Below are 134,966 nucleotides of genomic sequence, written 5' to 3' on the forward strand. Positions count from 1 at the left end.
ACATGCTACAACATCCGTCTAATCAGAGAAGGTAAGAGAGCATGATACGTCTCCAACGTATCTATAATTTCTGATGTTCCATGCTAGTTTTATGACAATACCTACATGTTTTATATACACTTTATATCATTTTTATGCATTTTCCGGGACTAACCTATTAACAAGATGCCGAAGCGCCAGTTCCTATTTTCTGCTGTTTTTGGTTTCAGAAATCCTACACAGGAAATATTCTCGGAATTGGACGAAACAAAAGCCCACGGTCTTATTTTCCACGGAGGCTTCCAGAACATTGAAGAGGAGACGAAGAGGAGCCACGAGGCGGCCACACCCTAGGGGGGCGCGGCCCCACCCCTGGCCGCGCCACCCTATGGGGTGGGCCCCTCGGGACTCCACCGACATCACCCCTTCGCCTATATATTCCTCCGTCTCCGAAAACCCTAACACAGTCGACGATATTCCACGAAGAGTTCCGTAGCCGCCGCCATCGTGAAGACAAGTTTCGGGGGACAGAAGTCTCTGTTCCGGCACGCCGCCGGAACGGGGAATTGCCCCCGGAGTTATTGATACGTCTCCGACGTATCGATAATTTCTTATGTTCCATGCCACATTATTGATGTTATCTACATGTTTTATGCACACTTTATGTCATATTCGTGCATTTTCTGGAACTAACCTATTAACAAGATGCCGAAGTGCCAGTTGCTGTTTTCTGCTGTTTTTGGTTTCAGAAATCCTAGTAAGGAAATATTCTCGGAATTGGACGAAATCAATGCCCAGGGGCCTATTTTTCCATGAAGCTTCCAGAAGTCCGAAGGAGAGACGAAGAGGGGCCACGAGGGGGCCACACCCTAGGGCGGCGCGGCCCCCCCTTGGCCGCGCGGCCCTATGGTGTGGGGTCCCCGTGCCGCCTCTTGACCTGCCCTTCCGCCTACAAATAGCCTCCGTGACGAAACCCCCAGTACCGAGAGCCACGATACGGAAAACCTTCCAGAGACACCTCTAGTGAACTGTGGACCCCGGTCCAATTCTCTTCACTGAAATACAATCTACTGCAATACTTGTTCTACTGTTTTCTGCAAACAATCATCTTCCACACAATACGGTTAATCCTTTGTTACAGCAAGCCGGTGAGATTGACAACCTCACTATTTCGTTGGGGCAAAGTACTTTGGTTGTGTTGTGCAGGTTCCACGTTGGCGCCGGAATCCCTGGCGTTGCGCCGCACTACATCCCGCCGCCATCAACCTTCAACGTGCTTCTTGGCTCCTCCTGGTTCGATAAACCTTGGTTTCTTTCTGAGGGAAAACGTGCTGCTGTGCGCATCATACCTTCCTCTTGGGGTTCCCAACGAACGTGTGAGTTACACGCCATCAAGCATATTTTCTGGCGCCGTTGCCGGGGAGATCAAGACACGCTGCAAGGGGAGTCTCCACTTCTCAATCTCTTTACTTTGTTTTTGTCTTGCTTAGTTTTATTTACTACTTTGTTTGCTGCACTAAATCAAAATACAAAAAAATTAGTTGCTAGTTTTATTTTATTTGCTATCTTGTTTGCTATATCAAAACACAAAAAAATTAGTTACTTGCATTTACTTACTTGATTCATCATGTTTCCTTTTAATTTTACCACAAAAGACATACCGGTAGGACGTGGGTCTATAAATGGGAGAAATAATATAGAAGAATTCTTCAACCATGTTAGTACCGTTGACGATTTTGAGGATAGACACTTGGTAGACCTTGCGCCTACTTATGAAATTGCTGCTGCGCATTTAGTTCGCCTGTTGGAAACTAAATTTGTTAATCTTAATCCTATAATCCAACACATGTTTTTCACACTTGGCGATATGGAAGAAGGGGAGAAGAAAGATTTTGTTTTAGAAACCCTTCTTAGAGAATTTGGCGGTCTAGCAAGAGAAGCTAGAAAGGTCTTTGCTAAATTTAATATGCTTGGTTCTCCTACTAATTTTGTTAGTCTCCTTGAAAAGATGGACATGGATAGAATAAGATACACTAATAATATTGATGATGGTGGGGAGATCAAAGCACCAATACCATGTAAACTCTTAGCTATGAATGATGCACTAGAAAATAACTATGCTTGGCTTGTTCCTGAAAATTTGTTTGATGAGAGTAGCACGCCTAAGACTAATGAAAAGGGAGATGCTAAAACTTATGTATCTAATGTAATATGCATAGTTGAGAACACTCCGCACCCCGCTGAAAATGCACCACCCTTTGATAATACTTGATACACACTTTCTGCGCCTAGCTGAAAGGCGTTAAAGAAAAGCGCTTATGGGAGACAACCCATGTTTTTACCTACAGTACTTTGTTTTTATTTTATGTCTTGGAAGTTGTTTAATACTGTAGCAACCTCTCCTTTTCTTAGTTTAGTGTTTTGTTGTGCCAAGTTAAGCTGTTGATAGAAAAGTAAGTACTAGATTTGGATTACTGTACAGTTCCAGATTTCTTTGCTGTCACGAATCTGGGTCCACCTCCCTGTAGGTAGCTCAGAAAATTAAGCCAATTTACGTGCATGATCCTCAGATATGTACGCAACTTTCATTCAATTTGAGCATTTTCATTTGAGCAAGTCTGGTGCCATTTTAAAATTCGTCAATACGAACTGTTCTGTTTTGACAGATTCTGCCTTTTATTTCGCATTGCCTCTTTTGCTATGTTGGATGAATTTCTTTGATCCACTAATGTCCAGTAGCATTAAGCAATGTCCAGAAGTGTTAAGAATGATTGTGTCACCCCTGAATATGTTAATTTTTATTGTGCACTAACCCTCTAATGAGTTGTTTCGAGTTTGGTGTGGAGGAAGTTTTCAAGGATCAAGAGAGGAGTATGATGCAACATGATCAAGGAGAGTGAAAACTCTAAGCTTGGGGATGCCCCGGTGGTTCACCCCTGCATATATCAAGAAGACTCAAGCGTCTAAGCTTGGGGATGCCCAAGGCATCCCCTTCTTCATCGACAACATTATCAGGTTCCTCCCCTGAAACTATATTTTTATTCCATCACATCTTATGTGCTTTGCTTGGAGCATCGGTTTGTTTTTGTTTTTTTTGTTTTGTTTGAATAAAATGGATCCTAGCATTCACTTTATGGGAGAGAGACACGCTCCGCTGTAGCATATGGACAAGTATGTCCTTGGTTTCTACTCATAGTATTCATGGCGAAGTTTCTCCTTCGTTAAATTGTTATATGGTTGGAATTGGAAAATGATACATGTAGTAATTGCTATAAATGTCTTGGGTAATGTGATACTTGGCAATTGTTGTGCTCATGTTTAAGCTCTTGCATCATATGCTTTGCACCCATTAATGAAGAAATACATAGAGCATGCTAAAATTTGGTTTGCATATTTGGTTTCTCTAAGGTCTAGATAATTTCTAGTATTGAGTTTGAACAACAAGGAAGACGGTGTAGAGTCTTATAATGTTTTCAATATGTCTTTTATGTGAGTTTTGCTGCACCGGTTCATCCTTGTGTTTGTTTCAAATAAGCCTTGCTAGCCTAAACCTTGTATCGAGAGGGAATACTTCTCATGCATCCAAAATACTTGAGCCAACCACTATGCCATTTGTGTCCACCATACCTACCTACTACATGGTATTTTCCGCCATTCCAAAGTAAATTGCTTGAGTGCTACCTTTAAAATTCCATCATTCACCTTTGCAATATATAGCTCATGGGACAAATAGCTTAAAAACTATTGTGGCATTGAATATGTAATTATGCACTTTATCTCTTATTAAGTTGCTTGTTGTGCGATAACCATGTTTACTGGGGACGCCATCAACTATTCATTGTTGAATTTCATGTGAGTTGCTATGCATGTTCGTCTTGTCTGAAGTAAGGGCGATCTACACTGAGTTGAATGGTTTGAGCATGCATATTGTTAGAGAAGAACATTGGGCCGCTAACTAAAGCCATGATCCATGGTGGAAGTTTCAGTTTTGGACAAACATCCTCAAATCTTTAATGAGAAAAGAATTAATTGTTGTTGAATGCTTAAAGCATTAAAAGAGGAGTCCATTATCTGTTGTCTATGTTGTCCCGGTATGGATGTCTAAGTTGAGAATAATCAAAAGCGAGAAATCCAAATGCGAGCTTTCTCCTTAGACCTTTGTACAAAGCGGCATAGAGGTACCCCTTTGTGATACTTGGTGAAAGCATATGTATTGCGGTGATAATCCAGGTAGTCCAAGCTAATTAGGACAAGGTGCGGGCACTATTGGTACACTATGCATGAGGCTTGCAACTTATAAGATATAATTTACATGATGCATATGCTTTATTACTACCGTTGACAAAATTGTTTCATGTTTTCAAAATCAAAGCTCTAGCACAAATATAGCAATCGATGCTTTTCCTCTATGGAGGACCATTCTTTTACTTTCAATGTTGAGTCAGTTCACCTATTTCTCTCCACCTCAAGAAGCAAACACTTGTGTGAACTGTGCATTGATTCCTACATACTTGCTTATTGCACTTATTATATTACTCTATGTTGACAATATCCATGAGATATACATGTTACAAGTTGAAAGCAACCGCTGAAACTTAATCTTCTTTTGTGTTGCTTCAATGCCTTTACTTTGAATTATTGCTTTATGAGTTAACTCTTATGCAAGACTTATTAATGCTTATCTTGAAGTGCTATTCATGAAAAGTCTTTGCTTTATGATTCACTTGTTTACTCATGTCATATATATTGTTTTGATCGCTGCATTCACTACATATGCTTTACAAATAGTATGATCAAGATTATGATGGCATGTCACTCCAGAAATTATCTGTGTTATCGTTTTACCTGCTCGGGACGAGCAGAACTAAGCTTGGGGATGCTGATACGTCTCCGACGTATCGATAATTTCTTATGTTCCATGCCACATTATTGATGTTATCTACATGTTTTATGCACACTTTATGTCATATTCGTGCATTTTCTGGAACTAACCTATTAACAAGATGCCGAAGTGCCGATTCTTTGTTTTCTGCTGTTTTTGGTTTCAGAAATCCTAGTAAGGAAATATTCTCGGAATTGGACGAAATCAAAGCCCAGGGGCCTATTTTTCCACGAAGCTTCCAGAAGTCCGAAGGAGAGACGAAGAGGGGCCACGAGGGGGCCACACCCCAGGGCGGCGCGGCCCCCCCCCCTTGGTCGCGCGGCCCTATGGTGTGGGGCCCCTGTGCCGCCTCTTGACCTGCCCTTCCGCCTACAAATAGCCTCCGTGACGAAACCCCCAGTACCGAGAGCCACGATACGGAAAACCTTCCAGAGACACCTCTAGTGAACTGTGGACCCCGGTCCAATTCTCTTCACTGAAATACAATCTACTGCAATACTTGTTCTACTGTTTTCTGCAAACAATCATCTTCCACACAATACGGTTAATCCTTTGTTACAGCAAGCCGGTGAGATTGACAACCTCACTGTTTCGTTGGGGCAAAGTACTTTGGTTGTGTTGTGCAGGTTCCACGTTGGCGCCGGAATCCCTGGTGTTGCGCCGCACTACATCCCGCCGCCATCAACCTTCAACGTGCTTCTTGGCTCCTCCTGGTTCGATAAACCTTGGTTTCTTTCTGAGGGAAAACTTGCTGCTGTGCGCATCATACCTTCCTCTTGGGGTTCCCAACGAACGTGTGAGTTACACGCCATCAGTTATCTCCATCGACACCACCGCCATCTTCATCGTCATTGCTGTCTCCCATGATGAGGAGGGAGTAGTTCTCCCCCGAGGCTAAGGGCTCTACCGGCAGCTATGTGGTTCATCTCTCTCTCCCATGGTGTGATCTTTATGTGATCATGAGCTTTGTATCACTATTAATCTATGTGCTACTCTAGTGATGTTATTAAAGTAGTCTATTCCTCCTCCATGATGTAAAGTTGACAGTGTGTGCATCATGTAGTACTTGGCGTAGGTTATGATTGTAATCTCTTGTAGATTATGAAGTTAACTATTACTATGATAGTATTGATGTGATCTATTCCCTCTTTCATAGCTATTGTTGACAGTGTGTATGCTATGTTAGTACTCGGTCTAAATTGCAACGGTCTATTATGCACTCTAGAGGTTACTTTAATATGAACTCCGGATTCACTCTCCACGGTGTGATGGTGACAGTGTGCGCATCGTGTGTGATTCCTTTATGAAGTTGTGGAGCTTGTTTACTCCGGCTTGAGGTGTGCTTTGTAGCCCTACACAATGAATGGTGTTTGTTATCCAACAAGAGAGTGTTTAAGAGTAGCATTTATTTATTCAGTTATGTGATCATTGTTGAGAGTGTCCACTAGTGAAAGTATGATCCCTAGGCCTTATTTCTAAGCATTGAAACACCGTTTCCAACAAGTTCTGCTACATGTTTGCTTGCTGCCATTTTTATTTCAGATTGCAATTACTACTTACAATCATCCATATTACTTGTATTTCACTATCTCTTCACCGAACTAGTGCACCTATACATCTGACAAGTGTATTAGGTGTGTTGGGGACACAAGAGACTTCTTTTATCTTAATTGCAGGGTTGCTTGAGAGGGATATCTTTGACCTCTACCTCCCTGAGTTCGATAAACCTTGGGTGATTCACTTAAGGGAAACTTGCTGCTGTTCTACAAACCTCTGCTCTTGGAGGCCCAACACTGTCTACAGGAATAGAAGCGTGCGTAGACATCAAGCTATTTTCTGGCGCCGTTGCCGGGGAGGTAAGGTAAAAGGTATTCACATCCTCCGACTACTAAGCTATTTCCTAGCACTGTTGCCGGCGTGTGAGTGCTCGAAGTTATTTCCTTTATATTCTGCAATTGCATCTTTTTGTTTCTTGTTTTTATTTCACTAGTTAGGCTTAATGGAAAACAACAAAAAAATTAGAGATCTTTATGAAATTTATATTGAATTAGGACATGAGGTGTTTGAAGAGAAAATTAAAAAACCTATGGAACTTTATATGCATGTTAATGGCAATGTTATTAGTATGAATGCTTTGAACACCATTGTTGCTAATTCTATGGAAAATTCTAAGCTTAGGGAAGCTGGTTTTGATGAGCATGATATTTTTAGTCCCCCAAGCATGGAGGAGAAAATTTACTTTGATGATACTTTACCTCCTATATATGATGATTACAAGGATGACTATCATATTTTCAGTCCACCTACCATTGAGGAGAAAATTAATTATGATTACAATATGCCTCCTATATATGATGATTATGGTGATGAGAATAATAATGATAGCTATTTTATTGAATTTGCTTCCACTACAATTAATAGTAATGACTATGCTTATGTGGAGAGTAATAATTTTATGCATGTAGCTCATGATAAGAATGTTTCTTTCATGTGATAGTTATATTGTTGAGTTTGTTCATGATGCTACTGAAAATCTTTATGAGAGAGGACAATATGGTTGTAGGGATTTTCATGTTACTAAAACACCTCTCTTTTTGTTGAAAATCTTGAAGTTGCGCTTGTCTTGTTTTCCTATGCTTATTGCATTATGCTTACATGACTTGTTTATTTACAAGATTCATTTTCATAGGAAGTGGGTTAGACTTAAAAGTTTTTCTTATTTGCTTTTGATGCTCTCTTTTGCTTCAACTCTTATTTCTTGCGAGAGCATCATTAAAATTACTGAGCCCATCTTAATGGCTATAAAGAAAGCACTTCTTGGGAGATAACCCATGTTTTTATTTTGCTACTGTTTTGTTGTGTCTTGGAAGTTGTTACTACTGTAGCAACCTCTCCTTATCATGTTTATTTCATTTGTGTGCCAAGTAAAGTCTTTGATAGAAAGTTGATACTAGATTTGGATTTCTGCGCAGGAACAGATTTTTAGCTGTCACGAATTTGAGTTTTTCTCTCTGTAGGAAAATCTAAAAATCTTGAAAAAATTCGTGACTAATCCTCAGATATGTACGAAACTTTCATTCAATTTGAGCTTCTTCATCTGAGCATGTTAAGTGTCTCGAAAAAATTCACCTTTACGGACTGTTCTGTTTTGATAGATTCTGCCTTTTATTTCACATTGCCTCTTTACTGTGTTTGAGTGGATTTCTTTGCTCCATTAAATTTCAGTAACCTTGGGTAATGTCCAGAAGTGTTGGGAATGATTGTGTCCTTGCTGAACATGTGAATTTTTGATTATGCACTAACCCTCTAATGAGATTGTTTTGAGTTTGGTGTGAAGGAAGTTTTCAAGGATCAAGAGAGGAGGATGATATAATATGATCAAGAAGAGTGAAAAGTCTAAGCTTGGAGATGCCCCCGTGGTTCATCCCTGCATATTTCAAGAAGACTCAAGCATCTAAGCTTGGGATGCCCAAGGCATCCCCTTCTTCATCAACAACTTATCAGGTCACCTCTAGTGAAACTATATTTTTATTCGGTCACATTTTATGTGCTTTACTTGGAGCGTCTGTGTGTTTTTATTTTCGTTTTGTTATCTTAGTTCTCTGAATAAATTGGATCCTATCATGCTTGTGTGGGAGAGAGACACGCTCCGCTTTTTCATTTGAACACTTGTGTTCTTTGTTTTACTTTTAATGTTCATGGCAAAAGTTGAAAGCTGCTGCATTTCTTGCTATTTGGTTGGAAACAGAAAATGCTTCATGTGGTAGTTGGTATATTATCTTGAATAATTTGATACTTGGCAATCGTTTTGAGCTCTCAAGTAGATCATGTTTAAGCTCTTGCATCATGTGGTTTAAACCTATTAGTGGAGAACTACCGTAGAGCTTGTTGAAATTTGGTTTGCATGATTGGTCTCTCTAAGGTCTAGATATTTTCTGGTAAAAGTGTTTGAGCAATAAGGAAGACAGTGTAGAGTCTTATAATGCATGCAGTATGTTCTTATGTAAGTTTTGCTGTACCGGTTCATACTTGTGTTTGCTTCAAACAACCTTGCTAGCCAAAGCCTTGTACTGAGAGGGAATGCTTCTCGTGCATCCAAAACCTTGAGCCAAAACCTATGCCATTTGTGTCCACCATAACTACCTACTATGTGGTATTTTTCTGCCATTCCAAAGTAAATTGCTTGCGTGCTACCTTTTAAAAAAATTCATTCCTTGTCTTTGCAATACATAGCTCATGGGAAAGTAGCCTAAAAACTATTGTGGTAAAGAATATGTCGCTTATGTATCTTATTTCTTATAAGTTGCTTGTTGAGCGGTAACCATGTTTCTGGGGACGCCTGACAAGGGATTAACTTATCAATGCCTACGGATTGTAGACTAGGGTTTTAGCGGAAGTAGAGGGCAAGTAGCTCTCGAAGGTTTCAGCCGAAAAGTACTCGACGATGTGAAAACTAGGGTTGCGCGTGACAATGAACCGATCCTTTCTTTGTCCCTCGACTCCCCCTTATATAGGAGGTGGAGTCGAGGGATTCGTAGTACACACATTACAGAGTCTGGGAAGGTTTCTAACTCATCCCGTAAGATTACAAGTATGTTTTTCTAGCTTTCCTTAATACTAACTTGGGCTTCCGAATCTTCATATTCATCGAGTCGTGGGCCTTCAGTAAACCCCTGGTACCATCTTCGGCAGGCCCATTGGGGATGCCTATGTCAGTAGCCCCCGAGATTTTGCTTGAATCGAAGAATCAGGGAAAATCTCCAACTTTAATCATTCAATAACTGTCAAGTTTATCACATATCTTTTGGATACGCAATTATATATTGTACAGGGATAATGGTAGTTGGGGCTAGTTCATCTGACGGATCAGGTACTAGTTAACTGCTCTAGTGGCAATCCGCAAAAACCTACTTCAAGATCACGTCCCTGGACACGATCTCGGGATACTGGTGTAAACTTCGACAGGTGCCGCTTAAGGTCTTACCATTCTGTCAAGTCCCAGTCATGTTTTATCGGGTACCTAACGCGTCCGTTAGGATTTTTCTTCGTATCTGTTGATACAGAAAAAAGTAGCAAACCGACGTCAGAGACGGTGCCACGCCGCTCAGAACGGATCTGGGGTCTTACCTTCGCAGAGTTTTGCGGCATTCAGAGATTATTCGCAACTTTGGCGCTCTGAGAATATATTGTTGAGTGCTTTTTCGGCTGCTGGAATAGCACATTTTATTGAGTCAACGGATGACTTATATTACCTTCCCGATGGGAGTATGTTTCGAGTTATTTGTATAACTCGAAATATGCTCATTTCTTCTTTCTCTCTATATTTTTTTATAATTTCATCGGGCACGCGAACAGCGTTCCCGATGGGAGTAGCCCCCGAGGCTACAGCCAAGGACTAGTGCTTGGTTTTAGGCTCAACATCTTATGCCGCTATATTGTCAATCTCTCTCGAGCTTTTTATGTCTATCGGGTGCGCGAACAGCGCTCCCGATGGGAGTAGTCCCCGAGGCTATGAACAAATGCTTGCGTTTGATCATAGGCTCTCGCCATTTCTATTTTGTCATACTCGAACTTTTCTTTTTTCCAAAGTAGCCCCCGAGCATTTGGGCAAAAACTTGTATTTGATCAAAGGCTCGAAATGATTTATAATTTTTCCCTGCCGCCAATTTCTTTTAGTCTTCACAGCCGAGGTTTTCTCTTGACAAGGTGACGTCACTACTGATGATAGCCACGACCACTGTATCGGAAAAAACGCGAGTAATGCTCTTTCTCTGTCTTGCGGGCCCAGAATCCTCACCAAGTTCACACGTTGTGCAAGTGGGGGACCCACGTCCTCCGCTTTTCCTGTCGCACGCACTGTAACGCCTGTTCCGTTCCTTCACAGTCAAAATACACTTTTACCCCTTAGCCACGTGTATAGCATCCATCTCAAAATTATTCCATCCAACGGTGTGCCGATTCGCCAATTCCCTATATAAGGTCGTCTTCTTCCTCCGTTCACCTTTTCGCTTGCGCCGCACCTCTGGTTCTCCTCTGCAAAAATCCCCATTGCGCCCAGCACTTCCTGAGCTCAGCCACACTCGCACGTTGCGCTCTCGCCATTGTTGATGCCACCACGCGCGCGGCTCACTCGCCACACCGCTCCTGAATCGAAGATGGCGGCGGAAGATCTGGAGTGGGAGAGATCCAAAATCTCTCACCAAGACCTGAACTTGATGAAGAAGCTCAGACTCATGAAGACGAAGGACGCGCTGCGCTTCCCCAGCGAAGAAAGCTATCCCTTGCCTCCAATCGAGTATCGGGTCAGTTTCGTCGACCACCTCATTCGCGGCCTGTCTACCCCCATTCACGATTTCCTCCGTGGTCTTCTCTTTGTCTATGGGGTGCAGCTGCATCAGCTGACTCCTAACTCCATCCTCCATGTCGCAATTTTCATTACTCTTTGTGAATGTTTCCTCGGAGTCCCTCCTAACTGGGCTCTGTGGAAGCGCATCTTCTACCTTCGCCGCAATGGCTCCCACAACTTCACCTATAACATAGGCGGTGTTGTTATTTGCGTTCGCCCTGATGTCGAGTACTTTGACGTCAAATTCCTCGACTCCGTCCAAGGGTGGCGCAAAAGATGGCTCTATGTGCGCGAAGAAAGCGCTAACTCGGTGGAGTACAACATAGCTCCTTTTGATGGGAGCGCCAAGATTCTTCGCCGCCGTTCCTGGGACACTGAAGCTACCGAAGAAGAAAAAACAGCGACAGAGGCGCTAATGTCTCGTATTCATGAGCTTCAGAATACCCGCGGCAAGGAATTGTCGGGTATCCAAATCACAGCTTACTTCCTTAGGATTAGGGTGCAGCCTCTGCAGGCCCGCAAAAATCCCCTTTGGACGTATGCTGGCGAAAAAGATGCTAACAGGCTCTCCACGGACCTTTCTGCAAAGGACTTGGAGAAACTTATCCGAAGAATTTCATCACTCAGCAAAAAAGATCCTATTCCATCTTCTTGCCGTGTGGAGCCATATAGTGTCTCCAACCCACTTTCCAGGGTATTTTCTCCTAGTATTTTGTCCTCTCGACTTTTTTGTCTTTCCCGATTATTTTACTATTTGTCGACTGTTACTTTTGCTGATTTCCCCTGCATAACTTTCTTGTCGACATTCCTTGTATTTGTAGAATCATCCAGTTCTAGCCTCTCTTCCTCCTCTTCCTGAAGATGGAGAAGTCGAAGAACAGGCTGTTGTCACTGAGGACAACCAGGGTACTTCTCGCCCTGAAAGTGAAGTCGCGGATTCTCACAAATCTGCGGCTTCCTCCGAAAGAGAAGCTGAATCTGAAGCCAGTGAGTCGACTCGTTCCCTTCCTTCTGATGTTTCTCCAGGGAACAAAAGAAAGAGGGATGAAGTTGTCGACTCTGGCACCTCCAAAGCCGACGCACCTCCTGCCGAAGAAGTTGTTCCTACTGAAGAAAGGACAACTTTCAACCCTTACGAGGATGCCCTTGTCAGCTCGTAAGTTCTCTGTTGCTCTTTGTTGTTTGCTCTCGATATTTTGTCTATGTTGTTTCTTACTTTGTCGCCTTTTATTGTAGTGGTGACGAGGATGAAAATCCACCCATTGACGCGACTGCTCGAACGAGTACGTCGCATACTTTAGTTGTCTCCGAAGCTCAGCCTGATGGAGAGGAAACTTCGCCTCCTCAGCAGGATGTTGAGCATCCAACTCCAATTGCAAGCCCCCGTGCCCCTTCACCGAAGAGAGCTAGGGTTGAGCCAGCCAAGGAACCCTCCCAATTAATTGGTGATTCCACGACTCCTTCACTGGATGATGTAAGTTTCCCTTCTCTTTTTTTCTTCCGATATTTTTCGGGTCTCTTTTGTGTTTTGCATCTTTTTCACTTGTCGCTGTCGAACTTTCGCGCACTATATTGATTTTTCTTTCTTCAGCCTTTGATGAAGGAATTTATCCATCTCGGTACCCAATTTGTCGGGTACCGTGATCATGCGAACAAACTTGAAGGTACTATTGTTGCTGCTTTCTTTGGTTGAATACTTTCTATCATATTTTTTTGTCATAACAGTTGTTGCTGTCGGTTTTTTTTCAGCCAATCTTGCGGAAGCCAACAAACGCGATGATGCTCTTGCTCTTAAATTGGAGCAAAGCGAAAAAGCTCGCAAGAAGGCTGAATCAAATGCCGCCGTTGTTGAAGATCTTCGAAAAAGACTTCACAACGCGGAAAACTCTTTGAGTGAAAACATCACTCAGCAAACTGCCCGCGAGGAAGGGATTATCTCTCGCTTAGAGTCACAGAGCCGACGTTTTGTCAGTAAGTGCTCTAACCATTGCTTGTTCTTCGAATACCCATGCTTTTCTTGGCGTGCTTTTTGACAAGCTGTATGTTGCAGTATCAGGGAGGACGCATCAAGATTATGAGCTCGACAATCCTGAAGGTGACCGCCTTCTCGACGTGCTCTCCCTCCTCGAGATTCATGGAGATGAGGCACGCCAAGGCATTGCTGATGCTGAATCGGGCCTATCGCGGCTTTTTCCATACTTCTTCTCGAAGAAAGAAGAACCCAAAACTTTTGCTGCTCTGGCCAAGTTCTTCAATTCTCAAGAGGATCTTGGGCATGGTCTTCGACAAGAATGTTTGAAGATTGGTGTTGAAGGTACCATTGCCTTGGTTGCTGACAGTCGACAAGACGTTGACTGGGCCAAAGTTGGCGATGTGCAGAAGATGGAGACGGGGAGATGGCAATCTTTGATCAAGGCCGCCAAGCCAAACTCGAAGAAAATCCTTTCTTTCCTTGGATTCAAGCCAACTCCGGCTCCTAGTTCATCGAAGCCGGAGGTCAAGTAGACCACCTTGTCTTTTCTTTTTTCGCTGTGCTTTTCTTTTGATGCTGTCGCCATAGTAGCTCTGGCGACAACTACCCCATTAGTTCAGTAGGAACCTTTCTTTGTAATAGCCATGTAAATATCTGACCTTATTAATGAAAAAGCTATGTTGTCGAGTTATTGATATCGAATTATTTTCTCTCCAGTTGATTTTTGACAACTATACCACTGGACCTCATTCCTCGGCTGCCTTGCCTACTGCGTCCTGCTCTAAAAGGTCCTCCGCTGTCGAGTATATTGGTGGTTTGTCGAGTGCTGCACAAAATGAAGACTTGGACGAACTCCGTCAAGAACTGCAGTCGAAGAAAAAACAAATTCTCGTGATCATGGAACAGTCTCGAAGATCATCTGAGAATGAAGAACGAGCTGTTCAACAAGCTCAAGAAGCCATGGCGTTTAAGGAAACTGCAGTTGCTGAGGCTGCCGAAGCTACGCGCCGAGAGAATCATATGCTTGAGCTGATGAATGACGCTAGCTTGGATATGGCGGGTATGCTCCGCAAAACTTGGTCATATGTTAGTTTAACCTTACTATTTTTTACTCCTTGCTGAAGTTTCCGGTGAAACAGGTTCTTTCTTGGATACTGCTGCCGAAGATCAGCGTGTTGAAGCCCGAACCAATGTGCTTGTCAGGCTTGCTCGTGAGCACGGTGCCAATTTTTGGGTCACTCCTGAGCGAACTCACCAAATAGTCAGATTTCAAGATCGCGCGAGTCAGGTCCGCGATTTTCTCGACTTCTGTACGAAAACTTTATCTTTGGTCTACAGTACCATGTTTCCTCGCAACGAAATCCTAGACACCCTTCCTGCTTTGATGGAAAAATTTCGAGATGCTCCTCGTATTCATCAATTTGTGCGGGCTCAGCTAGCAGCTGGGGCAAGATTCGCCATGATTATGATACAAATCTGCTATCCGAAGTTAGATCTAACTCAAATTGTCGCCAAGTGTCTGGCCAAGCAAGCGAAGCGGAGAAGGAACGTTGACAAGATTGACGACATTGTGCGCCCTGTAGCAGAAAAGATGATGGACGAACTGCTTCGGATGGACGCAGAATTCTTCGTGAAGGGTAGATATGCTGAACATAGGACTGGTGATGCGGATAATGAGGGAATCAATATAGACGCTATATTGAATGCTGATTGAAGAATTTCTTTGTTGTTTTTTCTCTGTCAAAGAACGCCTGTATATTGTAAATAACATATATGTTGTTAAATATTTCGAACTATTTTTGTTTCAACGAGCCCCCGAGCCTTTTATTGGTTCTTCCTGTGTCTCTATATTGTTTTGCGAGGTGTGTTGCACCAAAGCGAAATTTATTGTTTTGCAAGTTCTATTTTGTCGGTAGTTCATATATAGTAGCTGCTGGGTGCAAGCCCCCGAGCGTGTCGATAAAGAAGATGTGTATCACCAATATCTTTTCTATATTGCAGCACCGCGAGCCCGCCTCATTAAAAACCTTTCCAGCCCCACTCGGTGCCCTGAAAAGGAAAAGAGTGCGTCTGAAAGCTCGCGGGCGTTTCAGTACATTGTATTTTTACAAAGGAGGACTATATTTTGACTCTAAGCGTAGAACCGCCTGAGTTGCGCCACGTTCCAGGGATTTGGCTCTGCAACCCCTGTCTTCTTGTCCTTTATCCTGTATGCTCCTCCTTCGATTACTTCTGTGATGATGTAAGGGCCAAGCCATGGCGACTCGATTTTTTCATGGCTTTTTTGAGTGAGCCGAAGGACTAAGTCACCGACCTGAAAGGATCTCGGGCGCAAACGTCGATTGTGGTAGTTTTTCAGGTCTTGCTGGTATTTAGTGACTCGTGATAATACTTCGTCTCGAGCTTCATCTAGTGCGTCGACATCATCCTCCAATGCTTTTCTTGAGGCCTCTTCGTCGTACTCTGTAACTCTTGGAGAATCATGCTCTATTTCTATCGGCAATACTGCTTCAGCTCCATGGACCAGAAAAAATGGGGTTTCCTGTGTCGCTGTATTTGGTATTGTTCGAATACTCCATAACACATTGGGCAACTCTTCAGGCCAGGTATGTCGAGCTTTTTGCAATGGCGCTAGCAAACGCTTCTTGATGCCATTGCAGATAATTCCATTGGCTTTTTTGACTTGGCCATTGGTTTGCGGGTGCACAACTGATGCGAAGTGTAGTTTGATACCTACCTCTGCACAATATACCTTGAATTCCTTTGATGTGAAGTTACTACCATTGTCTGTGACGATGCTATGGGGTACTCCGAACCGAAAAACGATACTTTTCACGAATTTGATTGCCGACGCTCCGTCTGGTGAATTTATCGGCTTTGCTTCTATCCACTTAGTGAATTTGTCGACAGCGACGAGCATATACTCGTATCCTCCTGGCGAAGCCTTGTGTAATTTTCCCACCATATCGAGACCCCACTGAGCAAAGGGCCAAGACAACGGTATTGGCATTAACTCTGCTGCCGGAGAATGAGGTTTTGCGGCAAATCTCTGACACGCGTCACAAGTACGAACTATTTCTTTCGCGTCCTCTATTGCTGTCAACCAATAAAATCCTGCTCTGAAAACCTTGGCTGCTATAGCTCGACTGCTTGCATGATGACCGCATATTCCTTCGTGTACATCCTTCAAAATTATTCTTCCTTCTTCGGGTGTAACGCACCTTTGTAACACTCCCGAAATACTTCGCTTGTACAACTCCCCTTTGACCACAGTAAAAGCCTTGGACCGCCTAATAACTCGCCTTGCTTCAACTGGATCATCGGGTATTTGTTTCCTTAGGATGTATGATATGTATACTTGCATCCATGGAATTTGTACCATCATAACTAGGTCCTGTTCCTCCTCTTCTTCCAGTGTCGCTTTTATAGCCCCCGAGGGTTTCTCATCCTTCTCCTTCTTCTTTGGTTTCTTCGACTTTGTAGATCTCTCGGCTATCTCTTCCCAGAATACGCCTGGTGGAATCGCGAGACACTGCGACCCAATGTTTGCCAGAACGTCGGCTTCATCATTGCTTAATCTGCTGATATGTTTTACCTCGCACCCATCAAACAGCTTCTCCAGCTCGTTGTAAACTTCCTTGTATGCTATCATACTATCGTTGACTGCATCACATTGATTCATGACTTGCTGAGCCACCAACTGTGAGTCGCCAAAGATTTTTAATTGAGTTGCACCACAAGCCTTCGCCATCTTCATCCCGTGTATGAGGGCTTCGTACTCTGCCTCATTATTAGATGCGTTTGGAAACGTCATTCGTAAGACATATTTTAATTTGTCGCCTTCAGGTGATATTAGTATCACGCCTACTCCAGCTCCCTCTAATCTCTTAGACCCGTCGAAATTCATAGTCCAGGTTCTCGATAAATCCGGGGGTCCCGTATTTGTAATTCCATCCACTCTGCGATGAAGTCTGGTAGAATTTGCGACTTTATTACTTTTCTTTTTTCATACGTGATGTCCCGAGGGGAAAGCTCTATTCCCCAAAGGGAGACACGACCCGTAGCTTCTGGATTGTTTAGTATATTGGATAAAGGCGCCTCATTGACCACTATTATCGGGTGTGCCGAAAAATAGTACCGCAATTTTCTTGCGGTTGTAAACACTCCATATGCTAGCTTTTGGTACTGTGGATACCGCTGTTTTGAGGGAGATAAAACTTCACTGATGAAGTATACTGGCCTCTGTATTCCATGGAGTTTTCCTTCTTCCTCTCTTTCAACTACGAGTACTGTGCTCACCACCTGAGGCGTGGCTGCAATGTATAACAAGAGGGGTTCCTTCTCCTTGGGCGCCACCAAGATTGGTGGTGTCGAAATTGTGCATTTGAGATCCTCGAAAGCTCTGTCAGCCTCTTCGTTCCACTGGAATTTCTCTCCTTGCTTGATTAGAGCATAGAACGGTAACGCTTTTTCTCCTAGTCTGGCGACGAATCTGCTTAAAGCTGCAACTCGCCCAGTCAACTGTTGTACTTCTTTTAACTTTGTTGGCTTCCTCATTGTTACGATAGCTTGAATTTTCTCTGGATTGGCTTCAATCCCTCTTGCTGAGACTAGGAACCCGAGAAGTTCTCCCGCAGGACGCCGAAAGAACATTTCGTCGGATTTAGCTTGAGGCAAAATTTATCAAGATTGTCGAAGGTTTCTTTTAAATCCTCGATCAATGTTGACCCCTTTTTTTGATGTTATCACGACATCGTCGATGTATACTTGTATGTTTTTTCCAATCTGTGTTGCCAAGCACTTTTGCATCATTCGCTGATATGTTGCTCCCGCGTTTTTCAGACCAAAAGGCATTGTTTTGTAGCAAAACACGCCATAAGGTGTAATGAACGCTGTCTTGACCTCATCTTCTTCTTTTAATCTAATCTGGTTATAACCAGAATATGCGTCCAGGAAGGAAAGACGTTCACATCCTGCCGTGGAGTCGATGATTTGATCGATCCTTGGGAGGGGAAAGTGATCCTTTGGACAATGTTTATTGAGACACGTAAAGTCGACACATATGCGAAGGACTTTCGTGTTTTTCTTCGGGACCAGCACTGGGTTAGCTACCCACGTGGCCTCTGTATGTAGTTCTTTGATAAAGCCAGCTTCTCTGAGTCGATCAATCTCTGACAACATAGCTTTACGGTTTGGTTCCGAAAAACGCCGCAAAGGTTGTTTAATTGGCCTCGCTATTGGATCCAAATTTAGGTGGTGCTCGGCAAGTTCCCTGGGTACTCCTGGCATGTCGGCTGGACACCATGCGAAGATTTTCCAGTGCTCACGGAGGAACTCGACGAGCGCGCTTTCCTATGCGAGGTCCATGTTTGTTGCAATGGACGTTGTTTTCTTTGGATCTGTCGGGTGAATCTGCACCTCCTTAGAGTCTTTCGTGATATTAAAGGTTGGCTCCCTGAGAGGCCTTCCTACATCTGGCAACACATCATAATCAGTTGTGAGCCTTGACGCCATATATTCTGCTTGCATCCCGAAAGTTTCTGATAGTCGATGAAAATCCTTGTCGCATTTATCAGCTAACGCGAAACTTTCTTTGACTGTAATTGGTCCATTAGGTCCAGGTAGCCTCCACAACAGGTACGTGTAGTGTGGTACCGCCATAAACCTGGCATATGCTGGTCGTCCCAACAGGGCGTGATATTGCGACGGGAAATCCACGACTTCAAACTCGAGCTTTTCTATCCTGTAGTTTTCTCGGGTCCCAAAATGAACTTCGAGACTGATCTTCCCCAACGGATAACTTGGCTTCTCTGGCGTGATACCATGAAAACATGTATCAGTTGGTTTCAGATTTGCTAGGGATATGTTCATCTTCCTTAGTGTATCTGCGTACATAAGGTTTAGACTGCTGCCTCCATCTATGAATACTCGAGATACGTCGAATCCTGCGATCACTGCTGGTAAGATAAGTGCTGACTGTCCTGGTCGAGGAACTTGCTGCGGGTGATCCGCTATTGTGAAGCCAATGTCCTGTCCCGACCAATTTAGGTACTCAGTCGTTGGTGGAGGCATCTTCTCTGCCATGAACACTTGTCGCGAGATTACTTTCTGAGCCCTGTTAGACGGCCTAGCTTTCTGAATCATCGAGACCACGCCATTGGAATTGGGGTCGACATATGGAGGTGGGTGTGGTGCCGCCGCTATTCTGAGCTGGTGTCTATTTTCGTCCGTAATTGCGGGAGGAGATGGTAGGCGGATCTCACTCCTGGGCCCCTGGGGGTTTCTATTTGTTGCCTGAGCATTGGCTTGCCCTGCAAACCTCAACATTGCTTGAAAATTTCGACAGTCCTTCTGTAGATGTCCTGACTGCCTCTTCCCATTATTGTCGACATAGAAGTGCATCTGACATGGCCCGTTCATCATATCCTCAGGGGATACAAAAGGTCTCTGAAACCTTGGTCCACTATTTTGTCTGTTATTCCGAGAGTCATCTCTATTGTCGCCTCGCTGCTCGTTACTCCTTTGATATTCATCTCTATTGTTTCCTCCAGTGCTTCCCCAAAAGCCAGCCGATATTTGATCAGGAGCATCATAACCCGAGAATTGTCGAGGAAATCGTCGCCTGTTTTGAAAGTTTCGACCACGATCCTCCTCCGGTGACCTGTGTCGCTTATTGTGGACAGCGTCTTCTCCATCTGCCCACCTGTTTGCTATCTCCATCAATGCTGACACTGTCCTTGGGTTAGTTCTCCCCAAGTCTTCGACAAAATCTCCTCGTCGAATTCCTGCTACGAACGCATCTATTGCTCTCTCGTCAGATATGTTCTCTGCCGAGTTTTTAATGATGTTCCACCTCTGGATGTACTTTCTCATTGATTCATCATGTTTCTGTCGACACGATCTCAACTCTTCTAGTGATGCGGGTTTTTTTGCAGGTGGATCGGAAATTCTTGACGAATACATCCTCAAAACTGTCCTAACTGTCGATGGAACCTGGAGGAAGTTTCTTTATCCAAGATCTTGCGGCTCCACTCAGGTGTACTTGAATACTCTGCATGGCTGTTGCTCTGGTTCCACCTATCAGCATCACCGTCTCAAGGTAATCGACTAGCCAATCCTCGGGATCTTGCAGGCCATCGAATTTTTTGAAATTATCGGGTAACTTAAACCCTGAAGGAACCCGAGTTTTCCGGACCCTCCTTGTAAAGCATGGTAGCCCACACATGTCCTCGTCATCTATCTCTGGGGAATGCCGATGTTCCCTTCTATTTTGTCGTGCTCTGTCTACCCGTGCTTGGGCTGCTGTATCTCTTGCCCCACTTGTTCTCTCGGGAACTGGCACTGCTGCAGTGGGTCGTGGACTATTTTGCCATGCTGATCCTTCGGGAGGCGAATTTATAAACGCCGTTCCCATGGCACCAACTCCTGCCATGGCCATATTGTACAATGCCTCTCTTGGATCTCCGGGGGGTGGTTTGGATGCGAGGATGAAAGCCTATTAGTATTATATGTAATGCAATGATAATCCATGGAAATCCGAGCTAATTAGGACAAGGAGCGGGCACTATTAGTATTCGATGCATGAGGCTTGCAACTTATAGGAGGTTTTATGCATAACACATATGAATTATTACTACCGTTGACAAAATTGTTTCCATGTTTTCAAAATAAAAAGCTCTAGCACATGAGTAATCCCTGCTTCCCTCTGCGAAGGGCCTTTCTTTTACTTTATGTTGAGTCAATTTACCTACTTCTTTCTATCTTAGAAGCAAGCACTTGTGTCAACTGTGTGCATTGATTCTTACATACTTGCTTATTTGCACTCATCATATTACTTTGTGTTGACAATTATCCATGAGATATCCATGTTGAAAGTTGAAAGCAACTTCTGAAACTTAAATCTTCCTTTGTGTTGCTTCAAAACCTTCTATTAAGAATCTATTGCTTTATGAGTTAACTCTTATGCAAGACTTTTTGATGCTTGTCTTGAAAGTATTATTCATGAAAAGTCTTTGCTATATGATTCAATTGTTTAGTCATTACCTTTTTGTTAGCAAACTATAGACCATTGCTTTGAATCACTTCATTCATCTCATATGCTTTACAATAGTATTGATCAAGATCATGTTGGTAGCATGTCACTTCAGAAATTATTCTTTTTATCGTTTACCTACTCGAGGGCGAGTAGGAACTAAGCTTGGGGATGCTTGATACGTCTCCAACGTATCTATAATTTCTGATGTTCTATGCTAGTTTTATGACAATACCTACATGTTTTATATACACTTTATATCATTTTTATGCATTTTCCAGGACTAACCTATTAACAAGATGCCGAAGCGCCAGTTCCTATTTTCTGCTGTTTTTGGTTTCAGAAATCCTACACAGGAAATATTCTCGGAATTGGACGAAACAAAAGCCCACGGTCTTATTTTCCACGGAGGCTTCCAGAACATTGAAGAGGAGACGAAGAGGAGCCACGAGGCGGCCACACCCTAGGGGGGCGTGGCCCCACCCCTGGCCGCGCCACCCTATGGGGTGGGCCCCTCGGGACTCCACCGACATCGCCCCTTCGCCTATATATTCCTCTATCTCCGAAAACCCTAACACATTCGATGATATTCCACGAAGAGTTCCGTAGCCGCCGTCATCGCGAAGACAAGTTTCGGGGGACAGAAGTCCCTGTTTCGGCACGCCGCCGGGACGGAGAATTGCCCCCGGAGTCATCTCCATCGACACCACCGCCATCTTCATCGCCATTGCTGTCTCCCATGATGAGGAGGGAGTAGTTCTCCCCCGAGGCTGAGGGCTCTACCGGTAGCTATGTGGTTCATCTCTCTCTCCCATGGTGTGATCTTTATGTGATTGATACGTCTCCGACGTATCGATAATTTCTTGTGTTCCATGCCACATTATTGATGTTATCTACATGTTTTATGCACACTTTATGTCATATTCGTGCATTTTCTGGAACTAACCTATTAACAAGATGCCGAAGTGCCAGTTCCTGTTTTCTGCTGTTTTTGGTTTCAGAAATCCTAGTAACGAAATATTCTCGGAATCGGACGAAATCAACGCCCAGGTTCCTATTTTTCCCGGAACCATCCAGAACACCCGAGAGCCACCAGGGAGGGGGCACAGGCCACCCAAACCCTAGGCCGGCGCGGCCAGGGGGGGCCCGCGCCACCCTATGGTGTGGGCACCCCTTCGACCCTCCTGCGCCGCCTCTTCGCCTATTTAAAGCCTCCGTCGCGAAAACCCTGATACGTTCGACGAAACCCACAGAAACCTTCCAGAGCCGCCGCCATCGCGAGGCCAAGATCTGGGGGACAGGAGTCTCTGTTCCGGCACGCTGCCGGAGCGGGGAAGTGCCCCCGGAAAGCTTCTCCATCAACACCGCTACCATCTCCACCGCCATCTTCATCACTGCTGCTGCTCCCATGAGGAGGGAGTAGTTCTCCATCGAGGCTCGGGGCTGTACCGGTAGCTATGTGGTTCATCTCTCTCCCATGTACCTCAATACAATGATCTCATGAGCTGCTTTACATGATTGAGATTCATATGAGTTTGTATCACAATTTATCTGTGTGCTACTCTAGCAAAGTTATTAAAGTAGTTCTATTCCTCCTGCACGTGTGTAAAGGTGACAGTGTGTGCACCGTGTTAGTACTTGGTTTATGCTATGATCATGATCTCTTATAGATTGCGAAGTTAACTATTGCTATGATAATATTGATGTGATCTATTCCTCCTGCATATGCATGAAGGTGACAGTGTGCATGCTATGTTAGTACTTGGTTTAGTCTATTGATCTATCTTACACTATAAGGTTACTTAAACATGAGCATTATTGTGGAGCTTGTTAACTCCGGCATTGAGGGTTCGTGTAATCCTACGCAATGTGTTCATCATCCAACAAAAGTGTAGAGTATGCATTTATCTATTCTGTTATGTGATCAATGTTGAGAGTGTCCACTAGTGAAAGTGTAATCCCTAGGCCTTGTTCCTAAATACTGCTGCGTTACTACTGCTTGTTTACTGTTTTACTGCGTTACTACTGCTGCAATACTACCACCATCAATTACACGCCAGCAAGCTATTTTCTGGCACCGTTGCTACTGCTCATACTTATTTATACCACCTGTATTTCACTATCTCTTCGTCGAACTAGTGCACCTATTAGGTGTGTTGGGGACACAAGAGACTTCTTGCTTTGTGGTTGCAGGGTTGCATGAGAGGGATATCTTTGACCTCTTCCTCCCTGAGTTCGATAAACCTTGGGTGATCCACTTAAGGGAAAACTTGCTGCTGTTCTACAAACCTCTGCTCTTGGAGGCCCAACACTGTCTACAGGAAAGGAGGGGGAACGTAGACATCAAGCTATTTTCTGGCGCCGTTGCCGGGGAACTGAAGAAAAACTACACCACAGAGAATTGCCTCCCACGGCAACAGCTAAATTTTCTGGCGCCGTTGCCGGGGAGGAAAGGTAAAAGGTACTCACACTCCGGATCTCGGCTACCAAGCTATTTTCCGCCGTTGTAAGTACTCGAAGCTATTTCCTTTAGATCCTGCAATTGCATCTTTTTGTTTCTTGTTTACACTAGTTTGGCATAATGGACAACAATGAGCTTTTTATTCTATTTCCTGATTTAAGACATGGATGGTTTGATCCGAAAATTAAAAAACCCATGGAACATATTAATATGAACACTTTGAACACCATTGTTGCTAATGATATGGAAAATTCTAAGCTTGGGGAGACTGGTTTTGATGAGCATGATCTTTTTAGTCCACCAAGCATTGAGGAGAAAATTTTCTTTGATGATACTTTGCCTCCTATTTATGATGATTATAATGATATTGGTCTTTTAGTGCCGCCTACTATGGAGAGTAATTTTTATGATGATAATACTATGCCTCCTACACTTGATGAGAATAATAATGATAGCTACTTTGTTGAATTTGCTCCCACTACAACTATTAAAATTGATTATGCCTATGTGGAGAGTAATAATTTTATGCATGAGACTCATGATAAGAATGCTTTATGTGATAGTTATATTGTTGAGTTTGCTCATGATGCTACTGAAAGTTATTATGAGAGAGGAAAATATGGTTGTAGAAATTTTCATGTTACTAAAACACCTCTCTATGTGCTGAAATTTTTAAAACTACACTTGTTTTATCTTTCTATGCTTGTTGCATTATGCTTCTTGAACTTGTTTATTTACAAGATTCCTATGCATAGGAAGCATGTTAGGCTTAAATTTGTTTCATACTTGCCTTTTGATGCTCTCTTTTGCTTCAAATACTATTTCTTGCGAGTGCATCATTAAAACTGCTGAGCCCATCTTAATGGCTATAAAGAAAGAACTTCTTGGGAGATAACCCATGTGTTATTTTGCTACAGTACCTTGTTTTATATTTGTGTCTTGGAAGTTGTTTACTACTGTAGCAACCTCTTCTTATCTTAGTTTAGTGTTTTGTTGTGCCAAGTAAAGTCTTTGATAGAAAAGTAAGTACTAGATTTGGATTACTGCGCAGTTCCAGATTTCTTTGCTGTCACGAATCTGGGTCTACCTCCCTGTAGGTAGCTCATAAAATTAAGCCAATTTACGTGCATGATCCTCAGATATGTACGCAACTTTCATTCAATTTGAGCATTTTCATTTGAGCAAGTCTGGTGCCATTTTAAAATTCGTCAATACGAACTGTTCTGTTTTGACAGATTCTGCCTTTTATTTCGCATTGCCTCTTTTGCTATGTTGGATGAATTTCTTTGATCCATTAATGTCCAGTAGCATTATGCAATGTCCAGAAGTGTTAAGAATGATTGTGTCACCTCTGAATATGTTAATTTTTATTGTGCACTAACCCTCTAATGAGTTGTTTCGAGTTTGGTGTGGAGGAAGTTTTCAAGGATCAAGAGAGGAGGATGATATACTATGATCAAGAAGAGTGAAAGCTCTAAGCTTGGGGATGCCCTGGTGGTTCACCCCTGCATATTCTAAGAAGACTCAAGCGTCTAAGCTTGGGGATGCCCAAGGCATCCCCTTCTTCATCGACAAATTATCAGGTTCCTTCTCTTGAAACTATATTTTTATTCGGTCACATCTTATGTGCTTTGCTTGGAGCGTCTGTATGTTTCTTATTTTTGTTTGTGTTTGAATAAATTGGATTACATCATGCTTGTGTGGGAGAGAGACACGCTCCGCTGTTGCATATGAACACATGTGTTCTTAGCTTTTAGTATTCATGGCGAAGTTTCTTCTTCGTTAAATTGTTATATGGTTGGAATTGGAAAATGATACATGTAGTAATTTGCTATAATGTCTTGGGTAATGTGATACTTGGCAATTGTTGTGCTCATGTTTAAGCTCTTGCATCATATGCTTTGCACCCATTAATGAAGAAATACATAGAGCTTGCTAAAAATTGGTTTGCATAATTGGTCTCTCTAAGGTCTAGATAATTTCTAGTAAGGTGTTTGAACAACAAGGAAGACGATGTATAGTCTTATAATGATTGTAATATGTCTTTTATGTAAGTTTTGCTGTATTAGTTCATACTTGTGTTTGTTTCAAATAACCTTGCTAGCCTAAGCCTTGTATCGAGAGGGAATACTTCTCATGCATCCAAAATACTTGAACCAACCACTATGCCATTTGTGTCCACCATACCTACCTACTACATGGTATTTTTCCGCCATTCCAAAGTAAATTGCTTGAGTGCTACCTTTAAACAATTCAAAATTTATTACCTCTGATTTGTGTCAATGTTTTATAGCTCATGAGGAAGTATGTGGTGTTTATCTTTCAATCTTGTTGGGCAACTTTCACCAATTGACTAGTGGCTTCATCCGCTTATCCAATAATTTTGCAAAAAGAGCTGGCAATGGGATTCCCAGTCCCAAATTAATTAACAAAAATAGACACTCCTCCATGGTATGTGATTGTTGGACGGCACCCGAAGGATTCGGTTAGCCATGGCTTGTGTAAGCAAAGGTTGGGAGGAGTGTCATCATAATAAAACTAAAATAAAAAGGCACTCCTTCATGGTATGAGATTGTTGGCAGGCACCCGAGGATTCGGTTAGCCATGGTTTGTGAAAGAAAGGTTGGAAGGAGTGCCATCCAAAAATAAAATAAAATGGGAGCCGCTCTTTGAAGGTTTGTCTGGCAAGGGGGTTAGAGTACCCAATACCATTCGTTGACAACAACATACACCTCTCAAAACTTTATTTTTATGCTCTCTTTATGTTTTCAAAATCAAAGCTCTAGCACAAATATAGCAATCGATGCTTTTCCTCTATGGAGGACCATTCTTTTACTTTTATTGTTGAGTCAGTTCACCTATCTCTCTCTACCTCAAGAAGCAAACATTTGTGTGAACTGTGCATTGATTCTTACATACTTGCTTATTGCATTTGTTATATTGCTTTGCATTGACAACTATCCATGAGATATACATGTTATAAGTTGAAAGCAACCGCTGAAACTTAATCTTCCATTGTGTTGCTTCAATACCTTTACTTTGAATTATTGCTTTATGAGTTAACTCTTATGCAAGACTTATTGATGCTTGTCTTGAAAGTGCTATTCATGAAAAGTCTTTGCTATATGATTCACTTGTTTACTCATGTCATTACCATTGTTTTGATCGCTGCATTCATTACATATGTTTACAAATAGTATGATCAAGGTTATGATGGCATGTTACTTCAGAAATTATCTTTGTTATCGTTTTACCTGCTCGGGACGAGCAGAACTAAGCTTGGGGATGCTGATACGTCTCCGACGTATCGATAATTTCTTGTGTTCCATGCCACATTATTGATGTTATCTACATGTTTTATGCACACTTTATGTCATATTCGTGCATTTTCTGGAACTAACCTATTAACAAGATGCCGAAGTGCCGGTTCTGTTTTCTGCTGTTTTTGGTTTCAGAAATCCTAGTAACGAAATATTCTCAGAATCGGACGAAATCAACGCCCAGGTTCCTATTTTTCCCGGAACCATCCAGAACACCCGAGAGCCACCAGGGAGGGGGCACAGGCCACCCAAACCCTAGGCCGGCGCGGCCAGGGGGGGGCCCGCGCCACCCTATGGTGTGGGCACCCCTTCGACCCTCCTGCGCCGCCTCTTCGCCTATTTAAAGCCTCCGTCGCGAAAACCCTGATACGTTCGACGAAACCCACAGAAACCTTCCAGAGCCGCCGCCATCGCGAGGCCAAGATCTGGGGGACAGGAGTCTCTGTTCCGGCACGCTGCCGGAGCGGGGAAGTGCCCCCGGAAGGCTTCTCCATCAACACCGCTGCCATCTCCACCGCCATCTTCATCACCGCTGCTGCTCCCATGAGGAGGGAGTAGTTCTCCATCGAGGCTCGGGGCTGTACCGGTAGCTATGTGGTTTATCTCTCTCCCATGTACCTCAATACAATGATCTCATGAGCTGCTTTACATGATTGAGATTCATATGAGTTTGTATCACAATTTATCTATGTGCTACTCTAGCAAAGTTATTAAAGTAGTTCTATTCCTCCTGCACGTGTGTAAAGGTGACAGTGTGTGCACCGTGTTAGTACTTGGTTTATGCTATGATCATGATCTCTTGTAGATTGCGAAGTTAACTATTGCTATGATAATATTGATGTGATCTATTCCTCCTACATATGCATGAAGGTGACAGTGTGCATGCTATGTTAGTACTTGGTTTAGTCTATTGATCTATCTTACACTATAAGGTTACTTAAACATGAGCATTATTGTGGAGCTTGTTAACTCCGGCATTGAGGGTTCGTGTAATCCTACGCAATGTGTTCATCATCCAACAAAAGTGTAGAGTGTGCATTTATCTATTCTGTTATGTGATCAATGTTGAGAGTGTCCACTAGTGAAAGTGTAATCCCTAGGCCTTGTTCCTAAATACTGCTGCGTTACTACTGCTTGTTTACTGTTTTACTGCGTTACTACTGCTGCAATACTACCACCATCAATTACATGCCAGCAAGCTATTTTCTGGCACCGTTGCTACTGCTCATACTTATTTATACCACCTGTATTTCACTATCTCTTCGCCGAACTAGTGCACCTATTAGGTGTGTTGGGGACACAAGAGACTTCTTGCTTTGTGGTTGCAGGGTTGCATGAGAGGGATATCTTTGACCTCTTCCTCCCTGAGTTCGATAAACCTTGGGTGATCCACTTAAGGGAAAACTTGCTGCTGTTCTACAAACCTCTGTTCTTGGAGGCCCAACACTGTCTACAGGAAAGGAGGGGGAACGTAGACATCAGTGATCATGAGCTTTGTATCACTATTAATCTATGTGCTACTCTAGTGATGTTATTAAAGTAGTCTATTCCTCCTCCATGATGTAAAGTTGACAGTGTGTGCATCATGTAGTACTTGGCGTAGGTTATGATTGTAATCTCTTGTAGATTATGAAGTTAACTATTACTATGATAGTATTGATGTGATCTATTCCCCCTTTCATAGCTATTGTTGATAGTGTGTATGCTATGTTAGTACTCGGTCTAAATTGCAACGGTCTATTATGCACTCTAGAGGTTACTTTAATATGAACTCCGGATTCACTCTCCACGGTGTGATGGTGATAGTGTGCGCATCGTGTGTGATTCCTTTATGAAGTTGTGGAGCTTGTTTACTCCGGCTTGAGGTGTGCTTTGTAGCCCTACACAATGAATGGTGTTTGTTATCCAACAAGAGAGTGTTTAAGAGTAGCATTTATTTATTCAGTTATGTGATCATTGTTGAGAGTGTCCCCTAGTGAAAGTATGATCCCTATGCCTTATTTCTAAGCATTGAAACACCGTTTCCAACAAGTTCTGCTACATGTTTGCTTGCTGCCATTTTTATTTCAGATTGCAATTACTACTTACAATCATCCATATTACTTGTATTTCACTATCTCTTCGCCGAACTAGTGCACCTATACATCTGACAAGTGTATTAGGTGTGTTGGGGACACAAGAGACTTCTTGTATCTTAATTGCAGGGTTGCTTGAGAGGGATATCTTTGACCTCTACCTCCCTGAGTTCGATAAACCTTGGGTGATTCACTTAAGGGAAACTTGATGCTGTTCTACAAACCTCTGCTCTTGGAGGCCCAACACTGTCTACAGGAATAGAAGCGTGCGTAGACATCAGAGCGCATAAGCTAACAGTTCTATACTCAGCAAACATAACCCAACCGATGCGTTCCCCCCTTCGCACACGAGGAAGTACTAGCAAAGGCACTCACACTGTTGACCATTATTATTTAAAGTTATGCTAACTTACTACGCAAGTTATTAACAATTTAATAGCAATGAGATAACAAGTGTAAGTTGTCTATGGTCGAGTCATATAGCTCCAAGTTGTCCATAATTGCGGACACGGCTTTTCGAAAAGATTTAACGTTGCAGGGGTGCCCAAATGTGCCCACACACACGTTCAACTCCAAAAGCAAATGGCAAAAAGGTGGAGCATCATGACTCGCACTCTCCTTCACGACAACAATGTCCAGGAAGCCACCTAACTAAGGTAAACCCGTATCAAAGTTCGTCCGAGTCTCCGAGGCGGACCTAGCTATTGCGTGCACGGTTTCCGAGGGTCAAAACACACACAGGGGTGAATGACCCGCTTCAGCATGAGATAAACGCTTAGGCCGCAAACCTATATGAGCATACCAGAAACAAGGGATACAAGGCACACATGGGCTTCCCAAAGTAAATAAGTAACATGCTGGCATGCACGCGAGAATAAGACGAAAAATATTACAAACTAGTTGTGGCCACAGGAGAAAGCTGTAGATTCCGGCAGTGGTCGAGGGGAGACCCAATAAACATACCCACGTGTGGTTAGAATGCTCAGTCTCGGAACAGATAACAAGAACTCGGAATTCTATGATTTCAGGAAACACAAGTGAGCCGTCATGAAACCAAACCATATGACCCACCGATGCCTCCGCTTAGCAATTATTAAGAATGTGAAGTAACCATGATTCTCAACAGATTATAACCATGTAACGTGTATCTCGGAACCCCCAACAGATAACCCGATAAGATAACGATAACAGTACCAAGATATAAATGGTATTAAGCATGCACTACGACTCGCAAGGCAAACCCGGTAAACCAAACAATAGATGTAGGAGGGATGTGGAGGCAATATGGGCTGCTTGAGGTAAACAGGTGGATAGGACACGTGAAAAGACCGCAACTCAAGGCTAGCATAAGAGAGAAGGCAACGTAAAATAGGTAAACGACCCATGCAGAGACAGGAGTGGGGAAATGCTTGCCTGTTAAAGGTCGTCAAGGAACAGCAGGAAGACTTGTCGTAGCTCGCATCAACTCAACGTCCTATCTGGGAAGAAGCAAAGTGCTACAACAAACAACGGATGCAACACTTACTACTACGGCAAAAGAATCGGCATGATCAAGATATGATATGCATGGCATGGCAACAATGATGCAATGCAACTTATCCAAATTAAGCGGAATCGGAATCCCGCAATTAAATATTAGGTTCGAGTTATTTATCTACCCCACAAATTAAATGTTGTTAGCATGGCATAAACATGGTATGGGTGAGCTACACAGTTTAAATGAAACCGGGATAAGATAACAATCCCGCACAATTCCATATTTAGTAATTAGGTGAGTCTCTATTAACCCGAACAACCACATATGCAATGTGATGCAACAAGATAGGTACCACATTTATAAAATAAGGTTGGTTAGGATAGGATTCTCATGGCTCGGCTCGGATCGAAGAACGGTCGCCATTGTAGGAAAAGAACTTGAGCGAAGATACCGTCGACAGCAGATGTTGGCTTCTGATGTGGCGTCACGAAGCTGTACTGAACTTAGTGAAGTGTATGCGATCCCCGGGACGGGGACAAGTGATCTGAAACGCTGGGAGACAAAGCATGAATCCACGTGGGATTTTAGTCTCACAATTGGCGGGTGTCGAGACGAAACAAAACAGAACATGCACCAAAGAATTACCGGAGGCCTACCAAGAAGCAGAGCGGGCCAGCGCAAGGCGTGCTGGACGGGCGCGGCGAACAAGGGGGAGGCGGGACTGCGCCTGAAGAGGGTGGCGGCCGGAGGGCGTCGATGGCCATGAGCTCGAGGCGGGCACGGGGCACTACTAGGAAAAAAGCTATAGCCCCCCGAGCTACCACCGGCGCACCAAAAAAAAGTGCACGCCGGTTGTATTTTCCACCGGTGCACGCCTTTTGAGAAGCACCGGTGATAAGAAAATACCGCTGGCGCACGACCAGAAAGGCTCGCCAGGGATAAGGGTCGCCCAGCTCCGGGCCAGACCAAAAATTGGACCCCCTTACCACCAGCGCACCACTATAGTGGGCCGCCGGTGGTATATTGATTACCACCGGCCCCCCACTATAATGGTGCGCCGGCGGTAAGCGACTCAGATTTTTTTGCTCCACACCCCCCTCCCCCCGGGAATCGCCTTATCAATTTTGCAAAAAATAAAAGAAAATGATAGAAATTTCAAAAAATAAAATCCTTCTTGATGTCCAATGGTTATGTCATCTAGTTGATAGCAAAATTAACAAACATGAATTCCGACTTTTTTTTGCAAAATGGCGCCATGTTTCGGTAAAACGGCTTTTCTGGTTGCATACGACCTCTGATAAAAAAGTTTTTTATATCAAAATGTATCTACGGAAAATTTTACATCCAATTAGCGATTTTTTAGATTCTCAAAATTCTAAAGGGAAATAGGAGTTTTTTCAGGTTTTAGAAAAAGTTGCAAATACCGCCGGCGTACCTAGGAGGGTGGTGCGCCGGCAGTAACCTAATTCTATATATGCTAACCCGTGCCCCTACTCTCTCCCTTTCTGCTCCTCCTCTTTCTATCCCCCTCCTCCTCCCCCTCTTCACATTCTTCCTCCTCCTCCTCCTCTTCACCTTCTTCCTCCTCCTCCTCTTTCCCTCCTCCTCCTCCTCCTCCTCCTCCTCAACCCGGTGACCTCCCTCTGGCGAGTACCTCCCCAAGCCGGCGACCTCCCTCCGGTGACCACATCATCAACCTCGCCGGGACCTCCCTCCGGTGACCCTCTGATGACCACCTCCTCAACCTCAACGGTAGCAACATCCTCAAGTTCGCCGGCGACCTCCTGTCCGGTGACCCACCTCCTCAACCCTCCCTGGCCACTGTGAAGAACGTGAAGAACACATCACGACGAGATCTAGATCTAGATTCGTCTTTTTTTTGAATTTTGAAAAATATACCGCCGGCGCACTAGGCTGGTGCGAAGGCGATAAATCGAGTTACTGTCGGCGCACCAGGAGGTGCGCCGACGATAACGCGTTACCACCGGCCTGTTCCCACCGGCGCGCGCTGGTGCGCCGGCGGTAGCCTTTTTTGGTGTGCCGGCGATAGGCCTTTTGCTAGTAGTGGGGTAGGCGCGGCGGAGTGGAGGCGAGGCCGCAGGGAACTTGCAGGGATGCAGCGGTGCGGCGTGCTGCAACACAGAGGAGATGGCGGCGGCGAAACTTGGGGAGGAGCGGAGGGAGGAGTCGCGGGAGCTCGGGAGGGAGGCCGTGCGGAGAGGAGCGGAGGGAGGCGTCGCGGGAGTTCGGGAGGGAGGCCATGCGACTCGGGGTCGGGCCAGGGAGAGAGATGGGAGAGTGGTGGTTGGTGGGAGGACTTGAATCGAAAAAGGAAAAACGAGGGGGTCAAAAGGAAAGTGCCGACGGCAGGGGTGTTGGGCAAAAGCGACAAGGAGCTGGTGGGGAGCTCTAGGGTTTCGGCCGGGCGGGCTCCTGCTGGGCCAGGGGAGGTCGACCAGCTGGGCCTGGCCGGTTGGGATGGCTTTCCCTTTTTTATATAAACATTTTCTTTATTATTTTCCTGTTTTGTTTAAAACCATTTTAAATAGTTTTATATACAAAAATAATCAGAGAAAATATGTTTTTATTTGAGACAAAGGGAGGAGGAATAATTTAGCAACAAAAATAAAGTTTAATAAAATAATTTTCGGGTTCAAAAATATGCATGATGCCATGATGATGCACAAAAGAAAAATAACAAACAAATCTAATAGGGATTTTTCTGGGCCGTTACAAATATGGTGCCAGAAAATTCCCGGAAATTGGTCTCCGTGCTTGCTACTTGTCGTAAAGGGAAGCAAATCGGGGATGAGAGAGATACGCCAGCAGGTGGGGTTGTCTTAGTTTTTTTTTCCTTTTTTAGAGATTTGATTTTTTGAAACGAAATATTTTGAGAACCTTTCGTGCAAATTACAAACCGTTTTCACTTTTGGGATTCTCGCGTCAAGATCTTCAAAACTAGATCTCACTTTTTGGGTGTACTTCCAGAACTACCACAACTGCACTTTGGGTTTCAACGTAGTTGTACTTCGGGTTCTTAGTGTATGTTGTAGTCCGGGTTTCAGCACAATTGTACCTCTATGTATTTAGGGTTTCAGCACAACTGTACTTCGGTGTACTTCCGGTTTCAGCACAACTATACTTGGTTTTCTTCGGGTTTCAGTATAGTTGTACTTGATGTACTTTGAGTTTTGGCACAACTGTAGTTGGTGTACTTCGGTTTCAGCACAACTGTACTTGGTGTACTTTTGGTTTCAACACAACTATACTTATGTGTACTTTCGGTTTCAGCTTAATTGTACTTGGTGTACTTGGAGTTTCGGTATGGCTATATTTGGGTGTACTTTCGGTTTCACCACAACCGTTTCTCATCGTGCTGATGGATTGAGCTAGCTGTGTATCCGATCGATGGATAGATGTGTGCTTTTAGTACCGAGCTAGCTAAGCTAGAGCTGCATGCTGTGTTTACTTGTTGCGCGTTGACTCGACCGCGGGGTCCTACTCATTGCGCGGCATCTTGCTCGCAGGACGTGCTCGCTGTCATGGGAGATGACACGCGTCGATCTGTCGTGGGCGACGCTTCTCTTCGGTAAGGTTAGGCTCTAGCTAGTGGTACCCTCCGATTGTTGGTGTACTGGTCTCTAATCAGGCCCAAGTTCTGTGATAGATGCATCTCTGAGATAAATATATAGGCCTGTTGGATTTTTTTCTTGGAAGAAAGGCCCATGCATCTTCTCAAGCAAAGCAAATACTCAATCAATAAAGATATAAATCAATTTAGCTCTTTTTTGCGGCTATCAGTCAATTTAGCTTTGCAACAGGTACCTAAAAAAAATGCCGAATTTCCAGGGGAAATAAAGTAGTCTGTTCTGATGAATGATCATGCACCTTTAATCCAGCTGAATTGGCGAGCTTTTGAAGACAACATGGGTATCATGAACGCGATCAGCAAAATCAGATTCAACACTAATTAAAATACTAGACAAAAAGTGTTTTAGGGCGATATGTCGGAGTAGCAAAGATCATCATCTCTAGCCGTTCGTCGATCCAGATGCATGCACGCATGCGAGCGATCGGTCAAATGATTAGATCTCTTGCACACGCTGTGGATCTTCAGCTACCTTTCTTGCTAACAGAGCAGTGGCCGGGCAAGGCAATCATGGGAATTCAAGGACCATGGCATAATTAACTAGCCTAAGCAAGGCTTAACAAAATCAAGTAGCCGTGCATGCATGTTCCTACTCCAAATTGTCGTTAGGATCAAACCGAACGATGCATGACTGATTGGAGCTCCCCATGTGTATGCATGTTTGACTAGCTGAATGCATGTGTACCTACTTAATCACGAGTGCAATATTTGCGCCGAACAGAACGGGTGGATAGAGCTTTTGTCTGCATCTGATATAATTTACTCACTCCTCCTAAAAAGTGTCTTACTCTAAAATAAGATGTATCCTGACACTATATAATGCTAGATATATCTGACATATCCTTTCCGGGGACTGAGGGAGCATTACTACAACATTTAAGCCTGTTGCATACCCAGCGTGCTGAGACCACCCCGACAGGTATGTTTTTGGCCGTTGGATCGTCTAATGTACCAATCAGTGGCCGTTGGATCGGTCTCCTTGGTGAGTTTTAGTTACGGTGACCCTGGTTGTTTCTCTAGCTAGCTGGTACTGGGTCCCATCCTACGCGGCCCCCTATTCAGGAGGCAGATAGAGCCAAGCCTCGGTGCGAAAGTAAAATCTCCTCTCACTGGCGGTGGGTATGTGGTGGTTCTCCAGAACGGAACTATTTCTCCGCGAGTCAGAAGCACAGCTCCCCGGCTCTAGGTTTCCGCCGCCTCCCCTCACCTCGCCGCCATCCCCATCTCTCTCATGCTCTCTTTCAGGCGGTCGCGATGTCGCTCTCCCTCGAATTCCAGGTGTTGTCCTCTGCTCGAGCAAGCTGTCATTGTCATCCACCTCGAGTCCTCCAGCAGCGTTTTTTAGATAAATGTGACACATCCTTTCCGGGAACAGAGGGAGCATATATAGTATCTCTCATCCAATGGTCAAGACAATGAAGATGATTGTCTTGCTTTTCACAACACTTACCTAAAACTGCATGCATGCATGCATGCCATCAGACCAAACAATTTGCCACCCTGGCAGATTAATAGGCGTTCAGTTCATGCCAGAAAAACCAAAACCGCAAAGATTTGCAGTGACCCCGCCCACAAATGAAATGTACTATATAGTAATTTGTCGCATGCATTGTCTGTATCCAAGAGAATAGAAATGGAGGTCTCCCCCATCAAACATTAAGATATAGGCATTCCATGATCCCTGCTTCTACCTCCAACCAACCACTATCTGATTGAGCTGAGCTGAATCATGTACTAGTATCTGGTTCATGCTAATGGTGCTACTATATCTATACTCCTACATATGCTCCTCCTTTCTCCAGTCTCACTATCGATATCTCAGGGTGACACACCGAGCATAGATGATGTTGATACCAGAGTTGTTCGTTTGCCCAATCAGCCTGGACATCATGTCAGATCCCGTCACCCTCTCTACCACCGCCCGGACCTACGACCGGCCCAACATCCGCCGCTGGCTCGCCGCCGGCCACCGCACATGCCCCGTCACCATGCGCCGTCTGCCCAAGTCGGGGTCGAAGGAGGTCTTGCTGGTGCCGAACCGCACGCTGAAGCACCTCATCGACCGCTGGATCCTCACTGGCCGCACCCTCTCCATCTCCGACCTCGCGCTGCCCACGCTCAAAGACAACCTTCTCGCTGGCATGGACGACACCACGGTCATGGAGGAGACTCTGAGGATCGTGATGTTGCTGTCCCCACCGGGCTTCTGCGCCTTGCTCCTACGCCTCCTCCTCCGGCACAGCAGGCATGATGATGATGATGACCGTGCTCCTGCACATGCACTGCTCGTCGAGCTGGCACTCGACTGCCTTCTCGCCTCGCCGTCCGCGCACGAGCTCGCCGCCTCCCTGCAGACGGGCGACGTCTCCTCCTTTGCCGTCGTCCTCCGTCGGGGGAGCCTCACGGTCAGGACAGGCTTGTGCCGCCTCATGCACATCGCTGCCGACACCATGGCAGAACAGCAGCTGTGCATCATGGTCCTGGGTCGTTCAGAAAAAGTCATGGGAGCACTGGCCGCTCTCGTGCACGACGGCGGCGCCGCGTCCGACGCCGCTCTGAGGGCGATGTCGAGCCTCTGCTCGTCGGACCAGGCCATCCGGGAGACGGCGGTGGCAGCGGGCGCCGTCGATGCCCTCCTCTCCTACATCTCCTACGGCGCCGGGCACTGCAGAAAGTGGCCGCCATGTTCTGCGCTCTTGAGCCGGGCCCTGGAGACGCTGGAGCAGGTGCTCGTCAGCGTCGGCTCCGGCAGGCAGGCCATGTACGCCCGGTACGGCGCCACGGCCGTCCTGGTGAAGATGGTGTTCCGGGTGCCCTTCGACCAGGGAAGCGGCAGCAGCGACCACGCCATCGGGTCGCTGCTGGTGGCGTGCCGCGAGTCGGCGGAGGTGCGGGTGGATGCCATCAACGCCGGCCTGCTCACGCAGCTGCTGCTGTTGCTGCAGAGCCAGCGCGCCAGCCCTAGGGCCAAGGCCAACGCCTTGGCTCTGCTCAAGCTGCTCAGGACAATCTGGGCTCGTCACTAGCTACCTCATCTTCTTTTTCCATCAAATTCTAGCTATGTACTAATTATAATGCTGTAGAGAGACCTTTGGAGATGGCCGGAAATGCAAATATATCGGCACCGTGGCCTACCGATCAAGAATTCATCATTGAAACAACGTCGTGATTCGTGCATTTCTATATGCATATTAAGTTACATACGAAGTTACAAATATTGAAACTTAATCACGTTGTCTATGCATTCTGTAGTGCGAATCAGGAGGAGAATTGGACGGTCAAAACTTGACCGGTAGGTCACTGCGCCGCTAGAAAAATCGTTTTATTGTGATCACAGCCTTTAACACCATGTGATCCTGTTGGCTTAGATCCACGGTTTAGCAAACGCAGAGAAGTGATTCGAAAAAAGGACGTTGTGTAGCCCTGACCGGGGGGCACCCCAAACCTCAACGCTGGTCCCTGGTCTCTTAGTACTATACTAGATTTAAATGTGCGCCTTGGCGCACGATCCCGTGAAATTAGGGCTAATTTACAGGTAGTATAATAATGATAAAAATCACATGGCCAAATGATAATCTATTTTTTAAGTTTTACAAAACAAAGTCAATCAAGGTGAAATTGGGATAACAAAATTACGAAGTAGAAAACTCTTATATACTGCCACAAAAATAGAGGAATGTATTAAACATTTATATGAAATGATGGTAATAGTCATAAATAAGTCTTATCAATCCACACACCACCCAGCCTTTCACATAGTCAATCACTGGGTAAAATATTATGTGTATTAGTAGTATCACGACATGTGTTTACAATACAAACCACATGAAAATATAAAGTACCTCTAATTATTGTTATCTAAACAATAATTTAATAGCACTCTCAAGAGGCACCCGCCTACATAATTACTTTTGAAGTCATCATGAGAGAGGGCCCAACAATGTAAAGTGCGAGATAAGTTGAGAGTTACTCAAAATGTTTACAACACAACAGAAATATCATAACAATACATCAAGAGTGGACCTGATTTTAGAACTGAGAAGCCATTGAAAACAGTCCATGTCTACACACATCAGATAGGATTCAAATTAAACGGCATGCACAATCAATAACAAATGCGAAGAAAACATGATCCATTCAACACATATTCAACGTTTTTAGTTCGGAAGTGAAATGGTTTAAAAGGATCTTATCCTACGACCTAACATGACGCAACAAAATCTAGTTATCCATGAATTACAGTTCGATTTACTACCAAATTTCAGTTTCACTCATCTCATGTTTTTTATGTCTTTGTAGATGTAAGATAAATAGACTGAACCACTTTTCACAACCAAAGACAGCGGTGATAGCAAAAACGCAAATGATGTTTCTCACAGCTGCTAAGACTTCCCATGCTTACTATAGATATAGTATGAACAATCTGCTCTTCGAGTTTAAATAACCAGGAAAGCCAATCCTTTCCGTCCTCAATTTCTTTTGTAGAGAAGGAAATAGTTTCATATTGTAGAGTGTATATTTTGACATTAAAATTATTATTTCTTTATCCCTTTCACGCCTAACGGTTCCATCTAAAAGTTTATAGGTGAAAATCGCATTGCTGCTACATAATCCCATTAACCAAAACCCAATTCTTATGTCCTACAGAAGGAACCCCCAAACATATATTTGATTATGGTATAATGAGAATTATACTGGGGAATAGGGGCGAATTTCAAAGCAATTATAGTATCATCATTTCCATCCATTTAATTGTATAATTAACTTGGAGCTATATAATGATTAAACCAATTGTTGACACCAATATGATATTAAGCATACAGTAGGCAATATCTATTCAAGCACAGCTACTAACATTGTGACCTAACAACGTAATGAATTATTAAAGATGGCATTCCGTAGATCATCTCTGAAAATATGTAATAATGCCTCATAGGCTGCTGTGAATATCATACCTCCTGACGAAAATAATGTTGTGAACTCATGTCTACTGAATTTTTTACATTTCTCCATTATCAGGTTGCTACATGCCTCTGCATTGCTCCCTTGGTGCATTCATTCTTTAAATAGAAGCTTGCATGAGATGTGTTACTCTGAACTTCCTTCAGCTAGCAATTCATAACTTCTATTTTGCTTTGAAAAGGATGGATTCTCCCAAAAGAAATATACGGGATTTTCATGTGTAGTTATTATAACACCAAATATATTTTATGGCCTACAATTAAAATATGATGAATTATATCGGAGCAGCAAAGTAGTGTCAAAGCGAAAGCACTACTACGGAGCTTGAACGACAATGAAACTATTTATCGATTCCTGTTTCCACGGTATAACCAGATATGTAGTAACCCAACAGGTACAAGAGGAAGTAAAACACTAATTTGGGAACTGATACAAAGAATTAAACATCAACAAACAAGCCAACGGCCTCGAAAAGACCATATCGTATTTAATAGGACCATATATTGGAAAGAGCGCATAGAAAATCCAGAGTAAGAAATGATTAATGTTGATACAGTACAAAAAATTAATTGGTTTTACCCGATATATTGATTTAGGGTTCTATAGGCAACACTACTTTTCCCTACAGTACAAAAACAATGAATATTAGATCTGGTAAGGCTCATGCAAGTATAGAATCGCTGAACTATGAAAGAGACACAGGGATGCAGATCCATATGCCAAATAGTTGACATAATAAGAGCATCTCCAGCCATCTCCCCGAGAAGCCCCCCACGACCACTTTTTTTCATCCGGACGGCGAAAAACGGCCCAATCGCGCCCCCGGTTCCTCGTTTTGGCCCGGATTTGAGCCTATTTTCGTTCGGACTCCCCATGCCATCCTCAGTTTCCCGGGGGTCTCCCGGGGGCTCCGGATGGATGAAAACAAGTCATCTGGCCCACGCGTCAGTGGCTATTAGGGAAAGAACTGCCGATCCCCCTACCTTCTCTCTCCCCCACCTTCTCTGTCCCACTGTTTCTCTCTCCCCCTTCCACCAACCGCACCACCACTTCCTAGCCATCTCCGCCGCCCACCGCCTCCTCTTCATCGCAGGACGCCGTTCTCCGCGCTGCCGCGGCGCGCTCGAGGCGGGCGTGGCCAGCTCGTCCATGTCGGGGCGGATCTCGGCGCAGCTGGCCGAGGAGCAGAGGATTCAGAGCTGGCAGGATTGGCACGCGCGAGGCCGGTAGGATGCAGAGCTGGCGCGGCGAGCCATGGCGGCGGCTGAGCTCGACGCCATCACACGCTCCATCGCCACGGATGAGCTCCCCGGCCTTCGTCTCCCCCGCACGCCCCACCGGCGCGACGCTGTCTCGCCCCACACGGGCGGACGTTCCGGCTATTGTCAGCCGCGGCGTAGGCCATCCCGGAGCGCGTAGAGGCGCAAGAGGTCGAGGCCGGGCACGCCGACGAAGGTCAACGCCTGGCCCGGCGAGTCCATGCGTGTGGCGTCGAGGTGAGCTCGGAGGAGGGTGACCTGTGGCGGCGAAGAGGAGGCTTGGCGAGGCACGGCTGGGAAAACCCTCCTCCCCAGTGCAAAAATACATCCGGATTAGGTTCATCCGGACGGAAATTTGGCCCCGGGGAGCTCCAACGAGTGGAGATGCTCTAACTATCCAGCGTTGCTTTGCCGCAAAAAAGTCCTGAAAGAACATACATGCTAACACAATACGAAGGAAAGATATAGGAAGCAGATTCGGGAATAGAAATTTATTCTCAAACCTTAAGTTCTAAATTTGAATTCAAAAAACCAAATGGCAGTACCCTCCACCGTCACTAAGAAGTCAGTATCTCCACTTTATCTAATTGCATAGTGTAAAATAGCTTCAATTCTACCAGTTTCTTACTTTTCAAGTGCACCTAGGAACATAAACCACCCTCTCAGGTGTTGTTCATAAATTGACGGGAGAACAGATCAATGTCTCACAATTTAGCTATAGCTAAGACAAATCAGCATAATATGAAAAATATACCGCCACATAAATACAAAATGTTTTCTAGGCTAGCAGACACTACAAGTAATATTGAAGCTCAAACCAATTGATTAACTCTAGTTGTTCGACGTGCTCAACATAGCTGAAAATTACCATATGGATTCTATTATTACCTAGGGATAATTTGCTCACACATGTTTTAAATGCCCAGCCGGCCACGTTTTTAATGATGGCAACATGCACTGAGAGTAGCTGCTGCACCATAACAAAATTAACCAAGTTAGCACATAAAGCCTCATAACCAAATGGAAGTTTAAAAAACTTTATGATGTAAAGAAAGACAGGTCGTATGCCAACAATTAGAGAACTAAATAGGAGGATGGATACCTTACAAGCACATACATTCAAAATATTACCTCATGCAACACGTTTGAATAACCGGCAGGGTAGCAAATTCTCTCGTAGACAGAAACTACCACACGAGAGGAAATAGTTGAAATTAGAGAAAACAGATAATTGCTTCAGTAGGTCAGACCAAACACACAACAAACCCAGAGGCAATTGCTCGTGCATCTTATCGCCGCGTTGGCAAAGCCATTGATCAGTTGGTAGCACGCGTTTCTTTGCTCAAGTTTATTTGTGCTTCATGCCTAGAAGACCAACACAAAAAAGAAAAATGTGTTAATTGTTAGTGAAAAGGGATAGAAGTCTGAAACATAGGTACATATGAAATCTCTCTACTTAATATCTTGGTACCTTAATTGCAAAATCGCAAACAGCTAGATGGAGGAGAAATATTCCACTTTTCGCCATGGTTTATTTTGAAAGCTATTTAAAAATCTGCACTAATTTAAAGAACAGAGCAGTGAATGGAATGTGCACATATTCAGAGTAGTCACTCGACCAGATGTGCATATTCAGAGTACTCAGCTCCAAATATTACTACAAAATATACAATTTAATCTTGGATGATTTAAACCAGCAAACGGTGAAGTTTTTTTCTGCTGCTGGGGTAGAGATCATGGCTGTACACATATGAAATTTCTCTACTTAATATGTTGGTACCTCAATTGCAAAATCGCAAGCAGCTAGATGGAGCATAAATATTCCACTTTTCGCCATGGTTTGTTTTGAAAGCTGTTTAAAAATCAGCACTAATTTAAAGAACAAAGCAGTTAATGGAATGTGCACGTATTCAGAGTACTCACATGACCAGATGTGCATATTCAGAGTACTCAGCTCCAAATATTACTACAAAAGATAAAATTTAATCTTTGATGATTTAAACCAGCAAACGAAGAAGTATTTTCTGCTGCTGGGGTAAAGATCATGGCCGCCACCGCGCGTTCACCATGAATAAATTTCCATGCCCATGTTTTCTAGCAAAAATGGATGCAACATTTAGGAATGGTGATCTTATGAATCGGACATACAGGAAAATTATTCAAGAGGCAGAGATGGATAAACATACAAGGGTGTGGTGCGGAAGTGGAGACTTGGCTCCTAGAGGTGGAGCGAAGGCGGCTACTGAAACACCTGCACGCGTTAGTGTCGCTGGAGGTCTCTCCTTCTTTCTCTCTCATGATATCATCTTACCGCTTCATCTCCCTCTTTACATCCTCCTCATCCCAGAGATTGTTGTGGCACAAGTCTGGAACCTTTAGCTTTAGAAAGGGGTGAAGGACATCTACCTCACTGACGTTGTTACCAGCCAAAAGCCAAACCTGAAAAATGTCCGAAACCATAACTCAATGAGAAACAGGCAAGTCTATTCAAGTTACATTGTTCAAATCATAATAGTAAATGTATCAAGAATCAAGAATCCACGATTCAGTGTTGAAGCACTGGACTGATTTTGGTTCTTCAAATAATTTTATATATCATGGACCACAGAGCATAATGATTCCTCCCTCCAGAGCAAGCTTAATGAGCAATATGGTAAGAGCTATTATCTGTACATGCTACACATTTACTAATATGGGGGGTCAAATAGGAGAGTGGTGTCCGCATTGAGCTAGCGCTCAGTTTTCCACAGACAATTCATATGACATACAAGTAAAGGCTATTGCAATCCATACCATGGTCAATTATTGAGATCCTATTATAGATGAAGTCTTAGTTCTCAAAGGTCTTTGATAATTGAGATATTATTCTTGATAGGCCTAACATCTGAAGACCTTTCGAAAGTGCTCCTGCAGTGCAGAAAGCCAATATGTTACATAATTTGAAGGCATTCTCACAAGAGACAAATGAATATTCCAATAGTAACCACGACTAAACATGCTCAACTATGAAAGAAAGCTAACCAACTGAGTTGTCTAATAAGCTCAATAGTCGTAGGTCCGAGAACGCGCTCAGTCTTCAGATTGCAAGAAAACCAAGATGTACCAATTAAGGTGACTTTTATCATTAGGGAAAACGATAGAAATGCTGATTACCGACTCGATAAATATTTGCTGATGCAGAAACTTTAATTTTCTCCCTTATCTTCCACAATGATCTTACTCTGAGTATTAATTTGACTGATCCAATTCTTGATCCTTTTAATGCACTCATATGACACTACAGGAATCAATCTTCCGGTCATCGCGCACAGACACACACATTTTGAGAAAATGAGAACAACAGTGAAAACAGGGAAATAATCAAAATGCAATCAATTTTGAGAGCTGCACTTCTGACCTGAAGACAAGGAGAACCGCTGACGGCGATAACCATGCTGACCACTGGATCCAGTGTCGCCATGAGCCACACGTCCTTGTACGCCAGATAAAAAAAGAACCATTACACAAATTCAGAACATCAATCCACAAATGATCTTCCGGTTCACCTCTTCCTCCCTACGCTGCTCCACCTCCTCTCTCCTGCATCAGCCGAAACTCCGTTAATTCAGGTAACCACTAACAAAACAGAGAATAGTCAGGCTCTTCTACTTATTTGCACCAGCATGAGCACGACCATGAGAAAGATGGAGCTAATGGTTGAAGTCAACCATTTTAGACTGAGGTTTGGAAATTCTGAGTCATATTTAAATCTACAGGGACAAGATGCATGTTGGTGGAAAATACAAAAGTGGCAACACGTTCTTTGACCAGACCTAACAATAAAATTAATTCATTAGCAACTTGGAGCAGAACCAAAGCGTTGTGTGGTAGGAATGCCACACAGGCCAAGCTGCATAACACACAAGTCAGTTTCTGAGATAATACAGGGAGCTTACTATGGAGAGTAAATACAAGCAACGAAAAGAACAACCAAAAATCCAAGCCTTATTAACTTAGCAGTGGACAAAGATCATAGAACCAACAGTGATACCTTCCTGAAATTGTTGCTTTTGTTAGGTGTTAACAATACAGTACTAATCGTTAGCCTCGTATTATGGAGTCCCAGCAAACTTGTTCTATATTACAGACCTAATAGATGCCAATACAATCCTAGAACCTTAATCAAGCAAGTCAAGAATTTGTAAGCACTCCATATATCAAACACAGGCGCGAGAAAAGGATGAACTGAATCACGTTTTAGGTCTGGGCAAGGGGGTCAGATCAGGAGCTTACCTTTACGGGTGAGCTTGACGTGGATAAATAAAACTAAGTTGTGGAGGGGATCCTCCATCTCCAGCGCAACACGGGCCGCCGTCGCCTCCAAACTCACCTATTAGGGGACAACCATTTACAGGTTCACCATCAACGTCGGTGCAGGGCAAGTGTGGAAACCCTAGCCGCCATGGTCTCCTGCCCTCTCGACCTCGCACCGATTCACGTCCCGCCACCTCTCCCTTCCTCGTCGATCTCGTTGTCATCCTGCAAGCCGAGGCCTCCGGCCGGCCGGCAAATCCCGACGAAACCAAGATGCGGAGGCGATCCTCCATCTCCAACGCCGCTTCCTGCCTCGGCTGCTGCCCTTCCGTCGCTGTATATGTCGGCCGTGGCCTCTGGTCGGCAGGGCCGCAGCCAGGTGGATGGAGAAGGCGTGGAGGCGGTCGGCGGAGCGGGGGGTGGGAGGAGGGCTGGGGAAGAGAACGAGGGGATTGGGGAGAGAGGAGCAGATGCGGATTGGGGCAGGTTTCGCTCGCTGTTTCTGTCTCAAGCTGCAGTCATGCGTGACCCAATTAAAGCTTACCCAAGGCGACTGACAAGTGGCCCCAGCCTAATGTAGGTCCCGCGATCAGTCGTAGGCGGGTAGAATAGCGCTGCTCCATGGCTTCATCTAGGGAGAGCAACCAGTGGATAGCCGCCAACACGTCCACGCCCACCAACCACAAGCAGCGCAACTGCCCAAGAATGAACGGACGAGATCCATTAACTGACACATGCTGACGAGATCTGGCGGTCTAGAATTGCAAATCGCCGTGAGACCCCCATGGAGGGGCATCTATTATACCTTTAGATTCTTCTGGAATACGCCCTTTTGCCTTCAAAAGGTGTATCAATATCATAGAAAAAATGCCAAGAGGCGCAGTTTACAATGCCCATAAGGAGGAATAGCTCACCTCTAAAGCCTACTCTCCTTCTAGCAACCGGAGTGGTGTTGGCGACGGAAAGCCGAACACCTCTCTGCGTAATAATCCGATGTCTTCCACGATTTGTAGTCTGCCCTAATCATTTGGATGATTGTTTCTACCACCGGTCGCATAGTGTTGAAGACCAGATTGTTGTTGCGGTGTTTCCAGAGACACCAAAAACAAGGGTGATCGCCATCCAGAGGTCTCAGGATCACTCCTACCCACCCTCTCGTCTCTTACCTCTATATAACAGAGGAGGTTGTTTACCTCCTTGAGGATACATTGCGATGATCAATCTTCTATATCATATCATTTGCAAATCTTTGAGGAATCAAAAAGGATGATTGTCTGTATGATTGGTTTGAGCATTGGTGCCATCGTTTTTCGTTTTGGCCTCTGTTTTTAGTGTCTGGTCCTTATAGAGCTTCAATAAGTGTCATGACCGGTGTTGAGCCAATGTCCACTGTTTCCAATAGTTTGGGAACCTGTTTTTGAAGGTTGTCTTAGGTGCTTTGCTTCATAATCGGTATGACCGGGATGATATGCCTCACCGAAAAGGGGAAGAAAACATTATGTTGGTGTTTTATACGGTATGTTTGTATCTATGTATTGGGTGGTTATGGAAATCGTCCAAGGGAACCCAAAGAGTGCTAGTCCATGAAAATAGGCCGAAACAGTCAGTGTGATCAAATATTGGGGGTCACCGGACCTAGAAGTCATTCCTGGGCCCAAAATGCTAGTCCATGAAAAAAAGGCTCAAAATATCGATTTGGCGATTTATGGTTACGTCTTTGTAACTTTTTCGATAAATGGAATATATTAATATCGATAGATACCAATTATATCCAGTCTCTGCAACAACGTAATACCCTAATAGTAGTACGGATGCACACAGCCAAAAAAAGGAAAACTAAGAAACAAAAAGTCCAGCTACGGTATTCCAGCACTAGCAGCAACAATACATTCACCACCAGGACAACAACTGAACTCTAGGCTCTCCAAAACGCGACGCCTCCAAGAAGGGAACAGTGCACAAGCGCCATCATCGCTCGATCAAAAGATTTTAGGTTTTCACCCTGAAGATAGTCCCCGCTCTCAAAACAATGCCTTCAACAAGGCCGTTGCCAGGCACAACCAGTTAAGGTCAAACCTTGGGTTTTCACCCTGAGAGGTAAGACTGAACTTCACATGTGCTGCCGCCCTCACTTGCATATTTCTGCTGCGAAACCCAGAACATCAAGCAAGTCCCTCAATAATACAGAGACTCGAACCTGCATTGCCAGTCCTCAAACGTCTTTGTAACTATGTACTCGGCCTGGAAATCATCCCAGGTTCCTGGTATGACATACCCCAAGGAACCGGACAAACCAATGAAATAGCAATTCTTGGCGATGTTGTGCAGCCGACTAGCCTTGTACCAGTGGTCACCAAACATTCAATTTGTCCGAGGACCTGAAAACAATGTGCTATAGGGCACTAAAAAAATTAAATGTCTCTCTAGCCAAAATTTCCCATGTTATTTGGAATATGAGAAAGTTCTCAATGATGGAATCCCCTTAACAAAATCATTGTTACATTGGAACTGATGGAAAATTAACTTTCTGAAAGCAATTTTCGGTGCAAACAAAGTTCCTGTGGAAGCATTGTGTGAAAATAAATCATGAATAATTTGTTGGATTAATTATTTAAAATCTAGGATTTACCAATGTATGTGTATTTGATTATTTCCTAATAGTAGTACATGCAGATTTCTGCCAAAAGATAGCTTTCCCTGTCGATACTCAACTTCCCTCAACATTAAAAGTAACCATACTGCAACTCTCACTGGTACCATATAAACATAATTGTATGACAAAACTCCACATTCAGTTATCTTTCCACATCAACACAGACAGCTATGTAAGGGCATGTCGACTAAAGAGAAAAGTGATCAGTATATGCTTGTCTGGTCAATTTAAGATCCACGGTTTTTTCAGGTTGCACTACTAAGGAAGGGCTGGTGACAGCAATACACAAAGCCCCATTTTATTTGTAAAGCATATATACATACCATGGCAACTGGCTACAGGACACTCAACTTGAAACTGTCATTTGATATATATGGAACCCTTAGAGAAATCATTGTTACATATATTGGTTTCTGATGGAGAAAAAACTTCCTGAAAGCAAATTTCGGTACAAACAAAGTTTCTGTGGAAGCATTGTGTGAAAATATATCATGAATCATTTGACAGATTAATTAGCTAAAATTAATGATTTACCGAATTTATTTACTAAAAATATTAAATGCAAATACTGCCAAAAAAATGTCTTTCTAGTGTTGCTATATAAGTGCACACACTGTCCTGAATCATTTGCTAGATTAATTAGCTAAAATTTATGACTTACCAAATTTATTCCAAAAAATATTACATGCACCTACTGCCAAAAGATGTCTTTCTAGCCTTGCTATATAAGAGCCCACACTGCCACGCAAACAGTCACACACTCTCACCATTGCAGTTTCTTCCTTCTCACTTGATCCTGAAGAAGCCATCGTCGGCAAGAGGAAGGAGATGGAGGTGAAGATGAGGGCAGCTGCCATTGCTGTCCTCTGCATGTTTCTGATGCTGTCCGGGCAGCAGCAGGAGGTGGCTGCCATGTCCAAGTACTGCGAGTGCTACCATGGGTGCTACACGGGGTGCAGGCAGCATATGCCGCCTTGGGCATGTATGGTATTGTGCGTCGTCGACTGCAGGCCCAACCAGCCCGGCGATGGTGACGGCTACAGCAGCAGCAGCGTCACCTCATGCAGGAAGGCCTGCAGCCTTTTTTCCAGCCGTTTCTCCATCTGCGGCTCGTCAGCGGCACTGCCCGGTAAGACAATAGACCATCTTGATTTCCTAATGGCATTGCATCTGCTCCGTTTATTCTCCTTGATCAACAAAGATGAAATCTATTCATCTTTTTTCTTATGACATAAAGGAAGAAGAATGATTCGTTCTCTTGTTCTTGCTTTGGGGTTTGCAGATTCAACTGATGCCGCGTCATGTGTGCAAAACTGCAATGAGAAGCTGAGCCTGAACTGACGCCAAGATTTTAAGAAGAAAAGGATACTTTAATAGCCTTGTCGACTATGCAATCGTCCTTATGTTCAACGGCAGTCATTGTAGCAGGATAGTTCCGTGGAAGTTTGTGAATCTCATCTCGGCTCTTATAGTCTTATCCACAGCAACCAAAATTTTATTTGTCTTTTTTGTAAGGAAAAAGTGAGACAATTTATCTCCCGAGATAGAATTAGAAATCAAATCAAACCTTCGCCACACCTCAATCAAAGAAGAAAAACACGTCCCGGAAGCAAACTAGCACTAGTACTGAATCTTGAAGCAAACTAGCAGCAGGCTAAGGCGGGTGCAGTTTAACATTCAGGAGCTTTCTTCCGAGCTCCCAAGTCAGACTACCGATTCGATTCAAAATTCATTAGTCAGAACAAAGTTTCTAAATATCAAGCCCCAAATCAGATAAAAAATTACAACAAAATAGGACATCACGGAACATAAACATAAATCAGACGTCGGTATCTCCCCAAACGGAAGATAATCCGCATGCGCTGAAGTGCAAGCAAGATCAATACACATGTGAGCTCGCCACAATATGCTTCAGAAAATATAAAACAAATTAAATGAAGCACAATCTGCCTTCGATATGCTAGTTGAGGAATGTCTACATAAATCAGATGGCAGAAGGGAGTGAGCACATTAAGCAATTATTTCCTGCAAGTCCACTTCATAGGTGACTGGTGCATGTAAAATCGAGGGTCCAAGTCAAGCATACAAAACGGACGAACCTACACCCAAGAACTCATTTCTGCATCTCACCCACTAGAATGCAACTCTAGATACATGTGGGGAAAGCAATATGACTAGTCAACAAATTTGTACGTACTACCATTCATTCGGGAAAAACACTGGAGTTATTCTCAGATTTTTTGTACTGTATGAGCCAAGCAGTAGTAAACATTAAAGGACAACGGTAGGTATTTTTTTAGTATAGTGGCACACTCCTTCAACTTCTAATTTATTCTTAGATCTTTATGAGATGAATGACATGTTGATAAAGGTGGAAAGAATACTTCAAGATTTTAATTGATGACTCCACTAGATACTGTTATGTGTACCTTCTGAAATTAAAAGATGAAGCTTTGAATTACTTTAAAACCTATAAAATTTAAGCACAAAACTAACTTAACCGTGCAGCTTGAGGTTGAGGAATAGGAAAAGAAAAAAAAAATTAGAAACTATATACCTACGGACTTGAGGTTGTTTGACGAAAGCAAAATGTGCCAATACTCAAGCAGCCTAAGCTTGAACCAGAAATCATGGATTGTGTTTTTCCGGGTTATGCATTTCATAGCAAATTTTGCGGTGAAAATTTTCAGCTCCATAACTCCTTTTCGAATTGATGTCTCACTATATTTTTTTCACGCTACAACTATGTACGGAATATATGCTGTACAAATTCGAAGTCAATCTCACATTCTTTTTGAGGGAACATTCCAAATGCCTAATGCGTGCCATATATATCCGTTAATGGGCGGTGCTCAGATGTCATATAGGAGCTTCTTCCAGATATAAGAGCATCTCCAGGAGTGGCTGCAAACTAGCGGTGCGCTAAAAAAACCGTCAATATATAGCGCCGAACGCGTTTTTTGCCCTCCAGCGGACGCAGCAAAGTAGGTCGCGCTGTAAATATTTTAGTGCGCCCGGCAGTTTGCGCTATCCAAAGCGGTATATCTGGTGCGCCGGCTAACGCGCGCTGTAAGCTGGCATCGCAATTCTTCCCACCGCGCGAAGAAAAACGGCTCTGAAATGTCTTAACCTCGCCTGCTCTCCGCGCTTCGACGACGAGGAGGTCCGCCGGCCGCGCCCGGCCTTCCCTCCACGCTGCGAGCTCCGCCGGCCCTCCGCACTGCGAGCTCCGCCGGCCCTCCGCACTGCGTGCTCCGCCGGCCGCGCCCGACCCTCCACGCTGCGAGCTCCGCGCTGCGAGATCCGCCGGCCCTCCACGCTGCGAGCTCCACCGGCCGCGAGCGCATGGAATCGATTGTTGTGGCCGCGCTCGTATGGGAATCGATTACTAGCTTTTTCTCTCTGTTATGAGATTAGCTTACTCTCTCTGTTATGAAATTTAGTTGCTAGCTAGATCGATTGCTAGCTAGATGGATAAGCCGCGGTAGAGTTGTAAAATTTAGTTGATTTTTTCACATTTATTTATGCCCTGTTTGATCTTGTTTGTTGTATGTATGTTGAAGAAACTTCTTTGTGGAGCTTTATTTTACAGTTTCTGATGAAGGGGTATCCGGATCGAGCGCGCTGCAAACGACTTTTACAGCGCAAAATTTTAGAGCGTCTGTTGGAGATGCTGTAAAGGGCTGGATTCGGTTTGGTCTTAATTCGTGTCGGTACTGAACTCGTCTTCTTTAGAGGCTCGGACTGATCTAAGCGGTATATCCTCTCTCTCTCCCGCCGCGTCCCCGACGAACCCTAACCACAGCCATGGCCCCCGCCGCTGCCGCTGTCGCCGACGACGAGGACGACTACGAGGAGTACATCCCCGTCTCCAAGCGCAGGGCCACGGATGCCGTTCGTTTCCGCCTCGCCGCGCCCCTCCCGCCGCCTCCACCCCTATCGACCGGCGACAAGACCAGCCTCCTCGTCACGCACGCGCAGAGCAAGCACTCCGCCCCGGAGCTCACCGCCACGGAGCGGCTCATCCAACAGGAGAAGGAGCTGCTCGAGGACCTCTCCTCCACCGCTAAGCCGCTGGTGCCCGTGGGGCAGGCCGCCAGGGGCATCACCTACACCTCACCGCTCCGCACGGGCTGGAAGCCGCCGCTGCGGCTCCGCCGCATGCCGCGCGCCGAGGCCGACGAGCTCCGCCGCAGGTGGCACATCCTCGTCGAGGGCGACGACGGTCTCGTGCCGCCGCCCGCCCGCGACTTCCGCCGCGACCTCAGGCTCCCGGACCCCGTCCTGCGCGTGCTCCGCGACAAGGGCATCGTGCGGCCCACGCCCATCCAGGTGCAGGGCCTCCCCGTCGCGCTCTCCGGCCGCGACATGATCGGCATCGCCTTCACCGGCTCCGGGAAGACGCTCGTATTCGTGCTGCCGCTCGTCATGCTCGCGCTGCAGGAGGAGACGCTCATGCCCGTTGTGCCCGGGGAGGGCCCGTTCGGGATGGTCATCTGCCCGTCCAGGGAGCTCGCCAAGCAGACGTACGATGTCATCGAGACGTTCCTCGCTCCCCTCAGGCAGGCTGGCTTCCCGGAGATTCGGCCGATGCTTTGCATTGGGGGTGTTGACATGAGGACGCAGCTCGATGTGCTCAACAAGGGCGTGCATATCGTGGTTGCCACGCCTGGACGCCTCAAGGATCTTCTTGCAAAAAAGAAGATGAACCTCGACAATTGCAGGTATATATGCTGTAATTATATTTGTCTGCCTGTGTGTGATTAATCTCGTGTTTTTATTATGTCTTTGAGATATATAGCTCAGTTTTGCCAGAATCATAGGTTCGTATTTTCTTCTTAGATAAAAAGTTTGAACTAATTCTTTGCTATGGCTAAATTGCTCATATGAAAGTACCACAATATTAATGTTCTGTTTTTTCAAAAAGAATTCTCAAGAAAATATACACATGTTGTCTTCATTGTAATAACAGCTAAAACTTGTCATACATTAGTGTAGATGGATTGAGGAGTGTATTTTCATAGGTAAACTTATAGCAGATGGTTGCTGGTCAGTACCTATAATTCTTCAGATAATGTGATATATAGTTGTACATCAGAGTAGGGGTGACCACCAGGGAGTGTTGCTGATGGTGAGGGATGTAGGAGGAAGACTAGGTAGACAAGACTTTAGATGTCACAAAAGACTATTTCTTTGTTCTTTGTTAATGCCAATGAGGGCATAATTATATAGAGGGCACTCATAAGTCATAACAAAACACTGCAAATTAAGGTCCCAGATGAATCTCAATGCAAACACGCCTGACTTAGGAGCAGTGAGCACTGAACCGTTGATGGCCGGGTAGCACGCTGATTGGGAAGGATGTGGGAGTAGGATGAGACCAAAGGCTGGGTAGAGAAGACTTCAGAGATAGAGACATTTTTTTATTCTTCCTGTTTAATCCTAATAACTATTACAACATGCATCGTTGTACAGAGGGTTCTCCTTGAAAACATATATAGGCAAGATCAATCTAAATGTAAACTTGCCTAATTCATAGATCAAACAAATAATCCATATCATTGGAAATTAAATAAACTATTTAGGGAAGAACCTTCTTGATCCCATATCCGGACCCACTTCTACAGTACCAACTACCAAAGGATATAAATTACCCGCATAACAATACACCTGAATGGTAATTTCTGCATGCACAAGTATGTCACATATGCCTTAATTATTCTCATCCTAGGTGTAGCTCATGACCAAAAGCATTGGTTGAGTGATTGTACAACAGTGCAAATCGATGCACATAATAAGCAAACACACCATTCTCATGCTATTGCATGGAAGTAGTAATAAGCCTTCTGTTTCATAAAACATATGGTTTTGATTTACAAAGAACAAAGGTGCATATAGGACTTTTGAGCAATTATGATACATTGGAAATAAGTTTAGTTTTATGTGTTTATGATGACTTGTTTCTGTTATTTCCCTGACTTATATATGTATGGTGCCAATTCAGTCATGAAGTATGCACGTTTTAGTTCAATCATCCATATTTGTATAGCTCGGTCCTTACGATGTAGACTGCAATTTGCAAGCTATAACTACTAATTGTTGAGAAAGAGCACCGCTTCAGTTGAAGATGCATAGTGCATGAACATAAACTGTTTGCATAGTGTTGAATTTAACATGTTGTGTACTCATCACGTATTCACCCTGGTAATGAAATTCGCAGCCAGGCTATTTTTTATGTATTTACTAAGAATGTTCTATAAGTTGTTGATACACATACTTTTTTTGAACCATCTTACTTCCTCATAAAATTCTCAGTAACATACATGTATAGATATGTTTAATGAATGTTCAAAATTGCCTAGCTCTGAACTAAATGTAGATTATGAAGTTTCACTGTCATACTGGAAAATATCTCCCCATTACTTAGGAGATAACAGCTTGTTTTCATGAAAATGCTTTGGTATGTATTATGCTGTCATATATTGGACAATTCAAACTAGCAGACTATCATTGAAGTGTAGTGCAGAGAGTTTTAAAGTTTCTTAATAGGTTTGTTGATTTGCACAGGTATTTAACATTAGATGAAGCTGACAGGCTTGTTGATCTGGGATTTGAGGATGACATTCGGGAGGTTATTGACCATTTGAAGTCCCAAAGGCAGACTCTTCTTTTCTCTGCCACTATGCCCGAGAAGATTCAGAATTTTGCAAAGAGTGCCCTTGTGAAGCCGGTTACTGTCAATGTTGGAAGAGCTGGAGCAGCAAATCTCGATGTCATCCAAGAAGTTGAGTACGTCAAGGAAGAAGCCAGAATTATATACCTCCTCGAATGCCTCCAGAAGACTCCACCTCCTGTTCTTATATTTTGTGAAAACAAAACTGATGTCGACTACATCCATGAGTATCTTCTTCTGAAGGGTGTGGAAGCTGTTGCGATCCACGGGGGAAAAGATCAGGAGGAAAGACAGAATGCTATTGAGTTCTTTAAGAGTGGAAAGAAGGATGTCTTGGTAGGTACTGATGTCGCCTCAAAGGGTCTCGATTTCCCTGATATTCAGCATGTGATCAACTACGACATGCCTGCCGAGATTGAGAACTATGTCCACAGGATCGGTCGAACGGGTCGATGTGGAAAAACTGGAGTAGCGACAACATTCATCAACAGGAACCAGACAGAGACCACGCTTCTTGACCTCAAGCACTTGCTCAAGGAAGCGAAGCAGAGAATACCACCAGTGCTTGCTGAGCTCGTCGACCCGCTGGCGGATGCTGAGGCTATTGCCCAGGAGAGTGGCGTTAAGGGATGTCAAACCTGTGGTGGCCTTGGGCATCGTATCGCCGATTGTCCAAAGCGGGAGCGGCAGAACTCCATGGCCATGGCTGCCTCCAGAAGAGATCAGTATGGTGGTGGAGGTTACCGAGGAGAAATGTGATGACCTTGTGTTTGTTTCTCTGTTTATGTATATACTAGCAAAACTGCCCGTGCGTTGCAACGGTGTTGCATAAAATTAAATTATCTCATTTCATAAGTTTTCGTGCGTCGATCAAATCGAAATTCCATGTAGCTTTTGATTGATCCATTTTTTATATCGTGTAATAGTGAAAATCATGTAATATCAATTTGAAACATATAATAGTGTGCTCCCTGAGTCGACCAAATCCAAATAGTGGGTATCCCTTAATTTTGTACGTCGTTTTGTAGTTCTATGGCAAACTGACAACACATAATCATTCTGTAATTTTCACTATAATTTTGAAAAAGGGAAGTCGTAGGCTTTGCATCGATACGGGCAGCATTTTATTAAAGCATTATTAAAAGCCTTACAAAATAAAAATGTAAGTGCTAAGTCATCAAAACATTACAGCTCATGGATCTGCAGTAGCACCATGTTTTGAATCGATCAAGTTTCGTGGCATATCTCTGAGAGATGGGAAAGAAAAAAAACCAAAAAAGCACGCTTGATCAACTTTTGCCGTGTTGAAGCTTTCAGCAAGCGGTCGCGCTCAAGCCCTATCCATTCTGGGTCCTCTTAGTTTGGGGCAGATCTTTCCGCACCTCTTTCCTGGTGCTTGTTTTTTTCAATCTCTCACCCTCCTCCGGATTCATGCCCCGCATAGCATATCAAGGGGCTTGCATACTCTTGTTTTTTTCAATCTCTCACCCTCCTCCGGATTCATGCCCCGCATAGCATATCAAGGGGCTTGCATACTCCAACTATCTTTGCATGTCAGAAATCGCGTTTTTCTTTTTAGGCCAGCATATGGGATTCTGCTTTCGTTATTCCTGAAGTGGCCTGCTGATTCTGGCAACTTCACGTGTATAAATCGCTAGAACTTGCTGTAACCAAGCGAGGTGGGACTATTTTACAGGCTTGACAAAGCTCATACGTAGCGAAACGAAACGATCTTCATGAACGTGTTATTCAATCGGGTCGCTCTCTACATGGGCCAGCCCACAGTATGCCGTACCAAGTGAGCCATCGCCCAGCCATAAACGAAGCGAGCCAGCCGATTTTCCTCTTCTATCGGGAAACACCGAAACGGTACTGAACACAGCGTCAGCGCTAATCTACAGAACACAAAGCAAAACATAAAATTAATCGACTCTAACGCTGGCATGTGTGAAGCAGGACCTGCCTGAACATATGTTGTCGTTCACTGGATGATATTGGGAACGAGAGCAGCATGCTTCTGCTGGAAAATCGCCTGGAGCTAGCGTCGCCGCTCGCCGGTAGCAGGTGACACCATTTGTAGGCGCTGAACTCCGGCCTCCGCCCGTACGCCTCCAGACGGAGGTTCCGAGCGAGCGATGCGCGAGGCAAATTCGGAGCAGTGCGGACGACCGACCGACTCAGGCGATCTCGGCCAAGGTACCAATGGCCGGAGGGAGCCGGGACCCAGCGCGCGGATTCAGGGGTTCGTTTGGCCGTGTCCGGTGGTGTGGTCCAGGGCATCCACGACGGAGATGCAAAGGAAGCCCCGATGGTGCAGGAGGGTTGAGCGGCGGGAGGTGGGAGAGACGCTATTAGAGGCCGGCCATGGGGCAGAGTAACGGCGACATCGATTCGCAGGCCGTGGACACCGGAGTTGGTCAACCGCCGTCTCCTCAGCCCGTCCGCGAAGCCGTCTTCTCAGCCCGGCCGGGAGGCCGAGAAGATCTTCCACGCCTTGGCCTCACACGGAAACAGAAATAAACGCTTCGTTTTTTTACTTAGGCGGTGGCACTGCCCGTAATTTCACTGGAAAAATAGGGGTACTTAAAAAACGGACGAAAAATTTGGGGAGAAACCTTACTTCCTTTATTAGTAGGTATAGATAGAAAAAAGGTTTAGTGATTACATTGTGTCAAATGAATAATTATTCAAAAGAGAATTTGCTTCCACGTATCTAAAACAAAATGTACTAGGGTTGTGGGATAAATGCCGCGTGCCTGTACATAGTGCAAGAAACAACGCATGGTGATACTGATAATTGGCATATTTACGCTGTCGGCAAGGTCTATATTATAGAACTATGGCATCCATAGACCATAGGGGTTGCGGCCGTCATCCTGAGATGACTGTAATTTGTCAAAAATTGTCTCCTGAACCCCTAAGCGCCGGGAAAGTGCATCCGAAGCAGCTTTGCATGTAGAACCGGTTCCCAGGCAAGGGCGTGTGTCGAGCTTCCCCTTCGATGCTACAGCTGACTGGGCTTTCTCCGCCACCTTTGGCTCAATATGAAGATCTCGATGACATGAATGACTAGGGCGATGACTTCGAGGGTGACCCCCTCTTCAGAGAGTAGGCAGTCATTCCTGGAGACTACCATCTCCGATATTTTTGAGCCGGCGACATTAAGCGCCCCAGTGACAATATAGTCACTCCAGGGACTAAATCTAGTCTAAATTAGGCCCCTAGTATCCAATGTAGGTCCAAGATGCATGTATTTTGCCCCTAGTATTGTAAATTATGAACGAATTCAGCTTGATCGGATAAAATCGAGTGCAATCACGAGTTTTGATTTCCCGCGACGTTTGATTTCCACGTTTTCGGTTCACGTTTTCGGTTTCTGTTCTGCGCTGTGACTAAATCCGCTCGCAATTTGGTTTTCGGGAGACTGAACTCACTTTTTCGGTTCGGAAAGGGGCTCTGCTAGAGATGCTCTTAGGAGTGCGAGGCCGTGAGATGAGGAAACAGAAGGGTGAGGTGACGGCGAGCCTCCGCCGCCACCCCGACTCGCCGGTTGCGACGCCGCTCGAAGTCGATGACTTGCTCGACCAGATCCTCCTCCGCATGTCCCCCACTGCCTTCATCCATCCCGCGCGCCTCTTGAGTTTGATTTGGAGAGGAAGATCTTCTATGCAACCCTTTGCTTAGTCTTTGCCCCCTCACCACCTCCCATAATGTTGCCTTGAATGGCAGGCTTCCTTTCATGGTGCAAGTTTTGCTTGATGCTGTGGGAATAAAAAGAATGACAGTCATTTTGGACCAATTTGCGGATCATTCAATAAAATGATGCACGACCCTCCTGCTTGAGTCATATAGTGCATGGATTTTATCCAATTCGTTTTGTTCGTGACTAGCTAGGTTAGTAGGTTGTATATTTCTGAGAGGTATGTATGTTAGCTGGAGACCAGGTGTTTCTGCTTTCTTAGTCCACGAGCCCCTCAGGTGCCCATCAGCCCATGTTCTATCAGTGAGTACTCAGACCAGATGTATCCAAATTTCTAGTATTAGAAGTTGAAGGTTTGTGCCACTATACTAAAATTACATATTGTTGCTCTATGTTTCAAATGTTTGCCATTGTCTAATATTGCTGAGATGATCCAACTCGAAGCTTTTGACACAATTTACACAATGCTGAATTTAATGTTTCCTGTCCGAAGAAATTTGGGCTTATTGATTGCAAATTTCCAGTGAGACAAATCCCATGATCGGCAACACTCCGAACGTTTCTTTGTCCGAACGTTTCTGAAGAAAAACCAGAGACGAGTCCGAGTCGGTAACACTCTATCTAGCCAAGTCAAGTAGTATAACCCAACCGGTTCCTCTCCCCAATCCCAACCCAATTCTCCGAGCCGGAGCAACTCGCCGTCGTCGCCCGCGTTCGCCGCCGGAGCGACTCGCCGTTGTCGCTCTCACATCAGTCGGCCCGGACGCGATTGCCTTTTTTTCCCTAGGCTGCTTGGATCTGCTTGCTGCCGAGGACAACCGAATCCCTCTCTCCTTCGTCCAGATCGGTCCCCTCAGATGGCGACCGTCTACCGAGGGCGGCGGCAGCAGGAGGACGACGACGGCGCGATGCAGGGTCTGATCCTGCCGCGGAGACACGAGCGTCGGCCGAGGAGCTCCACCGCTGCTTCTGCAGGTCTCGACGACCTGCCCGCAAAGAGGAGGAGGCGAGACGAAACACAAGTGGGCGGAGTGCCGGCCGCTGCATTTACCACCAGCAGGACATACCGTCACGAGCATACACCGGGAAGAATCGGAGCCAGAGCTGGTCGCTCTGCAGCATCCCCTTGGGACAACGTTTGTTCTTCCTTGCCTGCCCCTCTACGCCCTTCCGGCTCCTCCTCGAAATCAAAAGGATCTTCTTATTCCTCGTGCAGGGACACCCAGGTTGCTGACAGGAGGCCCTCGGCAGCAGCAGCTGATAGAAATCCCAAGATCACCGAGGAGATGATGCAGGAGATGGATTATGACGCCGACCGCGCTTGGTATGACCATGAAGAAGAACACGGCACTATGTTCAGTGCTGACAATTGTCTTGGAGATGATGCTTCCTTTCGAATTAACAAGACAGCAAAGTTGACTCGCCAAGATGGTACTCGGATGACTCTTGCTCAGACCAAAAGGCTGTCGCATATCACCGCCGAGAATGCACGGTGGGAGGACAGCCAGTTGTGCAGATCCGGAGCCGTTCGAAGGACAGGGGTGCAGACAGAATTCGATGATGAAAATGAGCGTCGAGTGACACTACTTGTTCATGACACCAAACCCCCGTTCCTTGATGGACAGGCAGTGTTATCAGAGCAAACGGAGCCTGTGACGCCGCTCAAGGACCCGACGTCCGACATGGCTATCATCGCACGCAGGGGGTCTCTTTTGGTCAGGGAGATCCGTGAGAAGCAGAGTATGAACAAGTCGAGACAGCGCTTCTGGGAGCTTGCTGGATCGAAGCTTGGTGATATTCTGGGTGTCGAGAAAACAGCTGAACAGGTCGATACTGATACATCAGTTGTTGGTGGTTTTAAAGAGAAGCTGAAATTTTCACAGCACATGGAGGAAAAAGCAGAGGCCGTCAGTGATTTCGCGAAATCGAAATCTCTGTCTGAGCAGAGGCAATATCTTCCCATATACGCTGCCCGGGATGACCTTCTAGAGGTTGTGCGTGAGAACCAGGTGGTCGTGGTCATTGGTGAAACTGGTTCCGGGAAGACTACCCAGCTCACTCAGTATCTTCATGAGGATGGATACACCAGGACTGGCCTCGTCGGTTGCACACAACCAAGACGTGTGGCTGCCATGAGTGTCGCTCGGCGTGTCAGCGAAGAGATGGGGACTGCGCTTGGGGACGAAGTTGGATATGCTATCCGGTTTGAGGATGTCACGTGTCCTAACACGAAGATAAAGTACATGACAGACGGAGTGCTTCTCCGCGAAACATTGAAGGATGCTGACCTTGATAGATACCGGGTTATCATCATGGATGAGGCGCATGAGAGATCACTCAACACTGATATTTTGTTCGGTATACTGAGGAAGGTTGTTGCACGTCGACGGGATTTTAAGCTAATCGTCACGTCTGCAACACTAAATGCAGACAAGTTCTCGAAATTCTTTGGAGGCGCGCCTGTATTTCACATACCAGGCAGGACATTTCCAGTGAATATCTTGTTCAGCAAAACGCCGTGTGAAGACTATGCGGAAGCGGCAGTGAAGCAGGCCATGGCAATCCACATAACGAGTGGCCATGGGGACATACTCATCTTCATGACCGGGCAGGAAGAGATTGAGGCTGCTTGCTATGCGCTTGCCGAGCGCATGGAGCAGCTAGTATCTTCATCCACCAAGCCTGTACCCAATCTCTTAATCTTGCCCATCTATTCATAGTTGCCTGCTGACTTGCAGGCCAAGATCTTTCAGAAGGCGCAAGAGGGCACTCGCAAATGCATCGTTGCTACCAACATCGCCAAGACGTCCCTGACGGTAGATGGTATTTTGTATGTCATTGATACTGGGTATGGAAAGATGAAGGTACACAATCCACGGATGGGCATGGACGCTCTTCAGGTGTTTCCATGTAGCCAAGCAGCGGCAGACCAGCGTGCGGGGCGTGCAGGAAGAACTGGTCCTGGCACATGCTACAGGCTGTTCACCGAATCAGCTTACCAGAATGAGATGCTCCTTAACCCCGTGCCAGAGATCCAAAGGACCAACCTTGCGAATGTGGTCCTTTTGCTGAAATCTCTCAATGTCGAAAATTTGCTCAATTTCGACTTCATGGACCCACCTCCCCAGGAGAATATCCTGAACTCCATGTACCAGCTCTGGCTCTTGGGCGCCTTGAACAATCTTGGTGGCCTTACAAGTCTAGGTCGTAAGATGGTGGAGTTCCCATTAGACCCAATCCTGGCAAAGATGCTTCTCATGGGGAAGGAGCTGGGGTGCCTTGAGGAAGTACTGACAATTGTGTCCATGCTCTCAGTGCCATCGGTATTCTTCCGGCCAAAAGATCGAGCAGAGGAGAGTGACGCCGCAAGGGAGAAGTTCTTTGTCCCGGAATCTAACCATCTGACACTCCTCAATGTATACAAGCAATGGGAGTTGAACCAATGCAGGGTAGACTGGTGCAGTGACCACTTCCTCCATGTCAAGGGTCTCCAGAAGGCTCGGGAAGTGAGGTCTCAGTTGCTGGACATACTAAATGCCCTGAGGATCCCGCTGACTCCATGCTGTATGGAATGGGACGTGGTGAGGAAGGCCATCTGCTCAGCATACTTCCAGAATTCCGCACAGCTGAAGGGCATTGGAGAGTACGTCAACTGTCAGAATGGGATTCCGTGCCACCTGCATCCCAGCAGCGCCCTCTACGGTCTCGGCTACACCCCTGAGTATGTCGTCTACCACGAGCTTGTCCTGACAGCCAAGGAGTATATGCAATGTGTCACTGCAGTTGACCCACAATGGCTGGCGAAGTTGGGTCCCATGTTGTTCTCTGTGAAGGAGGGCGACACCTCCTTCCTTGACCGCGGGAGGTGGCATGACGAGGAGAAGTCGACCATGGATGAGATGGAGAAGATGAGGCAGGAGCAAGTGGAGGCGGCAGGCAGAGAGAATGGGAGGCTGGAGAAGAGAGGCAAGCGGCAGCAGGTTGCTATGCCGGGACTGAAGAAAGGTTTGGCGTATATGAGGCCCAAAAGGAGGATGGGTTTGTAGGTAGGAAAGGTTTGATGTGCTGATATAGTCTACCCTCTCAGTATGTACAGATGTGGGACACTCACAATAATGAATGCATTATGATTTTAATTCTAACGGATTTTGGTACTCCTTAATCTGACTTAATTTCTTAGTAAATAATAGTTGTAGAATCCTATTACCACTTCGCTTGTTTAGTTAAATTGTGAATCATTTTGGCAGTAACATTTATACCCTACATATCTCACCCGCAACTGTGGCATTAGAATTTCATTGTACGACATCAAGTGCTTTGTGTTACCTAGGTCTTCTAATTCTAATTTAGTGTGTGTCCTGTTCTCGAAAAAAAATTAAGTTTGTCCTTTGAGAAGTTATTTGTACATCATCAAGAGAGCTTTCTGTTGTTTTCTCCATTATTCAGCTCGCTGCCTTTATGATGTTTCCGCATTACACATGCTTAAGTGAGTATGGTCTGATCATATGGACGCAGAAACATCATCTAATCGACACTTGGTAGGTTTGATCAGATTCAGATTGAGTTTCCTCTAAGACCCATTTACATGGAAAGAGTTTTCTCCGAGATCAGATTCACAAAACAATGAGTATGTTTTGTTGCTATATATATGAACATTTATCTGATTATATGCTGCAACCTTATTTTGGAATTCAGATTGCCAGTTGAACCCTGAATTTTCTACAATTCAACTTTCATGCCATCTCTTACCTTGGTTTGTACGGATTTATATATCTTATATGTTTCTTTTTCCATGATAGCTATTGGAACGAACAAGGTCTCTGATAGTGACTATTATTATAGCTCAATATTTCGTTTGGTTCACATTAGCTGAATTGTACAATCTACTGCAACGAATTTGGTCTCAATATCTTGTATTATCAGTTTCAACAAAAACGAACTCTTGAGTAAGCACAAGATAATGTATGACATCTATGTGCATTTACTGTCTGCTTAATCTGTTATATGATGCTACCCCTGCAGGCTTATGGAGTACTGGATGTCCAAGTATCCTCAACGGATTTGAATGCACAAACAGTGTCTGGGGAGGATGACAAGACCTTTGATGATACTGTTGATATTGATTTTGCATGATAAGTTAGAAAGAAGCTCGTATATGTTGAACTGCACCTGCCTCAGCCTGCTGTGCTGCAAGATTGAGTAGCAATGCTAGTTTGCTTCAGGGACATGTTTCTCTTCAAGTTGGCTAACATTTAAATCCTAGTTCTTTTATTAGTTATCTTGAGATATAATTTTTTTCTCATTTTTTCCTTGCAAAAAGGAAAAATAAATTTTGTTTGTTATGTATAAGAGCTGAGATGAGGTTCACAGACTTCCACAGGCAAAATCACCCGTTATTGATTGTTGCTAGAATCACAGCCGTTGAACATCATAATCGACAAGCTAGCTCTTTAAGTATGTTTTTCTTCTGAAAATGCTGGTGTTAATTGTGGCTCCACTTCTTGTTGCAGTTTCGATTAAAGGCTGCAGCACCAGCTGAATCTGCATATCCCAATGCGAGAAATGGATTATCAGAACATGAGAACAAATGCTTGTTTTTTTTCCTTTTGTGTGAAAAGAAAAAAAAATGCATAGGTACCATGATTGTTGATCAAGGAGGAGGAGAATAAACAGAGCAGATGCAACGCAATTGAATGGTCTTACCGGTTGGCACCTGCAACGAGCCGCAAGCCATCTTGCATGAGGTGGCGCCGATGGCGGTATGGTCTGCTCACCTGATCAGGCAGAGCCATGGCGGTTGGTTTTGCCTGCCCAGAGGGTTGGACAGGCCACTGACAGCCACCTGCTACTGCTCTCCGACAGCATGCCATCAATATGGAAGATGATGCAAATTAAAGCCTGTTGTTAAATATCAGCCTCGTCTAATTCTTAGCTTATCAACTACAGTAATGTTGCGCAGCCCATCCTAATGAATGTTTGAGCTGGATGGTTAATTGCGACATACATAATCCAGTGCGTCCAAAGTTGATCAAATGGCTTTGATTATTTGAGGTGATGTGGCTCATTGTGGAATCAGCTTGCAAACATTAAATACATATAGTGGGGATCAACTTTATAGATATTATATATTACTACAACTCTACTTCCCAGTTGAGGGCTTCATGCTACATAGGGTCATTCTCCTAGTTTCATGCTACATAGACGTTCATGACCGGGATTAATTATTCTTATTTATATTTCGCTTGGATTAGATCTTAGATGGAGATTGCTTGTCCTTCAGGAAACAAGATCTTGCATATCTTTGGTTGAATGATGGGCACCAACTCCCTATGATACAGTTACAACACTTCACGATGTTGAAGGAGATATGCCCTAGAGGCAATAATAAAGTGGTTATTATTTATATCTTTATGTTTATGATAAATGTTTATATATCATGCTAGAATTGTATTAACCGAAACATTAGTACATGTGTGATATGTAGACAAACAAGAAGTCCCTAGTATGCCTCTTAAACTAGCTTGTTGATTAATGGATGATTAGTTTCATAATCATGAACATTGGATGTTATTAATAACAAGGTTATGTCATTGTGTGAATGATATAATGGACACACCCAATTAAGCATAGCATAAGATCTCGTCATTAAGTTATTTGCTATAAGCTTTCGATACATAGTTACCTAGTCCTTATGACCATGAGATCATGTAAATCACTTATACCGGAAAGGTACTTTGATTACACCAAACACCACTGCGTAAATGGGTGGCTATAAAGGTGGGATTAAGTATCCGGAAAGTATGAGTTGAGGCATATGGATCAACAGTGGGATTTGTCCATCCCGATGACGGATAGATATACTCTGGGCCCTCTCGGTGGAATGTCGTCTAATGTCTTGCAAGCATATGAATGAGTTCATAAGAGACCACATACCACGGTACGAGTAAAGAGTACTTGTCAGGAGACGAGGTTGAACAAGGTATAGAGTGATACCGAAGATCAAACCTCGGACAAGTAAAATATCGCGAGACAAAGGGAATTGGTAATGTATGTGAATGGTTCATTCGATCACTAAAGTCATCGTTGAATATGTGGGAGCCATTATGGATCTCCAGATCCCGCTATTGGTTATTGGTCGGAGTGAGTACTCAACCATGTCCGCATAGTTCTCGAACCGTAGGGTGACACACTTAAAGTTGGATGTTGAAATGGTAGTTCTTGAATTATGGAATGGAGTTCGAATATTTGTTCGGAGTCCCGGATGAGATCCCGGACATCACGAGGAGTTCCGGAATGGTCCGGAGAATAAGATTCATATATAGGATGTCATTTTATGTGAAATAAAATGTCGCGGAAGGTTCTATGGAAGGTTCTAGAAGGTTCTAGAAAAGTCCGGAAGAAACCACCAAGGAAGGTGGAGTCCACAAGGGACTCCACCTCCATGGCCGGCCAGCCCTAGTGGGGGTGGAGTCCCAAGTGGACTCCACCATAGGGGCCGGCCACCCCCCACATGGGAGGTGGGAATCCCACCTTTGGGTGGGAGTCCTAGTTGGGCTAGGTTTGCCCCCTCCTATGGAAGGTTTTGGTTTCGGGTCTTATTCGAAGACTTGGACACCAACACTTGGGATCCACCTATATAATGAGGGGCCAAGGGAGGGGCCGGCCACCCCAAGACCACAAGCTGGCCGCCCCCATAGAGTGGCCGGCCACCCCTCCCAAACCCTAGCCGCCCCCTCTCCTCCATATTGCCCGCGTAGCTTAGCGAAGCTCCGCCGGACTTCTACACCGCCACCGAGCACCACGCCGTCGTGCTTTGTCGGATTCAAGAGGAGCTACTACTTCCGCTGCCCGCTGGAACGGGGAGGTGGACGTCGTCTTCATCAACAACCGAACGTGTGACCGAGTACGGAGGTGCTGCCCGTTCGTGGCGCCGGAACCGATCGTGATCAAGATCTTCTACGCGCTTTGTCAAGCGGCAAGGGATCGTCTACCGCAGCAACAAGAGCCTCATCTTGTAGGCTTTGGAATCTCTTCAAGGGTGAGACTCGATACCCCCTCGTTGCTACCGTCTTCTAGATTGCATCTTGGCTTGGATTGCGTGTTCGTCGTAGGAAAATTTTTGTTTTCTATGCAACGTTATCCTACGGTGGTATCGAGCCGTGTCTATGCATAGATGGTTGCACGAGTAGAACACAATGGTTTGTGGGCGTTGATGCTCTTGTTATCTTTAGTTTGAGTACTTTGCATCTTTATGGCATAGTGGGATGAAGCGGCTCGGACTAACTTTACATGACCGCGTTCATGAGACTTGTTCCTCGTTCGACATGCAACTTGTATTGCATAAGAGGCTTTGCGGGTGTCTGTCTCTCCTACTATAGTAAAGATTCAATTTACTCTTCTATTGACAACATTAGTATCAACGTTGTGGTTCATGTTCGTAGGTAGATTAGATCTATATCGAAAACCCTAAACCACGTAAAATATGCAAACCAAATTAGAGAGCGTCTAACTTGTTTTTGCGGGGTTTGGTGATGTGATATGGCCATAATGTGATGATGAATATGTATGAGATGATCATTATTGTATTGTGGCAACCGGCGGAGCCTTATGGTTGTCTTTAAATTTCATGTTGAGTAGTATTTCAAAGTAGTTGTAATAGTTGCTACATGGAGGACAATCATGAAGACGGTGCCATTGACCTTGGTGCTTCGCCGACGATGATGGAGATCATGCCCGAAGATGATGGAGATCATGTCCGTGCTTTGGAGATGAAGATCAAAGGCGCAAAGACAAAAGGGCCATATCATATCACATATGAACTGCATGTGATGTTAATCCTTTTATGCATCTTATTTTGCTTAGATCGCGACGGTAGCATTATAAGATGATCCCTCACTAAAATCTCAAGATAATAAAGTGTTCATCCTTAGTAGCACCGTTATCAAGTCTTATCGTTTGAAGCATCTCGTGATGATCGGATGTGATAGATTCGATAAGTACATACAACGGGTGCAAGACAGTTTTGCACATGCGGATACTAAGGTGGCCTTGACGAGCCTAGCATGTACGGACATGGTCTCGGAACACGTGATACCGAAAGGTAGAGCATGAATCATATGGTTGATATGATGAACACTTTGAGTGTTCGCCATTGAAATCACACCTTTTCTCGTGATGATCGGGTTTAGGTGCGGTGGATTTGGTTCGTGTGATCACTAAGACAATGCGAGGGATATTGTTTTGAGTGGGAGTTCACTTAGGTTTTTAATTATGTTGAATTAAAATTTGAACTCAATATGTCATAAACTTAGTCTAAACTATTGCAAATATATGTTGTAGAGATGGCGTCCCCAATCAATTTTAATCAGTTCCTAGAAAGAGAAACTTAAGAGCAACGGTAGCAACTTCACCGACTGGTTCCGTCATGTGAGGATCTTCCTCTCTGGCGGAAATCTGCAATTTGTGCTTGATGCACCGCTAGGTGACCCTCCTGAGAAGATGAATCCGATGAAGTAAAAGCTATTTACGCGACTCGGAAAACTCGGTACTCTCAAGTTCGGTGTGCTATCCTGTGCGATCTGGAATCCGATCTTCAAAAACGTTTTGAGCACCATGATCCTCATGAGTTGATGAATGAGCTGAAAGCTATATTCGAGACTCATGCGGCGATGGAATGCTATGAAGCATCGAAACATTTCTTTAGCTGTATGATGGAAGAAGGCAGCTCCGTTAGTGAGCACATGCTCGCCATGACCGGGCATGCGAAGAAACTCGGTGACTTGGGAATAGTGATTCCTAACGGTATCGGGATTAATCGTGTCCTTCAATCACCGCCACCAAGTTACAAGAACTTTGTGATGAACTACAATATGCGTAACATGAACAAGGAGTTACCTGAACTTTTTGGCATGCTAAAAGCTGCTGAGATTGAGATCAAGAAAGAGCACCAAGTGTTGATGGTCAACAAGACCACCGGTTCAAGACACAGGGCAAGGCTCCGGGAAAATTCACGAAGGGGGGCACGAAAGCTGCCACGCCTCCTCAGAAACCTAAGAACGGCCCTAAGCCTGATGCTGAGTGCTATTATCGCAAGGAGAAGGGACACCTGAAGCGTAATTGCTCCAAGTATCGGCTGATACGAAGAGCGGCCTTGTCAAGAAGAAGAAAGAAGGTATATCTGATATACATGTTATAGATGTTTATCTCACTAGTTCTCGTTCTAGTACACAGGTATTTGATACTTGGTTCGGTTGCTCATATTTGTAACTCGAAACAGGAACTAAAGAATAAACGACAACTGTTGAAAGATGAAGTGACGATGCGCGTTGGAAATGGATCCAAGGTCAATGTGATCGCAGTCGGCACACTTCCTCTACATCTACCTTCGGGATTAGTTTTAAGCCTAAATAATTGCTATTATGTACCTGCGTTGAGCATGAACATTATATCTGGATCTTGTTTAATGCAAGACGGTTATTCATTCAAGTCTGAGAATAATGGTTGTTCTATTTTTATGAATAATATCTTTTATGGTCGAGCACCACAAAAGAATGGCTTATTTCTGTTAGATCTCGATAGTAGTGATACGCACATACATAACATTGATGCTAAGCGAATTAAACTTAATGATAATTCTACTTATATGTGGCACTGTCGTCTTGGTCATATTGGAGTGAAACGCATGAAGAAACTCCATACTGATGGATTACTTGAATCACTTGACTTTGAGTCACTTGATAGATGCGAAGCATGTCTAATGGGAAAAATGACAAAGACTCCATTTTCTGGTATGATGGAGCGAGCTGCGACTTATTAGAAATCATACATACCGATGTATGTGGACCAATGAGCGTAGCATCGCGCGGTGGTTATCGTTATGTTCTAACCTTCACAGATGATCTGAGTAGATATGGGTATATCTATTTCATGAAACATAAATCCGAAACTTTCGAGAAGTTTAAGGAATTTCAAAGTGAAGTAGAAAATCAACGAAACAAGAAGATCAAATTTCTACGATCTGATCGTGGAGGTGAATATCTGAGTTATGAGTTTGGCATGCATTTAAAGAAATGCGGAATACTTTCATAATTGACACCGCCGGGAACACCTCAACGAAACGGTGTGTCCGAACGTCGTAATCGAACTCTCTTAGATATGGTTCGTAGTATGATGTCTCTTACTGATTTGCCGTTATCATTTTGGAGTTATGCATTAGAGACAGCCGCATTCACTTTAAATAGAGCACCATCAAAATCCGTAGAAACGACACCGTATGAATTATGGTTTAATAAGAAACCTAAGTCATCGTTCCTGAAAGTTTGGGGTTGCGAAGCCTATGTAAAGAAGTTACAACCGGACAAGCTAGAACCCAAAGCGGAGAAATGCGTCTTCATAGGATACCCTAAGGAAACTATAGGGTACACTTTCTATCACAGATCCGAAGGCAAAATCTTTGTTGCTAAGAACGGAACCTTTCTTGAGAAAGAATTTCTCACTAAAGAAGTGACTGGAAGAAAAGTAGAACTCGATGAGATTGATGAATCTATACTCGTTGATCAGAGTAGCGCAGAACCGGAAGTTGTACCTGTACCGCCTACACCGGCAACAGAGGAAGCTAATGATAATGATCATGAAACTTCGAACGAGGAAACTACTGAACCTCGCAGATCGACAAGGGAACGTGCCACTCCTGATTGGTATGATCCTTGTCTAAATGTCATGATTGTAGATAACAATGATGAGGACCCTACGACGTATGAAGAAGCGATGATGAGCCCAGATTCCAACAAATGGCAAGAAGCCATGAAATCCGAAATGGGATCCATGTATGATAACAAAGTATGGACTTTGGTAGACTTACCTGATAGCCGAAAGGCTGTCGAGAATAAATGGATCTTCAAGAGAAAAACAGATGCTGATGGTAATATTCGTCTATAAAGCTCGACTTGTCGCAAAGGGTTTCCGACAAATTCAAGGAGTTGACTACGATGAGACTTTCTCACCTGTAGCGAAGCTAAAATCTGTGAGGATTTTGTTAGCAATAGCTGCATTTTTCGATTATGAGATTTGGCAGATGGATGTCAAAACGGCGTTCCTTAATGGAGACATTGAGGAAGAGTTGTATATGGTACAACCCAAAGGTTTTGTCGATCCTAAAAATGCTGACAAAGTATGCAAACTTCAGCGTTCAATCTATGGACTGAAGCAAGCATCAAGAAGTTGGAACCGACGCTTTGATAAGGTGATCAAAGACTTCGGGTTTATACAGTGTCATGGAGAGGCCTGTATTTACAAGAAAGTGAGTGGGAGCTCTGTAGCATTCCTGATATTATATGTAGATGACATATTATTGATTGGGAATGATATAGAACTATTAAGCAGTGTTAAAGGTTATTTGAATAATAGTTTTTCAATGAAAGACCTTGGTGAAGCATCGTATATATTAGGCATCAAGATTTATAGAGATAGATCAAGACGCCTAATAGGGCTATCACAGAGTACATATCTGGACAAGATTCTAAAGAAGTTTAGAATGGACGAAAGTAAGAAAGGGTTCTTACCTATGTTACCGAGGCAAGGTATTGAGTAAAACTCAAGGACCGGCTACTACGAGAAGAAAGAGAAAGGATGTGTAACATCCCCTATGCCTCGGCAGTAGGATCTATCATGTATGCCATGCTATGTACTAGACCGGATATAGCACATGCTTTGTTAGTTTGACTAGCGAGATATCAAAGTGATCCAGGAATGGAACAACTGGACAGCGGTCAAGAATATCCTGAAGTACTTGAAAAGAACTAAGGATATGTTTCTTTGTTATGGAGGTGACCAAGAGCTCGTTGTAAACGGTTACACCGATGCAAGTTGGAACACTGATCCTGATGACTCTAAGTCACAATCTGGGTACGTGTTTATATTGAATAGTGCTGCGATGGTGGGCAAGCTCGAAGCGGTGCACGGTGGCGAAGTCTTCAACAGAATCGAGTACATAGCGGCTTCGGAGGCTTCATCGAAGCGGTATGGATGAAGAGGTTCATTGTAGAGCTCGGTGTGGTTCCTAGTGCATTGGACCCATTAATCATTTCTTGTGATAACATGGGTGCCATCGCCAATGCACAAGAGCCAAGGTCACACAAGAGGTGAAGCATATCAAGCTGCGTTACCACTCGATTCGCGAGTACATCGAAGATGGAGAAGTAAAGATTTGCAAAGTACACACCGATCCGAATGTAGCAGATCCGTTGACTAAAGCTCTCCCTAGGGCAAAGCATGACCAACACCAGAATGCCATGGGTGTTAGGTATATTACAATGTAATCTAGATTATTGACTCTAGTGCAAGTGGGAGATCAAGGAGATATGCCCTAGAGGCAATAATAAAGTGGTTATTATTTATATCTTTATGTTTATGATAAATGTTTATATATCATGCTAGAATTGTATTAACCGAAACATTAGTACATGTGTGATATGTAGACAAACAAGAAGTCCCTAGTATGCCTCTTAAACTAGCTTGTTGATTAATGGATGATTAGTTTCATAATCATGAACATTGGATGTTATTAATAACAAGGTTATGTCATTGTGTGAATGATATAATGGACACACCCAATTAAGCATAGCATAAGATCTCGTCATTAAGTTATTTGCTATAAGCTTTCGATACATAGTTACCTAGTCCTTATGACCATGAGATCATGTAAATCACTTATACCGGAAAGGTACTTTGATTACACCAAACACCACCGCGTAAATGGGTGGCTATAAAGGTGGGATTAAGTATCCGGAAAGTATGAGTTGAGGCATATGGATCAACGGTGGGATTTGTCCATCCCGATGACGGATAGATATACTCTGGGCCCTCTCGGTGGAATGTCGTCTAATGTCTTGCAAGCATATGAATGAGTTCATAAGAGACCACATACCACGGTACGAGTAAAGAGTACTTGTCAGGAGACGAGGTTGAACAAGGTATAGAGTGATACCGAAGATCAAACCTCGGACAAGTAAAATATCGCGAGACAAAGGGAATTGGTAATGTATGTGAATGGTTCATTCGATCACTAAAGTCATCGTTGAATATGTGGGAGCCATTATGGATCTCCAGATCCCGCTATTGGTTATTGGTCGGAGTGAGTACTCAACCATGTCCGCATAGTTCTCGAACCGTAGGGTGACACACTTAAAGTTGGATGTTGAAATGGTAGTTCTTGAATTATGGAATGGAGTTCGAATATTTGTTCGGAGTCCCGGATGAGATCCCGGACATCACGAGGAGTTCCGGAATGGTCCGGAGAATAAGATTCATATATAGGATGTCATTTTATGTGAAATAAAATGTCGCGGAAGGTTCTATGGAAGGTTCTAGAAGGTTCTAGAAAAGTCCGGAAGAAACCACCAAGGAAGGTGGAGTCCACAAGGGACTCCACCTCCATGGCCGGCCAGCCCTAGTGGGGGTGGAGTCCCAAGTGGACTCCACCATAGGGGGCCGGCCACCCCCCACATGGGAGGTGGGAATCCCACCTTTGGGTGGGAGTCCTAGTTGGGCTAGGTTTGCCCCCTCCTATGGAAGGTTTTGGTTTCGGGTCTTATTCGAAGACTTGGACACCAACACTTGGGATCCACCTATATAATGAGGGGCCAAGGGAGGGGGCCGGCCACCCCAAGACCACAAGCTGGCCGCCCCCCATAGAGTGGCCGGCCACCCCTCCCAAACCCTAGCCGCCCCCCTCTCCTCCATATTGCCCGCGTAGCTTAGCGAAGCTCCGCCGGACTTCTACACCGCCACCGACACCACGCCGTCGTGCTGTCGGATTCAAGAGGAGCTACTACTTCCGCTGCCCGCTGGAACGGGGAGGTGGACGTCGTCTTCATCAACAACCGAACGTGTGACCGAGTACGGAGGTGCTGCCCGTTCGTGGCGCCGGAACCGATCGTGATCAAGATCTTCTACGCGCTTTTGCAAGCGGCAAGTGATCGTCTACCGCAGCAACAAGAGCCTCATCTTGTAGGCTTTGGAATCTCTTCAAGGGTGAGACTCGATACCCCCTCGTTGCTACCGTCTTCTAGATTGCATCTTGGCTTGGATTGCGTGTTCGCCGTAGGAAAATTTTTGTTTTCTATGCAACGTTATCCTACAGATGTGATGGTCTATTTGCTTGGTGTTTTCATGCTAAACCTCTGAGCTAACAACAGTGGAAGGCGAGTTCCATGTATAGCATGCGCTCTATAGTCTATATGTGGCATTTTTATGGAGATTGTTCTTTTTGTCACATATAATCAGAGCTTTGTCAAATATTTCTATTTTTGCGATATGGACGTGCGAGCCAAAGGGCGCCTTCAATTTATAGTTGTAATATAAATATTTACATGAAAACATTGTTCAAGGTTTCTTAGTTGAACATGATATAAATAGATTAACATCTGTTCAAGGTCACTTTCTGTAAGCTATATATGTTTGCAAAAACCCACACTACATATATAGGCACCAACCACCGTGCACGTTATATTCTCTTCCCCCCCCCCCCTCTCCCTCTTCCCCCTCTCTCTTCATTTATTTATAAGTCACATCATAAATTCATCATATAGACTCATATTGAAGAAAATAACTGACAAACCTATATATGTCAAAGAAGATATTGAACAAAGAAAGAACAAGACATGTGGACGCGGCGTTTCGGCTCATATGACCAGATGATCATATTATCTCAACCGTCCAGTATTGTGTGGGGATCTGTTCTGTCAGGTTTTGTCAGGCGAGGTCGTCACTTTGAAAATGAGCTATACGAGTAAAGCGGGCGCACTGTTCATCGGTACGTAGACCAATAAATGATGTGGGTGAGCTCCTCCGTCCATGACGTAACGACGATTTTCTTGAGCCGGTGGAGCAGGAAATTGGAAGAAAATCTGGACTGCCGGTCCAAGATTTCGTCTTGCGTTTAGTTTCTACTTAGAGTGGCTGTAAGGTGTTAAGAACGAGTGAGCAGCTGGCAAAATTTTGGCGACCGCGTCGGCGGAGCAACGTCGCCGCCTACTACTGGAGGTTGGAGCCATGGATTTCCCTACGAATCCGGTAGAAAGGTTAGCAGATCTTGCGCCTAACATCTCGTGTGATTTTCCTAGGGGTTATTAGGAAATCTGAATCGTGATTTTGATTGAGGAAACTTCTCCTCGACCTGTCTAGGTTCGAGTTCGGTGACTCGACCGCTATGTAGTCCTTATTGAGGCGGAAGGAAAAGAGTGGCGTGGCTGCTGTGGTGGAGGGGAAAGGCGGCTCTGCCAGGTGCTGACTCGCCGCCGCGACCTGTGATGTATCTGGGATGCATTTTCCGCTATATCCAGTAGAAAGGTATGAGATTTCTTCGATTTATTTGCTCATTGTTCTTTGCACTTCCATATCGGCCGTGATTTTCATTGGTGGTAACCCGGTCTCCATCAAAACCAGGCTCGATTTTGTTGAATCAAGCAGGTGTTCCGGCAGGTGTTGTTTGGTTTCAGATTCAGAATAATGCCAGTGGCAGGTCCAAGCAGGCCGACCTGAGATGATAAAAATGTTTTTATGCAATGAAATTTGACATGGTAAACCAGTAAGGTATAGCACTCGTCCAATGTCACAACCGGCAATGATCCGTTCGCGGCCTAAAACCTCTGGCCATGGCAGCATCGAAACAAAAATTACATCTGAGTTGTCATGATTTTTTTTTAAATAAGCTTTAGTCTCCAAAAATACAAAGTGCCAGTACATTCAAAATGTAAGTCTAATTTTGGTCATAAACCAACTATTCTGAATGATCTGATGTAGACACTGTACAAAGGGATCATATCGGATTGAAGAGGTAAGTCTAATTTTGGTCATAAACCAACTATTTCGAACAATTTGGCCACAATTTGTTCATGGCCGGATCATATCGGATTGAAGAGGTTGAGAAAGGGAACTATATTTGGCAAAACATAGTAAACCACAGAAAAGAGAGAAGTGGAGCAGGGTTGTTTTTCAGGTGAAGTTGGTGGATGATGGTGAATTCTTTGAGTGTGAATGTTGCCTAGCACATGGGGATTGTTTGATGCCATGCTATTAAGGTCAGTGATTATGTTAGCGGATTGTACTTTCTCCGAATTATTATGGCAACTTAAAAGGGAAGAGCTGAATTTGTGTCATATAGGACTGAAGTACTGTTTTTTGTATTCAGGTTATGGACTACCTAGGAATTGATGAAATACCTAAAAGGCACGTACCGAAGAGATGGACTAGAGATGCTAGGGATGTTTTGCTGGAGCACCTACAGGTTTCCCAGAACGATCATGCCTCAACCAGGTCATTCATGTACCATCATTCTTCATTGTACAAGAAAGCACTTGAAGCTTGTCAGGCTGGGCAATGCCACTGTCGATGCGCATATGAGAACTTGACAGCCTCTTTGACAGTAATCTTGTGGAGCTGCCAATTGAGAAGGGAGGCAATGTGGAGAAAGCAGGAAACAGGCTCGATGGCTTGGAGCACCAATGTAGACTTGTGGAGCTGGGAGACCAACAACAAGCAGGGACAAGGCGTTCTACGAGGCCACCGGATACACGCTTCTACACAATATGCAGGTGTGATGGACACAAGAGAACGACATGTCCGCGGCCTGGCGACGCTCCGAAACAGCCTTGGAAGGTTCCAAAATGCACAAACTGTGGGTTTCCTGGACATCGGAAGACAACTTGCACGAACAAAAAAAAAAAAAACTTGCACGAAGCAAGCTACAGTGATAATGGCATGATGATTTTGTAACTTCGTTCTGTCAACAATTGTTGTCCACCTAGTGACTGTATAAGTTTCTGGAGCTCAGTACTGGTATCAAAATAATATCACTATTGTACATGTTCCAGTAGACATTATTTACTTTGCAAGATGTGTGTTGTTTCCCAATTTGCTAAGATCATTTAAGTATTTCCTGTGTTGTTTAAAACTGTAAACCAAGAATATGTGTTGGGCCTTTTTTTCCCGCAAAAAAGTGATGCACACTGAAATCTGTGGAGGTCCCGGCCTATCTAAGTTTAGAAACTGCAGCTGCTGATGTATATCTCTACCACATCGTTGTGGTTAGCCAAGCTGCTGGACTAGATGTACAGTGCCTTTTTTTGAATTTGAAATCAATTCCAGCTATCTGGGTAGGGTTTCGCCCTAGGGAAAATCTTGGAAGAGCTACAGGAAAGAAGAAGATTGGGTGTGGGGAAGCGAGGACGGGAGTCATTTAATGGGGTTGGGTGCCGGTACATGATTTGGTGCATGGTACAAGAAATTGTGATGCCATCATGTACAATTATAGCTCTAACGTGTGACTGGTACAAGTTCGTGACTGAAGCTGTGGGACCAAACACTGTCCAAAATTCCTTGTACAATGGCATACCTGACAAAATACATGCCAGCAGCAGAGATCCCGAGGGCACTTGACGGTTTGGATAGTATGATCATCTGGAGGTATGAGCCGAAACAGATTTCCGCAAGACATGTCTCAAACATAACTTGCCCTTGTAAATTTATCTATGATTCATCCGTCTAGCTACATTGTGCTTCATCAATGCTAATCTTTAAGACAAGCTTTGGCCAGTATTTTCCTCGTTAAGCTCACCTCGCAAACACGGAGTATACACAAATGACTCAGCTATGTTATTTGTGTGGGCTTGGTAGTAACTTCTTGGACGTGAGTTCCCCAGGTATTGAACCTTTGAGTTATTCAAATGATAAGCCACCACACCGAAGACATCAGTCAAATAAATAATTTCCTTGCAAGGGTGGAATCCAAGGATATTAAAGTGTCTGTGGTAGATCTTAGGACCACGTTTAATTGTAAAAAAACCATCATCATCAGAATCCCACTCAAATCTCTTTTTCATCAGAGTTTCAGCGAAAACGTCTTCCTTAGCATCAGACACATCGTGTACCATCCAAGATGCATCCATGGGGCGATCATATCGATCATATTTCATTAGGTGTTGGGCTAAGGGTACAAGGTCATCTTGATACTTCAGTATCCACTCCATTCGTCCACTTGACTCATCGAGGATCCAAATCCGTAGTCGCTCGGGCACTTCAACTATTCCAAAGTACACCATATCTTGTGGTCTCCCTAGATACGGCTTTATGTATCTCGTGCTCTCATTGTATGTTGGTGCACTAATCACTTGGTATGTACCGTTTGATAATGAAAGCCTGAAAAGAAGTTACTCATATCATATGAGTCATATGGTATTTGCTTAAACTAATCTTCTTATTTTTCACTTACAATTAATTATAGTAACAAAACAGAATAAGAGATTATAATACGAACATTATACTAAATTAATACAGCTCAATCTTTCATGTACTATATGAGAGTGCAAAATAAATGGTGTGAGAGGATCGATAAGCGCAAGCACGTACCTCAAAACAAAAGAACCTCGGCAGTGCACGTAGAGTGTTCCTCGGCTAAAGACCCCGTAGCGCTGGCAACCCCAACAGATCGGGTCGGCTTGATGCAGGCGCAATCTCCGAACCGTTCCCGCCGGCTCGCCTTGCCGGACGAAAGCCCTCTCCTCCCACTGACCAGTCCTCGACGAGAAGACGTCCAGCGTCCATGGAGTCGGTGGCCATTCCGATTCCAGCAAGCGGCGGCTCGTGTCATCATCCACGAATGGCGGCTTGTCCATCCCCGGCGGTGCGGCGGGGACCACTATCAGCTCGTAGACGCCGCCGGATCGAACGCGAGGTACACACCGCTCTTGCCCTCCCGCTGCCGCTGTAGGCGAGGGATGAGCGTCCACCGCCGCGTCGCCGGGTTGCAGACGCAGAGCTCGACGGTCATGTCGCAGAGGAGGAGGCCGCCGCTGTGGTCCAGGACCGACCACCACAAGCGCAGGCGGTCGTCGTCGGGCAGGAAGTCGAGCATGGCGTCCACGGTCCGGGAGGAGGTGGGGCGGGCGAAGAGGTGCGGCCGGCCGTGATCGACGTAGTTGATGAAGATGCCGTGCACCTTGCTGCTGTACGTCCTCCGGCACGGCCGCGCCGCGCCGAGGAGGGTCGACGCAGGCAGCAAGCGGCCGGCGGCTCTCGTCAACATGGCCATGGGTGGACTCACGGCGGCGGCGCCGTAATCGATCGATGGGTGGAAAGATGGATTGATCGCACCGCATCAAATATTGAGCCGGTTACATGGGCTTGGTATGTCTAGGCATGCGTTTGCTGTACTCGATCGGGAGGGCCACTCGATGAGCCCAACTGGACCTGAACGAACCATGAAATGGAATCTAGTTACTCAGTTTAACTTTGTGTCGTGCCTTGTTCGTGCTCCGTAGAGTTGAACGATATATGGTTTAAAATGGTTCTCTGTTTTTTTAGGTAAAAGAGGATATATTAAGCAGCTTGGGTTACATGGAGGTCAAGCTCAAGGGCATGTGTTACACACTCCGGTCTAGAACCTAACCACATATCAGATCGAGCTTCTGCTCTTGCAAGTTTGCAAGACAGTGACTAACACTAACTTACGAACGATCCACTTTTACAAAGAAAATATTCCTAGAGAGTTAAGAATCCACCACTAACCGCCGCCGCCGCCGGTAGCGCCGCTGCCCACCGCCGCCGGTAGCGCCGCCGGGGCAAAGACTCTCGGGGTGTGGCGGCGGCGGGGCCTTTCCTCGCCGACGTGGGGGACGGCGGACGGGCTCTCCCCTCCTCGACTCACGCGGCGGCGGATGGTGATGGGCGGCGGCGGCTATTGCGCTGCGGTCCCCCCCTCCCATAGGCTTCCACCCGCAGCACACCGACAGGGGCTGGTGGTGGGCGGCGGCCAGGCCCTCGGTCTACGCCATGCCCTCCCCCCGCCTCTCGTCGGTGCGTGGAGGCGATCCCGGGCTTCTTCCGCGTCACGAGGACGCCCGGGGCAGCAGCCTTGGGTTCGACGGAGGAGGTGGCTCTCTTCTACGCCGGAGAGGGTCGGCCTGCGGTTGGTGGTGGTGGATCTTTTGATCTATCACCGCAATCCGGCGGCGAGATGGAGGGGCATGGAAGCCGACGATGGTGTCGCCGGTGGAGGGTTGAATTGGCCAGCCCGGGATGGTCACCGACGTGGGGGTCCGACCTATATAAAGGCGGCGGTCCTAGGGCCTCTCTTGTGTGAAGAGGAGGACCTACTGGAGGCCTGGACTCGTGATCTAGCCGGTGGGTTGAGTTCCGGAAGGCTCCGCCGGCGAATGTAACAGTGCTTTGCCTAGAGTTTGCTGGATCGGAGGTATTCGGTCGTGCGCACACTACAAGAAATCTGCCATAAGTTGACAAAAATAAGGTGTCACTGAAACGTCACTGATGGCTACTTATGACGTTACAGTGACGCTTTTCAAAACGTCGAAAGCTAGGAGTCAGCAGTGACTGCTTAAGACGTTCCACTTGAAAACGTCGTAGAGCTTTGTGACGTTTTAAAATGTCACTGGCGGCATGACGTTCCCAAAACATCATGGGCACCTGCCCCCGAGTCCAGCGTGGCAATCCGACGTGGTAAAATTATGACGAAACCAAAACTTCTTAATTCGAAATCAGCCCGGTCCAATTCTGTATTCTACATGGGCCAAGCCCAATAATTCCAGCCTTTTACCGTAAGCATTGGCCTTTGTTTTGGTCCATTTCTGTTTTCGGCCTTAGCCTTTTTGCACCCTTTTTCTATTTTGGGCCTCACCATTTTTACAGCCTTTCTCTATTTGGGCCTTAGCCTTTTACGATCCATTTATTCTTGGGTTGGTCAGGTTTATATTAACAAGATTAGACAATATATAAACAACACATGATGAAATCTTCCATATAAGAGCAGTAACTGAATATATTACAATATTTCCACAAATCAGATATATATACAAGACACTGACAACAGATTCATATTTGTACTACAGTGACCCATTGCATTGTAGTGATCTCTGCTCAGTACTTGTTGTTGTGTCCAGTGCCACCCCAAAGACATCCTGGGAAAAACGAGCAGTTCCAGATTCAGTTCCAGATTCACATTACATTACAGGGACAAAGTACTTCTTGTCGTGTATGATAACAAAATAGTAGGTGAACTTGCTAACAGTATCAATTTTAATTCGCATGTGTCCAATTACGTTTAACAGCGAAATAATGCAACATAGGGCAGCAGTACTACAACAGGCGTAAATGAGGAAGAACAAAGCAGCAGTGTATGATTACAGGATGGGCGACTCTACAAGTGTTCCCATGTAAACAATGACAGCTAAATAGGAACCTGACTATTGGTTCAGTCAGGAACAAAAAATAAATCTGATACATGTAACATGCTTTGACACAACAAATACGATTTAGCTTAGATTAAGTAGTGGAAGGAAATTCATCATCTGGATGCTCACAGAACAACTGCAATTATAAATTCTGGTGCTCACACAACAACTGCAATCATAAACCGCATCAAAGACCATGGTTCACACATGTTGTCAAGCAGCAATCTTCCAAAAGGCACATGCATGCATATCTACAATCTACAAACCATTAAGGCTGTACAACATTAAACAACACAGCTAACTGCAGAATAGTGCCGAATTCCAACATTGGCAACCAGCCAACTATAGTATTTACTGTGAGCTGATTTCACATGATCACATAAGCATCAAAAAAATGAGCAGGATATTTCAGAACTGACCTAAGGTGTTAACTTGGCAGCATCTTGCTGAAACTGTGCCTTCCCAAATAAACATGCTCTACCTTCAACTTCCCAAAAGCTCTCTTAATAATACGTCCCTGTGAAAAATACGCATATATTATTGCATGGCTGCATGTAATTTCAGTGATGTCATGAAGTTGTGATTGAAGAAAGAACAGTGGTGCTTTGTTTGCCTGTATATTTAATAATACAACGGTAATTTTACAAAACCAACACCTATCAACTTGTAACCAAACCAACCAAGGAGATAGAATATGCAAAGAAAACGTGGAAACACAAAGGCAAATAATCCATGGATGAGAAACTACAGCCAGATCATAGGCACACATTATAAAGTATTTAAGCTACTTCAGGGGTTACTTCAATCTGTACAGAGAATCCTAATCCCTAAGTAAGGTAGTGCTTAAGAGAGAAAATCAAGAGACATAATGAGTGCAAGCGATAAAATCACCATCACAGTTAGAAGTAATTGCTTCTTACTTTTAGAAGATATTATCAAACAAGATAATTAACAAAGTAATAGGAAGGTTACAATTCATATATACTGAGATAGTCGCAAATGATAGCAAATATAGATTACTGTACCAACTGATGTTGCAGGGAATAATGAATCAGATTAGAACTTGCTGATGTCTAATGATCATCATAACCGCTGAAGGAAATAACTTCCCCACCATATTCCTTTCCAGACACCAGATGGTCACATGTGATCTTTCCATACATAATGCCCAACCCTGTATCAAAATGGAAATTAAACAATAGTTGTAGCAAACCATTCGGTTCAGAAAATCCAATCAATCCAGAAAGATCTACCATGTCATTCAGCAAAGCATCAAAACAGAAGGAACCAGGTTTGACATGAACGCCAATGGTGAAACTCAACTGTAAAATATGAACTTGCTCAATGCTTGTACCCCACATAACCATACTGTAACAGTTACTTTAGAACAATTATGTAATTATGAGTTTCCATTCACTTCTAAAAGTCAATCAGAGCTCCATTATGTAATTATGTAATTATGAGTTTCCATTCACTTGTAAAATCTGGAATTGCCCCGAGTGGCGGCAGGAGGAAGGCGACTCAATCAGAGCTCCAACGCTTGCCTATTGTAAACGGCTGCGGGCCGGCGATCCAATTCAGTCCGCATCTTAGTTATCTATATGCCTGAAATCTCTTGGCCTATTTTGTTTGTCCAAAAAATCGCCCAAACAATTTCTTGCCATAGCTGCACTAGCGAACGAAATCTGGATTCGCCCCGAGCCGCGGGATTCACAGCATCGCGCGCGCGCGGCAGGAGGAGGAAGGCGAGTCGACCAGCGGTCCGGTCCGACGCATGCCCTAACCTCAACGGCGGCGCGCCGGCGAGCAACCGGTGCGGCGAGGACGCGAGCGAAAACGAACCGTAGAATGTAACCGAGCAAGCATTTGGGGAAAAGGGGGACGAGACGCGTGTGGGTGGACCGGACGTACCCTGATTCGCGCGGTGTCGTCCCGGCCGTCGCGGAGCAGCGCGGCGACGTCCCCGCGCATCTTGCGCAGCTGCGCGTCGCGGCGGTTCCGCAGCAGCTTCATCCTCGCTGCCGCCATCCGCGCCTCGGTCTTGCTGCAAACCACAACACCGTGCGCGCCCGTCAGTTAGTAGTCTTGCGAGACATCGAACACGGCGCGCCCGATGGGGGCGGAGGAACGGAGGGAGGGAGGGAGGGGACGCACCATTTGGATGCGCTGAAGGATCCGCGGAGGCGCGCGGCGGCGAGGAGGGCGCCGGCCATCCGGCGCAGCGCGCGCACGGGGGAGCGGGACTCGCGAGGGGATTCTAAAGGGGGACGGCTGCTATTGAGGTCCTCTCCTCGCGAGGGACGGCGGCGGCGGTGGCGTAGAGCTAGATGGGAGAATGAGGTAGGGTTTCGTTCCGCGCGGCTGAGTGGACCGGACTTGAACGAAAATTTTGCTCGCCCGCGAGTGGGTGTGGGCCTCCCACACTGGGCGGGACTTAAACGACTTTTTTTTTGCAGCGGGAAATGGAGCGGGTGGCGCGAGTCTAAATTTCGGTTCATGTTTGGTGCGTTGGATGCATTGGACGGTTGAGATCCAAGTCTGGGGCTGATCCTTGGTAGGTTGTTTCCTGGCTTCTGATTGGTTAGATTTTTTTTGGCCTGCTAATGACGTTTTGACCTGAATTGCCAATGACTTTTTTGCCCAATAACGTCACGATTTTCTAGGGTTTTGCCCCCCCCCCCCCCCCCTCCCGAGTGGCCAAGGACAGTCAAAGCTAGGAACGTCATAAAGCTATGACATTTTGATTTCCAGTCATAAAAAAAACGTCATATTATGGCAGATTTCTTGTAGTGGCACCCATGCTTTTATTCCGACCGATTGGTTCTGGAGGGAGCGGCGCGAAGCTCTTTTTCTGTGTTGACATCAAGTGACTATGAATCCATGATGAAAGTCGGAAGAAGAGAATTTCATGAAGGCCGAAGGGGAGGACTAGCTAAGGGAGGTTCAAGTCTCCGCGTTGTTGAGAGACTTGCTTGGTGTTCCGGCTTCACAGCAGCAGTATGAAAGTGGGGGCGACAACACAGGTGAAGTGCAGAGTCCTACCTTTCAGGGTGAAAACCCAAGGTCTGACCTTAACTGGTTTTGCCTGGCAATGACCTTGGTGGAGGCATTGTTTTGAGAGCGGGGACTATCTTCAGGGTGAAAACCTAAGATCTTTGATCGGGCGACGATGATGTTTGAGCACTATTCACTTCTTGGAGACGTCGTTTTTTGGAGAGTCTGTAATTCAGGTGTTGTCTTGGCGGTGGATGTATTGCTGTTGTTAGCCCGAGATACTGTAGCGGGACTTTTGTTTCTTAGTTTTTTCTTTTCCTATTTTTTGGCTGTGTACATCCGTAGTGCCATTAGGGTGGTGCGTTGTTGCAGAGGTGGGTGTAATTGGTATCTTCTTGATATTTATATATTCCCTTTATCGAAAAAAAATCCACCACTACCATGATCGTCGCTGGGTAGTTTCTCCCTAGTGATTGCATTCGAGTCTATCTATATGCACCAATCGGTTCCATTTTCACACAAAAAAAAAACATGCTTGCTTGGAAGGCATAAAAGGAAATGAACCACGTGGTTAACTGAGAGGGCCAACAATATGGAATTAATAGAAGCAAGTTTAGTCTCTCTTCATGCCAGTTGGAATAATGTCTACTGAAACCAGATAACATACACAAATTAGCTACTTCAGATGAGTTCACACTTCAAGGTCCACCAGGGCATGCTAATTCCTACGAGATCACTTCATCTTTGACCAGGGGATGATATAGAAAGGGTCAATTTCACAGGTTCCATGCAGCATACAGAATGAAATGGAAGAACATACAGAAAATAATCCATTTCTGCATCTCAGCCACCGGAAGTTAACTATATACCTGCGGAGCAAAAGATGCCATCAGTCAAACCGATTCCTAATATTCATTCATGGAAAGTATGTTAAACACCTCACAATTTTTGTATGATTCAACCGATAAATATTAGCTTCAAATTATCAAGATTGTGCCGAAAGGTCAAAAGCTTTGTCATCTAAGCATTAATGGAAAAAAACTAGCATTAGAAACAGGGAAAGGCAACATGAAGACAGTAAATCTGTAGTGGCAAACCTTCCAACTCCAAATGGTAGCACATTCTCAAGTTTTTGGCTAACTCTAGTTTCAGTAGAGGTTAAAAGTAGTTCAAATAACTCACTGGAACAACCTAGTTTATCAAATATGTTGAATTGTTCTTTATTATTATGCAAGTATATATAAGGGGCTCATGGAGTAACAGAGCAGAAATGTACGAGATATATAGTCACTAGCAAATCAAATTCATGTTGTCAAGCCTGAAGTAAAGGTCGCCATGATTGTTTTTTAATCTCCACTGTAAAAACAAAACACTAGCACATACTTATGAAGAAAGCGATGTTTCAGTCATACCAACCTTATCATGTGTTCTGTATAAATTATTAAATATTCATAGTGACCAAAATGGAAGAAAATCAGACTGCACATAAACCATAAAAACATCCAACATGTAGTTTGAATCATACAAACTATACTGGAGGTTATCTGACTTAATCATAAATAGAGATATGCTGAGAAAATATTTAACCTATCCTCCTAGCTTAACATAATTGTACAACAATAAGCAAGAACTAGGTATTACAAAGATCCTGAATGAGCAACAATATGAAATGTGTTTCCCTAAATAAGCAATAAAATGAAGTGGCAAGTCGATATTAATAATGGAAGTTCGAAGCCAAATGCGCACGAGTTTTAAGTTATCAATTATTTTGCATTGAGGGAACATCAAACACATGATCCTCAAACTTGAACTCATAAGCACAGAAAAAAAAAACCCAGATGTATTGAAGCATCCAGAAAAGGTAAAAGAAAAATAGCATAAGAGGAAAGGAACACATTTCATTCTGCTACCACCGATAGATAGTTACCTGCTTGATCAATACATCACAATAGCATGTCCATCTTGACAAATCATTTTATGTTTTTTGGAAGTTCAGCTCCATCATGCGCACCACCAATGCTGTTGTCTACAAACATAAGAAGTCAAGGGACCAATAAGATTCCAACGAAAAGCCAAATAGATACGAGGGGGGCATAAATGAGATATCAAAATAAACACATAGCTGTAATTTCATATAAAACCAATTGAATCTTGGTGGGACAATAAGAAAAGATAACAAAACCATATCTACTACTATTTAATACAAATAATATTACAGTGTATACTCTCTTCAGTTTAATTATATAGTATATGAATATACTCGCTTATCTCATAAAATGAACAATGATGCACAACAATTAGCAGATCTGAAGGGAGAAGTCACCTTAAATTAATCTTAAGTATGTCCATGCCATCTCGGATAAAACAAAATATTCTTGTAATAATAAATTCTTCAAATAAAAGTGATCATGACTATTTATATTTAGATAAATGTAGCCTGAATACTGCAAAATGGAAATGCCACATACAGACTCTTCTAAAGGTCAAAAGTTACAGAAAATATCACACCATGTGTTCGACATGTGAATTGGTTCAACCAAGTTTTTTAATATGTCTTCAGTTTCCAACCATCGAGTATCTCATCGTGAGAAATACCTAAGCAGCAAGTTATGCACTAACACTAGCTATATTATACAGCTCTTGAATAAGTCAACAGACAGGCAACAATCAAATTTAGTTCCAATAATGTACAAATAATTTGCATGTATACCTCAAAAAATATTTTTCTATCAATCATTGTATTCTGTTTTATACTAGGCACACCCATAGATTAAACAGCCAAAGTGTTGGTTACCTTAGACTTGAACTATATAATTCGAAACTAGTAATAAGAGAGTATCAGATAACTTGGTCTAGTTATACCTGCAGTATAGACAACTTCAAATGGATAAAAGCCATGCCAATTGTTGTAGTCGAAAACTTTCTTGAACTGCAATGATTCCAGCTGGACCGCGAATACGCCAGTCGATGTCCGTAATAACACCACATTATTGTTCTCAGCAAACCCGAGGATGAATGGGTGCTCTGTCGCCCATTCTGAATTAATGGAAAGTAGCTTGTCCAGTGCAATAGTTCTTTCCAGCAGCCACGAACTAACACCATCACAATCCATCTTCCTCTTCCATAATTGGGCGCTGAATTTTGACAGGATGAGGAAACCAAGGCCACCATCTTCTAACGAGGTAACCGAAATATTGCCAACACCTTCCCACCAGTGAATCTCATCCCCTGGCACAGGTATCAAAGATAGGCTCTGCCTATCCAAATCGAATTCAAGAATTCCGTAGATATCCCCACTAATCAACCAGTAAAGGGAATCCCCAGCCATCACAGCGGGGTTGTATTGATTAACACTAGGATCATCAGGCGGAAGCTGTACTGTGATGAGATTACCCCATACGCCGGTGTCGGACGAGTAAACGGAGGCGACGGCCTTTCGGCGGTGCATGTCGCTGTTTCCTACCAAGACCACCTGGAAGTGCTGGATGTCTCCGGCAGCGGCAGGGCGAAGCACCGCGGCGCTGATCCAGCTGGCATCCGCGTCGAACGCTGGAGGAATGCCCAGGCGGTGCTGGCCGCCGGTGATGGGGTCCCACACCAGGAGCTGGTTCTTGGGCGAGAGGATGAGCGCGAGGCCATGGCGGCACCCGAGGGGCCGGAAGCTGTCACCGGCGTGGATGGGGACGGAGAAGCGGGATGGCGGGATGCGATTGGGCGCGTCCAGGGTAGAAGTGAAGTGGAAGTCGTCAAAGAATTTGACGAAGCAGCCGAGGAGGGGAGGGTTGCGGCGGTGGTGTGAGCGGAAGCGGCTGCAGAAGCGGGGGTCGGAGGCGAGGCTACGCCAGCACTTGGAGACGGCGGAGGCACGGGGGAGGGACGAGGGCTGCGGCGGGAGGCGGAGGAGGATCTCGGAGAGCAGGTCGTCGTCCTCCAGCGGCGGCGCCGCCGGCGAGCTCGTTGTCCCGGCCTCGTCGCTGCTCATGCCTGCAGTGGGTTGGACTGGAACTGGCGTGGTGGAGTGAAATGAGGTGGAGGCCCAATATTATTGAGAATATAGTAGGGGAAATCACGTTGAGGTTCCGAGCCCAGGATGTTTTTGGGCCCAACGATGTTGAAGCAAATTCTTCTGCTAAAGAAAGAATCAAATTCTTGTTCTCATAATGTTCTAGTAGCCTTCAAAACGGGGAATTTCGGTGTATTCATCCCACGGATTGACAGTTCTTGACTCAACGTATTGTTTGTACAGTACAATACAATGCTTCAGCCGAATTCAATTCAGTGGTACTGAGGACGCCAAGGGTTACGGTAGTTATGTTCCCGATGACCATTCTCAAAGCATCAAGAGCACCTGAAGAGATCACTGTAAGCAACAACGCGGTGACTAGGAGCTAGGCACCTGCAACATCTTTCCTTGAGCCAAACAAAAACGTGGCGGTAAGCAGCTGGTGAGGCTAGCAGAGCCACCGGATAGTGCGGCCGCAGCATCACCTCCTGACATCCATCACGTTCTCTTGCCACACACTCCACCTCCTTGTCAATTGTCATCCGTCTTAGAGCATCTCCGGTCGCGTCCCCCAAAGCGTCTCCCAAAGAGATTTGGGGCGCGTCAGACCAAAAAACGTTCCCAGGCGCCTCCCCCAAAGTTGTTTTTTGTCCAGCGCACCCCGATACGGTGTCCGGCGCCCGAGCCCGTCCCCGCCCCATAGGGGACACACCGGGGACGCCGGACGCACCGAAAAGCGAGGCGAAGAATGGCGGGGCCGACCCGTCAGCGGCATAATTGAATTTTAACCTAACCGTCGCCTACCTCGCGACGGAAGTTATTGGCGTGCAGCGATGGTGCAGTTCCCGCAGAGGCGCAGCGAAGCGTCTCGTCGCCGCCTAGCTCTGCGTGCCGGCGTTAATGAGCGCCACCGCTCCCCCGCCTCCCTCCGGCCTATAAAAAGGCCCGCCTCTCATCGTCCCTCTCACACACAAACCCTAGCACCTCTCTCCCCAACCCTAGCCGCCACCATCTCAAGAGTCGACGCCATGGCTGGTAGAGGTGGAGGCCGAGCTCGCGGCCGTGGTCGTGGCCGCGGTCGCAGCAGAGTTGCACGCTCGCCGTCGCATGTGACGCCGTCGTCGTCCTCATCATCGGACAGGCAGGACGAGGAAGGGCCCGTGCTATTCGCGTTCATCGTCGTCCTCAAGGGTGACCCACACGGTATCCAGAGGCTTCCGGATGACTTCGCCGACTTCGTCGCCGACGACTAGCGCCCGGGCTCGCTGCATCTGCGCGAGGATGGCTGCCACTACTGCTGGTGGATCGTCGACGTGATCTACAACGCGCGCGGAAAGATGTAACTCCACATCGGCTGGGAGAAGTTCGCGCGCTACCACTGCCTCGAAGCCGGCTTCATGCTCGTGTTCTCCTACTTCGGCGACAGGGACGTGAGCGTCAAGGTGTTCGACGAGATGTGTTGCCACCAGAACTACCACGGCGACAGCGCCGAGGAGGAGGACGACTGAAGAGTGTTGTTTCTTCGCAGCGAAAAAAATGGATGAAGGTTTCTTGATGTTCTTCCTCGGAAGAACCAACAGGGGCACCCTCATCGGCTGGATTTTCCAGTTTGGGTGACTGGGTGTGCCTTCGAGTGTTCTTTCTTGGCAGCGAACACACGAAACCTTCGATGCTCGGCCTAGTTAGGTTTAGTTTTTTTGCAATCTTTTATATTTGTGTCAACCATGGTTCAAACTATGTATTAGTTTGTGGAAAATCATGTTTCAAACTATATCTTCATGTAAACCATGTTCCCAATTATGTATTAGTTTGTGGAATATTTCTTCTCTTTATTGAAATAAAAATAAAAAATAAAAGAAAAGTATTTTAATGTTTGGGGGCGGCGTTTGGGAAACGCAGCTGGGGAGCGACGTCCTCTAAACGCGGCACGAACAAAACACCTCCCCCAAACGCTCAATCCGACGCCATTTGGGGAACAGTTTAGAAGACGCCTCTAGAGATACTCTTAGGCAGTGTTTGGATGCACAGAATTGAGCTCTGAATTGGCTATTTGGAATTGGATACCCCAATTCCAGTGTTTGGTTGTGCTTGGTATTAGAGTGTAGAATTCAGAACCAATTCTGAGCTCCCTCCCCCGCGCGACCAACTTACCCCTCCGTGAATACAGAGCTCCACACCTCTGTATTGGTTCTGAATTGGGCTTCTCGTCCCTCGCGCTCTCTCTTCCCCGTCCCCTGCCATCCTTCCCGTCCCCTGCCAGACGAGCGCCGCCGCCGGCCAGACGAGCGCGTCGCCGCCAGCAGGTAGCTTCGGCCGCCATCCCTCCCCGCCTCCCTTTCGCAGTCCTTCTTCCCCGTCCCCTGCCATCCTTCCCGTCCCGGCCAGACGAGCGCCGCCGCCGGCCAGACGAGCGCCGCCGCCGGCGATGGACATCCAGAAGAGCACGCAGCGGAGGCTGCGGCTGCGGACGCGGACGTTGCGCGGCGTGGCATAGTTGAGGATGAGCGCGAGCTTCTCCAGCACGGGGCTGCGCTGGAGCAGGCTGTCGAGATCCTTGTCCTTGATGTCGGTGCGGCAGAAGCCGAGCTCGAGGAGGTGCGGGAAGACGTGCGCGCCGCGGGGGAGGTGATCTGTGTCCGGGAACTCGTCCCAGAGGCCGAGGTAGAGGCGGCGGAGGGAGGCGACGCGGAGGATCTCGGCGGGGAGGGTGTTGTCGAGGGGCCACCTGGGGAAGAGCAGGAGGCGGCGCATCTCCCGGCTCCCCGCGCGCGGCCGGCCGGGGCCCTCGCATCTCCGGCCTCCCCTGCACCAGCTCGCCGGCCGGTGGTCTGCTCCCTTTGCCCCATTTGCACTTCGATTTTGCAGATTTTGTGGAGAAGAAGAAGTGTTGATTCAAGAAATTTTGCAATTCCACACAATGTGCATCCAAACAAGATTTAGAATTCCATTGATCTTTTGATTCTATAGCTGAATACCACGCGCATCCAAACAACATTTGTGGTATTGAATTGAATTGGTTGATTTGGTTTTCCATTGCCAATTCAATTCAGAGCCCAATTCATTGCAACCAAACACAGCATTAGCAACAATAGCAGCAACATTGAAGATGTTGGTAGGCGGCGGCGTTCGTGGGACCATTTCCTCTTCGCTGAGTCAAGGAAATGAAACGAAACGTACATGCCCGTGCATGAAAATGGGCTGCACCTTGGATGCACGGTCTAGAGACTGTCGACACATGTGCAGGGGACCTAGCGGCGTACTTGAAGTTGCCTTGAGATTGGTTATGCACACGTAGCCATCCACCAGGTGACAGTACCGAATAAAACCCAGCATAATAAACTCTATCTATTTTAAAATAAGTGTCTCGATTTTAGATATGAATGGATACGGAACGCCATTTCCCCTCCCCCGCTCTCGGTTAGCTACAGTAGCTGCTCTCCTTCTTATCCAAACCAGGCCGCTTCTTCCTTCTCTCCGCCGGAATAGCCGGCCGGAGATGGAGAGGAGAAGGTGCCGGAGTAGATCTTAGATGTAGGAGTAGGTTTTTCGGCTGTATGCCGGGTTTTTGGAGTTTGGCATCTGGATCTCCAGCCAGGATCTGGTGCCTCTGGTGGTGGCTTGGCGGCGGCGAGCTCCAGTGGTGGGAGCAACCGCGGTGGGCCTTATGCTCCAGAATCTCCTTCAATAAAGGGCCAAGTAGGTGCTTTCTTCTTTGCAGGTGTGTGGTGACTGCTCTGCTCCTTCTGGCTGGCCGTGGCGGTAGGGGGGAGAAGCACGGTGGTGCTCAAGATCTCAGCAAGGTTTGTTCCCTGGCCGGCCATGGTGGTGAGGGGGGAACTGCTTTGCCTTCCCCTACAAAGATTGGAGCCAGTAGGGCTAGCTGGTGATATCTGCTGGAGGGCTGCTTAGCCCTATCTCTTTCTCTGTCCGGCCATGGTGGCGAGGGGAGAAGAGGAGGCGATGTGGTGTCTTCGACCAGACGGCGCCAGCTCTATTTTTGGTAGTTCTTCGTCAAGCGCAACTACGCAGCCGACACCATGGCCGTTGCGATCTACAGCCGGCAAGGCGGCTGTTTCTCAACCTCCGAGTCGGAGGTTTCTCCCTGTCCCTGTTGGAGCTCGACGCCTCCTCGCTGCCAAGTGATTCGTTCCCGACGGCTTGGAGGTAGCCAGCAGTGGTGGGTTCTTGCCGGAAGGAAGAGTTCGAGCGGCTTCTCTCCATTCCTTGGCGGCGACACTTTGAGGATGCCGGCGAGCGGTGGCGGTGGCGCTCCAGACCTGATTGCTTATTCAGCCTTTATTCTGGGGTGTGTTTTGTAAATTTGCAGGCCTTATCCTCAAATACTAGGTTCTTTAGGACGAGTGTTGTAATGGGCCTGTATGCAATTTGTACCCATCACGTGTCACTCTAATGGAATACCACCTTCTATTTCAAAAAAAAGATTTTAGATATGAATGCATCCGATTAGTGAACTGTTAATTAATCGAACACAAAAGATAAAACTAGGCGAGGCTATCCGATTAGTGAACTGTCACTCATGTGCCCCGGATTCATTTAGTTGTACTACAGATAACAATAACAGTATCTGTGCATTGGTATCGATTCCCAATAGATCTGCGATAGGAATGCATGTGGTATACAAGGAGCACGTCGATTTGGTCAAAAATAAACAACCAGATGGCGTCGTCAGTTCTTTGATCAATTTGTATATAGATGGATGCAACCAAATTAACTAGTGCCATTCTCTCTCCCTTTGTTCCCTACTACCACTTAATTTTTATAATATAAGTTGTTTAATGCTTTGTCCGATCCATAAAAAATATTGGAAATTTAGTATAATGTTGTACTACCTTTGTTATTTTTTGATGTCAACAGTTTGTCTAAATTTAAATGCATCTAGATACTTTTTAGTAGTTAGATACATCTGAATTTGGACGAATCTTCCGATATCTATTAATAGACGGAGGGACTACTAAGTTCGTACAAAATCTTCAACCTTTGTTATGAATGAAAAGGAAATAATTTGTCAAAACAGCTTACTACATTATAAAACACGGAGGTAGTATATCAGTTGTTGGGTCAACACCAACACCTTCAGGAATCGTCAAATAATCACGTAGTACGAATCCTCATTAATTCGTAGTGCCATGAGTTGACTTCGAAGGATTTTTTGTGTTTACCTCTGAATATCAAGCAACCGTTGCACGTATTGTAGTGACCATGCATGTATTTTTTTTCGAATGAAACATGCATGCACGTCCGCGAATCTCTGATTGTCGACCACGCACCATGCACGTACTTTACAAGTACGTACGTACGCAACGTCTACATACGTACGTGCCGGCCATGATCGCCGATCGATCGCATCGAAGCTACCTTTCATCCTTTGCTACAGTTTGGTGGACTTTTGACTGTCGACCCTTTTCGATAAAATAAGTTTTAACTCTTATTGTGAAGATTGCGTGCCGTGTAGGCATCCCATAAACATGTCTCGATTTTCCTCACATTATAGAGATAATCATAAATATTACAAATCGGCACGCAACGACTCCTGTTCGTGGACTTTTGACTTTTGACTGTCGACCTTTTTGGATAAAATAAGTTTTAACTCTTATTGTGAAGATTGCGTCCCGTGTAGGCATCCCATAAACATGTCTCGATTCTCCTCACGTTATAGAGATAATCATAAATATTACAAATCGGCACGGTTGTAGATGAATTGCATAAGCGAGAAATTATAACCGTTAAAACCCCTATTATTCCTTCATAGCCAAAACGGTCATATTGCGTCAAACGCACCCACCATAATTTGTTTTATATTTGGCCATATGCCAAAAATGTTTTCAACCTTACATGGTGGATAGAACCTAGAAGCTAAGGGTATTTGATTGCTTCATTGTGATGGCAAAACTCACATTGTGTATTATCTTGCCAGTTGCGTTTATAAAATAAAGGTTGACCTTAATTAGCAAAGATTACTCCTTTCAACATATACCACACGATTTATTTTTAGTGGTATCTTAATTTTAAAATTTTCTTATTATTGTTGGCTGGTATGTCTGGTTGGACTGGTGCTTTATACATGGGGTTCACAAAATTTGTAGCACTCTCATGCAGATTCACTCGGAATTCATTAGCCCCTTACAGAGAAAATTTACCAAAGCCAACCGCTCGAAAGAGTATTCTATGCTGCTAATGTGGTCCCTATTAACCCTTGTTTAAACGTCACATTTGGAGGATAAATCTCAATAAAACCGCTCGAAAGAGTATCCCTTTTATGATTGTCTCCTAGAATCTGATGTCCGAACCGTCCTTAATATTAAACAACCCAAAGCGGAAGACCAACAGACCATCACAAAAATGAGAGTTACCCAGTTTCTAATAGACCTAGACCAATGCTTAATTTTGAGCCTATCTAATTTCTTTATAGAAGAGTTATCCAACCAACATCTTCGATGAGTAGCTTAAAAAACCATTTACTAAAAAGGGCTTTATTTTTTTACCTCGAGGTCATGAATATCCATACCTCCGTGACCTTTCGGTCAACAAACCACATTTCATCTTGTAAGTTGATATTTCTTTTTCTACCTATTCTCATGCCAAAAGAATCCAGTCTATTTGAGACTCCTTTGAATAGTTGGAAATTATATATGGTACCATATCGCTTAGTACCGAGTAATCTTGCACTAAAATATAGTGGTTTCCCTTTCCAGCTACCAAGCCTTTTTGCATATGGTTCTCGATTTGTTCTTATTTGGCATTTGTGAATCTTCTGTAATTGAAATACCAAAATACATAATAGGAACTTGGTCTTGCTCACAAACAAAAAGTTCGGTATAAGAAACAGCCTCGCTTGGGCCTCCCTGCTGTAAAACAATTCACTCTCGTGGAAGTTTCTTTTTTCAAGTCCCCAAAGTTGCTCAAATGTTGATAAAATTTAATTTAAGAGTCTTGATCTTCTTAAAATCATGTTATAAAGAAAACTGTGTACCGTTGCTTGAACAAAATATAAACCCCACCCAGAGATTCTTGCTCAATCGTTAGCATATTAGACACTATATTAAAGTATATGCGATAATCGGTCATCTTGCCTTACTTCGGTATCTGATGGCCCGCCTAGTGCCTTGGGAGGCTTTGTTAGGTTGCATCTGGCCGTAGTTTCGGATGGTGTGCCTATCCCAACGTTATTGGAAAATGTTATGTCTCTGGTCTAGACCCTGCCTCAACTCGGGGGTGGTGGTTTCGGAGTTTGGGTGAAAAACTTTGCAGGACCTCAGTCTCTGCCGATGACGACGATGCATTTGCGCGCCATGCACCTTCTTGAAGGCATCACCGCAGGACCCCCTCCTTTGGATCCTCAAGCATTGCTAGGCTGTTGGCCCGCCATCGAGCCCCCCTTGGGCCGTTGCTTGGGTGCGTAGGAGGGTATGTTGGCATGGACTAGGTGCTGCTCGCTCCAGTGCAACAGAAGATAAGGCTCCCTCTACCTGGCGCTTGGTAGCATTTTCTATGTTGTATTTTGTTGTTGGCTTGCGGTTTGTGGGTGTGTTGTAACTTTTGATGTAACTTCTGACTAGTTGATGGTTCGTTAATTTAAAATCGGACTCATTTCGAGTCTACCATCTAAAAAAAGTCAAGACCTAACCGATTTTTTCCATCCCCGCTGCAGATTTGTTTCCCTCGTTTTAACCTGTTGCCTGGTCTATGTGGCGCATGATGCTGCCACTTTGAACAACTTTGGCACGCACACACATCTACCTTGCTGGTGTCGCTACCAAGCTGTTGTTTTTTTTGGCTCCACGACTGAAATTTGTCATTTATTTCTCCGTAGTTAAATCAAATTTGGATCAGATCTTTGGGTGATGCTCGATTAATTCTCTCAAGCATACATATTTTACTAAAAGTTAGGAGAGCACATTAATATTGCAAATCATGGCAGCCTTGGCAGCACACTATATAATTTTTCAAAATTTTGTTTTATCTGTCCCTTTGGAATGCCAAAAATTCCTTGTAGGTTAACTTCTCCAAAATCATGGCATGTTACATACAGAAGGACACAACTATACCAATTATATATCCCGTATATTACGCACCATTGATCGATCACTAACAATTGTGTATAAATTTTGTACAAAGTTTGCCAAGTGACAAGGAAATTCTCAAGGGTGTTAGACTAACTACTTGTCTCTTTTGAAGATGAAGAGAAAGGGCCGGATCGGCGGTTCGTCGACGCTCGAGCTGCTGAGACCGAGGCGGCAAATCTCGCCGGAGCTTGGTACATCCCACTGCTCCGTCCGTGCCCGAAGCACCTCCATTTCTGTCTTGCACTCCTCAAGCCCCATTTCGAAACCCTCAACCGCTCTTCCGTTGCCTCCTTGCCGGCAATCTGGTCGAACACCTCCTCCCATCCGTCATCCCATGGTCCGCTCGTGTCACCCAACTCCAACGTCCCGTTCCACCACTCCGTCCAGCTCCACGCGTGCTCCAGCTGCTCAACCGCGCATTCCTCGCTGCAGGCCACGGGACGATGTCATGGTCGACACTTGGCCCCGTTGAGCGGGCCGGGGCTCCCGAGCGACGCCACAGGCACACCATAGCCTGTCGGCGGGTATGCATACTTCCGATCGCTGAGCATGCAGAAGGGCATCCTCCTCTCCCGCGCTGCTACCTTGGACACCTTCAGCTGCGCCATGAACGCCGCCTCCGAGTTGAGGTCCGTGTACCCAGCCTCGCCAAGCCGGGGCAGCATGGAGAGGCGTGACAATGCGACCTTTGAGGCGGCACGGGTCCCGACACCGAGCCGATCATTGAGGCCGCTAAACGTGGAGCCCTCCGGGACAACGTAGACGCCATCGGAGCGTGGAAGGCGTCATCGGCAGAGAGCGGCACAGTCCAGAAGCCGTCCGCGCGGGTGCAGAGGATCCAGGCGTAGGTGAAGTTGCCTTGAGATTCGCGCTCCTGGATCAGGTCCAGGCATCCCCTCCACCTGGTGGAAGTACTGGCGAAGACCCTGCGTACATGGTTGCAAATGGGCAGTATGTTAATTAGTAATCCAGTTTCTGAAATCGATAAATCTTTTTTTACATACACACGTCCACACAGATACACATGCACCTACCCGTGGTAGCTACGAGCCTAGTACGATGCTCGATCGTCATCAGACAAGTCGTCGTTTTACAAATCCTTTTTTACATACACTTACGTGCTACGTGTCATGCACCTGGCTCAGTTGCGTGACCTCTATTGTACTACCTTTGTTTAATAATACGGAGTGGTATTTTATGCTGTATAGTTGACCTTTGCCCATGGAAACCTTTTTTTTTTTGCGAAAGAAATATTGTATTGATTCTGTAGGCAACACGCATAGCAGTCCTGATCCAGGTTACATTTTCAGCACTCGATCTTCCCCTATTTGCTAACAAATGACTAGCTCGATTTTGGTTCCTATTGACTGCTATCAACTTGTACCTAGGATCTAACTGCATCAATTGCTTGATTTCTTGCACCGTATGGCTGAAACCTGATCTATCCAAGTCTGTAGACTTGATCATCCGAACTGCTTCCACACTGTCCATCTCAACAATGCACATCTGATCAGATCACTCTCTTGTCTTGGCGATGCCTTCCCTGCAAGCAACAAGCTCAGCTTCCAGCGGCGAGGTGCATGCTAGAATGTGTTGGCAAGCTGCCAACAAAACTGCTCCCACAAGACCAAGCCAGCACCCCCGTTCCCTGCATGTTCACAGTAAGACCCATCCACATTGAGCTTTAGGAAGCCTGCATCAGGTTTTAGCCATGTACTGCCCAGTTTTTGACAGCGTTGCTGAAACCTCCTCTCTCTCTGGATCTCCTCATGGTTCTCAACTACTGGTTGCTTGCCTTTTACATCTGCCTGCGGGTAGTACTTGATGGACATCAGAGAATCAACATAGCTGCAAAGAAACCTTCGTGAACTCTCAATCGAAGGAGCTAGCTTGTCGTGGATGACCTCATTGCGAGCATGCCATATCCTCCATAAAGTCATCAGGATTCTCGTGCGTTCCAGCTCCGATCTCCCATCCAGCAAGTGTAGGATCCACTCCTTCCCAAGATGCTGGGAGCTTCCATTCATCAGTCATCTCCATCCATAAAGCTCGCGCCATTGGACACCTACACAGTGCATGGTATGTGCTCTCACATTCCATACCACAAATTTTACAGACATTAGAAACTTCCATTTTCCATCGAAATTTATTCTCCCAAGTGGCCAAAGAATTTGTTGCAGTTTTCCAGCCGAAGATGCGTACCTTTAGGGGGCAGGGCACCCCCAAAGTTGCTTCCAAATGGTCCTACGACCATCCGGTGCCCTGCTCGCAGCGCCTTGAGAAGGCCGACGTCCTTCCTCCATACCAAGCCAATAAGCCGACTTGACAGAGAAGACGCCAGTACGCGTCGGCGCCCATGCCAGAACGTCATGTGCCCGCGGTGATGGCTTGATCTTCATGATGGTGTGTGTCGATGTCCACCTGCAAGAAATGACAGCGAAGCAAGGCGACATTCCAGTCTCCAATTGGCGTTAGTAATTGAGATACACGCCTAAGCCTGCACCTTCTCTGTTTTGAGACCGGCCTATAATCTGTTGGATAATTAGGCACAATTTCCATGATTAATTCCAGAATATTAAGCATGACGACAGTAACTACTAACATGTGAAACTCAAACATACTAGATGTAGTGATCAACATGAACAGTAGCAGAGCAAACAGTACAACATCCATCGCTAAACAGATCGAGATATGTCGCACGTACCGATCTGGTGGAGGTGGCGGTGGAGGTGTAGCAGATGATGTCGCTGCAGTAACGTTGTTGATGACAACGTTGTTGACGACAGGGACGACGGATCGAAGTAGATGGCGTTGAAGACGACGGTAGGCAGCACCGCCCGACTTGGACGGAAGGCGACCCGTGATGAAGAGCTTGAGCAGTCGCGCAGAGCGCTTCCCAAAAACCTAATTCGCCCTCTCCCGTACAGGATCGCAAGGACGAGCGGTTCCGGAGACCTGCTCTCCCGTTCGCCGATGCACGTCGGCTCGCGGGATAGAGTAAGCTACGATGACGGCGCAAGCAGAGAGAGGTGGAAACCCTAACTCGTGTATTGGATGTGTTTCTGCGGTAGCCGGGCAGGAGATTATATAGGCTCGGGAAACCCTAGGCAACGTGCGTGGGCCACGCCCACGTCGCACGAACGTTTCGAGTCGGTTACAGATAGCCCACGATCCGGGAGCGACCCGAACCGACTAACTGCGACGCGTCCGTCTAGGACTCTGTTCGTTTTCCTGAGCTACAAAAAGTAAGGAAAGTCTCGGCTCGAGGCTCAATCCACTCACCACGAGCGCGGCGCGCGTCGTGACGTGTCGAGTCGAGTCGAGACGAGACGAGCGAGCGAGGAGGAGGAGGAGCGCGCGTGTAGCACTCCTATTCTCACTCACTTACTAGTGGTGGAACAACCCACCTTATAAGGTGGTCTAACTTCCTCCCAACTTTCCATGTGGGACTAAACTTCCCACCTCTTGCCACTCCCTAGTGAGCTGCCACCAACTTGGGCTCAAACTCACAAGGCTGCCACTATGTGGGCTTTGAGATTTATAGGAAAAACTGAAATCTAATTTGGGCCACTAAAAGTGGGCCCAATATTTCAACAATCCCCCACCAGATCTCAAATCCCCATTTAGAGATTTACCAATACTCACTGCTTGTTTATATACCAGTGTTTCAGCGGAGACTGTTAAGTTGAACTTCCGCCTAGAACCTTAAGCTACATCCACTCACACTTGAACAATGGACTAAGCCTTGAATTGCAAGTTTTGCGTGAACAGGGTTTCACTCAAAGTCATGACCAGTACATGGCTGCCAGTAGCCTACCCCGCGGGTGAAGCATATGCGTCATACTTCATGGTCTCTTCATGAGTTTACTAGAGATCACCCAAATCTCATAGATTGCGACGTTTAACAATCGGACTCATATAGGTGTGTTATTTCAAGAATGCTCTGTAGGACAGCATCTTTGCTAAAATAGCCAACATAAACACATTAAGGCTTGTTGCCAACCTGCCTTACAGCAACTGAGAGTTGTGCATCTTCACATAGAGAGGGTTACATAATACTCTCCTCAATTAAACCACTAGTTTGTTCTTCCCAGGTCCTAATTCACGGGATCTCCGATCACAAAGGTTGGGTTGCCACTATGGTGTAACATCAACGGGTCTCAAACCCATCTCCCTCGATGCACTTTCTATCACATTACGTGATAGTCCCTTTGTAAAGGGATCTGCCAGGTTTTTGTCTGTTTGAATATATGTAACAGTTATTACTCCGGAGTTTCGCAATTTCCTGACAGACTTCAAACGTCTCTTGACGTGTCTTGATGACTTCGCGTTATCCTTAGAATTGTTCACTTTGACAATTACAGTTTGATTGTCACAATTCAAAAGGATTGCCGGAACAGGTTTTTCAACCACAGGCAAGTCCATCAAGAGCTCACGCAACCATAAAGATTCAACAGTGGTTGTGTCTAAAGCAGTAAGTTCTGCTTCCATAGTTGACCTCGTCAATATGGTTTGCTTGCAAGATCTCCATGATACTGCGCCACCTCCAAAAGTAAATACATACCCACTTGTGGCGTACAGATCAGCTACATCTGAGATCCAATTTGAATCACTATATCCTTCAAGCACAGCTGGGTGTCCTGAATAGTGAATCCCATAACTCATTGTACCACATAGGTAGCGCATGACCCTATCAAGTGCATGCCAATGATCAGTACCCGGGTTTGACATGAACCTACTCAACTTGCTAACAGCAAAAGAGATGTCGGGTCTAGTCGCGCTCGCTAAGTACATGAGTGAGCCAACGATCTGAGAATATCTCAATTGATCTATGGCAATCCTCCGGTTCTTGCGTAGTGTCACACTGGGATCATAAGGTGTTGAAGAAGGCTTGCTATCAATATAGCCGAACCGGCTCAAGACCTTCTCAACATAATGGGATTGCGTTAGAGTAATCCCACTCTCGTTCTTAATCAGCTTGATGTTAAGAATCACATCAGCTTCTCCCAGATCTTTCATATCAAAGCTCTTTGACAAGAAAGACTTGACCTCGTGTATTACTTTCATGTTTGTACCAAAGATCAGAATATCATCCACATACAAACATAGTATAACACCTTCGCCCCCACCATGGCGATAGTAAACGCACTTGTCAGCCTCATTGACAACAAAGCCTACAGAAGTTAAAGTTCTGTCAAACTTCTCATGCCATTGCTTAGGTGCTTGTTTCAGGCCATATAAAGATTTCAGCAACTTGCACACCTTTCTTTCTTCACCTTTTACTACAAACCCATCAGGCTGATCCATATAGATTTCCTCTTCCAACTCTCCATTAAGGAAAGCTGTCTTTACGTCCATTTGATGAACGATAAGACCATAGGAGGCAGCCATGGATAGTAGTACTCGAATGGTGGTAAGTCTAGCGACAGGTGAATAGGTGTCGAAGTAATCTTCGCCTTCTCTCTGTGTGTAGCCTTTCGCTACAAGCCGTGCCTTGTACTTTTCAATAGTACCATCAGGTCTTAGCTTCTTCTTGAACACCCATTTGCAGCCTACTGGCTTGCATCCATGGGGTCGTTCTGACAACTCCCAAGTTCCATTAGAAAGAATCGAGTCCATCTCATTATGGACAGCTTCTTTCCAGTCATCTGCATCTGGAGATGCATATGCCTCTGCAATGGACGTGGGAGTATCATCCACAAGGTACACAATGAAATCATCACCAAAGGATTTTTCAATCCTTCGTCTCTTGCTCCGTTTAGGAGCTTCATTGTCATCCTTCTCAGTAACATTCTCATGTGATTGTTCAAAATACTCATTAGATGTCTTGGACTCGGGAATTATCTCGGTAGAAATTCTAGCAATGCTATGCATATCTTTCATAGGAAACATATTCTCAAAAAATGTTGCATCACGAGATTCCATAATAGTATCAACATGCATATCAGGTACCTCGGATTGAACTACTAAAAATCTATATCCTACACTCCGCGGAGCATAACCTAGAAAGATACAATCCACTGTCTTTGGTCCAAGTTTGCGCTTCTTAGTAATTGGAATATTGACTTTCGCCAAACATCCCCATGTGCGCAAATACGAAAGTGATGGTTTTCTCCCAGCCCACTCCTCGTAAGGGGTTTTATCTTTATTCTTGTTAGGAACTCTATTCAGGACATGACATGAAGTCAACAAAGCCTCCCCCCACCATGCCTTTGATAAACCAGCAGTGGCTAACATGGAATTCACCAAGTCAGTCAGCGTGCGGTTTTCCTCTCGGCAACCCCGTTTGATTGGGGTGAATAGGGAGGCGTCCTCTCATGAATAATGCCATGTTCCTCACAGAATTCATCAAAGATTTTAGGAAAATATTCGCCACCACGATCCGACCTAAGACGCTTGATCTTTCTCTCTAGTTGATTTTCAACTTCAGCCTTATAAATTTTAAAGTAGTCTAAAGCTTCATCTTTAGTTCGCAACAAATAAACATAGCAAAATCTAGTCGCATCATCAATCAATGTCATGAAATATCTCTTTCCACCTTTTGTCAACACACCATTCATCTCGCATAGATCAGAATGTATGAGTTCTAGAGGTGCCAGGTTTCTCTCCTCGGCCGCCTTGTGAGGCTTCCGAGGTTGCTTTGATTGCACACAACTATGGCACTTAGAACCTTTGGCAATGGTGAAATTCGGAATTAAACTTAAACTGGATAGCCGAGACATTAAACCAAAATTAATGTGACATAAACGAGAATGCCAAACACTGGTATCATCACTAACATTGCCACATATATGGTTCACAGACTTATTACTGAAATCAGAAAGCGAAAAACGGAACAAGCCTCCGCACTCATAGCCTTTACCAATAAATTGTCCAAACTTGGAAACAACCACTTTATTCGACTCTAAAACAACCTTAAACCCATCTCTGCATAGAAGGGAGCCGCTAACGAGATTCTTGTTCATAGTAGGGACATGCTGCACGTTCCTCAGCTGCACGATCTTCCCCGAAGTGAACTTCAGATCTACCGTGCCAACACCACGAACAGAAGCATGTGACCCATTCCCCATCAAGACGGAAGAATCCCGGGCGACCTGGTAAGAAGTGAACATGGATATGTCAGCACACACATGAACATTAGCACCCGTATCAATCCACCAACATGGAGATTGAAATACCGAAAGAACAGTAAAGAGATTACCGTACCCACCAGCATTGCTAGCGGTCACAGTGTTGACTTGCCTCGCCTTTTTCTTACGGTCTGCCCTCTCTGGACAGTCCTTAGAAAAGTGGCCAGCCTCTCCACAGGTAAAGCAGCTCAGATCTGCTTTGTTTATCATCTTCTTCTTCTTGAAGGTTGTAGTCTTCATAGGCTTATTGAAGGAGGGCTTGTTATTCCCTTTGTTCTTGCTGTAGGGTTTCTTACGCACCATGTTGGCGCTAGACGGACCCTCTCCTTTCTCAGTATTATCCTTAGCCCGAGCTTTCTCCTCAACATCAAGAGACGCTATCAGATTTTCAACTGATATCTCCTGTCTCTTGTGTTTGAGGGTTGTGGCAAAGTTCCTCCATGAAGGGGGCAACTTAGCAATAATGCATCCAGCCACAAACTTGTCAGGTAAGGCACACTTAAGGAGTTCGAGCTCTTTCGCAATGCATTGTATCTCATGAGCTTGTTCGACTACAGAACGGTTGTTTACCATCCTGATGTCATGGAAGCTCTCCATGATGTACAGTTCACTGCCTGCATCGGTTGCACCGAATTTAGCATTCAGTGCATCCCAGAGCTCTTTACCATCTGTTATGTGCATGTACACATCACACAGACGATCAGCAAGAATACTCAGAACGCATCCGACGAAGAGAGTATTGTTTTCCTTGAACTTGTTCTGATCTTGGTCAGATATAGTTCCTTCAGGTAAACCATCACTAACTTCAAACACTTTCAGATGAGTAAGCCAGAGCGTGGCCTTAACTTGCCACCTCTTAAAGTGCACACCGGTAAACTTATCCGGCCTCAGTGCATCAGCAAAACCAGCCATTGTTAACTCAGGAAATTGCCTATAATTAGGTTTTTGGATTGTTGGATAATTAGGCACAATTTCCATGATTAATTCCAGAATATTAAGCATGACGACAGTAACTACTAACATGTGAAACTCAAACATACTAGATGTAGTGATCAACATGAACAGTAGCAGAGCAAACAGTACAACATCCATCGCTAAACAGATCGAGATATGTCGCACGTACCGATCTGGTGGAGGTGGCGGTGGAGGTGTAGCAGATGATGTCGCTGCAGTAACGTTGTTGATGACAACGTTGTTGACGACAGGGACGACGGATCGAAGTAGATGTCGTTGAAGACGACGGTAGGCAGCACCGCCCGACTTGGACGGAAGGCGACCCGTGATGAAGAGCTTGAGCAGTCGCGCAGAGCGCTTCCCAAAAACCTAATTCGCCCTCTCCCGTACAGGATCGCAAGGACGAGCGGTTCCGGAGACCTGCTCTCCCGTTCGCCGATGCACGTCGGCTCGCGGGATGGAGTAAGCTACGATGACGGCGCAAGCAGAGAGAGGTGGAAACCCTAACTCGTGTATTGGATGTGTTTCTGCGGTAGCCGGGCAGGAGATTATATAGGCTCGGGAAACCCTAGGCAACGTGCGTGGGCCACGCCCACGTCGCACGAACGTTTCGAGTCGGTTACAGATAGCCCACGATCCGGGAGCGACCCGAACCGACTAACTGCGACGCGTCCGTCTAGGACTCTGTTCGTTTTCCTGAGCTACAAAAAGTAAGGAAAGTCTCGGCTCGAGGCTCAATCAACTCACCACGAGCGCGGCGCGCGTCGTGACGTGTCGAGTCGAGACGAGACGAGCGAGCGAGGAGGAGGAGGAGCGCGCGTGTAGCACTCCTATTCTCACTCACTTACTAGTGGTGGAACAACCCACCTTATAAGGTGGTCTAACTTCCTCCCAACTTTCCATGTGGGACTAAACTTCCCACCTCTTGCCACTCCCTAGTGAGCTGCCACCAACTTGGGCTCAAACTCACAAGGCTGCCACTATGTGGGCTTTGAGATTTATAGGAAAAACTGAAATCTAATTTGGGCCACTAAAAGTGGGCCCAATATTTCAACAATCCCCCACCAGATCTCAAATCCCCATTTAGAGATTTACCAATACTCACTGCTTGTTTATATACCAGTGTTTCAGCGGAGACTGTTAAGTTGAACTTCCGCCTAGAACCTTAAGCTACATCCACTCACACTTGAACAATGGACTAAGCCTTGAATTGCAAGTTTTGCGTGAACAGGGTTTCACTCAAAGTCATGACCAGTACATGGCTGCCAGTAGCCTACCCCGCGGGTGAAGCATATGCGTCATACTTCATGGTCTCTTCATGAGTTTACTAGAGATCACCCAAATCTCATAGATTGCGACGTTTAACAATCGGACTCATATAGGTGTGTTATTTCAAGAATGCTCTGTAGGACAGCATCTTTGCTAAAATAGCCAACATAAACACATTAAGGCTTGTTGCCAACCTGCCTTACAGCAACTGAGAGTTGTGCATCTTCACATAGAGAGGGTTACATAATACTCTCCTCAATTAAACCACTAGTTTGTTCTTCCCAGGTCCTAATTCACGGGATCTCCGATCACAAAGGTTGGGTTGCCACTATGGTGTAACATCAACGGGTCTCAAACCCATCTCCCTCGATGCACTTTCTATCACATTACGTGATAGTCCCTTTGTAAAGGGATCTGCCAGGTTTTTGTCTGTTTGAATATATGTAACAGTTATTACTCCGGAGTTTCGCAATTTCCTGACAGACTTCAAACGTCTCTTGACGTGTCTTGATGACTTCGCGTTATCCTTAGAATTGTTCACTTTGACAATTACAGTTTGATTGTCACAATTCAAAAGGATTGCCGGAACAGGTTTTTCAACCACAGGCAAGTCCATCAAGAGCTCACGCAACCATTCTGATTCAACAGTGGTTGTGTCTAAAGCAGTAAGTTCTGCTTCCATAGTTGACCTCGTCAATATGGTTTGCTTGCAAGATCTCCATGATACTGCGCCACCTCCAAAAGTAAATACATACCCACTTGTGGCGTACAGATCAGCTACATCTGAGATCCAATTTGAATCACTATATCCTTCAAGCACAGCTGGGTGTCCTGAATAGTGAATCCCATAACTCATTGTACCACATAGGTAGCGCATGACCCTATCAAGTGCATGCCAATGATCAGTACCCGGGTTTGACATGAACCTACTCAACTTGCTAACAGCAAAAGAGATGTCGGGTCTAGTCGCGCTCGCTAAGTACATGAGTGAGCCAACGATCTGAGAATATCTCAATTGATCTATGGCAATCCTCCGGTTCTTGCGTAGTGTCACACTGGGATCATAAGGTGTTGAAGAAGGCTTGCTATCAATATAGCCGAACCGGCGCAAGACCTTCTCAACATAATGGGATTGCGTTAGAGTAATCCCACTCTCGTTCTTAATCAGCTTGATGTTCAGAATCACATCAGCTTCTCCCAGATCTTTCATATCAAAGCTCTTTGACAAGAAAGACTTGACCTCGTGTATTACTTTCATGTTTGTACCAAAGATCAGAATATCATCCACATACAAACATAGTATAACACCTTCGCCCCCACCATGGCGATAGTAAACGCACTTGTCAACCTCATTGACAACAAAGCCTACAGAAGTTAAAGTTCTGTCAAACTTCTCATGCCATTGCTTAGGTGCTTGTTTCAGGCCATATAAAGATTTCAGCAACTTGCACACCTTTCTTTCTTCACCTTTTACTACAAACCCATCAGGCTGATCCATATAGATTTCCTCTTCCAACTCTCCATTAAGGAAAGCTGTCTTTACGTCCATTTGATGAACGATAAGACCATAGGAGGCAGCCATGGATAGTAGTACTCGAATGGTGGTAAGTCTAGCGACAGGTGAATAGGTGTCGAAGTAATCTTCGCCTTCTCTCTGTGTGTAGCCTTTCGCTACAAGCCGTGCCTTGTACTTTTCAATAGTACCATCAGGTCTTAGCTTCTTCTTGAACACCCATTTGCAGCCTACTGGCTTGCATCCATGGGGTCGTTCTGACAACTCCCAAGTTCCATTAGAAAGAATCGAGTCCATCTCATTATGGACAGCTTCTTTCCAGTCATCTGCATCTGGAGATGCATATGCCTCTGCAATGGACGTGGGAGTATCATCCACAAGGTACACAATGAAATCATCACCAAAGGATTTTTCAATCCTTCGTCTCTTGCTCCGTTTAGGGGCTTCATTGTCATCCTTCTCAGTAACATTCTCATGTGATTGTTCAAAATACTCATTAGATGTACTTGGACTCAGAATTATCTCATTAGAAATTCTAGCAATGCTATGCATATCTTTCATAGGAAACATATTCTCAAAACATGTTGCATCACGAGATTCCATAATAGTATCAACATGCATATCAGGTACCTCGGATTGAACTACTAAAAATCTATATCCTACACTCCGCGGAGCATAACCTAGAAAGATACAATCCACTGTCTTTGGTCCAAGTTTGCGCTTCTTAGTAATTGGAATATTGACTTTCGCCAAACATCCCCATGTGCGCAAATACGAAAGTGATGGTTTTCTCCCAGCCCACTCCTCGTAAGGGGTTTTATCTTTATTCTTGTTAGGAACTCTATTCAGGACATGACATGAAGTCAACAAAGCCTCCCCCCACCATGCCTTTGATAAACCAGCAGTGGCTAACATGGAATTCACCAAGTCAGTCAGCGTGCGGTTTTTCCTCTCGGCAACCCCGTTTGATTGGGGTGAATAGGGAGGCGTCCTCTCATGAATAATGCCATGTTCCTCACAGAATTCATCAAAGATTTTAGGAAAATATTCGCCACCACGATCCGACCTAAGACGCTTGATCTTTCTCTCTAGTTGATTTTCAACTTCAGCCTTATAAATTTTAAAGTAGTCTAAAGCTTCATCTTTAGTTCGCAACAAATAAACATAGCAAAATCTAGTCGCATCATCAATCAATGTCATGAAATATCTCTTTCCACCTTTTGTCAACACACCATTCATCTCGCATAGATCAGAATGTATGAGTTCTAGAGGTGCCGAGGTTTCTCTCCTCGGCCGCCTTGTGAGGCTTCCGAGGTTGCTTTGATTGCACACAACTATGGCACTTAGAACCTTTGGCAATGGTGAAATTCGGAATTAAACTTAAACTGGATAGCCGAGACATTAAACCAAAATTAATGTGACATAAACGAGAATGCCAAACACTGGTATCATCACTAACATTGCCACATATATGGTTCACAGACTTATTACTGAAATCAGAAAGCGAAAAACGGAACAAGCCTCCGCACTCATAGCCTTTACCAATAAATTGTCCAAACTTGGAAACAACCACTTTATTCGACTCTAAAACAACCTTAAACCCATCTCTGCATAGAAGGGAGCCGCTAACGAGATTCTTGTTCATAGTAGGGACATGCTTTGCACGTTCCTCAGCCGCACGATCTTCCCCGAAGTGAACTTCAGATCTACCGTGCCAACACCACGAACAGAAGCATGTGACCCATTCCCCATCAAGACGGAAGAATCCCGGGCGACCTGGTAAGAAGTGAACATGGATATGTCAGCACACACATGAACATTAGCACCCGTATCAATCCACCAACATGGAGATTGAAATACCGAAAGAACAGTAAAGAGATTACCGTACCCACCAGCATTGCTAGCGGTCACAGTGTTGACTTGCCTCGCCTTTTTCTTACGGTCTGCCCTCTCTGGACAGTCCTTAGAAAAGTGGCCAGCCTCTCCACAGGTAAAGCAGCTCAGATCTGCTTTGTTTATCATCTTCTTCTTCTTGAAGGTTGTAGTCTTCATAGGCTTATTGAAGGAGGGCTTGTTATTCCCTTTGTTCTTGCTGTAGGGTTTCTTCTGCACCATGTTGGCGCTAGACTGACCCTCTCCTTTCTCAGTATTATCCTTAGCCCGAGCTTTCTCCTCAACATCAAGAGACGCTATCAGATTTTCAACTGATATCTCCTGTCTCTTGTGTTTGAGGGTTGTGGCAAAGTTCCTCCATGAAGGGGGCAACTTAGCAATAATGCATCCAGCCACAAACTTGTCAGGTAAGGCACACTTAAGGAGTTCGAGCTCTTTCGCAATGCATTGTATCTCATGAGCTTGTTCGACTACAGAACGGTTGTTTACCATCCTGATGTCATGGAAGCTCTCCATGATGTACAGTTCACTGCCTGCATCGGTTGCACCGAATTTAGCATTCAGTGCATCCCAGAGCTCTTTACCATCTGTTATGTGCATGTACACATCACACAGACGATCAGCAAGAATACTCAGAACGCATCCGACGAAGAGAGTATTGTTTTCCTTGAACTTGTTCTGATCTTGGTCAGATATAGTTCCTTCAGGTAAACCATCACTAACTTCAAACACTTTCAGATGAGTAAGCCAGAGCGTGGCCTTAACTTGCCACCTCTTAAAGTGCACACCGGTAAACTTATCCGGCCTCAGTGCATCAGCAAAACCAGCCATTGTTAACTCAGGAAATTGCCTATAATTAGGTTTTTGGATTGTTGGATAATTAGGCACAATTTCCATGATTAATTCCAGAATATTAAGCATGACGACAGTAACTACTAACATGTGAAACTCAAACATACTAGATGTAGTGATCAACATGAACAGTAGCAGAGCAAACAGTACAACATCCATCGCTAAACAGATCGAGATATGTCGCACGTACCGATCTGGTGGAGGTGGCGGTGGAGGTGTAGCAGATGATGTCGCTGCAGTAACGTTGTTGATGACAACGTTGTTGACGACAGGGACGACGGATCGAAGTAGATGGCGTTGAAGACGACGGTAGGCAGCACCGCCCGACTTGGACGGAAGGCGACCCGTGATGAAGAGCTTGAGCAGTCGCGCAGAGCGCTTCCCAAAAACCTAATTCGCCCTCTCCCGTACAGGATCGCAAGGACGAGCGGTTCCGGAGACCTGCTCTCCCGTTCGCCGATGCACGTCGGCTCGCGGGATGGAGTAAGCTACGATGACGGCGCAAGCAGAGAGAGGTGGAAACCCTAACTCGTGTATTGGATGTGTTTCTGCGGTAGCCGGGCAGGAGATTATATAGGCTCGGGAAACCCTAGGCAACGTGCGTGGGCCACGCCCACGTCGCACGAACGTTTCGAGTCGGTTACAGATAGCCCACGATCCGGGAGCGACCCGAACCGACTAACTGCGACGCGTCTGTCTAGGACTCTGTTCGTTTTCCTGAGCTACAAAAAGTAAGGAAAGTCTCGGCTCGAGGCTCAATCCACTCACCACGAGCGCGGCGCGCGTCGTGACGTGTCGTGTCGAGTCGAGTCGAGACGAGACGAGCGAGCGAGGAGGAGGAGGAGCGCGCGTGTAGCACTCCTATTCTCACTCACTTACTAGTGGTGGAACAACCCACCTTATAAGGTGGTCTAACTTCCTCCCAACTTTCCATGTGGGACTAAACTTCCCACCTCTTGCCACTCCCTAGTGAGCTGCCACCAACTTGGGCTCAAACTCACAAGGCTGCCACTATGTGGGCTTTGAGATTTATAGGAAAAACTGAAATCTAATTTGGGCCACTAAAAGTGGGCCCAATATTTCAACATAATCATGGGGCCGTGTCACCCAAGGATCTCGCCATATGACATTTTCTCCGTTACCTATCCGCCAGATAAGGCCTTTTTTCAGAAGCTCAAGGCCATGTTGGATACCTTGCTAGGGTGCTGAAGCATTGCCAGAGAAAACTGTGTCTTGGATCTATCCATTGGGATAGTATCATGCCCTAAGCACACGTGCGCAGAGGCTCTCTGGATAGGTGATCAGCCTCCAAGCTTGGCGAGCAAGCAGCGCTTGGTTAAAAACACGAAAGTCCCTAAACCCCAATCCTCCAAGAGACTTTGGGCATGTAACATTATCCCAAGCCAGCCAGTGAGTTTTTCGCTTTCCTTCCCGTGCTCCCCACCAATAATTCCTCACCATTCTCGTGAGATCATCACAAACAGACAGTGAAAGCTTAAAAACTCCCATTATGTAGGTTGGAATCGCCTGAGCTACAGCCTTTATAAGTATTTCCTTTGCACCTTGAGATAAGAGTCCATCTCCCCAAATGAGTATATGTTTCAGCAATTTCTCTTGCAAGTTTTGAAATCTTCCTTTGTGCATACGACCATCAGGAGTAGGTAAGCCTAGATACTTTTCCTCAAATGCATTAGCTTGGACATGCAAGACACTCTTCACTTCCTCCTGGATTCCTTGCGGGCATCCCTCTCCAAAAAGGATAGAGCATTTATCTTTGTTGATTAATTGTCCCGTTGCCGCTGCATAAGAGTCAACAATGGTTTGCACTCTCTGGGTTTGCTCGACACTAGCCTTGAAGAACAATATAGTGTCATCAGCAAAGAGGAGGTGTGATATTCCTGGAGCCCTCCGACATATACGAACTGGTTCCACTTGGTTTGAATCCACTCCTTGCTTCAATAAGGCAGATAAGCCATCAGCTACAAAAAGGAATAAAAACGGAGACAGGGGGTCACCTTGCCGTAGCCCACGCGACGGTGCGAACGATTCAAGCAAAACTCCGTTAAGTTTTACAGAGTATCTCACCGAGGTGACACATGCCATAATCCAAGTCACCCACTAATGAGAGAAGCCAAGCTTGTCCATCATCTGCTTCAAGAATCCCTAGTCAACCCGATCATACGCCTTAGAGAGATCTAGCTTATATGCACAAAAGCTCTTCTCCGGGTCCTTCTCTTGTTGTATGTAATGCATACACTCGAAAGCTAGTAGGGCATTGTCTGTGGGTCTGCCCGGGACAAAGGCACTATGAGCTTCTAGATAATCTTGCCTAGAATAGGCCTCAACCTGTTTAGTAAACACTTCGCCACTACTTTATAGACTACATTACAGAGACTTATAGGCATATACTGTGCTAGGCTCTCCGAGTCATCTACCTTGGACGTACAGGTTTACATGGCCGGCCGGTAACTGCCATGTGCTAGCTAGCTATGGATCAAATATGTCTGGTCATCTTTCTTCCCGGCCTCGATCGAAGCTAAACAAATTTAAAATCGCTATCTTCCTACGAGTCCAGTTTGTTCGGTTGCTCCCGGCTCCATCTCCATCTTTATTGAAAAATCTCCATCCCAAGTTAATCAAATTGGTGCAGTGATCCTTGATCGATCTATATCTATGGAAGTAGTACGTTCTCATCCGTAGAACAAGTCGACCAAAGTTTCAGACCCTCATGTCAAGCCAGCGGGCGGTTAGAGACGTTTGGTCGATAACGATCGTTTTTTTTTGGGGGGGGGGGGGGGGGGGGTTGGCTGTCAGTTTTCAGACAGGGTACAGGGTAGGCAGGCAGGCCAAGGTACGTCGCTACCTTTTCCTCTCCAATAAGCCACGGGTTCCAGTCGTGATGTAACGCGCGCGAACGTCGGCGATTTTTCAAGAAGGACGAAAAGGTGGATGTGGCAACCCATCTTCCATTTGAAGCAACAAATCCGCAATTAAGTAGGCGTCTATCTATAGGACGTTATGCAACCAGATCGTGCCATGTTTAATTAGGCCGGCAATCGGCAGTTTGTTGGACGCTAAAAATAAGAAACGAATCGATCAAATCCCGAGTTTTAAACCGCCCCGCGCGCCCATTTAATTTTACTGCGAGAGAAACCGCGCGCCTCCGTTACTTTCCGGGTCCCTATTAAGTGAGGCGTGCAGGGGAAAAAGGTTTTGAATTTTTTAACTGTTTGCTTCGGAAAGGGGGCTGTGTGGCTAAGAGCAAGTATAATAAGGTACAGTCAGCAGGCTATAAGAGTTGCTGAATTAGATGAGAGAGAAGATGAGAGAGAAGAGAAGCAGGCTACAAGATAATAGCTAGCTGCAGCGCGTGCTCCTAGGCACTTTGTGAGAGTGATATGTGGGCCATTCACAAAAAAAATAGCACATTCCTATAGCTAACTATTATACATATTGACTATAAGCTAATTATAGATAACATGGCACTCTCTTATAGCCCGTTGATGGCTCTTCTATTGTTCTTGCTCTAATTGATCGACCGATCGAATCTTGGCACGCAAGATTGGTGCTTTTTTAACATTAAGGTTTGTTTAAGAGTGGATTTCATGGATGCAATGCACGGCAATCAAGAGCATGCAGGGATCAATCGAGGACTAAAGCAAGCGATCCGAACTCGAGGCAAGCCAGAAACAATGACGTGGTGGATGTCGTTGGGGGAGTTGGCTGCGGTGAGGACATGCGCGCTCGGGCACTACATGAAAAAATAGTTGCACGGTAAAATATTATTTTCCCGTTGTGGGGGGTCTCCTCCACGGGCTCCGGCTGGAACACCGCACGGCAGCCAGCATGGTATTGTCGTCGACGGCGCCGGAGAGGAGGGAGAACTTGTACGCGTCGGGACTAGTGGGTGGCGTCGCCCCGCGCCGGATGAACCGGGACCAATGCACCCCCCCCCCCATTGGTCCTGGTTCGTTTTAAAATCGGAACTAAACCTCCCAGGGGCATTGGACAAAAGCCATATTTTCTACTAGTGGAGTTTATAAAAAAATAATCTTCCATCAAGGAATAGTAGCTTCCATTTCTAGCTACTAAGCCTTTTTTGCACGCGGTCCTCGACTTGTTTTCATTAGGCATTTGTGGATCCCGTGTAATGTATTGGAATACCCAATAGGAACTTGGTCTTACTCGCAACTGAATAGTTCGGTATAAAGAGTGGCATCATCATGTGCCTAAACAATTGGCTCTTGTGAAATTTTATTTTGAGTCCTAAGAGTTGCCCGAACAATGATAAAATTATTCAGGTTCTTAGGCTTGTCAAGGTCATGTTATGTAAAGACAACCGTATCATCCCTAATAGACCCCCCCCCCCCCCCCAATCCACAAGATGCAGAACTATCACTTCATGACTATAATAGGGTCATTTAGCTTTTTGCCTTCAATCATGACAATTAACGGACCATCCATTATATTACTAAAGTATATGTGATAGTGTGTCTCTATCCGTCTATCGTCGGTTTTTTTTTTTTGGAAGTAATGGTCTCACCGTTGACTTTATAAACACACTACCTCTAGAGGAAATTTAAGGGTTGCTTGTTGTGTGAGTGCACGAACACCGAATCTCGGCCGGCGGTATCATCGACATAAAAATCAAAATGTCTTCCTCTTTTCGGTTAAACATGAAAATCTAACCGACCTGTTTCGTCGCCGCTGCAAAATTTCCCCCCTTCATCTTGACATGTTGCATGGTCTATGTGGCGCTTGCTGCTTCCACTTGGACAACTTTGGCACGCCCACGCAACTAGCTTCCCGGTGTCGCTACCAACCAGTTGTTTTCTGTTGGCTCCACGACTGAAATTTGTCGTTTATTTCTCCGTAGTTAAATCAGATTTGGATCAGATATTGAGGTGATGGTAGATAATATATCTAGCTACCATGGTGCTCGATTAATTCGCTCAAGCATACATATTTTAGTAAAAGCTAGGAGAGCGCATTGATATTGTAAATCATGGCAGCCTTGGTAGCACACTAAATAACTTTTCAAATTTTTGTTTTATCTGTCCCTTTGGAATGCCAAAAATTCCATGTAGGTTAATTTCTCCAAAATCCTGGCGTGTTACATACATAAGGACCCAACTATGCCAATCCTATCTCCCATATATTACATATCATTGATTGGTCACTAACACTTGTGTATAAAATTTGTACAAAGTTTGCCAAGTGACAAAGAAATTGTCAAGGGTGTTGGACTAACTACTTGTCTCTTTTGAAGACGAAGAGAAGGGGCCGGATCGGCGGCTAGCTGATGTCGTTGTCGAGTTGCCGAGACCGAGGCGGCATATCTCATCGGAGCTTGGCACATCCCACTGCTCCGTCCGTGCCCGGAGCGCCTCCATCTCTATCTTGCACTCCTCAATCCCCATCCTCACAACCCTCAACCGCTCTTCCGCTGCCTCCTTGCCAGCAGCCTGGTCGAACACCTCCTCCCACCCATCCTCCCATGGTCCGCTCGCGTCACACAACTCCAATGTCCCGTTCCGCCACTCCGTCCAGCTCCACGCGTGTTCCAGCTGCTCAACTGCGCACCCCTCGCTGCAGGCCACAGGACGATGGCATGGTCGACACTTGGCCCCGCTGAGCGGGCCGGGGCTCCCGAGTGACGCCACGGGCACACCATAGCCTGTCGGCGGGTATGCATACTTCCGATCGCTGAGCACGCAGAAGGGCATCCTCCTCTCTCGCGCTGCCACCTCGGACACCTCTAGCTGTGCCATGAAGGCCGCCTCCGAGTTGAGGTCCGTGTACCCGGCCTCGCCTAGCCGGGGCAGCATGGAGAGGCGGGATAACGCGACCTTTGAGGCGGCACGGGTCCCGACACCGAGTCGATCGTTGAGGCCGCTGAACGTGGAGCCCTCTGGGACGACGTAGACACCATCGGAGCGTGGGAAGGCATCATCCACAGAGAGCGGCGCGGTCCAGAAGCCATCGACGCGTGTTCGGAGGATCCAGGCGTAGGTGAAGTTGCCTCGAGATTCCCGCTCCCGGATCAAGTCCAAGCATCCCTCCACCAGGTGGAAGTACTGGAGAAGACCCTGCGTACATAGTTGCAAATGGCCAGCAAGTTAGAAGTATAAATCAACATAATTAAGAGAGATTAGAAGTGACATGCATGTGCAGAGCCTACAAGATTATTATTGGTGTTAGTTGGTCAAATGGTTTTAGAGTAGTATGCAAGGATCGGAGTCTTCTTCCGAAATGCATGTGCTGATCAGATGTTCAAAACCCAAGGTAGTATTAGCATTTAGCAGGGACTGTACTGGTAACCCAGCAAAGTAGTATCAACTGATCATACACTAAACCATGTGCATTGTTCACGCGACTACTAGGTAGCTAGCAGCCGTAAGATGCGAGTTTGCTTCTCGCGACACAAGTATGACTACTTGAGTATAAATTGTTAGCAGTGTTCATAGTATATTCTACGGTTGGGGGGATTCATGTGCTGCCAGAAGTATATACGTTGATCTGAAACCAGTCTCTGGATCGATTGACAGATGTGTGATAAATTAGTGCCACTACTCTCTCCTCCCTATTACACTGATTAAAAATGGCCAATTGGTTTGCTTTGTCGTTTCCAGTGACTAATCAGGCTAGAGAGTGTGTAGAACAAGCGACCCGCCGAAGCCGGATGAAACAACAAGCAAAACAGCAAACGTGGGATTTGCTCTCACCTCTGGTGATTGGTGTCTTGCTCTTGCCTCCAATTGAAAAATAATTATTAATGGTGGCTATATTATCCAACACATAAATCTTTTTGGTGGTTGTTGGACAGATGCATGCAGAATTCGAAAGACGGCAACAAGATAAAGAAGAGACGACTGGAAAGGGGATCATTGGATAGGAGCTTTTCGTGAAGGTAGACGATGATCGACTTTATGGGGGACCTTTTCTAAAAAAAAAAATCTTAGAAAAGCTTGGCAATGTTAATATGTTATAGTAGTACAACATATACTGTCATCGCGCACTGTGGTACAGTAGAGAAGTCCATGCATGCATGATGCATGCACGTTCTTGGTCGATCGATCACACTTCGCATCACTTGGCGGCATGTTTTGAGGAAAATTTAAATTCATTTTTTTTTTGTTTTGAGTTGACTTGTGTCTAGCTTGTTGTGAGACAAGTAGTTGTCTTTGCCGATTGCTAGTTGCTACTCCCTCCTTCCATCATATTATTGAAATAAAATCACGATAAAAATTATGAAAAGGGGATTATCTATTCAGTTCAGATACGTGAATACGTGTCGCCTGGCTGATCGAGGCAGGCAGTCGGGTGACGTATATTTATTTTATACAGTTCAGTTGACTTTTAACTATGGACGGTATGCACGCGGGCAGCTGGCAACTGCCATATGTGCTACCTATACAAACCAAATACTATCTCTTTCTTCCCTCAAAACAAAAATCAAAATCAAAATCGCTATCTTCCTACGTTACCATCGAATATTTGTAATCCGATCATACCTAATCGATAACATGATATGATCGAGCTGTTTGTGAGACGAATGCCGCCACTTGGAGCAACTTGGCATGCAGGTGTCGCCACCTACCTAGACAACTCCAGTTTGTTTGCTTGCCCCGGGCAGGCTCCCTCTCCCTCCATCGAAAATTATCAAGTTGGTGATGTAGTAATCCGTTTTCGAAAAATATTTTGGTCTTTAGAACAGGTCGACCAAAGTTTGAGACGCTCATGTCAAGCCAGCGGCCGGTTAGAGACGTTTGGTCGATAACGATCGTTTTCTGGGGGCTCGCTGTCAGTTTTTCAGGCAGGGTAGGCAGGCAGGCGCGTAGGACCTCTTCCTTTTTCCTCTCCAGCAGGCCACGGGTTCCAGCCGTGATGTAACGCGCGCGCGAACGTCGGTTTCAAAAAGGACGACGAAAAGATGCAGATGGATGGTAACTCATCTTCCATCTGAAGCAACAAATCCGCAATTAAGTAGGTGCCTATCTGTAGGACGTTATGTACCAGATCGATCGTGGCATGTTTAATTAGGCCGGCAATCGGCAGTTTGTTGGACTCTAAATAAGAAACGAATCAATCAAAGAGTGTTTAAAACCGTCCCGCCCCTTGAAATTTACTTACTGCGAGATAAACCGCCTCCATCGGTTACGATCTGGGTCTCCTGGTCGGGGTCCCAATCAAGGGCGCTAGGGAAAAGGTTTTGATTTTTCTAATCTGTTTGCTTCGGAAAGGGGGCTGCTTGATTGCTCGACCGATCGAATCTTATTAGCACGCAAGATCGGTGGATTATTTTTTAACAGTGATGTGGGGTTTGTTTAAGAAGGAAGGAGATTCCACGGATGCAATGCGCGCCAAGCAAGAGCAGGGATGCATGGAGAGACGAAGCAAGCAAGCAATCCAAAGTTGCAAACTCGAGGCAAGCAAGGAACAAACATGGTAGTAGCGCGCGGGTGGGCGGGTTACGCACCTGGATGCCGTTGGGGGAGTTGGCGGCGGTGAGCACGCGGGCGCGCTCGGGGGTCTCCTCCACGGGCTCCGGCCGGAACACCCTGACGGCGGCCAGCGTGGTGGTGTCCGCGACGGCGCGGGCCAGGAGCGAGAACTTGTAGGCGTCGGCGTCCAGCGGGCTGTGCAGGAACACGTCCACGCCGGTGTTGTCGTCGCCGAGGCTGTTGAGGAGGTGGCGCGCGATGGAGGGGCCCGTGAGCTCGAACCGCCGCGCGCCGCCCACCAGGCACACCGCCACGCGCTTAGCAGGAGGAGGAGGAGGTTGCTGGAGGGGCAGGCGCGGCGGGAACTGCAGGGCGGGGAGGCGGAGCGCGGACGGGAAGGAGAGCGCGGCGGCGAGGAAGAGCAGCAGCGGCGCCACCACGGCGGCCAGGCGCCGGCGCTGCGACTGCGACGCGCGCGGGGAGGCCGGGTGGTCGTGGTGGTACTCGGCGGCCGTGCCTGCCGGCTTCATGACGGCGGGCGATCGAGCAGCTAGCTAGCAGGAGCACTATGCGCTCGATCGGTGTCCTTTCTAGCTAGCAGGCAGCTAGGTAGATCATGGAGGCCGTCGTCGCGGTGGGTGGAGCGTGCGTTGGTGAAGGGTCTCGTCTCTCGTCTCGACGATCGGTGTGGTCGCGAGATCGGAAGCCGGGCGGGAGCAAGGAGGGTGGCGTGACCCAACTCCAAACTCCTTTTGAGTGGGTCGTGCGTGCTCCGGGGCCGTTTTTGGTGCTTCGCTTCGACGCCCGTATACCTCCTCGTGGCCTCACGCGCGCGCGCGCAACCTCCAATGCTGCCACGTTGTTTATTTTTCCCTAACTTCCTACCACACACGTCTATATATCTCTATTTATTTACGGAAAAATCTTTAAGTTATAGAGAATGTATAAGCTTATTTGCTGCTATAAGTTCGTGTTTACTACGTGCGTAAATTACCCAGGGAAATAAGTCATAGAGATTTTATACGCTTAAAAAGAAGGTGCATGCGATAATATTCTCGATCCATATGTCCTCTCAACAGAAAAAATCTTCAGATGTTTCTATCAGATTGCTGCACTGCCAAAAAAAAATAACGCATCGATGCAATGCTAGCTATATGCTCCCAGGATTTTCAAAACGATTTCGCTATCTTACTTTTGAGAAAAAAAAAAACATCGCATACACATCCTTGTCATCCACAAATTTGCCACCTCTCCCTCGTGGTCGTCGATGTGGACACTAGAGCAGGGTTTTTTTATCCTGATCTGTAAGAAAAAAAATGCCCGTGGAGACATGGGTAAACTATGTTTTCGGAAATACAAACCAAAAAATTGTCAAAAAGATTTGCAAATTAATCAAAAAAATTATTTAAATACCAGTAAATTTCATCTGGCATTACAATTTTCTAGAAACTGGTGAAACCGTTTTTTCGGCAATAAAAATTCAAAAATCTTGGCCAAGAAAAATAGCCTAAACGCTAAAGGGTGCCTCCCTTATTATTTTAACTGAAGTTGGAAAACGAATCTGTACAATATCGTGGATCCTTATATTATGTAGTTCGCAGAGTCCAGAAATAGACAGTAAATTTGTGGATGTTTATAGCAAGAAACAGAGGAATAATTGGCTAGCAAGCAAGGGGCCGATGTCTCTCCATTCCAATGAATAAGACGGGCACACATTTCCGAAAGAAAACTTTGTATCAATAGAAAATGCTTTTCACTGTGAATCTAACAATATCAAGTATGGACATGGTGTTTTGACTCATGGATCTAAATGCACCTATTAAGAAAATTAAATTCTATGTTTATCCTAAAATTTCAAAAAAAAATGAAAAAGATATCCTGAATGTACATTTGGACACTCTATGTTCACTCACAAAATTTTGTGGAAAAAAGACATTTTGTGTGAGCTACGTAAAAAAGATAAAAACATGTCACGTGAAAAGCTATTTTGAATCACTGAAAATTGTATTTTTTGCATAGCCTTTGCGAAACTTAGTGTGTGAACATTTTGAAATATATTCTTTAGGCAACGAATGCATCTAGACCTATGAGCCAAAGAAGATTTCCCTATCAAGTATGTACTATATTATAGAGATATTATTAAGTATGTACTATGTTATTGAGATATTGTTGCTCATTTCTTTTGATCAAAGTTCATCTTTAAAAGATGTGTGTCTTATTCATATGAACATAGGTACATCTTTCTCCTCCCCTCAGTCCCATAAAGAGTTTACATCCATCGTTTTTGGAATGCAAACTTTATTAAGTTTCTCTTCATACTACAAAAAAAACACTATTATGCCATTAAATCAGCATCAGTAGATTCATAATGAAATAGACCATATAACTATTTGCTACTCCATCACCCACTTAATATGTGTCGGATGGAGTATTCGATTTCATAATTATTAATACTTCCTCCTATTCGTATTAGTTGACTCGACTTTGTTTAGACCTAGTTGTATCTGGTCAACAAAAACATCTAAATACATCCGTATCTACCTAAAGTTGAGTTAATTAATTTAGACCGGAGGAAGTATTTTTTTATGTACTTCCTCCGTCCACAAATAAGTGGACATCTAGCTCAAAACTGTGTCCACAAAAGAGTGTACTCCTATCTTTCCAATGCACTTTAATTGCTTCTCTCTCATCGCACGGAAATCAAACCCAATAATATTAAGCATATGTTCTTCTTGTTTCTACATGCACTTAGCTTATTGGACATGAAAGAATTAAAGAGGAGAGATGCATGTTCCCAATGTATTTTTTATTCTACTTCATAATTTATCTTGAAAACCCCGCGTGTACACTTATTTGTGGACGGAGGGAGTAACTGAGTCGCTTTTCAACAAAGCTCGAAGTATAATCTTTGGGGAACAGAGGGAGTAGATAAGACTAGCCCCAATGGGGTATCATAAGTAGTATCATGCATGCCATGGTGGCAAAAATTTAATGTGGTGCACCAATTAATGAGGTGAGAGATGAGAGTGGTACTCCCTCCGTTCCGGTATTCTAGTCTTATTAGAAACTGCAGCGCGACCAACGTGGAAGATTACTGGCTATTACTCACGTACTCTAATTGGCTGTTATGATTGCCAGCTAAGCCTGGTATTAAGGAGGTATGTGATCCGTCAGTTTAGCCCACCCCAATATTTTCGGTTTGCATGAGCGCGATAGAGTTTGCATGCGCGCGGTAGAGAGGGATTAGTTCGCGCCAGAATTCTCGGACATGCGCGCACTTGCCAAAATTTTCCGAGTTTCCTTCTTCCTCCAAAGTTTCCTCGGCCGTGCCTGTTTCTTCTCCGCTCTCCCTCGAAAATTCCAAAACAGCGCGCGCAATTAGCGTTTGAGTTTAACAGCCGCGCCAAATTCCATCCATAAGTAGTCCATCAGATCGGAATAGCCGGTTCCAGTTCATCTCATCTCTCTCACTTTCCAACAATGGCGTCAGGCCAAGGTAGTTCCGCGCGGCGGCCTCGGCCGCTAGGTTTAGTTGGGCTACGGACAGCAACCTTCGCGCCGCCACTCGTGCAGAGGAACCTGCAGCCCGTCGTTCCCCCGGGCAACCCTGTGCGCCACGTCGGGCTAATGCGGCCGCACGGTTCCTCCCTCGTCGGTGGGATCAACACCATCTTCTCCGGCGGCTCCATGGCAGGGACTTCGAGCGGGAGCGGCGCAGGGACTTCGAGCGGGAGCGGCGTAGGGACAGCGAACGGGAGCGCAAGCGAGCCACTTCAGGCCGTGCGGCGAGTGGGACTGAGCCGTCGCCGGCAGTTATCTCGGGCAAGCAGCATCGTCACCGCGGACCCTCCGTTGAATCTTGGCGGCGGCTTCCGCATCGACACCTCTTCGGCCTTCTTCCAGCACGGCAGGAGTAGCGGCATGGGTGGCAATATGGGTATGTGCTAGATCGATTCACGTTTCCTATCATGTTCCTTGTTTAGATGATTGTGGACTGTTGTAGTTCAGGATGATTTCCGTTCATGCATGTATAGATGATTGTGGACTGCTGTAGTTTTAGATGATTTCCGTTCATGCATGTATAGATGATTGTGTACATTTGTTTAGATGGCATCGGAAGCTCTTCGTTTGTGCATGCTGAAAGTAGTGACCAAGGTGAGAGAAGAAGCTTCGGTGTGGAGAACAATGCCTCTGGTCAGGGCTACCGCGGCCCAGAATATAACCCTAATTTTGAGAACGCCGATGAGTATCCTCCTAGCCAACAACATGTACAGGCTAATCCGCCCCCGGCTATCGATTTGAGTAAGTTTGCTCCATGATATGGTCATCTGTACTCGTACTCATGTTTTGTAATCTTTTATAAAAATCGAAGTACATACATGCATATGAAATCTGATTTTCATTTTTGTAGATGTCATGGCAAATAAGCCTACAAGGACGTACTATAGTACGGAAGTGAAACGGCAAATATATTCATGGATTTTGCAACGCAATGGAACATCCACAAAAATGAAACGTGGAGTTTCAGCTGCGGTTGCAGAGCTGGCTAAATGTCCAAGGAGGGTAGTCACAAGGATTTGGAGACAGGGATTGAAAGAAGGTGGCATAAATAACGTCAAGTGCAGGAAGAAGATGAAGTGCGGCAGGAAGAAAATCAACTTGGACATTGAAGCATTGGAAGCTATCCCTACAAATGAACGCACCACTCTACGTCAGGTAGCTGCAGCTATGAACATGCCAACGACCACTATTTTCCGGAGGTAATCTCATAAAAATGTATGATTAAAACATGACAAAATTCTTGTGAGTAACAAAAATATTTCTCATATGTTTGTAGGTTAAAAGAGAAGCAAATAAGGAGGGTTACAAGTGAACTAAAACCCATGTTGACAGAAGAGAACATGAAGGCACGCGTGGGATATTGTCTCCAACATATTGAGCCTTCTACCTTCCAAGATGATGATCCCACTTTCAAGGCTGGTTTCAATGTAGTTCATATTGATGAGAAGTGGTTCTTTCGAATCAGGAAGAAAGAAAATGTATATTTGAGCCATAGAGAGGAAGCCCCAAAGAGAGAGACTAAGAATAAGGGTCATATTCAGAAGATAATGTTTATTTCGGCAATGGCTAGACCAAGATATGATGCCGAAGGAAACTGTATCTTTGACGGGAAGATTGGGGTGTGGGCTTATGTTGAATGGGTTCAAGCACAAAAGAAAAGTGTTAATAGGTTGAGTATCTTCTTCAAAACTTTCGGTTGAGTATCTTCTTCACAACATTCGGTTAATCAATTTGTGCACTAATGTAAATTCATTTTTATTTGTAACAGGGAAAAGGGAGAGTGGGAGCTCAAGCCTTGCACGGACGTTGACAAGGCTAAGAGCAGGGAGTACCTAGTTAAGTTTGTGCTACCTGCTATCAAGGCTAAGTGGCCGGCTAGTGACAGGTACAAAACAGTGTTCATTCAACAAGATAACGCTAGGACTCATATTCAGCCGGATGATCCAGTATTTCTTACCGAGGCTGCTAGAGGAGGATGGGACATTAGGATGGTTTTTCAACCTCCTAACTCACCGGATACAAACATTTTGGATCTTGGTTGGTTTGCTTCTATCCAATCTATGTTTCAGAAAAAGATGCCAAAGACTCTTCCTGAAATACTTTCCAAGGTGAACCAGTCCTTAGCCGAATACCCACATGAAAAGCTAAATAGGTTCGTACATCTTGATATTTTTGTACTTGTAAATATTTCATTATATTTGGACTCTTAGCTAATTGTTTTGTTTATATTTGGAGTAGGATATTCTTGAGCCACCAAGCATGCATGAGGGAGATCATACGCAGGAAAGGGACCATTCACTATGATGTACCCCACTTGAAGAAAAAAGTTCTTGAGAGACAAGGAAAATTGCCAATCCGTTTGACAATTGACAAGGAGTACGTAGACGCGGCAATAGAGTGGCTAAATGCAAATCATGTTGTCTAAAATTGTAGCAAATCATGCAATGTGTGGACTGGTCTGAGCTCAAGTTGTAATGGTTGGACATTGCCCCAAGTTTTAAAGTTTGATCTTATCATGTCGTGGCAGAAAATGATGAATTACAAGTTGCATGAGTATAAAATAATATAGGATCCAAAATAGTTCAAATATAAAACATGGTCCATTACAACTTACACTTAGTAGAAATATATGTTCAGAAACATTTCAATTATAAACTACTAAGCCTGGGTATCCGGCACAAACTCCACATTCTGCTTGGCATCTACATAGTTGGAGGGGTTGCGATCGCAACATATGCATACCCCATCTTTATCAAGCCCGACTGTTGTTGCGCAATCCTTGCACCAGTACTTGTCACAAAGAAGAGGGTTCCCGCAAACATCGCAAGAATGCAAATCCTTTGGCACTGGTAGACTGCAACCAATGCAAAGAAAGATTGAGTTCTCACCTCGCACACCACATCTTCTGCACACCGCCGGATAGATGCAACCCGCACATGTAGATGTGTACATGGTGGTGCTTTCGGTGAGCGCTAGATTGTTGTTGCGGATGAATTCAGCCCGGGCAAATAGCTCGTTGATGCGTGCACGACCCTGGAGCACCACGTTGTTGTGAACCACTTCCACCATGGCCTTGACCTCGTCTTTCACTGCGCGTTCGCCCTCCTGCTCATGCACCACTCCATCCACGTCCATCTCCACGACGGCATGGCTGTCAACCTCCTCCACCGCATGGCCCTCCACCACCCCAACTTCTCCTTCCTCCAACTTGGCCATCACCGATCTTAGGTTGATGAAGGATTGGGTTTGCCATGGCTGGGGCTGTGGCTTTTATATCATGGTACAGGGATGTTTCTCCTCGTGTGAACGAAGTCAGGAATATGAACGTGAGTGAAGTCAATGAAGAAGAGGAAGGCCAGAGAACAAACACAGCAGCGCATCCGGCCATGCAAGTCTCTTTTCACATGTGCATGCAATGAAACCGTTTTACACAGCCTTAAAAAAGGAGAGAGAGGGAATGTGGTGCGGCTGGGAGTAATTTTAGGAGGTGAATAGTTAGACCATTAATTCAAAGCGGGCCTTATTCCATGCATGTTTTGGAACAAATAGATTTTCGTTAGGAGACTAGAATACCGGAACGGAGGGAGTATCATAATATGATACCGTATCATAGCACATAAAACTAGAAAACTTAGTGGTAAACACATCATGTACACAAATTTACATTGAGATTCTACAAAACATTAAATGTGATGATACTATGATACTATTTTCATTGTGGGGGTAGTATCATAAACTAGTATCATGTGCATGATACTAGTGTATGATACTTCTCATTGTGACTAGTCTAAAAGAGATGGGAGAGGCGTTGCAACATGAAGGTACTTTGTCAACCGCCTGGTTAATTAATTACCCTTGCCTCTCTGCCTGAGGAAGGCTGCTTCTGCACCCGCCAGCCGGCCCGGCATCATCTGAGGCAGATAACGACTCGGTCCACATGCAGACACGGTGGTCTATATACACGTCTACACAAAGCTCGACCTACTAGAAACTCGAGCCAAGTTAACACCTGATCAGTTGACTTCAAGATGCCTTAACGGCTGGTTAATTACTTAATTGCTTCAGGTGAGATGTAGCTGAGCTTCGCGGTTCTGCCTAGAGTCCGCGAGCCACCGCAACTGGTCTGTAGTTAGACAAAGTCTGGTCATTTGACAGAGGAACATGGACGTGGTCCGAGGCTAATCCGCAACAAGGCTTATGTTATTCAGAACAATTCAAAAGCATCCTCTATCGAGCAGCACATCTGACCATAATAGAGAGGCTTAAGCTGTTCCTTATTTCTGCAATGGAAGAAAGGGCTCAGTTACTTCAGTATGCAAACCTTAGTCTCTTCAGTATGCAAATCTTAGTTGTTAACCGCTAAGCATTACTGAACATAACAGAATCAAAACATATACTGTGAGAAGAAGCACATCCAGACACAAAGATGTCAGCAAACGTCGTCAGACAGGCAAGCTTGCTTCAACGAGCTTGGTTGGAAATCATTAAGCAAATGAACCGCAAGCTAAGTACAAATCAACCGAACTAAGTCACTATGTCCTCATCATTCTTCACCGTGTCAGACATTAGATAATACAGGGAAGTTGCCAAGATTAATTGATTAACTCCTACAAGTGCAATTTCCAGTTGAACAGCAGACGCTATTCAGATGGTCGACCTGGCTCCACGTGAAGTTATTCAGAACGGAAGAGCCCAGAGCAAACAAGTCCATTCCTACACCTCAGCAACGGGAGAAAAATACTAGATACCTGTGTAGCAACGATGTTATTAGTCCAACCAATTTGACTGTTCAATCATGCAAAAATCATTGAAGTTATACAATTGAACAAAAAATTATGATTCAGACAGTAAACAATAGCGTGACCATTGGGGAAACTGCACTAAAATATACAATGTTGAATCAAGTTCAGCATTATTGGGAAAACCCAACAATAGAAAAAAAAATGTGATCGGAAATTTATAGTCTAGTGGCACACTTCCAACTTTTACTGTACACATTCTCTAGTATCTTGCCATCAGGCCTCCGCAGATGCTAAGAGACGGTGGTTCAAATAACCCCACATAGAGGTAAAATGCTGATCCACATCTAGCTTACAAAATCATTAGAAGTATTATTTACTATCATAGACATGTGAGAGGTTCATGGAGTAGAAAATAAAAACTTCAGGTTTCTAGCTCATATCCATATTTCTATAAATATACGAGGTAGCTAGTCACTCAAAATCGAATTTAATCAAACTCAACCTCAAAAAGGGATCATATATACATCATCTTATTAACTAAAACTTCCTTAGTTCCTTCACTACAAAATAGATGCCATTTTTTAAAACTGCATTGGTTCTAATGGTAATATGTTAGTGCAAATAAAAGGTTCTAATTCGTGATTAGCGCAGTTTTTATGATGAATCTAGTCTTGTCACTTCGATCATGTCTTCAGTATCATGTATTAAACATTTATGGTGGACAAATTGAGAAAATTAGACTGCACACAAAGCATACATGTAGCTTAGAGTAAACAAAATTATACTAGCGACTAATGGCCAATTACAGATACAGGCTAGACAAACTATTCTCAATTAAGTATATGAAAAATTAGTATTGGCTAATTGGAAGAGAGAGTTATCTAGAGTAATTCTCAAGCTTGTTTCCTGCAATATCTAATACAGTAAAATAAAACATGCTCATACTAATAAGCCTAGCAACATAGGTGATCATGACTAGCCAAATTTAATGAATACAGCCTGAAAATGCAAATGAACTAAATATGTTTTTGGAACAAATTGACTTGGCACTCACATCAGGACTTCCCTAAAAGTGATAATATGAAGTTATGAACAACTGTTTTCTATATATTAAACCAAGTCATTGTTCCAGATTTAGGATTATTAGCAAGATCACAAGAAGTAGAATACTAAAAACTAGCGTTAAGCTTCCCAAATGTACATGTTGAACTATATATTTAACATTTTAATTGGTCCAGGCTAATTTTCCATGTAAGTTGTCTCCACCTTTTATGTATCCCATGTTGAGAAGAAGAAAAAGGCACTGCTGCACTAAACTGATAAAGAGAGTTCGACTACCTAACTTGAACCATCTTGTCCGATGGTAATGATAATGATAATAATAATAATGTGAGAATATTAAAAACAACTTCAGTACATATTTCTTGGCAAACGAGGTACCCCATCCCTGCTTCAATCACAAAAGCCACAATACAGTGGGATGATGACAGCCAATAAACTGGATATAGAGGCAGAAATTGCAACACAAATTAAACTAGATACCGGTAAAACAAAAAAAAATCCAGATCATAACCATTGTATAAAACTCCACTACATAGTAACAGGACAGAATTCAGAATTCTACAGAACAGCATGCTGAGCAGCAAAAGAAGTAATTACTACGGTCATACTTGAAATTATTAACTTAACAGAAAAGAATGTGAACGGCATTCCTAAAATAAATCTGATTTTTAACTACTTGCAGTGTAAAGGTATGCTATTACCTGCAGCGTAGACAGTTTCAAATGGATGACCGAAAAACGCCGCGCTAGGATCGGAACATTTCTTGAACTGCAAAGACTCAAGCTGGACCATGAATAGGCCCATACCTGTAGAGAGGAACACCACATTATTGCACTCAGCTAAACCTCTAATCTCTGGGTCTATCTGCTCCTCTGAATTCAGGGATAGTAGCTCGTCCAGTTCAATAGTTCTTCCCAACACCCACGAAGCAACACCATCAGAATCAGTATTCCTCTTCCATAATTGGGCGGTCAAATCAGACACGGAGAGTAAGCCGAGGCCACCACCCTCTGCCCGCATAACCATCAAGTTCCAAGTTTTGCAAAGGGCAATCTCCACCGGCAGATGTATCAGAGCTAGGCTCTGCCTACCCAAATCAAGCTCGACAATTGGACGCTGAATCGTAGCAAACATCCAGTAAACGGAATCCCCAACCAGCACAGAGCTTATGCTGTTCAATGGCATTGGCATATACATGCAATCCTCGTATGGAAGGAGTGTTGATATAAGATCACTCCATACGCCGGTCTCTGACGAGTAAATGCAGGCGAACACTTGTTGTTTGTCTGAGCCTTCCAATACCACCTGGAAATGGTGGGCGTCTCCAGCACGGCGAAGCACCGTCCCCTGGATCGGGGTTATGCTCGTGTCAAACCCCGGGGGAACGGCAAGCCTGTGCTGGTCGCTGGCGACCGGGTCCCACACCACGACCTGTTTCAGCTTCTGCTGGAGCACTAGCATGAGGCCATGGCGACATCCGAGGATCTTGGAGTGGAAGCGAGCGCCCGGCAGGATGGAGAAGCGGAAGTCCGGCGGCATGGAGAAGCGGCCCGGCGGGACGCGGTTGGGGGGCTCCATGGTAGGTTGGAAGGCCATTCCGCGAGCACCTTGACCGAAGAAGCCGAGGAGGGGAGGAGGGCTCCGGCGGTGGTGGCGGCGGAAACAGCGGACGAAGCCGGGGTCGGAGACGAGGCTGCGCCAGCGCTTGCAGACTGCGGAGGCGCGCGGGAGGGAGGACGGCTCCGGAGGGAGGCGGAGGAGGATCTCGAAGAGCAGGTTGTCGTATTCCAGCGGCGGCGCCGCCGCCACCGGCAAGCGAGGGCATTCGCGGAGCATGCTCATCTCGCTGTAGGACTGATCAGGGCCGGACTGAACGTTGCCAGTGAGAAACCTATGCTTGGCAAACATGGAAAGCCCACGAGGCTGAGGCCCAGCCCACAATAGCCGGCCGTCTATCCCAACTGCCGATCTGCTAGAACACCCCAACATGTCTAGGACAGCCTGCAGGCCTCTTTATTGCATGGGCTAAGAAATAAAACGTGTCGTTTGGTTGATTGAAGTCGTCCACATTGTTGCATGAACCGAGTTTTAAAGCACCTCCGGGACAGGTCCTGGAGGAACGGCTGAAATGGCAGTTTTTGTGGAGCCTCGCCCGTTGTCGTGAGAGAGCTGCACGCGTGGGAAAGAAAGACGGAAACGCCGCGTCCCTTCGGGGAAACGCGGTATAACTAGCCTCAACGCCCCCCTCTCCTTCGTCTCACTCACCTCTTCACTCTCACCGCCTCAAACTGTCACATCAGCAAGGCGGCTCCTCTACCGCCTACAAATCTGCCGCACCGCTGCAAGGAGGAGCAGCGGGACCGGAGGAGGAGATAATGGCAAGAACCACCGCGACCTCGGCCGCAACCTGCAATGTGCTCTTCACCGGCATCTCGAGTTCGGGCACGAACTTGACCTCGACCTGACCAATGGCGGTAAGCTCCTCTTCCTCTTACCTTCGTCGTCGTTGTGCGAGAACAGGCCATGCTTCACCATTTGCGACAACATGCAGATTAGATCTGCTAGGGTTTCTATTAGGATTGGGTTTGGGTAGACGATTGCTTGGTGTTCGTCGCAATTTCTTGTTGTTCGTGTCGATTGCTTGGTGTTCACGGTCGTATATGAGCTATTTCAAAAAGCGGATGGATCACATGGAAGCCATTTCGGCCATTGTCGTCGCGTTTCAGTCCATTTCCCTCAACGGTGTTGCACGGGAGCTATTTGCCCCCGAGCTCAAGCCGTTGTGCCACGAGCTCAACCCGCGACAAGGTATGGCGCGGCGGAGGAAGGGGAACGGTGTCGGAAGGAAGCGGCGGAGTGGCGAACCGGAACTGCAAAATATGTTTTACTGTCTTTTCATCTTCACACAAAACACGCTTCGTAATTTCCATGCCAATTGCGTGGGAGAATATAGATGTGTTTGAAGATACGGGAGAAAATGACAAAAAACCACGACAATTGGGGCGGCGGTGTCACATGACCACGGACTGGAGGCTAAGCGACGCATAACCACAAACTCAGGGGCCGGTGCTCGACACAAAGCACTGATTCCACATTTTGCTGGGTTTAATCAGGTTTATGATAGATGGGGCCTGCTGTCAGGTGCCAGGTGGCGATGTCTTCAAAAAATATTTATTTTTGTGTATCTATCTACCTCTCTATGCTCATTTGTGTTGACCAGTCCAGAGCCGCCGGAGCCTTTGTGCCGCCGCCACGAGCCACCGCTACTCCGGCCATGGAGCGGCCCTGGCGAGATCTGCCCGGGGGAGACCGGCACGGGCGACGACGGCTAGGTAATCCGGTGACGCAGGCCGCCGCCGCCGCCACCCTGCAGCGAGCGCCGCCGCTCCTCCCGCCCCCGCTCGCTGCGCGCCGCACGCGGTGGCGCCGCCGCACCCTCCCACCTGCTCTGTGCGCCGCACGCACCGGCCGCCGCCGCCCTCCCGCCCCCGCTGCTCGCTGCCGCACGCAAGGCCGCCGCCGCCGCCCCTCCCGCCCCACTCTGCTCCGCCGCCCTCCCTCTGTCCTCCCCAACCTCTCGTCCCGACCGACGGCGCGGGTGGTGCACGGCCCGGCGGTGGTGCGGCCCGGCTGAGCTGGGTCCCTTTCCTCGGCGGCGAGCGGGGTATGGAGCGGCGCTCGTCTCGCGAGCGAGGGGGCGGCGCGGCTATCGTCCCGGGCCGAGACCGTGGTCTCCGGCGAGGGCGAGCAACGGCCCCGTGGTCTCCCGCGAGGCGAGGGCAGGCAGGAGTCATCGACCCCATGGTCTCCGGCTAGGCGATGCGGCTAGGCGCTGCGGCGGGCACGCCCATGGCACGGCGGCGGCCAGCGGGGAGGAGGCTAGGCGTAGGTGCGGGAGGAACCTGCCGGTTCCTTTTTCTTTTAGATTTGCATTTTTCTTTTTTTAATTTTATTTATTTCACAACCTATCAGAAACGATGGGGAAAACATCGCCACCTGGCACCTGACAGCGGGCCCATCTATCAGAAACTTGATTAAACCTAGCAAACCATGTAATCAGTGCTTTCTGTCGAGCATCCGCCCCTGAGTTGGTGGTTATGTGTCGCCTAGCCTCCAGTCCGTGGTCATGTGACACCGCCGCCCCAATTGTCGTGGTTTTTTGTCATTTTCTCAAGATACGGCCATATCCTCGTGATTTCATTGCTCTCACATATACTCACGGAGCTACAGGAGTGGTGAGAAAACGACAGCGATGGTGCCGCACCGACGCGCACCATGATAGCGTCGCCATTTTTAACTCTTCTTCTCGGGGCGGAAAAGGATAGAGTGCTCACTCGCTCCATCGTGTCCTGCGCCTCCCAGCTCGCTCGCCGTCGCCATCTCTGTAGCAGCTCGCCGGCTCGCCGCCTCGGAGCGGGACGGAGATGGAGGGCGCCGTGCTCTGCGCCGCCAACCACGCGCCCCTCACGCCCATCTCCTTCCTCGAGCGGTCCGCGCTCGTGTACCCCGACCGCCCCGCCGTCGTGTCCGCCGCCGGCGACGCGCCGCCCCGGACGTGGAGGGAGACCCGGGACCGCTGCCTCCGCCTCGCCGCCGCCCTCGCCGGCCTCGGCGTCCAGCGCCGCGACGTGGTAAGAATCAATACTGACACCACCACTCCACTCTGAATTCCACCACTCTATTTAGTGCCCACTCGATCCAGTCCTCTCCCCGTACTATCACTCCAAATTCCGCTCCGAAATTCCCATCGTATGTTTTTCTTGTGCAAAATTCGGTTACTGTCGCTCTCGCCACAAACAAACTTGTCCTGAATCGATTTTGCTTCGCGGGCGTCGCTGAGAATCGAGTGATTTTGACTGATTTGTTCTGAACTGTGTGCAGGTGGCCGTGTTCGCCCAGAACATCCCGGCGATGTGCGAGCTGCACTTCGCGGTGCCGATGACCGGCGCCGTCCTCTGCGCGCTCAACTCGCGCCTGGACGCCGCCATGGCGTCCGTCCTGCTGCTGCACTCGGAGGCCAAGGTCATCTTCGTCGACGCCGCGCTGCTCGGCGTCGCGCAGGAAGCCCTCCGCCTCGTGTCCGCTGCCGGCGCCAGGGCCCCCGTGGCCGTCCTCATCACGGAGCTCCTGGACGACGACGCCGACTCGTCACCACCGCCACAATCTCATCCCCGGACTTGTACATACAACACATGACAAGTAGGTGAGCAAGAACTTAATTCTCAAAAGACTATACATGTCACTAGTGCTAATTGACTATATGCAGCAAATAGCTTAGCAGACCCTACACTTCCACGCATCATATATACACGGAAGAAATGAGGATAAAAAATTACCAAGTGACTCTATCATCTTATCACACTCATCAAGAATGAAATGCTTCACATTCTTCAAAGAAAAGTCCTTCTCTCTAGCTAGAGCTAGAATCCTTCCACAGTGACAGCAGCAAATAAATCCTTATGGCTTCTTTATGTGAACACCTCCATAGAATAGAGCAACATTCAATGCGGAACACAAAATCAATGAGAAAATCAAGAAAAGGGAGAAACAGAACTGCAACAAACCCAGTTTTACAAACCTGGTAAGCCAGCTGTCTCATGTGGCAGTGTGGCATAATACAACAAACAGACTTCCCCATCCGTGACTTTGCTTGGCACATGACATCCCTCCAACGGGAAATGTCCGAAGAAAGTATACCTACATATCAGCAACACGAGAACTTCATTACGACACACATATCATAATGCTTGCCAAAGGTAAAGCTGAGAAAGCAACAAACCATATGAAAAAAATTAATTTTGGATCTTTTTTGTCATATTAACTATCACACCAGGGCGGAACTAATTAAACAAACATCATTATACAACGCCATTATACAACGCCACCATGGTAGATACAATATTTTGTACAGGAAGGTTACACAAATGCAAGAAAGAGCACGCACGTGGCATCTAAAAAATCTGTTGGCATATATACTAAGTGCATGAACGCAGCTAATACACTATCATGTACACGAATCAGATACTATATTGTCATAATGAAATCAACAAGATGATGCTTTGAGCAGCATAAGATATGTGGTGTACCGTGTAGATATATATGCAGAATTGAAAAAAAATGTTGTAATGCGAAAAAAATGCCATGTCTCAATGCTTTCCCAAAAAAAAATGTTGATCTTCAGTGTCGACAGGGTCAGTCGGACGCAAGGCAGAAGTCAAGGTTGAACTTCAGTAAGTAGAGGGCCGTACAAAAACAAAACATGCTGGTCCGAATAATCAGTGTGAACTAACATTTGATTTGAAGTCCAAGCAATCCACGAGGTACTGAAATCGGGATGTTTTTGGAACCTGGAGAAATAAGAAGACTCGGGTTTTCTAATACACCAGAACGAATCCTGAACACTTGCCAACTATTCTAGCGTGATCACCAAAATACGGAGTAGAAAAATTCCACAAAAAAAATAGCAACCAAGTCAGTTGAGAAATTAAACAACCATCAACGGAAATTGATCTCAAATCTTGATTCGGCATATTCATCCACACATGTAGAATTTCAAACTTGTTTTATCAATCTGCAATAAAGAGAAAATGGGAAGCAATAGCACCGTGTATGCATGCATTTTGACAACTTGGACTAGTGAATCTTGCACATCACGAGTAAATGTTTAGAGCAAACCTAAACTAAAATCATATCCAAATGTACAACTAGCTCAGATGGAAATGGACACCAAAAAATATGAACTTTTCACCAAAAGTTCTCTACTGTTTCTGCTAGTTGTTCAACACGGTGTCGACAGGGTCAGTAAGACGCACCCAGAGGTCACAAGGAAGAAGCAAAGGTTGATCTTCGGTGAGTAGAGGGTTGTACAAAAAAATAAAAGCGTGATGGACCTGATCAATATGAACTAACACCTGAATACCTGATCTGAAGTCCATGTACTGCACAAGAAACGGAATTCAGGATGTATTTGCAGCCTGAAGAAATAAGAAGACTCAGGGAATCCCAACAGCTTTTTGTGCAGGTGTGCCATATGATTATCCTTCTTTTTGCAGTATTCTAATATAGTCTTATTACACGAAAAGAATTAGTGTTCATGGCTGAACCTTACTAAGGATCCAATACCATAGACATGCATCCACGTATAAACTAGTTTAGGGGTTACAAGTCCTAGGTATAAATCGATGGTGCTAAACCGTTCAAGGGAAGTGGCCAACGCAGACAGTCAAACCAAAGATAATTGCTGGACATAACAGAGAGGAATCAAACTTGGATGACTAAATCAATTATGTATTCCAGGACACGCCACAGTTGAAAATCAATACTACTGATCCCATTTCAGTTCTTGTTGATTCTGAAGACATGCAAAGAAAAAATATGAGTTACACATGAGAGATGTAAAGCAACAATCCCAATTTGACATGGATACTGTCGTGAGTGGGGATGGAGATTACGTGGAGGAGAGACTGTACTTAAATTCCTTATCTAGCAGACCAACCAAATTGCAGTTTCATCCTATCTAGCCCCCATTAATCCATATCAAATTGATATGTTCGTCCCTGTCGCCAGTATACAGCTTCCCAAGTCCGCGAGTAAGAGATTCCCATACCTGAAAACTTGCATCCCCTCTCAAGGTAGCACCAACGGATGTGACCGACTCCTGGCCGGAGAAGCTCCGGTACCGGCTGCTCTTCTTCAGGAAAACAATTTCCCAGTCAAGAAAACTGAATTTGGGGGTAAAAAGGATTAAGCTTAGGGTTTGGATACCGTACCTGCACGGCGACGCCCCGGAGCAGGGCGCGCGCGGCGAGGCCACCGTATGGTCGACGGCGAGGACGGAGCGCGGAACGGCGCCGCGTCCGGACGGCCTGCACCACCTCGCCGGCGTGAAGCAGCACCCGTCAGGCACGCGCGAGACGCGGGCAGACGGAGCGCTGCGCGCCGGCGAACGAGCCGCCGCGACGCAGAGCGGTCCATGGGGGCGCCGCCTCTCTACTTCGCGAGCACATGGCGGCGGAGGTCGATCTTGTGCGTGGGGATCGGGTTGAGTTTGGCCTGATGGAGAAGGGAGCGGCGGAGGGAAGGTGGCCGGCGACGGGGAAGGGCGGCGGCGGCGGCGTTCGATCTTGATTTCGTTGGGTAGGAGAAATGAGGGGATCGCGTCGCTGAATGAGGAGAAATGAGGGGATCTTGATTTTGGACTTTACGCCTCGGCCCAAAAACCAAATTCGTAAACCCAAATTAAAACAGCCCAAAAACCAAATAATTTCGTTTGGCGCGCGAGGCCAAATCCTGCGCGGGGATTTATTTCGCTAGGGCTACTACTACCGACTTGATTAGTAAATCACACACACTACATGCATTGATAGGCACGTTCTCTACAAGTACATGCATATATGTTGATATCGCGGGGTTGTGATCGGCGTGTCAAGCGATTTATCGCCCGAATGGAATCACGGTGTCGAGATCGTTCTTGTTGTGTGTCTTGGTTTTG

At 45.6% G+C, this 134,966-nt stretch overlaps 9 protein-coding genes, 2 long non-coding RNA genes and 2 pseudogenes across 11 annotated transcripts; 7 read left to right on the plus strand and 6 right to left on the minus strand.

Moving 5' to 3' along the window:
* The first annotated feature begins 36,034 nt into the window (after positions 1-36,034).
* LOC127310736 (U-box domain-containing protein 26-like) lies at positions 36,035-37,219 on the plus strand. The gene has a single exon (XM_051341383.1). It carries the CDS (start codon positions 36,035-36,037, stop codon positions 37,217-37,219), a length of 1,185 nt encoding a protein of 394 aa, XP_051197343.1.
* Positions 37,220-38,166: 947 nt separating this feature from the next.
* On the minus strand, positions 38,167-44,763 carry LOC127308765 (uncharacterized). The gene is made up of 8 exons (XR_011746523.1): positions 44,687-44,763; positions 43,812-43,993; positions 43,568-43,691; positions 43,208-43,321; positions 42,601-42,853; positions 41,886-42,508; positions 41,303-41,779; positions 38,167-39,253 (listed from the first exon to the last, which is right to left on the minus strand). It is a non-coding gene; the product is annotated as an uncharacterized lncRNA (long non-coding RNA).
* A 3,379-nt stretch (positions 44,764-48,142) lies between these two features.
* LOC127310266 (uncharacterized) lies at positions 48,143-48,834 on the plus strand. The gene is made up of 2 exons (XM_051340949.2): positions 48,143-48,489; positions 48,643-48,834. The coding sequence occupies exons 1-2, from the start codon at positions 48,189-48,191 to the stop codon at positions 48,699-48,701; spliced, it is 360 nt and encodes a 119-aa protein (XP_051196909.1). The 5' UTR covers positions 48,143-48,188; the 3' UTR covers positions 48,702-48,834.
* Positions 48,835-51,111: 2,277 nt separating this feature from the next.
* Positions 51,112-56,829, plus strand: LOC127308764 (DEAD-box ATP-dependent RNA helicase 35A). Its single transcript, XM_051339668.2, has 3 exons — positions 51,112-52,084; positions 53,928-54,819; positions 56,669-56,829. Exons 1-2 carry the CDS (start codon positions 51,168-51,170, stop codon positions 54,790-54,792), a joined length of 1,782 nt encoding a protein of 593 aa, XP_051195628.1. The 5' UTR covers positions 51,112-51,167; the 3' UTR covers positions 54,793-54,819; positions 56,669-56,829.
* Positions 56,830-58,735: 1,906 nt separating this feature from the next.
* Positions 58,736-61,875, plus strand: LOC127308763 (pre-mRNA-splicing factor ATP-dependent RNA helicase DEAH7-like; annotated as a pseudogene).
* An 11,526-nt stretch (positions 61,876-73,401) lies between these two features.
* Positions 73,402-74,383, plus strand: LOC127310262 (uncharacterized). The gene is made up of 3 exons (XR_007857359.2): positions 73,402-73,812; positions 73,916-74,080; positions 74,177-74,383. It is a non-coding gene; the product is annotated as an uncharacterized lncRNA (long non-coding RNA).
* A 3,046-nt stretch (positions 74,384-77,429) lies between these two features.
* On the minus strand, positions 77,430-77,819 carry LOC127310261 (uncharacterized). The gene has a single exon (XM_051340944.2). The coding sequence runs from the start codon at positions 77,817-77,819 to the stop codon at positions 77,430-77,432; it is 390 nt and encodes a 129-aa protein (XP_051196904.1).
* A 5,720-nt stretch (positions 77,820-83,539) lies between these two features.
* Positions 83,540-86,981, minus strand: LOC127308762 (F-box/LRR-repeat protein At2g43260). Its single transcript, XM_051339667.2, has 3 exons — positions 85,831-86,981; positions 84,896-84,994; positions 83,540-83,837 (listed from the first exon to the last, which is right to left on the minus strand). The coding sequence occupies exons 1-2, from the start codon at positions 86,948-86,950 to the stop codon at positions 84,939-84,941; spliced, it is 1,176 nt and encodes a 391-aa protein (XP_051195627.1). The 5' UTR covers positions 86,951-86,981; the 3' UTR covers positions 83,540-83,837; positions 84,896-84,938.
* An 8,089-nt stretch (positions 86,982-95,070) lies between these two features.
* Positions 95,071-97,113, minus strand: LOC139832305 (uncharacterized; annotated as a pseudogene).
* A 16,587-nt stretch (positions 97,114-113,700) lies between these two features.
* On the minus strand, positions 113,701-117,895 carry LOC127308761 (uncharacterized). The gene is made up of 2 exons (XM_051339666.2): positions 117,146-117,895; positions 113,701-114,755 (listed from the first exon to the last, which is right to left on the minus strand). Exons 1-2 carry the CDS (start codon positions 117,638-117,640, stop codon positions 113,913-113,915), a joined length of 1,338 nt encoding a protein of 445 aa, XP_051195626.1. The 5' UTR covers positions 117,641-117,895; the 3' UTR covers positions 113,701-113,912.
* Positions 117,896-121,222: 3,327 nt separating this feature from the next.
* On the plus strand, positions 121,223-122,371 carry LOC127310735 (uncharacterized). Its single transcript, XM_051341382.2, has 3 exons — positions 121,223-121,412; positions 121,522-121,870; positions 121,948-122,371. Exons 2-3 carry the CDS (start codon positions 121,527-121,529, stop codon positions 122,369-122,371), a joined length of 768 nt encoding a protein of 255 aa, XP_051197342.2. The 5' UTR covers positions 121,223-121,412; positions 121,522-121,526.
* A 2,729-nt stretch (positions 122,372-125,100) lies between these two features.
* On the minus strand, positions 125,101-128,385 carry LOC127308760 (putative F-box/kelch-repeat protein At1g15680). Its single transcript, XM_051339665.1, has 2 exons — positions 127,177-128,385; positions 125,101-125,419 (listed from the first exon to the last, which is right to left on the minus strand). The coding sequence occupies exons 1-2, from the start codon at positions 128,381-128,383 to the stop codon at positions 125,412-125,414; spliced, it is 1,215 nt and encodes a 404-aa protein (XP_051195625.1). The 5' UTR covers positions 128,384-128,385; the 3' UTR covers positions 125,101-125,411.
* A 2,358-nt stretch (positions 128,386-130,743) lies between these two features.
* Positions 130,744-131,671, plus strand: LOC139829983 (butanoate--CoA ligase AAE1-like). Its single transcript, XM_071822032.1, has 2 exons — positions 130,744-131,106; positions 131,357-131,671. The coding sequence occupies exons 1-2, from the start codon at positions 130,900-130,902 to the stop codon at positions 131,669-131,671; spliced, it is 522 nt and encodes a 173-aa protein (XP_071678133.1). The 5' UTR covers positions 130,744-130,899.
* Positions 131,672-134,966: the final 3,295 nt, after the last annotated feature.

This window comes from Lolium perenne, chromosome 6 (genome assembly GCF_019359855.2).
Source record: "Lolium perenne isolate Kyuss_39 chromosome 6, Kyuss_2.0, whole genome shotgun sequence".
NCBI classification, from domain to species: Eukaryota; Viridiplantae; Streptophyta; class Magnoliopsida; order Poales; family Poaceae; genus Lolium; species Lolium perenne.

Coding starts and splice junctions, on each gene's coding strand:
- LOC127310736 (XM_051341383.1), top strand. CDS start 36,035: ATGATGTTGATACCAGAGTTGTTCGTTTGCCCAATCAGCCTGGACATC.
- LOC127310266 (XM_051340949.2), top strand. CDS start 48,189: ATGGAGGTGAAGATGAGGGCAGCTGCCATTGCTGTCCTCTGCATGTTT. Junction 48,490..48,642: donor CTCGTCAGCGGCACTGCCCG/GTAAGACAATAG, acceptor TGGGGTTTGCAG/ATTCAACTGATGCCGCGTCA.
- LOC127308764 (XM_051339668.2), top strand. CDS start 51,168: ATGGCCCCCGCCGCTGCCGCTGTCGCCGACGACGAGGACGACTACGAG. Junction 52,085..53,927: donor ATGAACCTCGACAATTGCAG/GTATATATGCTG, acceptor TGATTTGCACAG/GTATTTAACATTAGATGAAG.
- LOC127310261 (XM_051340944.2), bottom strand. CDS start 77,819: ATGGCCATGTTGACGAGAGCCGCCGGCCGCTTGCTGCCTGCGTCGACC.
- LOC127308762 (XM_051339667.2), bottom strand. CDS start 86,950: ATGAGCAGCGACGAGGCCGGGACAACGAGCTCGCCGGCGGCGCCGCCG. Junction 84,995..85,830: donor TGAAGTTGTCTATACTGCAG/GTATAACTAGAC, acceptor TTATGTTTGTAG/ACAACAGCATTGGTGGTGCG.
- LOC127308761 (XM_051339666.2), bottom strand. CDS start 117,640: ATGAAGCCGGCAGGCACGGCCGCCGAGTACCACCACGACCACCCGGCC. Junction 114,756..117,145: donor ACTCCCCCAACGGCATCCAG/GTGCGTAACCCG, acceptor CTATGTACGCAG/GGTCTTCTCCAGTACTTCCA.
- LOC127310735 (XM_051341382.2), top strand. CDS start 121,527: ATGGCAAATAAGCCTACAAGGACGTACTATAGTACGGAAGTGAAACGG. Junction 121,871..121,947: donor ACGACCACTATTTTCCGGAG/GTAATCTCATAA, acceptor ATATGTTTGTAG/GTTAAAAGAGAAGCAAATAA.
- LOC127308760 (XM_051339665.1), bottom strand. CDS start 128,383: ATGTTTGCCAAGCATAGGTTTCTCACTGGCAACGTTCAGTCCGGCCCT.
- LOC139829983 (XM_071822032.1), top strand. CDS start 130,900: ATGGAGGGCGCCGTGCTCTGCGCCGCCAACCACGCGCCCCTCACGCCC. Junction 131,107..131,356: donor GCGTCCAGCGCCGCGACGTG/GTAAGAATCAAT, acceptor AACTGTGTGCAG/GTGGCCGTGTTCGCCCAGAA.